At 31.9% G+C, this 144,179-nt stretch overlaps 12 protein-coding genes across 20 annotated transcripts in view; 6 read left to right on the forward strand and 6 right to left on the reverse strand.

The window, feature by feature from the left end:
* Nucleotides 1-981: 981 nt before the first annotated feature.
* Nucleotides 982-13,713, reverse strand: LOC139517312 (uncharacterized). Of its 2 annotated transcripts, none has more exons than XM_071308236.1 (6): nt 13,524-13,713; nt 6,932-7,060; nt 4,941-5,067; nt 4,023-4,496; nt 2,131-2,309; nt 982-1,675 (listed from the first exon to the last, which is right to left on the reverse strand). In XM_071308236.1, the coding sequence occupies exons 1-6, from the start codon at nt 13,581-13,583 to the stop codon at nt 1,127-1,129; spliced, it is 1,518 nt and encodes a 505-aa protein (XP_071164337.1). In that variant the 5' UTR covers nt 13,584-13,713; the 3' UTR covers nt 982-1,126. The 2 variants fall into 2 exon arrangements, with proteins under 2 accessions (XP_071164337.1, XP_071164336.1); XM_071308235.1 differs by lacking the exon at nt 13,524-13,713 and adding an exon at nt 7,551-7,721 and having other exon boundaries at nt 990-1,675.
* Nucleotides 13,714-17,795: 4,082 nt separating this feature from the next.
* On the reverse strand, nt 17,796-46,224 carry LOC139517313 (uncharacterized). Of its 5 annotated transcripts, none has more exons than XM_071308241.1 (16): nt 46,132-46,224; nt 42,774-42,877; nt 41,039-41,164; nt 39,319-39,375; nt 38,282-38,362; nt 36,851-36,960; nt 35,943-36,013; nt 35,392-35,427; nt 34,805-34,977; nt 31,790-31,858; nt 31,204-31,491; nt 28,776-28,844; nt 26,472-26,543; nt 25,023-25,532; nt 23,364-23,542; nt 17,796-21,123 (listed from the first exon to the last, which is right to left on the reverse strand). In XM_071308241.1, the coding sequence occupies exons 2-16, from the start codon at nt 42,853-42,855 to the stop codon at nt 19,675-19,677; spliced, it is 3,372 nt and encodes a 1,123-aa protein (XP_071164342.1). In that variant the 5' UTR covers nt 42,856-42,877; nt 46,132-46,224; the 3' UTR covers nt 17,796-19,674. The 5 variants fall into 5 exon arrangements, with proteins under 5 accessions (XP_071164342.1, XP_071164338.1, XP_071164340.1 ...); XM_071308237.1 differs by having other exon boundaries at nt 42,774-42,910; nt 46,132-46,214; XM_071308239.1 differs by having other exon boundaries at nt 42,774-43,019; nt 46,128-46,206.
* Nucleotides 46,225-49,955: 3,731 nt separating this feature from the next.
* On the reverse strand, nt 49,956-53,934 carry LOC139514935 (calmodulin-like). Its single transcript, XM_071304514.1, has 5 exons — nt 53,879-53,934; nt 53,659-53,689; nt 51,814-51,957; nt 51,225-51,467; nt 49,956-50,515 (listed from the first exon to the last, which is right to left on the reverse strand). Exons 1-5 carry the CDS (start codon nt 53,879-53,881, stop codon nt 50,487-50,489), a joined length of 450 nt encoding a protein of 149 aa, XP_071160615.1. The 5' UTR covers nt 53,882-53,934; the 3' UTR covers nt 49,956-50,486.
* Nucleotides 53,935-59,002: 5,068 nt separating this feature from the next.
* Nucleotides 59,003-63,570, reverse strand: LOC139517315 (uncharacterized). The gene is made up of 5 exons (XM_071308243.1): nt 63,446-63,570; nt 62,790-62,820; nt 62,040-62,183; nt 60,333-60,575; nt 59,003-59,166 (listed from the first exon to the last, which is right to left on the reverse strand). The coding sequence occupies exons 1-5, from the start codon at nt 63,446-63,448 to the stop codon at nt 59,138-59,140; spliced, it is 450 nt and encodes a 149-aa protein (XP_071164344.1). The 5' UTR covers nt 63,449-63,570; the 3' UTR covers nt 59,003-59,137.
* A 343-nt stretch (nt 63,571-63,913) lies between these two features.
* Nucleotides 63,914-69,280, forward strand: LOC139517317 (uncharacterized). Its single transcript, XM_071308245.1, has 5 exons — nt 63,914-63,986; nt 64,273-64,303; nt 64,809-64,952; nt 67,011-67,256; nt 68,802-69,280. The coding sequence occupies exons 1-5, from the start codon at nt 63,984-63,986 to the stop codon at nt 68,825-68,827; spliced, it is 450 nt and encodes a 149-aa protein (XP_071164346.1). The 5' UTR covers nt 63,914-63,983; the 3' UTR covers nt 68,828-69,280.
* A 911-nt stretch (nt 69,281-70,191) lies between these two features.
* On the forward strand, nt 70,192-83,343 carry LOC139517316 (calmodulin-like). Its single transcript, XM_071308244.1, has 5 exons — nt 70,192-70,279; nt 75,530-75,560; nt 76,700-76,843; nt 82,134-82,364; nt 83,133-83,343. The coding sequence occupies exons 1-5, from the start codon at nt 70,208-70,210 to the stop codon at nt 83,159-83,161; spliced, it is 507 nt and encodes a 168-aa protein (XP_071164345.1). The 5' UTR covers nt 70,192-70,207; the 3' UTR covers nt 83,162-83,343.
* Nucleotides 83,344-86,045: 2,702 nt separating this feature from the next.
* On the forward strand, nt 86,046-99,338 carry LOC139517318 (squidulin-like). The gene is made up of 5 exons (XM_071308246.1): nt 86,046-86,171; nt 93,871-93,901; nt 95,491-95,634; nt 96,514-96,765; nt 98,568-99,338. The coding sequence occupies exons 1-5, from the start codon at nt 86,169-86,171 to the stop codon at nt 98,594-98,596; spliced, it is 459 nt and encodes a 152-aa protein (XP_071164347.1). The 5' UTR covers nt 86,046-86,168; the 3' UTR covers nt 98,597-99,338.
* A 2,169-nt stretch (nt 99,339-101,507) lies between these two features.
* On the forward strand, nt 101,508-109,166 carry LOC139514936 (uncharacterized). 4 transcript variants are annotated; one of them, XM_071304516.1, is made up of 5 exons: nt 101,508-101,622; nt 106,372-106,402; nt 106,897-107,040; nt 108,269-108,520; nt 109,020-109,166. In XM_071304516.1, the coding sequence occupies exons 1-5, from the start codon at nt 101,620-101,622 to the stop codon at nt 109,046-109,048; spliced, it is 459 nt and encodes a 152-aa protein (XP_071160617.1). In that variant the 5' UTR covers nt 101,508-101,619; the 3' UTR covers nt 109,049-109,166. The 4 variants fall into 4 exon arrangements, with proteins under 4 accessions (XP_071160617.1, XP_071160619.1, XP_071160618.1 ...); XM_071304518.1 differs by lacking the exon at nt 101,508-101,622 and adding an exon at nt 105,128-105,219 and having other exon boundaries at nt 108,431-108,520; XM_071304517.1 differs by lacking the exon at nt 101,508-101,622 and adding an exon at nt 105,143-105,219 and having other exon boundaries at nt 108,269-108,385.
* A 5,788-nt stretch (nt 109,167-114,954) lies between these two features.
* On the forward strand, nt 114,955-120,013 carry LOC139517319 (calmodulin-like). The gene is made up of 5 exons (XM_071308247.1): nt 114,955-115,062; nt 116,627-116,657; nt 117,242-117,385; nt 118,252-118,503; nt 119,899-120,013. The coding sequence occupies exons 1-5, from the start codon at nt 115,060-115,062 to the stop codon at nt 119,928-119,930; spliced, it is 462 nt and encodes a 153-aa protein (XP_071164348.1). The 5' UTR covers nt 114,955-115,059; the 3' UTR covers nt 119,931-120,013.
* A 3,204-nt stretch (nt 120,014-123,217) lies between these two features.
* On the forward strand, nt 123,218-126,453 carry LOC139517320 (calmodulin-like). The gene is made up of 5 exons (XM_071308248.1): nt 123,218-123,347; nt 123,553-123,583; nt 124,015-124,167; nt 125,473-125,724; nt 126,275-126,453. The coding sequence occupies exons 1-5, from the start codon at nt 123,345-123,347 to the stop codon at nt 126,304-126,306; spliced, it is 471 nt and encodes a 156-aa protein (XP_071164349.1). The 5' UTR covers nt 123,218-123,344; the 3' UTR covers nt 126,307-126,453.
* Nucleotides 126,454-127,981: 1,528 nt separating this feature from the next.
* LOC139514938 (uncharacterized) lies at nt 127,982-135,667 on the reverse strand. Its single transcript, XM_071304519.1, has 6 exons — nt 135,490-135,667; nt 134,355-134,416; nt 131,970-132,000; nt 131,109-131,252; nt 129,249-129,491; nt 127,982-128,224 (listed from the first exon to the last, which is right to left on the reverse strand). Exons 1-6 carry the CDS (start codon nt 135,653-135,655, stop codon nt 128,196-128,198), a joined length of 675 nt encoding a protein of 224 aa, XP_071160620.1. The 5' UTR covers nt 135,656-135,667; the 3' UTR covers nt 127,982-128,195.
* A 2,968-nt stretch (nt 135,668-138,635) lies between these two features.
* The window catches only part of LOC139514939 (calmodulin-like), a 6,658-nt gene continuing 1,114 nt past the window's right edge, over nt 138,636-144,179 (reverse strand). The window contains exons 2-5 of the mRNA XM_071304521.1: nt 144,002-144,035; nt 142,006-142,149; nt 140,603-140,845; nt 138,636-138,865 (exon numbers count right to left, since the gene is read on the reverse strand). Of these exons, the coding sequence (XP_071160622.1) occupies nt 138,840-138,865; nt 140,603-140,845; nt 142,006-142,149; nt 144,002-144,035 (447 nt within the window). The 3' untranslated portion in view covers nt 138,636-138,839. The remainder of the gene's footprint in view (nt 138,866-140,602; nt 140,846-142,005; nt 142,150-144,001; nt 144,036-144,179) is intronic.

The following is a 144,179-nucleotide window of genomic DNA, read 5'->3' on the forward strand; positions in this document are numbered from 1 at the left end:
AAAGTAATTTGGCTGTTTTAAATCGATGACTCAACTAAACTAAATCTTTCAGTTTGACCATAGTTTTTTTCATGCTCAATGTACATTTAGTATAACTGGGTCTTATTTAAATTTATGTGAACAGTTGTGTTGTTTTTATATGAGCACAATACTACATTTTTTAATTCAGTTATACGATTTATCTATGTAAACTAAAAGAAATATGGTCAAATGCAAAATATAAGCTCAACCAGAAAGTACTTTGCTATCATATGAAGTCAGTGGTTCTAAAGAAGATCAAAAGTGGGGAAAAAAACCGACAGATTACATGGCTTTCATTTTAGCTAGGACAAATATAAGAACTACATAGTCATCAGTGACAGAAACTCGGTAACGATCAATTAAGTCGTGATGGCTTCTGTAAAATATTCGAAGATCACGTCAACTTTATTGTTATACCCCTTGTTTCAGTAGCTATCTTGCATGAAGCAATCCCCTACCAAGAAAGTAAATACAACCTCTGCTGTGCTATTGACTGTGGAATATAAAGTTTTATATTTTTATATAGTTTTATATATTTTCTTTATACATTTGATGGAATGTTACTGTATAAAACTGGAAAACTTACAATCAAAGTAACAGTGAAGTCATAGATCTGAACATATCTTTTGTTGGAGAGTGGTTATCGTAAATACAGCTTAGTCATATCTGCTAAGACTGACGTCACCAACTGTATACTTGTATCATAGCATGTCACTTTCCATATTCCATACCCAAGACAGAAATAAAATGGATTGTACTGCAATGAACCATGGCAACTGTACATACTGTTTTACTGTGCTATGCATCTAAACAATAATTTTCAAAACCTATTTAGTGAAAGTAAAAAGATCTTATGGAGAGTTAAAACTAAAATATGTGCTAGCACGAGTTGGTTAACATAAGCAGACCTCTGTTCCGGAACTTATCAGATGTGCATTGCAAAAAGGATGAAATAAAATATGGTGACGTCAGTCTTAGCAGATAAATCTATTTTTCTCATGTGAATTATTGTTATCTATGATGTCTGTATCGTGTCGTCTCGGATTTTTATTTAATTGTTCAATAGCTTACAGCCTATGCAGCCATTGAATAGTTATTGAATTTGTTATTTTTGCTTTGTTTTCCGTGAGGGTTTAGTCTGTGCGCATTGCAGATCATCAAAAAATAAGCGAAAGCTTTCCATCCCCATTTTCCAGTAGAGACTGCCAAACTCTGATTCTTGTGAATCCTGGGTTGAAATGAAAAGCGCGGAATTATTAAACTTATAAGACTTTTTGAATGGCACTTTTGCACCTCGTAAAGCATCAAGAACAAGTGGGTTGTTTCCATCTGCGAATGTTATCAAGACGTAAATATTGTTCACACAATTTTGATCAAACAAGGATAAAATTGCATTAAAACTACTGATCTGTGGGGTTGTCAATCGAACCAGTGGTGCCTGCACAACAAAACATATGCCATCTAAATTCATATTTCTTTGACTTTCTCTTGATTTAATGAACTCCTTGATTTTATCTACAATGTCTATATCTCTGACTAAATCACGAGTATTTCCAAAGCCTGGGGTGTCTACTATTTGTAAATCATAACCCAGATTACTCCCACTCATTGAGCTGATGGTATAACTGGTGATCCATTCAGTTTGTGACTTAGTCTGAAATGAAGAATCAAATGATCTGTATAATTGCAAATAAATTCGTTACACATTCGTATGGCAAGCAGTTCTCGTCAAAACTATGTTTACGCAACTTGTTTTCCATAACTTTAAACAATGTAGACGTAAAAATATCAAATTGAGACTTAAAAAACTTTTTAAAACACTAAGAGCTTAGTCTTATAACCTTTTTTTCTTTCTTTGATGTCAGTCAATATATTGGCATAAACAGTGGCTGACAGAAATTGTTTGGAAAGATTTTTTTTGTGGATTAGCATATATAATGCAGAGGTTAGGCAACATATATAGCAAATTGGCATCGGTTACTTGTGACATCTTTAGACATATATTATAGAAACAAATAATTTAGATCATATAAGACATTTCTTTAGATACAACTATCTCAAAATCTCCTAGGGCAATGGTTATAATTTGCTATGAATACAACTTTTCACCTGATCAGTGTATCTTGTTTTTTCAGCATCAGACAACTCCACCATCGTTAATCTGAAGTTATCGTCCCAGGAAACACCGAAAATATAATTAATCATTCCATCAAGTAGTATACTTTTTCCTGATCCTGAAGCTCCAACTAGCATTATAGTTTTCCCACTGCTGCCTGGTATCTTTTTTCCTGGTAAATATACAAACTTCACTTTGTATAAACAGATTCAATTGTCAGGACCCATGTCTACTTATAGTTATCAAAGGTACCAGGCCTATAATCATATTTATTTCACAACTGTTGTAAACAATATCTTGTAGAACATATATCGTTGTGAATATTCTTTCCGTGCATGTTACAATGAAAACATCATCAACATGATTATTTAGAGAATGTTTATAACGACAATAGCAAACGTAATCTACAGTACGAACACCTTTTTCTTATTTCCACCTGTCTTATATTAATAGTATCTGCTCGTAAATAGTTCTTTCATTTGTTTTGTAAACAAACTAAACATATTGAGGTTTTCATCATCTTCAAACTGTAAGAAGAACTTCTTGTAGCTAAACAAAAAAGTATAACAAAATTACTGAACTCCAAGACAAATAGGCACATTCAAAACGTTCATGAAAAGATTAAAAAAAACAATATCAAACAACGGAACAAGTGAAAACAACTGCCATATTCCTGATTTGGTACAGATATACATGTATTTCGAACGAAAATAGTAGGTTAAACCTGGTTTTATGGCTCGCTAAACCTTCCTCTTGTATGCTGTTTATTTATAGTTTCGCTATATTGACAAAATTGGGTGAGCAACCCAAACATACATAATTGGTTAATGTGACAATAATTGGTATGCAGCAGTCAAATATCTGTAAAATATAAACTAACAATAGAGAAGATCAATTGCATCTTGCTTTTATTTGAGGTATTTAAGGTTCTTTATCTTCTAGTTATGTCTGTCTTTTCATCATTTAGTGATGATATAATTTTTAAAATATACAAGTCCGAATTTCGTCTGGTGAGCATTTCTTGTTAAAAATAAAAATAAATGAATGTTAATGATAAAATTTTACTTTCTCCCAATATGGATATAAACCTTTTAATCGAAAAGCTTTCATAAACAGGAAATCCACTACGAACGCTCAAGCACATGTTACTATTTTTAATTTTAAAACCATAACTGTATATCTAAGATTGTAGAATGTGTTCCTCCTTCGGCGACAATACTAAAACTTATAATTCATAATAAAAACCAGGAAAAGACAAGTATTTATCATTTGTTATTGCATATGAAATATTATCTTCCTATTGAGCTTGGTGATTCACACAAATTCAGAAGTATTTACGAAAAAATGACAGAAAATATCACGCTGTGTGTCAAAATATTGATTGTAATTAAAACACACTGCATGAATGTGACCTACCGAATTAGACTATTTACCGGATTTGTAATCACATAAGCAACACGACGGGTGCCACATGTGGAGCAGGATCTGCTTACCCTTCCGGAGCACCTCAGATCACCCCTAGTTTTTGGTGGGGTTCGTGTTGTTTATTTTTTAGTTTTTTATGTTGTGTCATGTTTACTATTGTTTTTCTGTATGTCTTTTTCATTTTTAGCCATGGCGTTGTCAGATTGTTTCAGATTTATGAGTTTGACTGTCCCTTTGGTATCTTTCGTCCCTGTTTTATTCATGAATACAAGTTAAGTATTCATACATTCCATCACAGCGCATCAAAGTTCCTTCATCTGTTCAGGATACACTAAAGGCCAACTCAATGTCAGGATATATAAAATATAACTTTTCCTTACATACGTTTTAAATGATTATTAAACACATGTTAATGTTTAGATGTTCGGTCAAAATCCTCGACAAAATAGTATTTACTTACCAAAATGGTATTCCTGTGTTTTTGCTGCATTATTTGTACTACTTTTTATTTTTTGAAATGGAATTTTATAAATTTCTGGATCTGAATGTCTTACTCTCATTGCTGAAGCTATAACATGATTTGCTAGAGATGGCCTAGTCTTGAATTCGACTGATGGATGGCTAAATGATCCTTCCTCTCCATCTCTGTCAACAGTACAAATCTTGAACTCGTATTGGGTATCACCTTTCAGACCATTCACTGTGCAAACTGTTTGTTTACTTTTAGTTGTGGCAGATTTCCATCTTGAACTACTCGTAGTGTATTCTCTGAAGACAATTTTATACTCATTGATGTTACCATTTGTGTTATCTGGTTCTCTCCATGACAGCATGATACTGTTACTAGTACAAATTAAACAAATAGGGGTACTCGGTGACGATGAAGGTTCCAAAAAAACAGAACCAGTTTCAGCTGACGCCATTGCATGGGTAGCTACATGTCGAAAGAAAATAATTCACTTATGGACATTTGTTTTAGTATTTGTAGTTTCGAATTATTTTAAAAGCCAATGAAAAATTAAAAGAATCAATACAATTGTAAAGAACATTGCTGTTATGACATTCATGCTATTCAGAGTAAAATAATAAAAAAAAACTACTATCCTTCATCTTAGCAACTACCTAATAATGGACTTCATTATAATATGATTAAAACAAACATTTTGGTCTTGGAGCAAATAATTCACTATAACTTTGTCAGTTTATAATATACAACCACACGATCATTGAATGAATAAAGCTTAAGAAGCCATTAGTCATTTTGACAATCTTACCTCATAGTGTGTATAAATAATAAATATTGACACACAAAAATACCAATTCGTCACACAAACATCTGTTGATATCAAGTCATATTGCAGAAAGCCAAATAACCTACCGGATAATGTATCTTCATACTTATACCGAGTGGTTGGATCAAGCTTGGAGTGTTTAAATGGACAGCCTGGGCGTGAACAACCGGATGGTTGGGTTTCATGAAAGCAGGGTATAAGTTCCCGTTTTTTCTGTAAAAGAAATAACCACTGAGACAGAGGTAGTCCTATTTAAATACAAGTTGAATATTTCATTGGCTATTTATAATAAAGGAAACATACATTACAAGAATGTTAAACTGTATTATTTTTACATGACGCGTTTAGTGAGTGGTTTCTTTTTATGTAACAAAATAAGATAACGAACCAATGGCAGAAAACTTGGCATACGTCACAATTGGGTTTAATAGGACATTTTAGCGAAAAATAGCTGACGTTTAAGTCATTTTATGCAAAAGTGAAATATCAAAACCATTTTAGCTTCAGATTTTTTAACAATTTCTTACAAAAATTGAAATAATCAATGATAGTTTTAGCGACGGAAATTATAAATAATGAATGATAAATTTTAAAAGAGGACAGCACAATATAGAAAATATTGTGTTCATTAAAATACAACGCTAAAAGTGTGTAAAGTTAATTCAAATGTTTAATTGTTAATGTGTGTACCATTTAACGTACAGGATGGACTATTGATACACTTTTTGTTCCAGGTTGTTCGGGTAATTCAGATAGGAATTGTTCCATCTCTATGTCTTCATTATACTAAAGAGTAGATTCATCGGTACTTAAAATATATTGTTGTTTGTAATTTGATAGTTTCCGGAAGAAATAAAAGTAGCTAGACGAAGTTAGCCCTCACATTTTTTTTCTTTTGTAAATGCAAACAACTTAAACATTAACCCAGCCTAAAAGAGGGGCGAAAGATACCAGAGGAACAGTCAAACTCGTAAATTGAAAATAAACTGACAGCGACATGGCCAAATTGCTGTTCTTTGATTTAAGTACGTTAATCAGGATGTCATTTAACAAGTTAACTTTTCACCAAATTGTCCCCTCCTAGTTTTTTTTTCGCTCAAATGTCCTGCGCCCTGAAAGTTAATCTTTCGTATTGTTGTATAAGCTGCCTTAAGGGCATACGATACAGTTTTGATCCTGTATTTACAAGTTCATGAAAATTTGCATATAGGCTATTTTTTACCTGATTAAATCAAATATATAATAAAAAATATACCTTAATGTGCTTCTTTTTGAGTAAAATGAGGTCGAAATTTTGTATATTTGCTCAAAATTCAGATTTTTGGCCGTAATTTTTTTTTCGAAAGAAAGACATAACTTTTTTGTTATAAAAGATAAACACAAATTGTTTTTTGTTAAATAATCGTTAATTTCTGTATTTTATAAGTATCCTAAAAAAAATATGCATTTTTTTATTCAGAAATAACTCATATTTATCAAATGTTCATGAATTGAGGAAAAAACGTCATATTTTGCTGCATGTTTATCAAAATAAAAAAAAATCCTCTATTTACAGTTTTATAAAATTTGGGTCACATAATCTCCCTGCAAAATGAAACAAATTGCCGTTTTGAAAAATAGGGGTCCATGAACTCGTTTTCAAATTAAATCAGTTTGAATGATAAAAATCAGTCGAAAAATGCATCTTTTCCCGATATGTCACAGTTTGACGTCGCGAAAATAACATTTTACGTTAGCAACGTCATTAACTCCCCTGTAACTGTATCGTATGCCCTTAACATTCTATTGTGCGTGATTTGACTGAATACCAATTGATCAAGCCTTTTGGTATATACTTTTATATATGGACCTTATGTAAATTATATATATCGTATGTGTCATGCAATTCCTCTGTCAACTAAATTAACAAGGGGAAACAGATTTATCATGACATTAAAAATCAGGAAGTATCTTTATCTGTGTATTTTTACATTTTGCTATAACTTCAGTCATTTCTTAGCTTCCGGGACCGATTTCATTGATAGAAAAAAAAGTTTCCCTTACTGATAGCGATAATAAGTAATCTTAGACTGTTTACCTGTTGGTGTTTTACTACTGAATGTCTATATTTACAATTAGATTTGGTGCATCTCCCTTTCTGCCAAAAGTTACACGTAACGAAACAGGATATTGCTGGTTCGCTATGTCTGAAAGGACATCTATCTCTCTAAAATAAAATAAAAATTTAGAACAACACAACAGAAGACTGAACAACTACACATTCTTCTTGAGTACCTGCAATAGCCTTCGACTTACGTAATATAAATCAATATTAAACTGTAATCACTCATGGACTATGATATGTCTTCTTTTTATTATTTTGCGTTTACTAACATGATGCGATTAGTATATAGTACTTTCCATATCATTTTTTTTATTATAGAAATAGGAGATACTCGGTGTCTTATTAGGGACTAAATTAAATCATTACCATACTTTAAATGGGGAAATTGTTCGAATTTGTATCTAAGTAAAAATTTTGCCTATTGGGAAATTTACTGTGATTGTCATATATTTCATTCAGACCAACATCTCTTATACGGGACTTCGAGAAAGTCAAGCAATCACTAGTCAACTATTCACACGCATAATATATGAACAATAAACAATAACATACGATGTTAAGTGACTTTCTTCATGATAAAATATAGCAGTACCTTTTCACATCCTGAACTAGTGTTGTAGTAAAAATGACAATCATTTCCAAAGGCAGACATCACTCCTCATGCATTAAATGATAGCATTCGAATACATACGCATAAACAAACATAAATAGTGAGACAGATAAACACATAAACACTTATAAATTCGTACACGAAATTGGGCCGATCTATTGGTCGAATTTAAATACCCGGATGCTAAAACAAAATATATGATTGTGTATTTGTTTTGTCACACGTGACACCATACTTTTTGGAAACAAAAAGAATTCAAGTTTCGGTTTCACCTAAAATGAAACTTGAAAATTTTATCAAAACGGGTCATCTTGTTACCGTGATATTGATACAGCCAAAGCTAATCTGAATTTGGTCCACTCACTTTATGGGTATCATAATGTAATAAATATTATTTCAATTATTATTAGAACTATATCGGATATTTAGGGAGCATCGTTGACCAAGTGGTCTGAGTAATCGAACTACTGTACCATGTGTACGAATAGCCAGTCAACACTGATGTTGTTAGTTCAAATCCCGCACGGGGCAGATACATTGGACTCCAATTTTAATTTACAAGAATTGTCAGGTTACTTACTGAAGGTAGATGGTTCCCACTGGGCACTCCGGTTTCCTCCACCAATAAACACTGAATGTTGCTTTAAACACCAATCAATAAATCAGGTAATGTGCGTCAATTGTCAAAATTTTATACAGTTTCTGACGAATTCGATGGTGTCGAAAGTCCTTATAAGGGCAATATCCAATGAACAAATAACTGACCTCTTCACCTTATCTTTTCGCCTTTGTTAACGCATTATTATTAATATTATTAAATTTGATGCGACTGTCGTACAAGTGAGATGTTTGGTGCTGTAAAACCAGATTCAATTCACCCTTTTCTACATTATACAGTTTCTGACGAATTCGATGGTGTCAAAAGTCCTTATAAGGGCAATATCCAATGAACAAATAATTGACCTCTTCACCTTATCTTTTCGCCTTTGTTCACGCATCATTATCATTATTATAAAATTTGATGCGACTGTCGTACAAGTGAGAAGTTTAGCGCTGTAAAACCAGATTTAACCCACCATTTTCTACATTTGAAAATGCCTGTACCAAGTCAGGAATATGCCAGTTGTTGTCCATTTCTTTGATGTGTTTTGTCATTTAATTTTGCCATGTGATTAGGGACTTTCCGATTGAATTTTCCTCGGAGTTCAGTATTTTTGTGATTTTACTTTTTAGACCAGGAAATGAATAGGATTTTGCTTTGCCAAAAAAATCACAAAAAAGCAGTGAACGCAAATCTATCAGGAGTGGATCCTGGATTTGTTTTTAAAGGATGTTATTCAAGAAAACAACATATCTTGGACGATTTTATTTTTTTAAAATACGCCTTTGATATACTTTGATTATAATTAAGATTGGTTCGGAATCTTCAAACAATACAGTATAAAATTGAGAATGGAAATGGGGAATGTGTCAAAGAGACAACAACCCGACCAAATAAAAAACAACAGCAGAGGGTCACCAACAGGTCTTCAATGTAGCGAGAAATTCCCGCACCCGGAGGCGTCCTTCAGCTGGCCCCTAAACAAATATATACTAGTCCAGTGATAATGAACGCCATACTAATTTCCAAATTGTACACAAGAAACTAAAATTAAAATAATACAAGACTAACAAAGGCCAGAGGCTCCTGACTTGGGACAGGCGCAAAAATGCGGCGGGGTTAAACATGTTTGTGAGATCTCAACCCTCACCCTATACCTCTAACCAATGTAGAAAAGTAAACGCATAACAATACGCACATTAAAATTCAGTTAAAGAGAAATCCGAGTCTGATGTCAGAAGATGTAACCAAAGAAAATAAACAAAATGACAATAATACATAAATAACAACAGACTACTAGCAGTTAACTGACATGCCAGCTCCAGACTTCAATTAAACTGACTGAAAGATTATGATTTCATCATATGAACATCAGGCACAATCCTTCCCGTTAGGGGTTTAGTATCATACCATCATAACATATATGAGAAGAACATAACCCGTGTCATGCCAACAACTGTTTTTAGAATAAATGTGTTTAGTTCCGATGCAAAGACCTTATCAGTGACTCAATATTAACGCCAAAATATGCAATCTTTAATGACTTGACAACAGTATCGTAATTATATCCCTTCTTAATAAGTCTATTCAAAGGTTTTGTAAGTTTCTGAGGTGAATACTGACACCTTTGTGCTTTATAAAGAATATTTCCATTAAAAATTGAATGTGAAATACCTGAACGTATTAGAAGTCTGCATGTTGAGCTATATTTACGAATGATGTCTTTATACCGATGATAAAATTTAGTAAATGTTTTGACAAGTTTGTGATATCGAAAACCCTTGTGTAATAATTTTTCAGTAATACATAAATTTCTCTCGTTAAAATCTAAAACATTGTTACATACACGAGCGAATCGTACAAGTTGAGATATATAAACACCGTAAGATGGTGACAAGGGAACGTCACCATCTAAAAACGGATAATTAACGATAGGAAATGAGAAATCATCCCTTTTATCATAAATTTTAGTATTCAGCTTTCCATTTGTGATATAGATATCAAGATCGAGAAAAGGGCAGTGGTCATTGTTAGTATTAGCTTTATTTAAAGTAAGTTCAACAGGATAAATTTCATTAATATACATACTGAAGTCGTCATTATTGAGAGCCAAAATATCATCCAAATATCTAAAAGTATTATTAAATTTGTTTATCAGATGTTGTTTCGATGGGTCTTTGCTTATTTTTGTCATAAATTGTAACTCATAACAATACAAAAACAGGTCCGCAATAAGTGATGCACAGTTAGTCCCCATTGGAATTCCGATAATCTGACGATATACGGAATCCCCAAAGCGAACAAAAATGTTATCTAGTAAACATTCAAAGGCATATATAGTATCAAAGCATGTCCAATTAACATAGTTTTTTTGTTTATTGCTACTAAAAAATTACCTAAAAGAGTTTGAACATATATATTCACATTCTGATTTTTTGAATGCCCATTTAATTAGGTGTGTGAATTTTTTCTTAATGAGAATGTGAGGCAATGTGGTATACAGGGTAGAAAAATCAAAACTTTGAACAGATTCAAAATCACCAATATAAGCATGCAATTTATCAAGTACTTCCAACGAGTTCTTGACACTCCAAAAGTAATATATTCCACTATTTTCGAAGGCCTTATTTGAACAATTTATTATCAGGTTTTTAATTGTACCAAGTGTGCTGGTAAGAAGAATAGACAATTTAGTAGTTGAACAATGGTTTGAAGACGAAATAAATCTATATTTGTAAGGGGTTTTGTGTAGCTTCGGAAGCCAATACATAGTTGGGACTTTCATTGTATTTGGCTCTGCTTGTAAAGCGGTGGCTAAAAGTTTATGTTTGTTACAGATTTCGTTTTCTGAAAATGGAGTCAGTTGGAATGTTGGTGAATTGGTGATTTCCTTTTTCAGAACCTCAATGTAAAATTTACGTCAAACAATAATAAAATTATTAGCAGCTTTATCTGCCGGGACAAAAACAAATTCCTTGGCTAGTTCTTTTAGTTTATCTTTGATACGAGAAATAGGTTTATAGTGGTTATTGTTTATAGTAAAATGTTCTTTAAAATGTTGAATACGTATATCAACTATCTAAACTAAACTCATAAACTGTATAATTAATAGGTTTAATTTTGGTACTATATTTGTAAAATAATGTTAAAATCATTTTGTTAAACTGTTTATCTTGCTTTTTTCTTTGGTGCCTTTTTTAATTGAAATTGGTTTCTTTACGATGTCAACTAAAGACATTTGTTGTTGAAAGGTTCAGAAGATAAGAAAATAGGAATTCCCTGATTAAAAATAAACTATTTGTAACTTTTCGCTTAGTTTATAGTTTTTTTCATAAATAAATTCTATTTTATTTAGACATAAGTCAGGATATGAAACAATAATATGTGTCTGTATTATTATTTGATTCTAGTAAAAACGATCAGATGCAGTCAACATAGTCACCAAACTTTTAATTGACTAGCGAAAAAAAACACCGTAATATCGGGTTGTGAGATTAAAGGTTAAATTATTGTCAGTTATATTTTGTTTTCTAAAAAAAGTTCTATTGTGAACAATAACGTTCCCTTGGAGTTTAAGTTAATGCACGATAATGAAAAAAGACGTTAACATAAATAAACAACTAAAAACAAATAGCCATACGTAGTTTTGTTTGCAAGTCAAGACCTACAAGAGACCATATTATACATACTAATGTTCATATAAAATGCGCAAAACTGAGAGAAAAGCGCATCTGAGGCTCATCCGCGGCTATGGTTTGCTGGTCTTAATGTGCATTTCCCTTAAAATTATAAAACAGTGAAAGGAAGCTTAGTTAGGTGGATAATACTGTTGTTTATGAAACAATGTTGCGCCTATCAGTCGTCGATGTTTAGTTAATAAACGGATATAATTATACATATCCACTGTAAATATACCTCTCAATATACTCTTGTTATTGGTTGCTTGCTATTTTATCCAATGAAGAAAAACAAAATAAAGACAAACAGTTAAGTTCTCAAAAGAACTTCTCTGCACTTTACGTCACAATTATCCTTAGTTTGAACAAATCATAGTTTGTTAAAACAAAACACGTTAATTCCAACAAACAGTTCACCACCATCAAAAAAACTTTTTTTTTGGTAGTTTGATACTTTTTTGGTGAATATGCTATTCATCAGATAAGGCAACACGCTATATTACTTTTCACCTAAACTTATTCCTTTTGGCAATTAAATATGCGGAAGGTGTCATACATTTCCTCTCTGTAAGAAATACATATAGAACACACAAAGAAAGCAACAGAAGGCTTGAATGAGAACTAAACTTGACTATAAAAACATAATGACTTGGATTGTTCCATTTTGAAAATTTAATTTGTATAGCAACTTTCTAACAGCACCGGTGCTCTTTTCTTAAATATGACCTGGCTATCCCCCAAATAATACAACATACAGTGTACCAGGATGTGTGTTGTAGCTTCTTTACTTATATTTTTATTTGTTATGTTTATTAGTCACCATCAGCTCCTTATTAACATCTAGATTCATCTAAATATATGTGTCGTTCCACTCTGATTTTTTTTTTTGTTCATGACTTTTCGGCGGATAAGACTTTTTCAAATATTAATTGTTACCATGGACAACACTATTGAAGAGGGAACAACTAACCATTGTTCTGCAGTACGTGCATTAAAATCAGGTTTATTATCAGGATCTTACGTAGCATAAAAAACAGTAATATCAAACTGTAATCACTTAAGGACTCATCATATTGCTTTTCTTTTGGTCTTCGTGTTGTCTTTCCTTTACGACTTACATGACGTGATAGGTCCGTTCTTTTTTTAATTTTAAATGAATATGTGATAATCAGTCTATCTTAGTAAATATTATCACTAGTAAGGGACTTTCCTTTTTGAATTTTCATCGGAGTTCAGTATTTTTGTGATTATACTTTTAACTGTTATTGTCAGACATTCAGTTCGGAAAAACAAATCTTAACGGGCTTTGGGAACATCAAACAATCACCAATTAACGCCTTTCACCCTTAATTAAATTGAGTGTTTACAAATTTTTTAATTTTTTGAATTACTAAGGCTTTTCTACCTCAGGCATAGATCACCTTAGCTGTATTGGCAAAACTTTTAGGAATTTTGGTCCTCAATGCTCTACAACTTCGTACTTTATTTGGCCTTTTTAACTTTTTTGGATTCGAGCGTCACTGATGAGTCTTTTGTAGACGAAACGCGCGTCTTGCGTATATACTAAATTTAGTCCTGGTATCTATGATGAGTTTATTTTTTATCAAAATAATATACAATGTTATAATAAGTGACTTCCTTTATGATAAGTTAAAACTAAAAAAAATATAGCTGTACCTTTTCACATCCTGAACTAGTGTTATAGTAAAAGTGACAATCATTTCCAAAAGCAGACATCAGTCCTTAATGCATGTATTAAATGATAGCATTCGAATACATATGCATATAAATAAGTAGTTAGACAGATAACCACATAAACGCTTATAAATTCTTACACGAAACTGTGCCGATCGATAAGTCGAACTCTACATTGTAAATCCCCGGATATAAAAAAAATTATGTAAGTGTGTATATTTTTGTCACTATCAACTACATACCTTTTTGAAACAATAAGAATTCAAGTTTCGCTTTCAATTTAAAAATCAATTGATTCCAAGTTGAAAAGTGTATCAAAAAGGTTCATCTTATTTTCGAGAGAGATTGATGCTGCTAATTCATACGAATTTGGTCTACACTGGGACTTTTACATTAATATATAATATCGTAGGTCTACTTAATGGCTTCCACCCAACATAAAAAAAAATCTTTTAAAACACAATACCTGTAGCTAAATCAGGTATTATGCGTTCTTATCAAACAAAACTAGAAGCAACGAGGACAGTTTTTGGAGATTTTCTTGAAATTCGTCAAAAAGGCAATTTCTAATGCACAAATGATTGACTTCGTGACCATATATATTCGTCTGTAAACCAAGTTATGATTGAGATATCGCTTTACAAAACAATCACAATAAGCAGTGATAAAAAAAATAAAGGAGGCAGATCCAAGTTTTTTAAAGACCGCATAATTGCAGACACCTAAAAATAATTTTGACGATTTGATGGAAAAAAATAAACCGATTATATATGCCCTGTATACATTTACCTTTGACTCCTCTTTTGACTACTGTATTTTATCAAACTGTGAACTTTGGAACAAACATTATTCATTGGACATACTTGGATTATAAACTTACAAATCATTTGAAATCAACAAACTATAGAGTATATATTTGTAGTATCTGACTGCAGGTTTAACTTTTGTATATTTGTAAAATAAGGAAAGAATTGTTTTTTTTCAAATGTTTATTTCTATCTTTTCTGTGATGGTGTTAATTGAGTCGTACACTCATTTTCCCTTATACAAATAGTTTTTTTTTCACGTTGTCATCTCAAGTCATTGGTATTTGTAAGTTAACAAAATGTAATTAGGGAATTACTGAATATAAATAAACGACTTGTACATTTTAATAACGCAGTTTTTTGTATTTTTCACAAGTAAATGATATAATATTACTAGTATAGACTTGAATTAGGATATGCTGTAAATTTAAGACGTAACCGTCGTGTGAATCTAATAATGATGTATTTCCAATTGTGTACAAGTGGTAAAAAATAGATTCTTATACCGATCGAGACATGTCATTAGAGAAACTTTTTCTTGGCAATGGACCACTACAAACAATGTTATTTTAAAATTTTATCCGTATATTTCTATCGAAGATTGGGTACAGGTGCTAAGAATTACTAGTTAATTGAGTTCTAAACAACAGAATCAGTTTAAGCATAGTATTACTATGATAATTTTGATAGCAATTATTTAAGAGCAAAAATAACTGAAAAAAGTGGAGATAAAACACTATAAAAATATTTGTTTTTGAACTATTAGATAAATAAACCAATTGAAAAGTGGAATGTATGTTAAAATATCCTACATCTGTGAAGTGTAAACCTAAGTGCAAAGTTGACCTTAGCCAACAAATTTGCTGCAATGCTATTCTGTACTTAAATTTGATAATAAACTCAAAATCAAATATACAGTAAACTCAAAGAAAATGAATATGAATTGTGAGCCTAGAACTGTTACATTGTCTCAGAATACATTCCATCATTGCTGACTAAAAATGAGTTATGTGGCACATAAAAGGCTCTCAAGAGCCCGAATTGCTCATCTGTAATATTTTGCTTAAATCTTTCATCAATGATTATTTTTGCTTTACAACATATATTAAGGAGTGGCATAATGTCATTGTAACTAACTTTGTATTTGTTATATTTTCCCTAAAAGCCAAAGAATGCATTTCACCCTACCCCTATCTTTCATTTTAGCAAAAATGGCTACGTTTCTTGAAGTACAGGGAAACTAAATACAAAATTTATACTAGATACCATGGAACTCATTCAGCCTAAGTTTGGCTGAGATTGATTCATCAGTTTCAAAGTAGATGATATTTTTTAAACTAAGCAAACTAGATGACCAAATTGTGACATATTGTCTTAAAAATGCTATAACTCCTTAAAGGGTCTATTGACAATTTTGATTTTATCAAACTTACTTGTAGATCTTACTTTGCTGAACATTTTTGCTGTTTACAGTTTATCTGTATCTATAATAATATTCAAAATAATAACTGTAAAACTGCAAAATTCATAAAATTTACCAATTTACTAGCAGGAACAAAACAATGGGTTGTTAGATTCATCTGAAAGATTCAGTGCTGAAAGAACATGACCACATAAACCATTTTAAAGCATGTCACATTTGCTTTAGATCTAAATGCTTTAGTTCTTGAGATATAAGCTAAAAACTGCATTTTACCCCTTTGTTCTATATTTAGCTATGGCGGCCATGTTTTTTGAAGAAACAGAAAATAAAACACAAACTTTGTTCTGGATATATCAAGGATCATAGAGCTTTAGTTTGTTTTTTTCAGAGTCGAGGATTTTTTAAAGTTAGAAAACATGATAAACAAATTGTGTAAAATTGTCCTTAAAGGGCAATAACTCCCTGAGGGGTCAATTGACAACTTTGGTCATATAACTTATCTGTAGATCTTACCTTATCTATAATAATATTCAAGATGATAACCAAAAACTGCAAAAATTTCTTTAAAATTTACAAATATAGTGGTAGCAACCCAATAATTGGTTATCAGATTCTGAAAATTTAAGGCCTGACAGAACTTGACCTAATAAATACTTTAACTCCAGATAGATTTGCTTTAAATGCTTTAGTTTTTGATATATTTTTTAGCATTTTACCCGCTATGTTTTATTTTTAGCCATGGCAGCAATATTTATTTTCAAAAACAGAAAATAAAACACAAAATTTATTCTATATATCCTAAGGATCCTTCAACTAAAGTTTGGTTGGAATTTGTCAGTAGTTTCAAAGAAGATATTTGAAATAGTTTACTCCGGACGGACGGCAACAGACACCAAGAGAGATGGCAAATGCTCATATTTCACTCGGAAAGTGAGCTTAAAATGATGGGTTTTTTCATAGGAAGTGAATTTTTGTTAAGCTACAAAAAAACTGAAGTAGTAAATTATTGTTGATACGAAATCAACTAAATGACAAAAGTAGCAAAAAGAAAATTCCTGAACAACAATTACTTAAATACTTCTCCTGTCAACAACTGCTGGTATGCAATCAAAAGAAAATGTATCTATTACACAGCATATGATGCATATCATACACCAAACACCTGTAGTATGTACTTCTTCTTGTGTACACATAATTCAAAATAAACTTCAACTACATAAACATAATCAAGTTGTCAATCATTTTAATAACGTGTTATAATAATTTTTTTTATATGCCTTTATGAACATTACTTTTACTGTTCAGTCTGGTTTTTGATGAAATCAATTTGGCATGGCTCTGTACTTATACATCCAATCCTCGTGTTATTGTTCTATAATATTATTTGTATTCTTGTCTTTCATTTTTGATAATGTGTTTTTTTTATATGCCTTTTTGTGTTACTTTTTAACATATAAAGCGGCTCTGTACTTTTACATCCCATCATTTAGTTATTGTTCTATGAATTTTGTATTCTTGTTGTTCATTTTTGCTTATGTGCTTTGTCTTTATGCCTTTTTGTGCTTCGGTTACATTTTTGTTTGTTTTTATATTGATTAAGATTATAAGACATTGTTGAAAGCTGTACCCCTAAATGTGACATTTTTTACCTATTATGTCTGTTTGTTTTGTTCACACATTGTTGTCAATATAATGGAAAAAGATGTGACTGTCATACAAGCGAGAGGTTTAGCTAGCTGTAAAACCAAGTTTAATCCACCATTTTCTACATAAGAAAATGCCTGTACCAAGTCAGGAATATGACAATTGTTATCTATTCGATTGATGTGCTTGAACTTTTAATTTTGCAATTTGATCAGGGACTTTCTGTTTTGAATTTTACTCTGAGTTCAGTTTTTTTGTGATTTTACTTTTTATGTGACACTTATTTCCATATGACTTGATAAAAATATATAACAACTGTACAAACTGTTCATTGCCTGTATTGCCACTGTAGGAAAAAGAAAGGCAATAAATGTACTAGTATTTCACCATCTAAAACTTTAATGTCAAATAATAAAACGACAAAAAGTGTATTATCAAGTAAAAACTTTTCATTAAATAAAGGCAACAGTATTATACCGCTGTTCAAAACTCGTAAATTGATGGACAAAAAACAAGATCGGGTAACAAACTAAAACTGAGGGAAACGAATTAAATATAAGAGGAGAACAATGACACAACATTAAAATGTAACACAGTTTTATAAACCACATAAAGTTTATGATTGATAAATAATCAGACTACATAATTCTTAACATGCATCTATAGGCAAATAAAAATTGTATTTTATCAAAATGATTCACTACCATTTCTAACAAATTTGCTAAAAATTGAAAGTCAAATATATCAAAATATGTGGTATTTAATTTAAAAGTAATGTTTGTAGCTTACACTGAATGATAATTGTGTAGTGACTGCAATGATATTGTCTCTCTAACCTATCAAATATTTTATATTTAACCTTTTTTCATGTAATAGTGTATATTTAAATTACTGGTTATCTATCTTAACGAAGATTATGTTGTTCAGCCTTTTGGTGAGAGACTTTTCTACTCCAGAATAACATCTTACACAAAGTTATCAAATTGTTATTCACTAAAAACTTGCATGCATAATTTATAAAGGTAGACAAAGGCTAAAATGTTTGCTAAAGTTATGTACCTTAATGCAATTGTATTTTAAGAAACTAAATAAAAAACGATAGGGGAAATAAAATTAATTTTAACCAGATTTGTCTATTGGTTAAATTATAAACATTATTTTATTTTATTCCAGAAGTCAATGAAACATAGGGAAACAAGTCACTGACAGCATCATCTGACTGGCTGAGGAAAACCAATTAAAAACAGTCAAAATATATCTAAAAAACAAAAAAACTTTTGAAAAAACATTTTTCATTTTAAATCAAACATTTACACTATAGGTAATTATCATTATGTATTCTTATTCTCTGTGCTTAAAGAAAGTAAAATTGATACAAATTAACAAATGAAAAACCCAATGTATATGATACTCTCATCCATATGTTGATTTAAAATGAACTTCAAACTGCATTAAAAACAACAAATAAAATTACAAAATAAGCTAAATAGTATAAACTAACTTATAATTAGAACTAATCTATCTTTTCTTTGACTTCAGATTTTAAAACACAAATGGTTTTTGATCTACAAAAATCATTAGTTAAGAATCAAATAAATCATTACAATCCTATGATATCAACTAGTATTTTTTGTATAAAACAAACATTATTGTTTTTTTTTAATGTAAGATATACTAAACATACGATTATAATAATATAGGTCATAATAAATGTATAAATGATTGTTCTTCAGTCATTTTTAACATGAATGCCTACTTATAACTTAAATTAACTTTGATATCTTAGGACAAAAAAAAATCATATTATCTTTCAACTGCATGCATAGGTTAATTTCTTATCATAGTTAAAATTTATAAAAAATAATCAAGACCAATGGGAATCACATCAATTTAATGCAGTACACTAGGTTTTTGCAATATAGAACTTGTTGATATCATAAAATTAAAGTACAGATTTCTCATATAAATTTTCATAAATGCTACCTAACGACTTATATTCAAACTGGTATCTGATCGATCATTGATTATTTTTGGGTCCCTCTGTAATAATAAAAACAATTCATAATATTCATAGCTAGGTATATTTTAACAAAAGATGTGCTCTTGATTATATGATACATCAAAACAAATGACCAATACTCTTCTAAAAAACAATTACAGCTTGTTGTAACTAAAACAGTTCCATAAAATGATTAATACAGCTGCCTTTAAATAGTTTCTCATCTTATATTGAAGATAAAACATGGTCGGTTTTATTAGTTTATTCCACATCCATATCTGGTTCTTGATAGAGAGGTAAGTCCTTTGGTTTGTAATCTTCATCATCAGCTGTAGAACCATCATCATTCTCTTGTGAATCATCTGTCTTTTCGTCATCATCGGTATTGTCTTGTGAATCATCTGTCTTTTCGTCATCTTCATCACTCTCATCACTGTCTATGTAAACCCATGGTTGGAAGTTTTTTTGGTGCATCTGCTCCAATAACGCTGCCTCTTCTCTCAATTTGTTGAACAAACTGATTCTTTTATCCCATCCATATTTTCTCTCACTTTTCTCACTTTCAATCAGAAGATCAATATAATCTTTATCACTGAGTGGATTTGGTCTTAGAGCAATGTCATGTAACTTATTGATGAGGAGACGGACCTCGTGAACCATCTTCATTACATCTAAACCAAGAGTTGAAAAAGCTGTTTTCACTTTTCCAAGAACAGATTTATGTTTTTCTGCTTCTTTCTGAGCGACTTCATACTTTTTCTTTAGTTCATCATAAGTCTTCGTGACTTTCATGGTGTAAGTGTCAAATCTGAATGAATTATTTTTGTGAATATTCCAGTGACAGTGCATTGGACATATGGTACACTTTTCACCATCAATGGCGGCACAGTTTTGTTTGTTTTTGTCGTCAGGAATGCCACATGGGAAATGACATGTTCTGTTACATGCCATACAGTTAGTAACATAAACTCCAGGTTCAAGGTCAATCTGATACATGTGAACCTCGTCCACTTCATATGTAAAATCCTTCTTTGCCTTTATATCCTCCTTATGCCTCTTTAGAATTTCTTTTTCCTGTTTTATAGTATTGAGTTTATTCATACCATCCGCAATCTGCTTCTGTAACCCTTGAATAGTAGTCTCAAGTCTCTTTCTTAGCTGTAATACTTCTGATGTTAGCAATAAACTTTTAGATTCCACTGTTCTCAACTCATCAAAGAAAGTTTTGAAGCTTTCTCTTCCCATTTTCCAAAATAAATTTCCCATTTCTGCTTCAGCTTGGTTTTCAGGTGATGCATATAATGCTGAATTATTAAACTTATAAGATTTTTGATAAGGCACATTAGCTGCCTTCAAGGCTGCCCTAACTGGTGGTTCATTGGCATCTGCAAATGTTATTAGAACAAAAATATTAGATTTAATATCCTGACCGAAAACAGATAAGATCTGATCAAATATGTACCTCTGTGGTGGAGTGAGTTTACCAAGAGGGGCTTGTGTAACAAAACACACTGCATCAAGACATGTAATCCCCTGACGTCCAGGTGTGGTGAAAAATTCTCTGATCTGATCAACTATTCTCTTGTCACGTGGTATACCCCTAGTATCACCAAATCCAGGAGTATCTATGATGTTTAGGGTATAATCTATGGTACTACCTTCCATCTTGTTAATTGTATAACATGTGATCCATTCTGTTTGAGATTCAGACTGAAATAGTTGAAATGATATATTACTTTCATTATGATATTTTCAAATTTTATATAAAATAAACCTGTTATAACATTTCAGCACAAAGCATTTTTCTAATCATAGAGGAAAATGAATCCATATAAACAAAATGAAATATTGAAAGCAAGTCAAAAAGGGAGAAGGTTTGGTACAAATAAAACGCTTAGGCCATAGTTATTATATTTTTAGTTTACGAAATTTTTTGACAAAACCAATGGGTAGGAGGACGAAAAAAAAAAAAAAAAAAACTGCTGCTGCTGATTTTTTTTTTTTAATACCAACCGTCAATATCAAAATTTTTTTTTTTTTATTTCACCAGGAGATTTTCTACTAGTGTAACAACTATTTTTTTTTTCTTGACAAGGTTTGAATTGAAAATCAATGTGCAACAACTTACTAAATCACCAAGAGCATAAATTTAGATTCTTTCATGCAGTTATGAACTAAAATTTTTTTTTTTTGCATTAAAAACATTGGGTCGGAGGAGAAAAAAAAATAAAAATTTGTAAGGGTTCCGCGGAACCCAGTGTCTCGCCTATTTTTGCTGTAAATCGCAATGAGGAAAAAAATCAATAAAAATATTCCTCTTGTTACTATTTTATGATTGTAAGAAAATCTAAGTCCATTTGAAAGTAAATTACAGAAAAAAACAGAGTAATCTTTTTACAAACTTTACTTCTGGATACAATCTTATGATCATAAATAAGGTTATTTCCAAGTTTGGTACAAACCCAGGATAGTTTAAGAAAGTTATTTAAATTTTAAAAACTTTAACCACAGAGTGAATGTAATGGTTCCCTGCAGAAAAAACTAAGTCCATTTATAAGTAAAATACGGAAAAAAATTGAATTTTTTTTTACAAAATTTTCTTCTGGATACTATCTTATGATCATAAACAAGCTTCTGTCCAAGTTTGGTACAAACCCAGGATAGTTAAAGAAAGTTATTAAAATTCTAAAAACTTTAACCACAGAGTGAATGTAATGTTTCCCCGCAGAAAAAACTAAGTCCATTTATAAGTAAAATACGGAAAAAATGGAATTTTATTTTTACAAAATTTACTTCTGGATATTATCTTATGATCATAAACAAGCTTCTGTCCAAGTTTGGTACAAACCCAGGATAGTTTGAGAGAGTTATTAAAATTCTAAAAACTTTAACCACAGAGTGAATGTTTTGTTTCCCCGCAGAAAAAACTAAGTCCATTTATAGTAAAATACGGAAAAAATGGAATTTTATTTTTACAAAATTTACTTCTGGATACTATCTTATGATCATAAACAAGCTTCTGTCAAAGTTTGGTAGAAATCCAGTATAGTTTAAGAAAGTTATTAAAATTTCAAAAACTTTAACCACAGAGTGAATATTTGTTGACGCCGCCGACGACGCCGACGACGACGGAATGTAGGATCGCTTAGTCTCGCTTTTTCGACTAAAGTCGAAGGCTCGACAAAAATCAACATTTTTGATTTTATTTTTTTTCCTATTTGGCAAAAATTAGGGTAGGAGGGTTCGTAAAACTAAAAATAAAAAAAACTACGGCCTAAAATAATTCTGCTGCAATTGTTTGTACCTGTCCTAAGTCAGGAATCTGATGTTCAGTGGTTGCCATCTGTTTATGTGGTTCATAAGTGTTTCTCGTTTTTTGCTTTTTTATAGATAAGACTATTTGGGCCCTTTATAGCTTGCTGTTCAGTGTGAGCCAAAGCTCCATGTTGAAGGCTGTACCTTGACCTATATTGGTTTACTTTTATAAATTGTTACTTGGATAGAGAGTTGTCTCATTGGTATCATACCACATCTTCCTATATCTATAAACATTCTGATTCAAGTAGCAATACTAAATATTATGTATACTATAGATTAACTGATTTTTTTATGAACAATTAATTTCCATTCTTTGAGGAAAAGAGTATTTGCTGAAAAAGGGCTGAGCTCCAAATCCAGGAAAAATCAGGAAAAAGTTTGTCAAACAATTCTAAAACAGAGTTGAACAACATCAATATGAATGTCAACATTTTGTAAAGTTTCAAGGACCTAACTTGAAACTGTAGGAAGAGTGGATTATACAAAATATATAAATGCCCGTTAACTACTATCATCATGCCAAAGTGTTGACACTGAATTAGGCAATATTTTTAGTTTTTTTTATTTACTACCAATTTGAAAGTCATAAAAAATAATAAAGATATTTATTTATTGTTTTCAATGATTCTTACTTCACTAGCTTTCCTCTTCTTTTCGTCTTCTGTTAGATCTACCATAGAGAATCTGAACTCGTCTTCCCATGATACATCAGTGATGTAATTTATCATTCCATCAACAAGAGTTGTCTTTCCTGATCCAGTGGCCCCTATTACCATTATAGTTTTCTCTCTTCCAGGAACGTTTTCCGAAGCTGAAAAAGAAGAGTACTTAGATGCAAAAAAATGTTAAGCTAAATTTAAAGGATATACATGTCATATATAATGCAATTGATTTCTTTTTTTACCACACCAGTATGATAAGGCTCTATAGATGTTCTTTTGGCCTCTTTTTTGGAAAACATATAATATATATAATTGTGACAATTTATGACTTAATTTCTACGAACTATGCATGTGTATTATTTAGGAAATAGCACATTATCATACAAATGTGAGATTAATCATTGTGATTTCTGGAAGTGCTGTATTAATAATGCAACCAAAATTTAAAACACAAGTTCTTATTTTTGCAAAATACATTCCAATGCAATTTTCCAGATCATAAAAATATTGCAATAATTTCTGAATTCACAATATTCAATGCATTACAAATGTCTTAACTATTCAGGGTTTTGATTAGACTGCAATATACCTGATCAAAATACATATTTCCTATTTTTAGCAAGCTCATTGACTGTATAATGCAATCAAAATTCAAAACACAAGTTCTTATTTTTGCAAAATATATTCCAATGCAATTTTCCAGATCATAAAAATATTGCAATAATTTCTGAATTCAGAATATTCAATGCATTACAAATGTCTTAACTATTCAGGGTTTTGATTAGACTGCAATATACCTGATCAAAATACACATTTCCTATTTTTAGCAAGCTCATTGACTGTATAATGCAATCAAAATTCAAAACACAAGTTCTTATTTTTGCAAAATATATTCCAATGCAATTTTCCAGATCATAAAAATATTGCAATAATTTCTGAATTCACAATATTCAATGCATTACAAATGTCTTAACTATTCAGGGTTTTGATTAGACTGCAATATACCTGATCAAAATACATATTTCCTATTTTTAGCAAGCTCATTGACTGTATAATGCAATCAAAATTCAAAACACAAGTTCTTATTTTTGCAAAATATATTCCAATGCAATTTTCCAGATCATAAAAATATTGCAATAATTTCTGAATTCACAATATTCAATGCATTACAAATGTCTTAACTATTCAGGGTTTTGATTAGACTGCAATATACCTGATCAAAATACACATTTCCTATTTTTAGCAAGCTCATTGACTGTATAATGCAATCAAAATTCAAAACACAAGTTCTTATTTTTGCAAAATATATTCCAATGCAATTTTCCAGATCATAAAAATATTGCAATAATTTCTGAATTCACAATATTCAATGCATTACAAATGTCTTAACTATTCAGGGTTTTGATTAGACTGCAATATACCTGATCAAAATACACATTTCTTATTTTTAGCAAGTTCATTGACTGTATAATGCAATCAAAATTTAAAACACAAGTTCTTATTTTTGCAAAATATATTCCAATGCAATTTTCCAGATCATAAAAATATTGCAATAATTTCTGAGTTCACAGTATTCAATGCATTACAAATGTCTTAACTATTCAGGGTTTTTATTAGACTGCAATATACCTGATCCAAATACACATTTCCTTGTTTTAGCAAGTTCATTAACTGTATCAATGTTTTTAGTTAGTGGCAGCTTGTAAACAACTGGATGACCATCTTCTATCTTGGTAGCCTTTGGAATGAGAGATCTTGCCAAGGATGATACTGTTGACAATTTGATAGGAAGACAAAATGGCCCCTCTTCGCCGTCTTCATTCACAGCACGAACTTTGAATTCATACTTGGCCTCAGCTTTCAAGTCCTTTACTTTAACAGTTCTTTCTGCTCCCTCTGACAAAACAGATACCCACTTCCCTTTCCCCTTCTTACATTCCTTATATTTTATTTCATAATGGTCTACAGATTTGACGCCTCGTTTTGGGCGATTCCATTTTAATGTAATACTATTTGATGAAGTAGCTACAGATGTTGGTACACTTGGATCAGATGGAACATCATCATTGTCAGACTCTTCATCTGCTGCCTTTTCTGGGGCTTTTGTTTCCTTTGGACTTTTGGACTGCAACCCACTGCCTATATCAAATATAAAATGTTTTAATTTAAACGTTTCATCAAGAAGGTATTTTGTTTGTTGTTAGTTGTGAGAACCTTTTTCTTATTTTTCTTAAGGTTTCTGATATTGTACTCTGTACTTTAAATAACTTCACTTTTTGTTGACTTATTATTTTCCCCCCTTTTTATCCAAAGTCAAATTTAAATTATGTCAGTCAAATGTGAAGTTTCTAGTTATCAATAATCCTTTTACTCTACTAGTAAACCAATTCTTTTTTAATTTCCAATAGGTAAATTAGCTTTCAGGTCTATTTGAGACCTTTTGAACAGGGTTCTTTTTATCCATTACATCGATCTTTCAATTTAAAATAGCAAGAAAACTACTTCAAATCTAAATTGCAACCTTATTATGATAATATTAAATGGCTGTTTGTTCAAACTGTCATAACAGCCAAACATCTGGCCTCACGGTCATAAAACTTTCGAGCATGGTTTCATGTTTCGAGCACGTTTTTTGTGCTCCGAGCACTGAGCAAAGTTTTATGCTCTCACTGCCAAAAAATTACAAAAATACACAATTTTTTTTTTTACTTTTTCAAAGGGGAGAGAAACCCTATTTTGAAATGACCTTTTTTATATTGATAATTAAACTTTTAAAGATATTAAGAAGGATCCTCACAAGTTGTGTAACGTTTGTGCTCATTCTCTTTTAGATTTTCAGCAAAACCCTTTAATTTCCAGCACCACTCCTATTTTTCTCAGCTGAAACCTTACATGTGATAATATGAAATAATTTTGGAGAATTTTTAATCAGTATAAAGTGGAGATACTATACATTTCTATAATAAACTTTTGAACTTTTTTTTGGTTATAAAATAAAAATATAATTGAATTTTTGAAAACCATATATACATATCCAACATTGAAAATATATCTGTGGTAATCCCTGTGTTATCTTACCTGATGGTTGGTCTTCTCTAGAAGATTCCTGTTTGGTCTGGTCTTTTTTACTCTCTGGTTTATCTTTCTTTTCTAAAATGATAATTAATTATGTGTAAATATTGATATTATATATATGTATAGAACCACTAATTCGGGCCTGGTCTGAAAGAACATACAAGAAAGGAGTACATATTTAAAAAACAAAATAGTTCCTACGCATAGCTGTAACTTCTTAAATTTGTAAAATATTTTGGTAATTTTGGTATCAAATGAAGGGTGAATTACTGTGGATCATTGTAGAGCCTTTGTTGAATGATTATATTAAATAATAAAAAAGTTGTGTATGAAATTGAAACAGGAAGGCGTTTATTGCCTGATTTTCAGATCTGAAGTACCTGTTTTAGTACTTCCAAACTGCTGGGAACCAGTGCGGTCTTATATGCAATTAAAGGTATGATGATTTTTCTAGCATGGGTAACCAAAAGGTATTGTTTTGACATAGCATGAGTGTCATTTCATTTAAACTTAAAACGAAAGAGCTATAAAAGCTTGAAAATAAGGAATTTAACATAGAAAGCAATGGGACCATTGATTAGTGGTTGTATTCCTATATGGTAACATTTTAAATATAAACAAAATGTTTTTCAGTAGGGTCAGAACTCATTTGTAGACAGATATGATTATGATTTGTCTATTTTTGTTACAAAAGAAACCTGGGATTCTAGCTAGTTACAACTAAAAAGAGGAACAAGAATGAAAAAAATATCAACAGACACCCACATTCCTTATCTATTGCCTCTGCTGGTGGACTATTAGTCCCCAAGGGTATCACCAGCCCAGTAGCCAGTACTTCGGTAATGGCATGAAAATACGGATTTTTTGTGTTATTCAAATTTGCTGTTACAAAATATTAGAAATTATTATAAATTAAGGAATGTATCTCCCTCATGCAAAGCTCTGATTCCTCTCACGGATTTGGCTATACTCTTTGGACTTTTTGAATTATAGCTCTTCATCTTTTATATAAGCTTTGGATTTCAAATATTTTGGCCACAAGGTCACTGAAGAGACATGTATTGTCGAAATGCGCATCTGGTGCAAGAAAATTGGTACCGTTAATTTTATTACTACCACTGGGTCGATGCCTCTGCTGGTGGACTATTAGTCCCCGAGGGTATCACCAGCCCAGTAGCCAGTACTTCGGTACTGGCATGAAAATACGGATTTTTTGTGTTATTCAAATTTGCTGTTACAAAATATTAGAAATTATTTTCTAATGATTATTATCTAATTATTATTAAAAGAGATTTCTTTTTGATTTAGGAGATCATATAACATCCTTGGTTCGATCAATAATAAAACAAAACAAAAAAGAAGGAATTCATTGAAAAAGTTTTGAATTGTCAAAATCCTCGCTTAATTGGTCATTCTAGGTTAAAGTGTTCATTGACATCTTTGATTACAATAATGGGCAGAGACAACTAATTATTTGTTTGTTTTACAATTTATAAATTCTTGTCTGAATTCTATAAGGCATTCAAAACTTTATGATTGAAAGCTAATTTCCCTAATCACGATATAATAAACAGTGATATAAGTATAAGATGTGAAAATAAATGTTCCTGTCATAAACAATATTACCTACGGCAATATCCCGGTACTTAATCCTATTGATTTTTAATCACAGGTAAACCAAACTATGACACGGTAATTAACAACTTGCAGTTATTTTCCATGAACAGTTTTAATCAATTTTAAAAAGTAAATTATCACTGATATTCGATATATTTATTATAGATTTAATCAAAATACTTGTATTTTCTTTCAATAAAAATCATGTGTTATGTTCCAATGTTTATCGCTAGTCAACACTATACTAGAACTGCAAAACATAACCGGAAATAAACATGAAACTTCATACACATTTCTCGGGATTATTCTTCGTTGAATTCTTAAATTCGTGGTTCGCTGTTACCCACGAAACCCACGAAAATTGGTATACCACGAATAAAAATGAATCCACAGTATGTCTTTCTCACTGAGAAAAACTTTCTAAAAACATTCATGCCAGTGTACATGAGCAAGTTATTCTTTCAATAAAATTAAAGGATGTATTGTTTAACACAAAGTTCCATGTCCCATACATATAATTGAACTGAATCATTTGCAACATGAAAATAAAAAATATATCAAATTTGAACTTGACCTGAGAGACGATCTTCTTAACATTAAGGAGCAGAACTCTAAATAAAAACACATTTGAAATATGTCAAATTAGCCTCATCTTGCACATTATAACAGGGAATATATAGTAAACTATACCTGGTGTTCTTTTATTTTTCTTAACTACAGGTGTTTTCTTCATAGCTTCAGCCTTACTAACTTTGGAGTCTGTAAAATATAATAACAATCTGTTGTCTTGTCTGACAAAATGCCTGTCATCCTTTCTTAAGGGTCAGTGTATTCATTTAACAAGTTTTACAGTCACCATCCTTTTGACATTAATCTTGACCTTGACACTTGCTCCTGGATGTGACTTTGGAATAGTATAAAGGACAATAAATGTAAAAGAGGAGAATGTCTATACACATATGGTCATCTATGACCATTCCTTCTAGTTTTATTTCAAAGCCTTGCTAAACTCTCTTAATTTTCTCTCTAATATTTTGTCTTTTTTCAGCTAGATCATAGAAGTAAAATTTCAGAATGACCACTGGACAAATGGAGAACATTAGCAACAGCTTCATACCATTTTAATGCAAATAGTTGTTTAGCTGTGTGAAAAAGAAAAAGTGTGAACATGTAACAGGAGAGCATGATTTTCATATAAAATGTAAAATCGTAGGATTTGAATAACTGTAGAAGCACAGAAAACCTTGTATTGTCTTTTGACTCAGTTATTCTATTAGTTATTTTATAACGGTGGATGGAAAAGTCATGTAAACTATTACAAATTTGAAAAGGGAAATAAATATATACAAATGAACACTATCTTTTCATCCAACCAAAACATACTGTGAATTCATTTATTAGCTCACCTGGCCCGAAGGGCCAAGTGAGCTTTTCTCACCACTTGGCGTCCGTCGTCCGTCGTCGTCCGTCGTCGTCGTCGTTAACATTTTACATTTTGAACTTCTTCTAGAGAACCACTGAATGGAATGAAACCAAACATGGCATGAATGTTCCTTATGAGGTGCTAACCAAGTGTTGTTACTTTGTTGCCGATCCATCATCCAAGATGGCCGCCAGCCGGGGACTTAGTTTAACATAGGACCCTATGGGAAATGCATACAAATGACTTCTTTTAGAGAACCACTGAATGGAATGAAACCAAACATAGCATGAATGTTCCTTATGGGGTGCTGACCAAGTGTTGTTACTTTGTAGCCGATCCATCATCCAAGATGGCCACCAGCGGGGGACTTAGTTTAACATAGGACCCTATGGGAAATGCATACAAATGACTTCTTCTAGAGAACCACTAAATGGAATGAAACCAAACATAGCATGAATGTTCCTTATGGAGTGCTGACCAAGTGTTGTTACTTTGTAGCCGATCCATCATCCAAGATGGCCGCCAGCCGGGGACTTAGTTTAACATAGGACCCTATGGGAAATGCATACAAATGACTTCTTTTAGAGAACCACTCAATGGAATGAAACCAAACATGGCATGAATGTTCCGTATGAGGTGCTGACCAAGTGTTGTTACTTTGTTGCTGATCCATCATCCAAGATGGCTGCCAGCCGGGGACTTAGTTTAACATAGGACCCTATGGGAAATGCATACAAATGACTTCTTTTAGAGAACCACGGAATGGAATAAAACCAAACATAGCATGAATGTTCCTTATAGGGTGCTGACCAAGTGTTGTTACTTTGTAGCCGATCCATCATCCAAGATGGCCACCAGCATGGGACTTAGTTTAACATAGGACCCTATGGGAAATGCATACAAATGACTTCTTTTAGAGAACCACTGAATGGAATGAAATCAAACATGGCATGAATGTTCCTAATTTGGTGCTGACCAAGTGTTGTTACTTTGTAGCCGATCCATTATCCAAGATGGCCGCCAGCCGGGGACTTAGTTTAACAGAGGACCCTATGGGAAATGCATACAAATGACTTCTTCTAGAGAACCACTGAATGGAATAAAACCAAACATTGCATGAATGTTCCTTATGAGTGCTGACCAAGTGTTGTTACTTTGTAGCCGATCCATCATCCAAGATGGCCGCCAGCAGGGGACTTAGTTTAACATAGGACCCTATGGGAAATGCATACAAATGACTTCTTTTAGAGAACCACTGAATGGAATAAAACCAAACATGGCATGAATGTTCCTTATGAGGTGCTGACCAAGTGTTGTTACTTTGTAGCCGATCCGTCATCCAAGATGGTCGCCAGTGGGGGACTTTTGAATGAAATTAAAGATGTTCCTTTCCTTATAAATGAGGTTGTGTTGTCACTTTTAGCCAAATTTTATATTTTTTTAAATGATTTCAAAAACCCAAGTAGAATCAGGTGAGCGATACAGGCTCTTGAGAGCCTCTAGTTTTTGTGGGTATCCATTTTCGTTGATTGAGGAAAACTTGCATTTTCCTTGGTTTTTATTTGGTGGTTTTGCCAATCTCTACATACAAAGCCTATAGAAAATCTGTATTTCATTGAATATTAAAATTCGTGATTCACCTGTACCCACGAAACCCCCAAAAAATGTATTTTCTCTTTTGTATATCATGTATACCTGTCTCCTCACTGACAACATCTGGTATCTTTGCCTTGCCAATAATTATCTCCTCTCCTTCTGCAGGTGCACCACTGTCATCCATACGTTCTGTTACAGAAATTTCTCTTCCATTAACTTTATTTTCTAATCCAGCTGATGCTTCACCTTGTTTACTATTGGTTTCTGTCTTCTGTTCTTCAGTTATATCATTACTGTCCTCTGTTCTCATTTCATCAACATCAATTGATACAATCTGTTCTGCATCAACAAACTTATCCTCAATTACTTCTTCATCTATTTCAACTTCTGTATTAATCAAATGTTTGCTAATTAGGATCATATATCTGAGACTTTTTAACAAACTTCATTGTTGACAAATTATACTTTAAGCAGCTAATTATACCAAAGCTAAATAGTAGCATATAAAAAGTTTTAGTCAAAAGTTAGTTTGACAAACAATTTAAAATGTTGTGTATATTTATGCATCATAAATAGCCAATATTAACAAATTACTATTAAATGATAACAAAATACAGTGAAATAAATATAAAAAATCTACCCAGGTTTACAAAAAACAAGGTTTTTTATTTCTATATAAGAGTACCTGTTTGGCCATTATGTGGCATATTTTCTTCTTCCTCTACTTCTATAGATTTCTCTTCCTTCTGGTTTACTACAACAATAATTCATTTAAAAATATCAAATCTGACAGACTTAAGCAATTATTTTTAAGATATACTTTAAATACAAAATTTTACATGTAAAACATCAACGTTTGATCACAGATAGAAAAGCGGTATAATTGAGAGAAATGGCTTACATAATTAGCAAAAGACAAAACGGGTCTAAGATTTCATCATAATTAATCAAGCAAAGATGTCTAGAAATCAACAAATGTCCTAAATAATACACAAGTTTTAAATACCATATATCATATTTGCAACTTGAATGTAGGATTTCAAATATATTTAAGGTAGATAATTTCAAATATATATTCATGTCTAATTTAAAATATGCATTTTGGACGAATCACTTTTCTTGGTAATCACTGGATTAAATCATCAATTGATTATATAGGTTGGTATTGTAGAAAAGATCTCTTGCAAGAGATAGCTGTTCAAATGGTTTGAGAAAATTTTCCTATTTCAAAGATTATCTGTGTCTTAGCTTAGGGTCATCCATAATTGTCAACCATTTTCCAAAGTGTACAAACATAAACTTTTTTAGACCCCCCACCCTCCCTCAAAAAGTGTACATCAACCATTTTCAGATTTCAACAGAGGAATCAATCATTCTTAATAAAAAGAAGATCCTGTTTATTATATTTTAGTTTAATATAGAAATTAAACTAAAACATATCTGACTGTTTTATTTGATGACATCTATCTGTGATGTTTGTGGTAACTCCAATGAAAAAGGGCACCTAGAGCATTCAAAAGATTAACAAAAGGGCACATAAATTATGCTAAGAATCAAAGAAAGGGATATGCATGGTTATATTGCATTGATAAAGTATGGACTGACACTTGTTGATGGAATCAGAGCTCAAGACAGCAATCAATAAAAGTTTTATGTTTTAAAACATTTTAAGTTTTTAAATTTCTCGGCTGTATTTCTATTTAAAAGGTCCCTGTAAATTTGCCATTCATGCCACTATTATCGTTTATATATATATAATGTAACAGACATGTACATGTATTGGATATTTTAAGTTAAGGTTAAACTTCATATAGAGGTGCTCCTAATTAAAGGAGGCTTATACTAAGAAAAATAAGTTTACTTCCGGTTTACTGGTTTACTATTTTGGAATGCATTACAAGGAAATTAATCAAAGAACCAGTTTAAAATCTTTTCACAAAATGGCGTCTTGTCAAAATCAAAACATTCAAAGAATTTAGTGTTTCCATCGATTTTGTTTATTAAACAGAGTGAAACGATAACGATCTATAATAAAGCAGGTGAAATTGACAATCGGGGGTACTGAGAAATGCTTGCAAACTTTTTGTTTAAATAATTTTACTAGTTCACATTTTTGAAAGATTTAGTTTTCATATGATTTGATCTTTTAATCGTTCAATCCAGATTGAGGAGAATTATGATATTGAAGTAAATATCATCAAGTGAAAATAATAAAGAAGAAATAAGAAGAGAAACACACCCTAGCCAATTCTCGATTTTATACATCGACCTTTCCTATGGAAATGAAATAAAAAGCGTACAGTAAAAATGTTGATTTTTTTCACCCCCTCCCCCCAAGTGTACGTTTTGTACACTTTAGAAAATGGTTGACAATTATGGATGACCCCTTAGTAATATCAACTAGAGGCTCCAAAGAGCCTGTGTCGCTCACCTTGGTCTATGTGAATATTAAACAAAGGACACACTGTCAGATGGATTCAAGACAAAATTGTGGTTTGGTGATGGTGATGTGTTTGTAGATCTTACTTTACTGAACATTCTTTCTGCTTACAATTATCTCTATCTATAATGAACTTGGCCCAGTAGTTACAGTGGAAAATGTTAGTAAAATTTTACAAATTTTGGGAAAATTGTTAAAAAATGACTATATAAAGGGCAATAACTCCTTAGGGGGTCAATTGACCATTTTGGTCATGTTGACTTCTTTTCAGGTCTTACTTTGCTGTACAGTATTGCTGTTTACAGTTTATCTCTATCTATAATAATATTCAAGATAACAACCAAAAACAGCAAAATGTCCTTAAAACTACCAATTCAGAAACAGCAACCCAACAAAGGGTTGTCCCATTGGTCTGTAAATTAGGGCAGATAGATCTTCACCTGATTAACAATTCTACCCCATGTCAGATTTTCTCTAAATGCTTTGGTTTTTGAGTTATAAGCCAAAAACTGCATTTTACCCCTATGTTCTATTTTTAGCCATGGCGGCCATCTTGGTTGGTTGGCCGGGTCACCGGACACATTTTTTAAACTAGATACCCCAATGATGATTGTGGCCAAGTTTGGTTTTATTTGGCCCAGTAGTTTCAGAGGAGAAGATTTTTGTAAAAGTTAACGACGACGGACGCAGGACAACGACGGACACCGGACGACGACGACGGACGCAAAGTGATGGGAAAAGCTCACTTGGCCCTTCAGGCCAGGTGAGCTAAAAATGAACATAATCATCACTTCATATTTAAATATTTACTGCTTATCCAAATTCACTAGCTAGCTATTTCAATGAGTTAACAGCTTATTTCCCCAACTTTTTACATGGATTCATTTCAATAACTATTTACATGACTCATTTCAATAACTATTTACATGGACTCATTTCAATAACTATTTACATGACTCATTTCAATAACTATTTACATGACTCATTTCAATAACTATTTACATTACTCATTTCAATAACTATTTACATGGACTCATTTCCTTAACTTTTTATAAGGACCCATTTCCCTAACTTTTTACATGGACCAATTTCCCTAACTTTTTACATGGAGCCATTTCCCTAACTTTTTACAAGGGCTCTTTTCCCTAACTTTTTACATGGGACTCTTTTCCCTAACTTTTTACATGGACTCATTTCCCTAAATTTTTACATTAACTCATTTCATAAACTTAAAACTTATAAACATAAAATTTCTCCCACTATTGACAGAATCTGCTCCATCCTCCATTTGTATTGTGCCTCCTGTTTCTCCTAGTGAGGACTGGAGTATGATAAAATCTTCTATGTTATCACACAGCTCATTCAGATTACTAAATAGTTTTGTATATGTATGGTGGAATGTCATCTCTGAATGAACCATTATATTCCCTGGACTAAAAAAAAAAGAAAAATCAGTAATCATAATTTATATGTTAATAATATATGTAATAAATTATTAAAGTGCCCATCTAAATTTTTTGCCTGCCTTTTAATAGAATTTTGTGTTGAAGTCAAGGTAAGGTTTTTACTACAGGTATCAAATAAACTTAACATTATAAATGATTCCTAAAAATGAGGTCCAGGTCCAATGAAAGTTGCTGGAAGGATATGTATGCACCTTAAAATCATCCAATGCTCTAAATCAATTTACTGATTGTTTAAAGTATCTGAGCTACAAATTAACCATATAACTGAATGTTACCCAAGCAATGAAATGAGGTCAATGTCAGGCATGAGGTGAACAAATATATACCCCTTGTTTTACCCTCTCTTTCTTGTAGAAATAGTTTAAACTTTGAGACATTTACCTTTTTCTTGTAGATCTTGTATTGTTCTGTATATTGCTACAAATAAATTAAAAGAAAATATAAAAGGTAAACGACCAATAAATTAAAATTTTGTGTAAGTTGAAATTACCACCAACTTAGACTACTATATATAACTTTATTTCCTCTATCATAGAGATTTGGTGTACATGAGCAATATTCCTGCGCATATTGCAATTTAGGAAATATAAATGACTTGCAATTACAGATTTTCGGCGATGAAATATTTCATACAATTGTTTTTTGACATCTTAGCCAAAAGCACATGGGATAATAAACTACTTAGGGATTTCTATTAAGCACTATTTCCTATGTGCAACTTCAAATATTATAAGTCATTCGACGATCATTTAAGGTTATTCTTGTCATATTTTTTGTATTCCAGAATTAAAAGTATGAAAGAAGTGTCCAATTAGTTATAAATAACATATAAGCCTGCTAGATTTTAACAATGGCACTTTTTTAAGCATTCGTTGGGAAGAACACAACTCTAGGGTGCTAGCATAAAGCAGCTTATCTGCCTAAAAATGTACCTGTATTTTATAACAACTACATCATTCATATAAACTTTAGAAACATTACTGTTCTGCAGCAGTCCATTAATCTGAAACAATACAAGAATGTCTTGTGAGAAATTTAAAACCATTAACCATAAGGACATTTGCATTTAGGCTTTTACTTATTATTACTGTGACATTTCTTTACAGAAATTGTGATTTCACTAAATGGAAAACATTATTATATATGTATTTCATAAAATTTATGAAATATTATTTAACATCAATGGCCCTTATCACTGAAAAAATATATTGCAAGTTATACATCATGCAGAATAACTTGTGATATGTTCTAGTACATATTGTAATATAGTATTTTTTAACAGAGCTTCAGTATCTAGTTAATTGCAACCCATGAAGTTTTCTTCACAAGCTGCAAGTTTTGGTTCAATATGAAAATACACTTCTTTTTCAACACCAAATAAACCTAAATGTAACTGGTGCAATTTCATCTAAGGTGGATTAATTGTGTATTTGTGATACCTTGAATTTCATATTTACTTAAATTGTCAAGTCTTTAAACTACAGATACAAATTCACTTAAATTGTCAAGTCCTTAAATTAAAGATACAAACTAACTTAAATTGTCACATCTTTATACTACAGATACTTAAAGTGCATATTGAAAAGGATTTTTAATTGACTGTTACAGATGTATTTGGTTTGTTCATTTCGTAAGAAACAGAGTTTGTTTCAATATTTAAAATAATAAGGATGAAGTACAGAACAAAAGCCAGAAAAACAATGTTGATATTTGTATTTACTGACAGCATAAGTAATATAAAGATAATACCTCTGTGATATTTGTATTTACTGACAGCATAAGTAATAAGATAATACCTCTGTGACAAAATTTACTGACAGCATAAGTAATAAGATAATACCTCTGTGACAAAGTTTGTTGACAAGGTTTTGTACTCCTCTGTAGAAGGATCTAGAAGATCATCTGTCCATTTATTCTTCAGTTTGATTTTACCTTCTAGTGTAACAGTACCTACAATGAAATCAAATATACAGTTACAATATAAAAAAATGCATTAAGGATGTTCACTACTCTTTTTAAAAATAACAAGCTTTTTAAAAGACCGTTATAAATTGAAAGTATATAAATAAAGAAACTAAAAAAGCAGAAAAAAATGGAGGGGGATTGTGCTTGTTTTCGAGATATAAGCCGTTGAAAATTTGGCGGGAAATAATTCTCTATAGATTTTTCTTTCACTTAACATTGGCACCTATTTTGTTTAAAAAACTATGAAAAAACAACAAAGATTTCCTAAGATTTTGAAATATGGCTTTTTAAATAATATGTAATAAAAATATGAAAAGAAAAGTAGGGGTTAGTGTGCAAAATTTTTTAATGTTTATTTGTTAATACATGGATAACACCAGAGGATTACGAAAATCTGGCAAAAATTCAAAAAGTAGAGGAGCGAACATTCTTAATTCATAAATCACTTGTAAGATCTAAATACAAATTCTGTTGTAGGCAGAAATCTTACAAGTGAACATATTAATCTAAGTGAAAAATATAAATACAAGTAAAAGTGATTCAATTTTTTCCTATTTTACTTAAACCTTTATTTGATCATATAAGGCATGGAGCATGTTTTCTGAAGTGATTTTTATTGTAAATTAGTCTATTTACATCTAGCAATTAGCCAAAAACATAAAGTGATAATTTAACTTGTAGCTAGTCCTAGATTGCTCTAATTAATATAATGACTGATAGATTTTTTAAGGACTTGTTTGAGTAGTAAAGAAAAAATTTCATATAGAAAACATGAAAATTACTGACTTAAGGGTTTCTGTTTTGAAATAGGAATAGATCCAGTTTCAAGTATCTAAATTATACATTACTGGCTTTTTTTCTTCATTTTACTCCATGCATATGTCTCTTTTATTCATAAACTAAGTTATTTACCGCCTGAAGCACAACCAAAGCTTTATTATCATTAACCTACCTTTTTCAGCAAAATAATTTCACTTTGAACAAGATATTGTGTTCTCACATAATTTCAAATCATGCTTCATGTGAGCCAATTAATGCAAATTGGTTGACATGTGCTATATTTACACATGGTAGATTGGATAAAGAGCAAAATCTTGTAAATATATGCAGGTCAGCCGGAAAAATGTATAAATGATTAACTCTCAATATTCTATGCACACATAAAAAGTCATAATGAAACAAAACAGTTAGAGGACAACTTTTTTAAACAGAAACTGGAAACAGCAAAAATAGATGGTTGAAGGGAATAACATTTTCATTTGTGCTACAGGCAGTTTTCTTAGCCAAAATTAATTAATGTTCTTACCTTTACGGTCTGTAAACATAGAACTTGCTTTTTTGGGGGACAAACTGTTTCTGTTGGATACTGAACCACTTGCACTTTCATCTAAAATGTATCTACATGTGCAGTCATAGTAGCATGCTAGAACAAACTGATTTGATAAGTAAACTAGAGGCTCTCAAGAGCCTGTGTCGCTCACCTTGGTCTATATGCATATTAACAATGGACACAGATAAATTCATGACAAAATGGTTTTTTGGTGATGTATCTTGACCTGATAAACAATTTAACCCCATGTCAGATTTGCTCTAAATGCTTTGGTTTCAGAGATATAAGCCAAAATCTACATTTCACCCCTATGTTCTATTTTTAGCCATGGTGGCCATCTTGGTTGGTTGGCCGGGTCACGCCACACATTTTTTAAACTAGATACCCCAATAATGATTGTGGCCAAGTTTGGTTTAATTTGGCCCAGTAGTTTCAGAGGAGAAGATTTTTGTAAAAGCTAACGAAAACGACGCAGGACGACGGACGCAGGACGCAAAGTGATGAGAAAAGCTCACTTGGCCATTTCAGTCATGTTGACTACATCATACTCTACTAATTGCTCTAAATTTTTGAATTATGACTTAAGTTTTGCATGTGTGCTGTATATTTATTTGTGGTTAATTTTAGTTGTTGAAATTTTAGTTGTGATTCAGTTCTGGCATGTTTAGATGTATAGTTTAGCAATGATTTGCATGTATTCAATACGCCAATGCTGTCTCTATGCATTTGAAATAGTTTGCTGCTTATATATCTTATGTGCATGTAGTGTGTTTTAATGTTACGTATATGTTATTTTTTATTTGATAAAAATCTCTCAAGAGCTTATGTTTGAATATGTGAACCGTATCAAAATAAAGATTTCATATTTGTATTTGTAAACAATTTATTTAAATGAAATATTCATATACATTTATTTGTTATCAATTTTATTTCATGAATATATGTTCATTGTCAGAAATCCTTTGACAAAATAAAATCATTATCAGTAAATAAATAAGATAAACCTTAAATACCTTTGATGGAGTTGTCTCCTTTTTCAGTTACAATAGGACTATCTCCAGTTTTTCTCCCTAAAAAGTAAATTAACAAAATTTATTGCAATTTCAGAGACACATGAATTTAATCATGATTATCGTAATTTTAGTTTGCTGTAAAAGTCAATAAAATTTTCACACAGATAAATTGTGGTGGCCATACTTGACCAATGATATAAGAATGATTCTCCTGTATTACTACTTTCATTATTATCTTTCAATTCAATAACCATATTCCTTAAAAACAATGTTCTTCGTAGAGCAAATTTTGATGTATTCCATTTATCTTTTTCAATTTAGCAAGACAATTTAATTAACGTGGTTTATTTCATGTGTAAATTGTGTGTTGTCAACACAAACATAAAATTTGTAGGATGTGGAGCAAGAGCTCAATTATGGTCTAGGGAGAGATGCAGTGCATTTATATATCCATGATTTTGAGTTCTTGGGACTTTAATCATACATGTATGATACATGTAGTGCTCATGTTGTGGGAAGACTATAGTCACTCTATTCTCAGCAATTTTCCAACATAAACATGATTAAGAAAAGATGAATATTAGATTTCTTCTGTGGTTCTTCCAATTTTGAAGATACAGTTTTTTTCTGACAGTTCTAAATGTTTCCAATATCTTTAGCTTCAAGCAATATTTGATAAAAAAAAATCTTACCAACACATTTTACAGAGATATCCTTCTAGAAACTTCTTTATAATTCAGAATATTGCTAGAATTGCTCTAAACAAACACACATTGTAATATTTTCCCCCACAATAAAAATAAATAAAATGCTTTGCTGACTGCATCCTGATATGATCACAGAGGTTAAATCCTGAACAGTTGGGGCAAATTTTGACACAATATTCAAGCTTGATATTGTCTGAATTTGGATTGTAATCAAATTTTTGACATTATATAGGTTTCTGGCACAAAATAAATATGGTCAAAGATCTTAAAAATCTATTGCGCAATACTTTGCACTTGAAGATTTCTTCTTGAAACTTTACAAAAAATTTTGAAAAAAAATAATACATGTATTCTCCTTAAAAAAATGAAAAAAAATCCCCCCTAAACTTTTTGAGCACTCCTCTTAGCAATTACTCCAAAACTCAATTCACGCCTTCCCTTTGTAGAATGGAACCTTGTAGTACAATTTTAGAGGAACCATAAAATTAAACACAAGTTATTGTCCAGAAACAACAAAAATGCTTGTTTTTTGCCCCTGATTCCTGCATGTAAGGGGCAATTACCCCAAAACTCAACCACAGCCTTTCCTTTGTGATATGAAACCTTGTGGTACAATGTCAGAGAGATCCATACACTTACACACAAGTTATTGTCCAGAAACAACAAAAATGCTTGTTTTGGCATTTATTCCTAACCTGTTGATACCATAAACCCAAAATCAATCCATATCTTCCTCTGTGGTATTGAATCTTCTTGTGAAATTTCATAGAGATCCATTCACTTAAACTGAAGTTATTGTTTGGAAACCAAATGTGTCTTTGGATGATGACAACACAGACACATACAATGACGACATAGTAGCAATATGCAAACCCAAAAACATTTTTGCGGTCATATTAAAATTATTTGCCGCTAATTTATGTTGGATTTGGGATCCTGTCTTTATAATGCTGGAAAAAAATCACCTATAAACACAGAATTATTCATCTTAAGAATATTCATTTAATACATACAAGATAAATTTGGCATAAATTTTCCAAGGAAACTTTTATAAGAAGATCTGCTTGGTGATTGGTTAATAGAGGTTTCATCATCCTGTAAACTGGTATTCTCTTCAGTAATGTCATTCTCTCCATCATCTGGAAGAAGAACAAGTATATTCAATGTACAAACAAAATTTTGTTTAATATGTGCAAATCATTATGAACATTACAGTGCTCAGTATGAGAGGGGATAGGCCCTTTATCTGGACTCTGGGATCTTTTTTTTAATTCGGGAAGTAAGGATTTAAATTTATTTAAATTTAGGACCTCAGGATTTCGTGTTTTTAAGACCAGGATCAGAACCCTCCAACCCCCTCATAGTATGTATCTTATATAATAATTCAATATATTTTACAATGTACATGTATTTAAGAAATAATTCCATCATTCCATGTTCTATGTTAATTTTAACATTGGTAGACAATTACTAGCCATTATATTTCATCAATATCTTCATACTAAGTGTTAGAGATGTGTGAATATTGGCAATCATTTCAATTCTAATAGTAAACTTTGAATTTTGTTTGTTTGATCATGTAAGATGTACAATTTGTAAATGTGATTAACTTAATACATGAAGTACTTATAAAACTATTATTTTCTACAATATTTTTGATTGTGTAGCCTTGTTAGTGGTTGTCATTGTCCACCTAGAAATTTGATGTTAAAGTTGAGTTTTTATACACAATGTATATGAATAGATTCCTCTATTAACTTTTCTCAATTGTCAATGTAATAATGATTAATATTCATTTGTAGTCTGCCATATGGATTGTAACCCTTGTAAAGACTACATTAGTGACTACTGCCTCAAAGGTATAATCCAACTCTTTATTCATGGATAACCAGAGATGTATATTGGAACATAATTCTACATATGAACAAGAACGTGTCCCCAGTAAACCGAAGTCCCATTCACACTATCATTTTCTATGTTTAGAGGACAGTTGAAATGGGAGAAAATCTCTAATTTGGCATTAAAATTAGAAAGATCATATCATAGGGAACATGTGTACTATGTTTCAAGTTGATTGGACTTCAACTTCATCAAAAATTACCTTGACCAAAAACTTTAACCTGAAGCAGGACGGCCAGACGAACGGACGGAAGGATGAAGGGATGCACAGACCAGACAACATAATGCCCATAAATGGGGCAAAAAAGAAGCCAACAGGTAAGTTAGGGGTCTCAGTTTCTCACTAGGGGATGAGTTCCCCCTGTTTCTGATAAGCCCATAGGATAATAACTTAAAACCAGTTCCAATCTTACAGTCTAATCTGTGTGCTCCTCTCATTCCAAACACATACAGTATATTTATTTAAAGTGATTCTACAAATTTAACTTCAGTGCAATTGTTGAAAAATACATTCAATTTTAAAAATTTCAACTAACAATACAAACAATGGGAATGTAGAAGTAATGGTGTTTTGCATAAATTATATACATGTATACATTGCAATTTATTTTTAACCTCATTTAATTAAAGTTTCACTTCTTTTTTTTTTACATGTTCTCCATCCTCCAAATGAATTAAATACTAACTTGTACATTACTTCAAATAATCATCTTCCATTGAAATATTTATAACCTGGTAAACATGCTTTGAAGCTTTCTAAAGGTAAACAAATTTTGATTTCCTTGGATTTCATCATATTTTCATAAGAGATGCTAGAGAATGTTAGAGAATAATGTAAATTGTATAAACCTTCATTCCCTCCTTCATCAGATAGTCTACTTCTCTTTTCTGCTGGTTCATCTGATTCTGTTAAATTCTTTCTTTTAAACATCTTTAGTTATCATTCATTGTTTCTACAACTAGAAATAAAAAGATCCTCTTCTGCTCTGCAAAATCCAATTGTGAATATTTTATTTTTTAAAATCACATTTTCTTTAAATATCTATGCAATGCAAATATTCAGTTTTTACTGAATCTGATTTTATTACCAATGCACTGTAAGCATGGTACATGTACATAGTAAGTTCTAATAGAAAATGCATGACCAAATTTAATCTGCCAATTGATTTCCAATTTATTGTCAGACCTGTCAACAATCCCAATTTATTAGGGCTATCCCAATTACAACAAATGTAGAGGTTTCAACCTGAATTTTGAAATATGTTAATTTTATAACTTGAACACCTCAAAACAAGCATTAACATTGTTAAAGGGGTATTTAAGCACATACATGTACATACCGATTCAAACACTTATGACAATAACACAGTAGCATAAGTTTCTGTTTTGCTTAAAATCCTATTCTTGACCATGGGACACTGATCACCCAAATACGATCTTGATCTGAGTTTTTTGGTCATAAGCATTGTGTATAAATTTGAAAAATTTGGTTTAGGCAACTCAAGTCTTTTAAGTAAGAGAAAGGAAACAAAAAATTCAGTGACTTTCATTTGTAGAGGGGCATATCTTTAGAATGACAACAGTGATGCCACCAGAATTCAAACTTGATCTGTGCTTTTTGAATAACAATCATAGTGTATCAGTTTCCTAAGTTCCTAACATTTGGTTGAGCCAAACTAAAGTTAGAGAACAGAAACCAATATACAATGTAGGGATGTCATACGTACAGACTTACATGTACAACTACAAGAGTAACACTTAATGCCTCCTCCCCTTCAGGCAGGGATGGGGTCGATTACTTTAAAATGTAATCGATTAAATTACAATTACTTTGCTAATAAAATGTAATCGATTACATTACAATTACACCCTTTTTCATATGTAATCGATTACATTAGATTACTTTTCTTTAAAGTAATCATGATTACTTTAGATTACTTATGATTACATTGTATATTGCAATATCAAAGTTTTTTTATAAATTTTTATCCTCACAAAAAAGCTAATTTTGGTGATTTTTTTAAAAGCCTTAAATTACTCATCTTAATTGAAAGAATTTATAGACAAGTACAGCGTAACATGTATTATTTGATAAAATAGCTATTACAGACAAATGCATGTCCTTCCTCTATGTAAAAGATATAACTTTATTTTTTTCTACAAATTTTAACCAACTGCCTAATTAACAAAAAACCTGAACAAATAAGGAAAATTAATTAAGTATAGTTTTATTGTCTGTTGGGACATAATTGACACATCCATTAATGTTTTTACAGGTGTTAATCACCACTTCCATTTTTTTTTAACAAACAATAGGTGAGCTTGGGTATTAAAATTTTATTGTCTTAATAACAATATCAATAAAGTTAAAAGTGGTTGATTGTCATTATTTTGTTTGAAATTTTTCAATACTTGATCTAATTAATAATTATTGTCAGATGAAAAAACAAAACAGCTTTGTAACTTAGGAAAGTATATACATTTCTCTTTAAATTAAGAAGCAGTTTATTTTAATAAAATACATTTTGTCCTAATGAAACTTCTGACGTCACCTGTTGTTTACTATGCATATTGTTTGATATTATGCCATATGTATACACTGTACATGTACTTGTTTGTACTGATGAGCCGTAAGGCTCAAAGTTAATAAAGAATAAAAATTAGAAAGCACATATTATACACGAATTTATGGAAAACAAAATTTATTCAATTTGTCAATAAATGAAATCCGGTTTTAACTTCCATTTTGAATTAAGTGAGCTCATATATTTATGTCGACCATCGAAGTAAAATTGGAACTAAATGTTTTCTGCATTTGAATTTCAATGTAGTTATGTAAAAATATTGGTTAAATTTGTATGAAATTGGAGTTAATATCAGAAGTTTTCAATCAAGGAAAAAAATGCTTTCAAGGCATATTCTTGTATCATAGGAGCTCAATCTTACAACAAAATATTGGAGAGGCAATTTCCTTTAGTAAACTGTTAACAAAATAAAACACTTGGTTATCCAAATTTGTTATATAGATGATACAATTTATCACATTAAACAAGGTCCCATCATTGTGAATACCAGTTTCATGATTTTTCATTCAAGCTTTACATTTTCTTATTTTCATATTGTCTATCAAAAACTATTTTCATATATATACAAGATTTGTAATCAGCAAGTAATCATATGAATGTAATCTTAAAGTAATCTAAAAGTAATCATGATTACACCTGTTTTTTGCAATGTAATCGATTACATTATGATTACTTGTAATCAGAAATGGCATGATTACTGATTACATAGGATTACACTGCAAAATGTAATCGATTACAGCTGATTACGATTACTGATTACGATTACCCCATGCCTGCCTTCAGCAGGGGCATATAAATGCTGTCTATTGTCAAAAATATCAACAGGGTTATTACTGCCCCCCCCCCCCCCCCCCTCCTCATTACTGGCTGCTATAAAGTTCATATTTTGTAAAACATTTCTTTACATTAAGAAATTTTTAATCAGAGCTGGCAAAATAGCATACATGTAAATTGCAGAAATCACTTTCTTTCTTCCAGTCTCGTTTGTCATGAAACCTTGAGTGAAATATATGTCTATCAGTCTATCAAAATATATATATATAGGAAGTCTATCAAAAGTCTATCAAAATATATATATATAGGAAGGAGCAAAATAACAATTTCATTTTTAATAGTTATTTGATATGAAAAACATTACCTGATGATAGCGTTTCTTTGTTTTTATAAAAAAAAAAGATGTCATAACTTAAATGACGACACAACTAAAATCTCTAACAACAGGACCAAAATTCGAAGCGTTACAGTATTTTGGTTTATTTTTTAACAGATTTTGAAATTAAAATAGGCTTGAATTAAAAAAATAATTCTTTATGGACTTCGTCCTCTTTCACAGGTAATGCCTGTCTCAGTTTTTACCAATTCATATGGTACCTAGTAAAAGTTTTCAGTTTATGTCTTCCATAATCGTTTATGTTTCCTCTAACTAAAGATCTAAACTGCTGAATGATCTATCATGGAGTAAGATTTGTTTTTACATCAAAAAGGGTTTCCCTCGCGAATTGAAAGTGAAAGTGAAGGCAAGTGTAATGTCTTCGAATTAATGCAAGAGTTTGATAATTGAAAATTAATAAATTGTGATTGTAATGCTAATATATTTTTTGTATATATAAACTTGTACTAACAGCAAAAAAACAGGGTTCTAAAAGTTGTTTGCAAAATTATTTGGTTAATTTCTGTTTACACCGGAAGTGGTTTCTAATTTTTTTGGTATCGGTGACACTAGTGTAGTATTTTCCGGAAATTGACAGTGAATGTGCTGTCAACGTATATTTGTTCCGCCTATAAACCAACGGAAACTTTATTATAAACATTGTCATAATATCTATTTCTGTTGGAACAAATACTCTATACCATTTATTCCGTTAGGATATACTAAAATATTTATTCCTGTGGAAATAATATTCCAGAATATATTTTTTTCCTTTTGGAACTTATACTAAAGGAACTTATATTCCGGGACAACGATCCATTTCAATCCTCTCCACAGGGAAGTGGATCGTTACCCTTGGCTAGAGAAGATGAAGCATACATCAAAAGGTAACATTATTTGATATTCATGAGGACGATAGGTTTCAGGAAGTCTGTGGCGCTCAGCTTGCCGCGAGTTTCCCCATAAGACTGATACCGTGAACGAATGCATATAATATTTTTGTTGCATTGAAACCGTGTTATACAAGATCGTGCATTGACTGAACCACCCGAGAACTGCAAAAATTTCTATGAAAACGTGTGATGGTTTAAGATTATATAAATGTACATAGATATATTCTGAGAGACAAGAGCATGTGTTAATTTTTGCTGAACAGAGCTTGTCTTGAAAAATTTTGAATTTTCAGCTGCTTCTCTGTGGAACACAGCCTACATGCTGACTATTTCACGGGACTGAAAATAGTTTCTCAATTTAAGAGCCTTATACAGTCCTGGAATGGACTAACATGTTGTTTTCTGCATGTAGATAAGCTTTTTCATACTTAAGTAATTGCTCTAAATGTTGGCATTATGCCTTAAATTATGCATTTGTGTTTTATTTTTATTTGTGCTAAATTTTAATTGTGCTTAAATTTTAGTTGTGCTTCAGTTTTTATTTATTCTTCAGTTCTGGCATATTAGGTGTGTAGATTAGTAATACTTTGCATGTATTTGAATACGCCTGTGCTGTCTCTATGCATTTGAAATAATTTGTTGCTTATATATATCTTATGTGCATGTTGTATGTTCTAATGTTATATGTGTAAGTTATGTTATTATATATTCTGTAAAAAGCCCTCAAGAGCTTTATTGTATTGTTATATGTGAACCGAATCATAATTAAACTTTCGAATTTGTAAATTTGTATTCGTACACACAAGGACCGCCATGGGAAATGATCCAAATAAATTGAAAGATATGAAGTTTCGGAAAAATTCATAATAATGGCCGAAGCTGACATCATCAAGGTGCTTGATTTTTTTAACAGCATATAGTAACTATGTTTGTATAACGTGCTTTTTTCAACAGAAAATCGACATTTTTAAGGGAACCAACTGCCAAAAGTGTTCGCAACTATATCGTTGAAATGAAAAAAAGTTACCACTTGTACAAATAAGTCTGCTTCATATATTGAACTTCATCTAAACATTAACAACAAAGGGTAGTCTGAGAACTGAACTTTCAGACAAAATAGTCCAATTGTGAACTTTCCATTCGCGCGTAGAAGCATTCCATCCGCTCCTGAATATTGAGTATATATAACTAACAGTGTATACTTATTGACGGGGTATGAGTGGACTAGTAAGTTTATTATCCCGAGGAGCAACTATTGTCCTGAGGCGTAGCCGAGGGCAATAGTTGTATCCGAGGAGTAAGTGTTTTATTGTATCGAAAAACACAACAAACAATAAATGGCGGTGATAGATCAACTATTGTTATAAAGAAGAAACCAAACCATAACTTTTACTTCATAGATATGTTCAAATGCTAAAGCAACGTCTTGCAATGACATCAACCCTATACTAGATACAATAGGTAAAACACGACGTCGTTACTCCCGCGTTTTTTTTTTTCAAAATCCTTCAATCTTGTAGACTGGTTCTCTGTCCTTTATCTGTTTGGCTGTGATACCCGTATGTTGCAAGGGAGAGGACCAGCCTGTCAATCTTGTGGCTGCATTTTAAATTTTGCGAAATATAATGACGCTTGCGGTCAAATAGTTTCACCCGGGCCAGGTCCAATAGTTGGAAATTTTTGACCGGTCCAATAGTTCAAAGCTTGTAATTTGCAAAATAGTGAAACTATTGTGTACTTATTTTATATAGAAAATGATAACTGAGGTAAAATGATTGATACTATGTACTAGGGCTTTCGTTTCCTATCACAAGAAAGCTATTGAGTCTATCCTAAGAACCTAAGAAAGTTTTACGGTCGCAACTATATTTGGTTGATATTTATGGAATAAATGTGTCAATGTGACCGATGATAATTATGTTCCTCTTGTTATAGTCATAATCATTCTTTCTTTTTTTCCCTCGATTGTGACATGACAACATTTTAAAATTTCAAAACGAGTTTTTTTAATTGCAATGAGTAACACGACGGGTGCAAATAGTAGAACATGAATATACCTGACTGTAGTTTCTTATTCATTCATAGCCACGGTAGCTGTGTTTGATAGGGGATTACTTTTTGGTTTTGATTTAGCTTTTAAATTTGTATTTTGAGCTATTCAATTTTCAAGTAATATCTTGTCTTATCCGTTAAATGCATTGTTTTGTGCCCGCTTTTCAAAGGGTAGTCGGAGAACTGAACTTTCAGACAAAATAGTCCAATTGTGAACTGTCCATTCGCGCGTAGAAACATTCCATCCGCTCCTGAATACATGTATTGAGTATATAACTCACAGTGTATACTTATTGACTGGGTATGAGTGGAATAGTAAGTTTATTGTCCCGAGGAGCAACTATTGTCCTGTTTTCATTTCAATTTCTATTTCCTGTTCGATCAAGCTCTAGAGTTTTAACGATTACATGTATCAGTGATTTTTTTTTTTTTTTTTTTTTGGGGGGGGGGGGGGGGTAATGTCCCATAAAGAGACATTCACAAACAAAAGGTGCAAACAAGGGGGTTAAAACAACCTAAAGTCTTTCTGTGATGTATGAACTATATGGAGCAGAATAACATTGATTCTAACAGCATCATCACAAACAACACCAATGAGGAAGCTGAAATCATAAACACTCGTTTACATACAATACTGACAGGACAAAACATTTATGCACCATGTACGAACACATCGCCAATAAAAACCAAAACATAAATCAAAGAACGTACCATTACACCTAGAACCTGAAACTGAGGAAACCAAATAATACCCTCCAACAAATATTGGACTACACAGAATACCAAAAATTGGTTTAATATCCCGCACAAAAGAACTGTCACCATATATCACATCTGTATACTTCAGAAGATTGAACAAAGCGAGATTGAATACATGGCTACAAGAGGATCATTCTAGTAGATGTGACCATCGTTGATTTCTGAAAGGCCTCACAACAAAGTACTAGCGAAACTCACTAGTCACGATATAACAGCAAGGTAACTTTTATATATAACCTTCACGCTTCCTTACATCAAGATCATTTCAATCGAGTAGTGGCTGATATATAATCTTGATGAGCCACAAAGAACTGTCCCTGGACCTTTACTGTTCGCTGCAATAAAAAGATCTACCCGAATCACAGGTTGTCAGACTTTTTGCAGATGTCCGATTGTTATTTAGGCACATTAAATCATTCACCATGCAAAAGACATCCAGAGTTTCCAAGATGAATTGCAACCTCAAAGATATGTATAACATATAAGACTTCAGAGGAATAAACATAACAGATTGAAGTCAAGAAATGGTACATAATAAATATGAAGTAGTTTGTGATAAATTTGTTTTTGCGAGGAAGTGGAGAAAATAATATTTCTTTGACCCATTTATTCATTAATTACCTATTGCAGTTAGATGTGATGGTCTTTATATTGACTTGTTGAACTCAAATTATATACAGTTGCTTTGTCAATATTCCAGTGTTTGAAAGTGATAATGTTTCATATAAAATTACACCACAATCTGTCTTAAAAAAAACCCAACATTTGATAAACAATATATTGATTGTTTTGAGGTATGATATTTCATTTCAAGATAATCGGAGATGGAATAACAAACTACATCTCATTTAAAAAAGAAACATGCATAGTTTTGGGTTAATCGTTTTCAAAAATACACCTGCCAAAAACCTATGCCAGTATTTTTTACATTTTATGTTTGAATATCATTATCAATGCTATAAATACTATAAATAATATAAGTCAAATAAAATCATACATAACTACAATTTTTAGTATATAAAGACAATAATGTCTACGTTCATATCAAAGCGACGATATATCGTGCAACTCTCATGTTAACATTATATCTAACGGTGTGTGTACTGTATTAGAATAAGCCTTCCTATTTCTCTCTCATCATCTTTATAAATTCTGAAAACAGAGGAAAATAACTATTACTTCATAAACTACAAATCAAAATGGGATAATAGTTCATTAATTAATTATTTGTTGTATTGTGGTTTAAACAAACTACTATTCATTTATGGAATCTTACGACTTCTTATTCATGTTGAGCGTTGTATTTTGATACTCACGTATTATTATATGTTATTGCGTTTGTGTTTTGGTCTGATTTCCACTCATTATGTTGTATGTCTTCTTATGAATGGACTAACGTGTTTTCTCTTCTTTTGACTGGAGTGTTAATGATCTGATATTTGTTTCTGTTTTCGTAGTTATAGTTTGCTTCATAAATTCTTTTTATATTATGCTTGTACAATATTCATATTTATTTATTCATATTGTGTAGATAACAAACTAAGTACGAAAAGCAGCGTTCTAAATGAAACTTATACCCACGCAATTATGGGAGGCTATGGTCGTATATTTGCACCAAACTGAAGTAAAGTTGATAAAACCAAAGCAACCTTCTTCCATCAACAATCTTAACATGTAGACATTATATTTCTAAAATCCAACCCTTTTTTTGTACTTGTTTCCTAGTCTATAAGCCTTTATATTTTTTTCTGTATGTTCCATATCTAATCTCTCACTTTCTGACAATTTGTTTTCAAAGTCTAGGTCATTCTCATTACTTTGATTAACACGTTTGACTGTACCATTAATAAAACTTGCCTACCTGTCAGATCTATTTGTCCGTCTCCATCAGAATCAGCCTCCATTATCATTTCTTCTGCCTCTGCCTTGGATAAATTTTCTCCCATTGAATTCATAGCTGCTCTAAACTCATCAGAGGTAATGATGCCGTTACCATCCTTATCGTACACATTGAATACTTCTCTATAGTCGTCATCGGTACATTGTTGTCTCATAGCATCAGACATAAGTTCCAAGAACTCTTCATAATCTATCCCCTCATTTCCTAAAATTAAGTTTTAGATTAGCACTAGGTTCGTATTCAGCACTATAGCAAGTCTTTAGTTAACTCATTTTGGGTTATTTCTATTAATTTTCTTCGGTTGTTTGATGGATTTTGTTTGTTGTTCTTTTATCAGATGTTTTAATGACTATTAAACAAACGACGAAAACAAGTATACATTTAGAAGAGAAAATAAAAAAAAAAAGATCGAAAAACAATTATATTTATCCGATAATAGCTATTATAAATCTTCAAAGAAAACAAAACAACTTTAAATAGAAAGTAATCCTGAGCATTAGCACACAGTCAACCACACATACTATAAAAAAGAAATCATATACTATTATACCCTTCTGATCTATCTCTTTGATTATATCCTGTAGTTCAGCTTCAGTTGGACTCTGATTAAAGGTCCTCATGAGTAAACCAAGATCATTTGAAGATAACTTATCATCTTTTTTCTTGTTAAAATGGTTAAAGATATTCTGTATTTCTAAAACAAAAATACATGTATCATATATGGTCCTGAAGCAAGTGAATTGAGTATAAATTTCATATTAAAAGTCGAAAACAGATTTCTATACTACAATCCGTTATGTGACAATTAAGCGCTTCGGACGCAAGAAATTAATAACGTGTTGTTTTCAATATTTTACATCACTGGGTCGGTACCTCTGCTGGTGGACTATCAGTCCCCGAGGGTATCATCAGCTCGGTAGTCAGTATTTCGGTCCTGACATGATTTAACAAACTTTACTAAAATTGTCCGTTTATAAATTTATAAATTATTAAGAAACTAAGGTTTCAACTCCCTCAGGCAAAGTTGGCTTTAGATTAATTTGGCTAATTATTTTTGGTATTTTTTGACATTCAGCTCTTCAACGGTTTCGGTACTTATACATCTTCGGATTTCAAATGTTTGGCTTTGAGCGTTCCTGATGAAGGTAAATCCAGAAAAGCGCTTCGGACGCAAGAAATTAATAACGTGTTGTTTTCAATATTTTACATCACTGGGTCGGTACCTCTGCTGGTGGACTATCAGTCCCCGAGGGTATCATCAGCTCGGTAGTCAGTATTTCGGTCCTGACATGATTTAACAAACTTTACTAAAATTGTCCGTTTATAAATTTATAAATTATTAAGAAACTAAGGTTTCAACTCCCTCAGGCAAAGTTGGCTTTAGATTAATTTGGCTAATTATTTTTGGTATTTTTTGACATTCAGCTCTTCAACGGTTTCGGTACTTATACATCTTCGGATTTCAAATGTTTGGCTTTGAGCGTTCCTGATGAAGGTAAATCCAGAAAAGCGCTTCGGACGCAAGAAATTAATAACGTGTTGTTTTCAATATTTTACATCACTGGGTCGGTACCTCTGCTGGTGGACTATCAGTCCCCGAGGGTATCATCAGCTCGGTAGTCAGTATTTCGGTCCTGACATGATTTAACAAACTTTACTAAAATTGTCCGTTTATAAATTTATAAATTATTAAGAAACTAAGGTTTCAACTCCCTCAGGCAAAGTTGGCTTTAGATTAATTTGGCTAATTATTTTTGGTATTTTTTGACATTCAGCTCTTCAACGGTTTCGGTACTTATACATCTTCGGATTTCAAATGTTTGGCTTTGAGCGTTCCTGATGAAGGTAAATCCAGAAAAGCGCTTCGGACGCAAGAAATTAATAACGTGTTGTTTTCAATATTAAATGACATAACGGCTTTGACTGTAGTGATCTCAAATATGCGTATTTCGTTTATTTTTACTTTTTGACTTCATGTACAAAGCATTTTATGGTTATAAATAAAAGAGGGACGAAAGATATCTAAGGGACAGTCGAACTCATAAATCGAAAATAAACTGACAACGCCATGGCTAAAATTGGAAAGGACCAACAGACAAACAATAGTACACATGACACAACATAGAAAAATAAAAAATAAACAACACGAACCCCCGAATAAATGCAACGTAAAATTGCATTTTGAACTCATGATATTGTAGAGTCTGCATTGTTTGCAAAATAGTACATGTCTTACATGCGTCGTTGAAGACCATTATGGCTTGATGCGTTAATTGCGTAAGATGTTTTAGGCCGTGTGCTTAAAATTGAATTAAAATGTATATATGTGTATTTATATAATTGCATTGTTTGTTTTTTCAAATATTTAATGTATTGAAAATGTCCTTATACAAACCTTCTAACTGGTCTTCTGTAAAATCAGACGCCTGTTTGAAACAAACAAATATACATTACTATGATCGTCATTTAAGATACAAATACTAAATATGAATATTTGCAGATTCCCAAGTATCAAAAGATGAAACATTGAAACCTAACAACAAATAAGAATTAAGAATAACTGATCTATTCCTGACTAGTTAAATAAAATCACTCGCAAAAATAATAAAACTTACCATTCTGCTATGCTTTTTTATTTTTAAACGTTATGAAACTCGACACCAACTTGAACATATTGACCTAATAATCTAGTGCGAAGAAGAATTCACCATTCAAGGTATTTAAAACCTTTTAATTATTTTCGTAATTCTCCTTGATTTTTGTTATTACATTTTACTTTACATTGAACGGGTTGTTCCTATCACTGCGTCTATTAGATTTCTCCTACTGTGTGATTAAAATTCTTTTCTGATTATATTGAGAGAAAAAAAAACAATAGACAGATAAGTCTTTGAAAGGATTATATACAAAGGGTTATTCAATTATGTCTCTTTTTATTTAGATATTTTATCGACAATCGTCTTGTAATTGGTTTAGGTTTTATTTACAGGTAAAACATATTTTATTTACCCAAAGTTGGTTGGACACAATTAATCAAACTTGTGTAATATTTTCGAGACTGCTTAGCCATATTTGGCACATTTTTGATAATTTTGGGTTTTAATGCTCTTCAACTTCGTATTTAATTTGACTTTACAATTGTTTTGATCTGAGTGTCACTGCCAAGTCTTATGCCGACGAAAAAGTGTGTCTGGTGTACATTATCATAAGCCTGGTATTCTTGATGAGTTTTTATAACCACTGGGTCTATTCTTTTGCTGATGAACGTTTCGGGTATAACCACTTCAGAAACCTTCTAATACATTGTTATTTTTAGTTTTTTCTGTAATGAAAAAAAGACAATATGCTAGACATACTTGCTGCAAGTGTACAAGAGAGGGAGGCAAAAGATATAAAAGATACATTAAAATTCATAAAGGTCAAAAATAAATTGAAAAAGCAATATTAACAAAAGAAAAAGACTAAAAGAAAAACAACAGTATACAAAACAAAGAAAATTAAAGACTGAGCAACACGAAGGGTATGCATATCCTGTTCAACATATGACATCCATCGAATGATATGATTTAAGTGGTGAACTTATTTTTTTTTTTTTTTAGAATATGAGCGTTCAACGATGAAGGTGGAGTTAGGAATCGGACACACCACTCATTTTATTATACACGTACATTTCAGCAATAAATATATCACCAGCCTTGAAGTCAGCACTTCTCAATTGATATGAATTAGCATTGATATGGTCATACTTGTAAATTAACTATTTTAATAAACTTACAATTGCCCGAAACATTAATGATTTTCTACCAAAGGAATATATTACCTTAGATATATTTGGTAAAACCTTTCGCAATATTCGGTCCTCAATGCTCTTTAACTTCATACTGTAATAAGCCTTTAATTTTTTAGTCGAGTGTCTTTGGTGTGTCCTTTATAGATGAAACGCGCGTTTGGTTTACAAAATTATCCCCTTGGTATCTTTGATGAGTCTATTTAAAGGTATTTTAATCGGAGCGATGCTCCAATTGCAGTTTAATCTAAATGAAAATCTAAATTCTAAATTCATTTGATTGGTAATCCAACAACATTTTCCTCATCTATTGCAACTAAGATTTTAAAATACAAGCACGTGTTTCGGGATCTCAATATTGACGAATTTAAAATGGCCATAGTTATATTAGAGTCCGTTTCTGTGTGTGTTACATTTTAATGTTGTGTTTCTGTCGTGTCGTCGTTCTCCTCTCATATTTGATGCGTTTTCCTCAGTTTTAGTTTGTAACCCGGATTTTTTTCTCAATCGATTTACGAGTTTCGAACAGCGGTATACTGCTGTTGCCTTTATTTAAGTATAAACCTTCTGTCAGAATCAGTGCTAGATCTCAATATAGATATATTCCAGCTTTCCACGTTATTGCAAATGACATGAACATGGTCTAAAACACTTTCACGCGAAATGTGATATCCTAAGGCCCGAAATATTATGAGCCTAGATCCAGTAATTGGAAACACAACTTTAAAATACTAATGAATCAATTTGAGGATTATGACAGGCAATGGTCTAAGCCATAAAAATAATTCAAAGATACCCTTTCCGAAAAGGTTATTACAGTGAGGTCATTGAATCTCATTAGAAATTTGAATGAGTCTATAAATACATATGCTATGTGGATCTTTAAGGAGCCAAATGTCGCTATTACAAATATTGACAACTGTCATATTCCTGACTTGGTACAGGCATTTTCTAATGTAGAAAATGGTGGATTGAACCTGGTTTTATAGCTAGCTAAACCTCTCACTTGTATGACAGTCGCATCAAATTCCATTACATTGTCAACGATGCGTGAACAAAACAAACATACTCAAAGAGTAAAAATGTCAAAAATAGGGGTACAGCAGTCAACATTGTGTTATCATCTTAATCACTATAAAAACAACAAATGTAACGAAGAAGCACAAAAAGGCATACATCAAGTTTAACATCCTCATTTTGCTTATCTTATACGATTTTATGTATCTATGTAAAGTCTAACCGTAAAGGATGGAAAGTTTTCAGTACTGGTGTAAAATTGCGCGTTTGAAATTCGCACAGGTAGACATAACATAATTTTGTCGTTCAAAGTATGACGTAAAATTGAGAATGGAAATGGGGAATGTGTCAAAGAGACAACAACCCGACCAAATAAAAAACAACAGCAGAGGGTCACCAACAGGTCTTCAATGTAGCGAGAAATTCCCGCACCCGGAGGCGTCCTTCTGCTGGCCCCTCAACAAATATATATTAGTCCAGTGATAATGAACGCCATACTAATTTCCAAATTGTACACAAGAAACTAAAATTAAAATAATACAAGACTAACAAAGGCCAGAGGCTCCTGACTTGGGACAGGCGCAAAAATGCGGCGGGGTTAAACATGTTTGTGAGATCTCAACCCTCCCCCTATACCTCTAACCAATGTAGAAAAGTAAACGCATAACAATACGCACATTAAAATTCAGTTCAAGAGAAGTCCGAGTTTGATGTCAGAAGATGGAACCAAAGAAAATAAACAAAATGACAATAATACATAAATAACAACAGACTACTAGCAGTTAACTGACATGCCAGCTCCAGACTTCAATTAAACTAACTGAAAGATTATGATTTCATCATATGAACATCAGGCACAATCCTTCCCGTTAGGGGTTTAGTATCATACCATCATAACATATATGAGAAGAACATAACCCGTGTCATGCCAACAACTGTTTTAAGAATAAATGTGTTTAGTTCCGATGCAAAGACCTTATCAGTGACTCAATATTAACGCCAAAATATGCAATCTTTAATGACTTGACAACAGTATCGTAATTATAATATAAAGGTTTTGTAAGTTTCTGAGGTGAATACTGACACCTTTGTGCTTTATAAAGAACATTTCCATAAAAAAATTGGATGTGAAATACCTGAACGTATTAGAAGTCTGCATGTTGAGCTATATTTACGAATGATGTCTTTATACCGATGATAAAATTTAGTAAATGTTTTGACTAGTTTGTGATATTGAAAACCCTGGTGTAATAATTTTTCAGTAATACATAAATTTCTCTCGTTAAAAACATTGTTACATACACGAGCGAATCGTACAAGTTGAGATATATAAACACCGTAAGATGGTGACAAGGGAACGTCACCATCTAAAAACGGATAATTAACGATAGAAAATGAAAAATCATCCCTTTTATCATAAATTTTAGTATTCAGCTTTCCATTAGTGATATAGATATCAAGATCGAGAAAAGGGCAGTGGTCATTGTTAGTATTAGCTTTATTTAAAGTAAGTTCAGCCTTTTATCATAAATTTTAGTATTCAGCTTTCCATTAGTGATATAGATATCAAGATCGAGAAAAGGGCAGTGGTCATTGTTAGTATTAGCTTTATTTAAAGTAAGTTCAACAGGACGGCATACATAAATGCAGAGTCACGTAAAGTATAACAAAAAACAGACTTAACAGTAAAAGTAATAATAATAAATAAAATAATTTTGTGGTTCAAAGTATGACGGGATACATAAGTACAGAGTCACGTCAAATGTATATCATAAAAAACAGACTTAACAGAAAAAGTAGTATTAAAGAATAAAATAGTTTTGTCATTCAAAGTATGACATGATCCATAAGTAAAAGTAATATTAATAAATGAAATAATTTTGTCGTTCAAAGTATGATGTTTTAATTAAACTGATTGAAAGCGACAACAACCCGACCATAAAACAGACAACAGCCGAAGGCCACCGATGGGTCTTCAATGTAGCGAGAAACTCACGCACCCGGAGGCGTCCTCCAGCTGGCTCCTTAAAAATATGCATACTAGTTCAGTGATAATGGACGTCATACTAAACTCCGAATTATACACAAGAAACTAAAATTAAAAATCACACAAGACTAACAAAAGACCAGTGGTTACTGACTTGGGACAAGCGCAAAATTGCGACGGGGTTAAACATGTTTATGAGATCTCAACCCCCCATACCTCTAGCCAATGTAGAAAAGTAAACGCATAACAATACGCACATTAAAATTCAGTTCAAGAGAAGTCCGAGCCCGATGTCGGAAGATGTAACAAAAGAAAATAAACAAAATGACAATAATACATAGATAAGAACAGACTACCAGCAGTTGACTGACATGCCAGCTCCAGGCCTCAATTAAACTGATTGAAAGATTATGTCTTCATCATATGAATATCAGGCACAACCCCTCCCGTTAGGGGTTTAGTATCATACTATCATAAAATATATGAGACGAACATAACCCGTGTCGTGCCAACAACTGTAAGTATTTTTATGATTCAATAAAAACTACGACGACTTTTTAACATTGCTTTTTACATTTTTTCATTATGAGCGTATCTACGGTCCACTTAGGTTTTTGACTTGCATCACGTTCATGAATACTCAAGGAATGTCATGTACATATGATTGTGGGCCGTATGTTCTCCCATAGTTGAAAATGCAGAAAAATGTTTGGAAATTTGTTTGCCCTTTTCGCAACTCTTGAGGAGTTTTCAGCAACAAAGCCGTACAAAAATTTAATCTTGGTATCTTTAATGAGTTTAGTATGATAAAGATCACATATTCCTATTTTTTCACTATACAACAATACTAAAAAAAGAATAAAAACAAGCATGCTGTGAGACAATTTAATATTTTCACTAATAACTATAATAACTTACAAAAAACCTACATTCTTTACATTACATAACATGAGAAAACATTTAAGAGAACTGGAAACTTTCCTTGTAGTGAAGGACATACGTGTACTTTTTTTAAAATAAATAAATAAATGCTTGTTAAAGTCAAAACTGTTCACATCTTCATCATATATGACTGTTCCTTTATTATTTTGATGTCACCGTCATCACAAACTCTGAAAGTAAAATCGTATGTTATAATTTTGTTAATTATAAAATTGCCACACATCTTTTTTTTTATTCACATATGAGAATTGTCTTAAAATTGACAGTTTCTTTGAATTTATTGCTTCTTTAGCAGAATTTTTTCCCTCACTTTTATTATAACTGGGACTGTCATCAGGTGAAAAGAAATCTTAACATAACCCAAAATGAGCCTCCTTTTTCTCCCTATTACTTTTTGTCTTTTTTTCTTTTGTCGTGCTGTAGTCTAAAATATTTGTCTAAATATTTCTAAAGTGTGGAAATAAATTTCATCAATTAAAAGTTACAATGGGTAAAATGTTGTCTTTTAAAATTATTGTTATTGTACGTTTTCCATCGAATTTTCGAGTACAATAACAAGGGATTTTGGAAGGGATATTTCAAATTTCCCTTAAATTTTAATGGGTCAAAATAATTAACTTAATGAAACATGTATGTAGTGTAATTCGAATATCAAAAAGCATGTTAATCCCGAGGGTATCACACGGCCAATTGCAAATACTTTGATTTCAATGGATATTAAAAAGTTATGTTTAAAATATGACACAGGAAAGAATGGCCCGGCCCTGGATTTCCCTTGTTTTTAGTTTTCTTCGAATTTCCATTGTTCATATTTCTTCAGATATTCAAATTTGTTTAGTTTTTATTACATTAGAATGAAATTAAAAAAAGTGTGGCTGTGGCCATTGATTGACACATTAAATTCATCCACTGACTGGGACAATTTACGTGAACGTTTGTCTGTAACGACCACTGTTCACGACGTACCTACGATAGACATTTAAACTGTGGGGTCACCGAAGGTTTCTTAACGCCTTTAATTATAAAATAATTCGAAAAATTAATCAGGAATAACCTTTATGTTTTGATTTATATAATTGATATAAATCAAAACATCGTGTTATTTTTTATTAATTTTTCGAATTACTTTATTAAGGTGTTGAGAACCTTTGGTGACCCCATAGTTTAAGTGTCTTTAAAAAGTACATAGTGAGCAGTGGTCGTTACATACAAACGTTCACCTAAATTGTCCCAGTCAATGGATGAATTTAATATGTCAATCAATGGCCACATCCACACTGTTTTAAATTTCATTCTATTTTAAAAGCAATTAAAAGTATAAAGACATTAACATTACCTTCGTAATGAATTTTCCCCTCGCCGTCTTTATCTGCTTCTTGAATTAATTCCTCTATTTCAGCATTTGACATTACTTCACCCATAGTTGTCATTAGGTGTCTAAAATGTTTGGAATCAATGTATCCTTTCCCATCCTTATCGAAAACTTTAAATGCTTCTTGAAGTTCTGTCATAGGATCTTTTGGTTTCATTCGAGTTGTCATGATACTCAACATTTCAGAAAAGTCTATAGTTTGGTTACCTGAGAGAAAAAAAACATGATGATGGTATTTTAAGTTTTAATTGTACTTTTTTTTTCTCTCACTGCAATCATATTACATCATCCTGTTTTCATATTGAGCAAGTTAGAAAAGAATTATTTCGTATTCTAATATGAGGTTAGAAAAAAAAGAAGAAATTGTTTATTTTCTTATGATACAAAATATGGAATCCACTGTACAAATCCGAAAAACATAGAAAGGTCGCTTCTATTCGGATATTCTTCTCAACAATGTCACAATTAAGAACTTCAACGCAGAACAAAACCTTGCACCTTGCTGCTAGCTCACGACTCCCTCATAGCACCGGTTTTGAAAGGAACTATGACTATGAACATTTCGAACGCTACAACGTGCATTGATGAAAACACCTGTGGTGTAATATAAGCAAATACAGATTATAACGGAAAAGGAATTTCTGTCTTATAAGAGTCCTAATTTTTAGTTGGGGTGATTTTTACATGGATGATTTATGGTTTGATTTTCCCCTTTATTTAATGTTAATATGATGTTGTAGATGATAGCACAGAAGAAAAGAGGAAACGGTCACAATAAATTCGTAGCTCTATTATATAGTACGTTTCGACCCAGGTTTGGCTTAAATCTAGATAATCGTCGTAATTATCAAATGAGAATCGAAATGATTTAGATATCACACTTGAACATTTACTTAGCTTTTGGTTAGCAAATCTTATTAGTAAACCTGTTTGATAGTCTTTAGTCGTCGGCGAAGAAATTTGTTGAGAAATTTATAAGAATTTAAACAAATAAAGATGTCATTTGTATTCTAGAATTGAATTCTTGTCTGTATCATGGCAAATCGGATGCAAGTTATTCATCTTAGATATTGATAAACAAAAATGTGTATTTTGTTCCGCCTTGGTGTATATTTCACATTAGTAGCCATGAATTAAACCACTTTTTACTTCAAAACTAAAATTAAAGTATTACATTTAGTATATTTTCTTGTAAACAACACATAAGGTCCAAGAACACAACGGTCGTCCCTTGATTTTCGTTGCTCACAAATATATAGTCCCTAGTGTTGACAGTCGGTTACTTGCCATTAATTTTTATACCCCTTTCAAATTTATTTCTTCATGTTTAATGCCTCAAATTGCAAGTAAGGGGGTTGAAATTACACTGTAAAAAAATTTGGGTCCAGAATTTTAAAGGAAAGTAGTGATTTGGTCCAGCTGAAAAAGGTTAAAAATTAGCACTTCGGAAGCTGTCAAAAGATTTCAAGACGCCCTAAACATAAAAGTGTCCATATTTTATCTTAGAGCCGATGAAGTATTCTATAATTTTGATATAATTTGTCCCAAAAGTAGTACAACACACTGTAAAAGTTTCTTTGAGAAAGCGCAGGTGGGATTTGTTTTATTTTCATTTATGTTCTAAAAGAAATGCACTACGAAATAATTGTGGTCTCGGACCATAATACATACCACCTTCATCATAGCTTTTAGTTAACATTTCTATTTCAGCCTCTGATGGACTCTGTCCTAACGCTCTCATCACTGTACCTAGCTCTTGGGGATTGATAAAACCATCATTGTCCTTATCAAACAATGTAAAACATTCTTTAATTTCTGAAATAATTGATTTATAAAGTAGATTTTAAACTTGAAAGCATAGCTATATATGTATATGCATTTATTATATTGTCAATATAATGGAATTTTATGCGACTGTCATACAAGTGAGAGGTTAAGTTAGCTATAAAACCAGGTTTCATCCACCGTTTTCTACATAAGAAAATGCCTGTACCAAGTCAGGAATATGACAGTTGTTATCCATTCGTTTGATGTGTTTGAGCTTTTGATTTTGCCATTTGATTAGGGACCTTCCTTTTTGTATTTTCCTCGGAGTTCAGTATTTTTGTGATTTTACTTTTTATCAAGAGTTTATCAAAGAAACATTTTATCAGATCCTATGATGCATCTATCTTTTAAATGAAAAGCATGCGTGTCGGATTCGTATATCGTTTAATCAAACAAAGGTATTAATTGTATTGAATGGGTTCTTTTTTCTAGTGCTGTGTTTGTACTTTATATCTGCCATAGTTGATATTTGATTGCTTGTACTGTCCTTTCATACTGTAATTTGTGTTGTTAAATTTCAACGACTATCGGTCATATTTTCTCAAAATAAGAAGGCATGAATTACGCCTGAGTTATAATATTTGGTATATATACCTGTTATTTGATCCTCTGATAGCCCGTCAGCCTGTAATAAAGAAGAAAATAATCGAACATAGCTATGGTATCGATAAAGGGTGTTTTTTTCAAATTGAAAGTTACCATCATTGGGTTGCTTCCTCTAATGGCAACTTGTTAGGCTAAAAGGTTTTATTGGTAAAATAGATAACGCTTGTATTCTTATTACTTTGGAAATAAAGGATAATAGGAGAAGCACATTTATAGACAAAATCCCATTTGATTACTTTGATACTGATACTCGTAACACTTTGATTGCTTGTTTTTCATGAAAGTTGCTTTAAGGTCTTCAAGGATGAAAAAATTAAAACTTTATACTAAACAAGACAGTCTCTAACGTTGACTAACGTGGTATTTTTTTTATCATCAACCATCGCTACATGTGTCTTTGAAGGTAAATACGAGCGAGTTATAGATACATTTCAACAAGACTCGTTAATTATTTCAGTTGAATGGCCGAATAAAACTGAAAACTTTCGGGACACAATTTTATCTTTGCAGCAAAATAATGTTTATTTATTAACTTAAAAAAATAAAAGAAATTATAAGCTTTCGGTTGTATGCAATATTACAATTGCTTTTGAAAGTACGATTACAGCATTGAAAAAATAAAACAAATATTGTGTTTTACTTACCATATCGACTGTACATGTGTATATTTTAGTGCACTAGAGTTAGAATGGTGTCGAAACAGTTGTAAACACGACACCTATTTTCTTTAGAAATTGATTTAATTAATTTGCTTAACGATCCGGTACACTGCTGACTTTCTCTTTGTCTTACTACAAGTCAACGAAAGTTAAAAAGCCAATGTTCACAAGTTTAAATGATTCATTTTCCAATATATGTGTATGTACCTGCTAATTTATAATTCATTGTGGTTCGTGTAACCCCTGCTGTTTTCTGCAAATTAAAAGTAATTATATTGTCAATAATTAATTTCTTGTCAGCGATAGCATCACCTATACATTGTACATATAATTGCAGTTACTGTAAGTTTGGTATAGTATTTGTAACATTGTGATTGATATTTCCTATTAAATAATTATAAACGCATGAATGGCATAATATAATTTTGGCTATTTGTAACTAATGAAATGAGATTTCTTTTGTATGGTATATATCAATGTCCAAAACTAATTGTAAATATATAGCTTTGCTTTACTTTTTATAATGGTAAGTTTTTTAAATACTGATTATATAAAAAAAAAAATCACATAAAATGTGTATTTTGTTACAAGTCTTTTGTACCAAATGAATATGCATTCGTTGTATGATATTAACTTCACGTCTTAGCAAAAAAAAAATAACATTGTGTAAAATTTATTATGGATCAAAAATTGGTTGGACATTTTTTAAGTAAGAAGCATACCAAATGACGTATAAAGTATTTTAGTTATATGAATCGACAGTTATATAAAGAAGACACCAGGATATCTTATTTTGAAATATATTTTTTCAGGCTTCTTCATTAGGCCAGGCAGAAAAAGATGGTACGTAGAAACTCACCCGATATTTAAACAAAACCGTTTTTAAATGTTTTATTTAATACATATTAACTTCAATAAGAAGGAACTTTTTTTATTTTTTATTTTTATTTTTATTTTTCCATGAGCGTTTATTTATTTAAAAGACTTATTCGTTTTTGCCATATTGGATCAGACAGAATAAAATACTAAGGCTTTTCCACCTCAGGAAAAGATTACCTTAGCTGTATTTGGCAAAACGTTTTGGTCCTCAATGCTCTTCAACTTCGTACTTTATTTAGCCTTTTTAACATGTTGTTTATACGAGCGTCACTGATGGGTCTTTTGTAGACGAAACGCTCGTCTGGAGCAAATATAAAATTTCAATCCAAGTATCTATGATGAGTTTACAGTACTTACATTTCATTCTTAAAGGTAAAAAATAAACAGATTATTCAAATATATTAAAACACATATCTGTATTCGTCATTTATAACAACACCTATTCTACATTTTAAATCTGTTGTTTCAGAAATCAGAGATGTGTATGATTTGTATGACATAGAGAAAACAGGAAAATTACCACAGGATGACTATGCTACTATAGTTCGTGGTATGGGACACAACCCCTCAGAGAAAGAGCTACAAGAAATGTTTCAATCAACAAGACCAGATCGTAAGTGTAACAATAATTTATCTTACCTCCTATACATTTCTAGGAAAATGATTGGTTAAAAGCGTCCTCGTGGAAACCGTGTATATTTGATATTAGGTTAGTAGGGAGGCGGGGCTTATTTCATACACGGTTAGTAGTGGAGTTACGTCCCTTTATATTCCATATAAGGTTGTAGGGAGGAGGGGCTAATTTCATACACGGTTAGTAGTGGTGTTACGTCCCTTTAGAAAAACAAAACAGTACTTAGAAAAAATCTTAAAGGTTTCAACAGACGAAGAAATTGATGATTAAGATTGAAATAAATTTATAAAACACTAAAAATCTAACAAAAAAACAAGTTGTCAATGTTGGCATCTGTTTTTTTTATTGGATAAATGGAGTAGTTTCTTAATCATGTTAATGCTAACTGTAATGAAGACTTGCTCATTTTGATAGGTCACTGGTCTAAATTTTACACGTTAAGATAGTCGGTAAGATAAATTCGTTACATAGTGTGCTAGTGACGTAATACGGTATATATGGGGTCAGTAAATTCCATATGGGGATTCGAGCTTCGCTCTCACCCCATATGGAATTTACTGACCCCATATATACCGTATTAGGTCACTAGCACACTATGTAACTAATAATACGGTATATCATACTATCATACTGTAACCATGCAAGTCATTTAGAATATGTTTAAATATAATAATTCTTAGCTGTAAAATATATTCCCCAAGACTGTAATATCATAACATTGAATATTTTCGGAACTAGTGATTATTATGCCGAAGTTTCTTATTGACAACATATTTGTTGAACTTGGAGGTAGACATTCTCAACAAATTGTCGGCATTCCTATGGAAACGAAGTGTGCGCCTCTCTTTGCCGACCTCTTCTTATTTTCATATGAGTCGGTGTTACTTCAGACACTTATTTATAAAATACAAGACATATTAATGAAACACTATCTTTTAATTTCACATTCAGATGTATTGATGATGTTCTTTCCATTAAAAATCTAAACTTTTGTAACTGGATTCCATTAAATAAAGGCAACAATAGTATACCGCTGTTCAAATGCCATAAATCGATTGAGAGAAAACAAATCCGCTAAATCCCCCAGAACTAGAAAATAAAGAAACAACAGACACGGCTTCCTCCGCCTCATTTAGACGTCAAATTTGACATACGAGGTCATCTCAGTATAATGTTTTTTTTTATAGTGATTAGGATTGTAACACAATGTTGACAGCTGTACCCTAATTTTGACATTTTTACCTATTATGTCTGGGTTTTTTTTGTTCTCACATCGTTGTCAATATAATGGAATTTGATGCGACTTCCATACAATGAGAAGTTTAGCTAGATATAAAACCAGGTTTAGTCAATCATTTTTTACATAAGAAAATGCCTGTACCAAGTCAAAATACGACCGTTGTTATCCATTCAATAGATGTGTTTGAACTTTTGATTTTGCCATTTGACTACGGACTTTATGTTTTGAATTTTCCTGGGAGTACTTTATTTTTGTTGTTTTACATTTTTCATGTACGAAACACGAGTTTTGCGTACACGGTTATAAGCCTGGTATCTTTGACGACTTTATGTAAGCTAGTATATTTTCCAATATTGATGGAGTTCGATGAGTGGATGCTGGAAAATGTATTCTTAATCCCACTTTGGTGTGTTTTTATCATGATGGTTTTCAATCTGATTCTTACCGTTTTGGGATGAACGATTTTAGTTTGATTTGGATAAGACTTTCCTTGCTGACAAAATCCTGCTCAGTAATTTAAATTAATTTGCTCTAGACTTAGCGGAGAAATAAAAAGCTGTCTTCATCAGAAAAGTGTTTTTTCATCGAATTACCAGGGCGTAAGAAGAGTTCAAATCTATCCCTATATCCAGATATGAATAAAATTAACGTTACACTGTAGATAGAATTAGGAATTTAATTTCTTAATTCAAGTATATTATTAAACAATTTCCAGAAAGATTTCCCTTAGTTATGTATGAGCCCAATGTAAGGTTCTGCTAATGATTGCAACGATAACTTATAATTATCTACTAAAGGTGCTGGAATGGTGGACTATAGTGATTTCCTCGATGCATATGCAAAGCACTTTAATACCAAAAAGAACGAAGAACGAGAAATACGGCAAGCTTTCAGAGTTTTTGACAGAAATGAAGAAGGTTTAATAGATGCCAATGAACTAAAACAAATTGTCACAACAAGAGGTGAACGACTATCAGAATCGGAAGCAAAATCTTTGATTAAACAGGCAGAGGTGGATAGTCAAGGGAAAATAGATTATGAAGGTGAGTGTCTTTTTTCTAATTTTACAATGCTATGAGTTTGAATGTTATTCTTTTAAATTTCAGCCACGATATTGTGTTTATCCTTCTTCTACTTATGATTTGTATTGCTAATTCAGTATGTTAAATATTTCTTTGTCAATAATATACTTCACGTAAGAACAGAGTAATTGTGTCCCAAAAAGACTGATACTAATATCTTGATTAACATGTAAGTGGTAAGTACAAAACCATTTTTAGAGAAAGAATTAAAATGAGGAGAACTATATACATGATATAAAAAAACTACCTACTAAAATAATTGTTCTTATGGTCAAAACTTTCTTCATTTCCCTAAGCCTTTATATTGCTTTGCGTGTTCATTAAAGCATTGGCTGTGAAGCAGGAAGATGGACGAGGGGTACTATTTCACTTCACTTTCGAAGTTGTGGGTGTAGCTATGCTATGTTTTCATTTTTATACGCCCGTCAAAATTTTGACGGGACGTTTTATGGTATACAAATGTCCGGTGTCCGTCCGTCTGTCTGTCCGTCTGTCTGTCCGTCCGTCTGTCCGTCTGTCTGTCCGGCGTAAACATGTCGCACCGTAACTTGAGAACGACTTATCCAAATTTCATGAAACTTAACATAGTTGTTTCTTATGATGGTCAAATGATCTGTATACTTTTTGGTGAAAATTAGATTAAAACTTTTTGAGTTACGGCACTTTGTAACTAAAACAGGGGTGTGTGTTTTTCACATGTCGCACCGTATCTCAAAAACGATTCTTGATTATGGCTTAAAACTTTAAACACTTCTTAGTTATATTAATCTTAATATCTGTATACTTTTTGGTGATGATTCAAAATTTTATTTTTGAGTTATTGAGTATTTTGTAAAAAAGGGGGAGGGTTTTTACATGTCGCACCATATCTCATAAACGATTTATGATTATTGCTTAAAACTTTACACATGTCTTTGTTATATTAATCTAAAGATCTGTATACTTTTTGGTGATGATTCAAAATTTCATTTTTGAGTTATTGAGTATTTTGTTAAACAGGGGAGGTGTTTTTTACATGTCGCGCCGTATCTCAAAAATGATTTATGATTATTGCTTAAAACTTTACACACTTCTTTGTTATATTAATCTAAAGATCTGTATACTTTTTGGTTTTGATTCAAAAATTTTATTTTAGTGATATTTTGTTTTTTGTAAAAAAAAAAAAAACAGGGTTGGGGGTTTCACATGTCCCGTCGTGTCTCAAAAACAATATCTGGTTATTGCTTAAAACTTTTTCAGAAACTATTTATGATTATTGCATAAAACTTCCACACAAGACGTCGGGCGTATCATGCGCTCATGGCGCAGCTGTTTATTTTGTTTTAAATCTAATGATGATTAAATTATAAATTAAAAAAAAAACATATAAAGTTTTAACTTTTCTATTAACGTGGGTTTAATAAAATGTAACGGTCTGAATCCTGGCGAATGAAACACTCCTCTTTCAGTAATTTCGTTATGTTTGTAGTTGTAAAACTTTAATTGTAGTAATATTCTTCTTTTCAGAGTTGACCAAAGTTATAAAGGTGTAAATGGAGGACATCTCTCGACAAATACAAAGCGTTTTGTGATGCTTAAAGTTATCAAAATGGAATCACTGGATATACTCATACTGTTTGATATTGATGTTTGACACTGCATACCAATCTAACAATCTTACAACCTATTATGTTGTTAAAATATGCTTGCAATTCGGGCAATAATAGAGTCAAATAATACTTCTGACTTTGTTATAAATGAGTAGACTTCTTATATATAACTGTTCTACATATTTCAAACTTGCAAGAAATTCTCATATCTGTAATCGATTTTGAAAACAAAAGCAATAAAGCATTTCCCCCACCAAAAGTGATCAAGTTTATGAGGAATGTAAAGTTTTCTATTGACCGTACGAGTTTTCCCCTACTTTTGATATTGTTTTTTTATGTTATGTTATGTTATGTTATGTGGATTTTAACATGAATGAATAAATATTGATCATCAGAGCACTGATCGATCGTTTTTTCCCATCCATTTGTATAAAAGGATATGTCGGGAAAACGTCAACAAAATAGCCACCCAACGACACAATAAAACCAAAACGACATATCGTCGCTGTTATGCAAAAATCTCGTATCTCAATTTTTTGCGGAAATCTTTTTATCGATTAATTAGAATTTAAATATGTATCTTCCACTGTATGCGAAAATATCTGATCTTCTAACCAATCATTAACCCGAATTCTGACATGTGACGAAAAAGTGTAGTCGGATTGATGACACATTTTGTTGTGCGAAAATATCGTATCTCAAAAGAAAAACACATGTCACGGCAGCTGACATTATAACAGGTACAGTTTTATCAATTTTAGGTTCTAATATAGCTTAGAAATAATGAAAAGCTTTGAAATTACAATATATAGGTGCAGAAATTTTTGCTCGTCTTGGTAATTGATTGGTTAGAAGGTCAGATATTTTTGCATACAGTGGAACATACATATTTAATTCTAAATAATCGATAAAAAGATTTCAGTTTTTACTGCCTGGTGTAAAATTATCAAAACCTTAGATACGAGGTTTTTGCATAACAGCGACGATATGTTTGCTATTGGCCACTGATACACATGTTATTATGTTGTTGATTAATCGGTCACTTGACTTTTATTTTGGTAAATTCCCGCCACGACTATTATTGAAGACAGAAGACAAATACCATATTTCAAGACTTCTGTTGAAGATAAATTAATTCAATTCTGATTTATAGAAAATGTTGGTGACGGTAAAATCTATTACACGATTTAAAGAATTCTTTTATTAATATTGAGTACTGAATTACCGTTCTATTATTAATGTCTGTAGCGAAATGCCTGACGACTCTTTTGTTTTATAAACAATTTAACTGTTCTCTTTTTAATTATATTATATTTACAATGCATGAATACGCATACTTTAATGGTAACGTGTCAATATTTTGCATTGTTAGTTGCAGACAATAGGATCAGCATGGTAAGTTGTTTTATTTATAAGAAAAATGCTATTATTTGTCTGGTTAAGTTGAATGTTTTTTCATATTTTTTTGTGTTGCTGTGGTATGATTTATTTGTGTATATTTTTAATACACTGAAAAAGAGTTGGTTGATTTGAAGAATTTTTTTGTATGATGGTTTAGTTAATAGTCAACCACGAAAGTTTTGATAATCTTTACCTAATCTTCATTTTGTAAAAGCAAATGTATCAGCTGGAACATTCAAAACATATCCCCTAGAGTATGGACAAAAGAAGGTTTCTGACTTTTCAATTTAACTCATTACGGCCAGTTACATATCTTTTACGACGTTCGACGAAAGAATTGTCCATTAAATTGACAAAAATTCTGTCCGCAGTGAAAGAGAGTCTTCTAAAATACTGTGAAACTGTTTACTGGCGTAGTGGTATTAACCATATCTGAATTCTAAAAAAAACTCTAAAGAACTTCTGGATAATTTTAAATCTCGATATTTCTCTGAAATTAGTTTTAAAACCCTGTATACCACCATTCCCAATGTGAAATTGAAAAATTGTTAAGAAATAATCCACAATTTTTTTCAACATAAAAATGGTAGCATACGCTATAAATTTATGACTTTGGGATACCATACGGCATATCTTGTTAATAGTGAAAAAAAAGTCAAACATGCTACACAGAGGAACAAGAAGTCAGTATGCTGGAGTTTCTTATTGACAACATATTTGTTGAATTTGGAGGTAGATTTTTTCAACAAATTGTCGGCATTCCTATGGGACGAACTGTGCGCATTTCCTTGCCGACCTCTTCTTATTTTCATATGAGTCGGAGTTCCTTCAGACACTTATCAAAAACAAGATGATCAAAGAAGCCAGATCATTTAATTTCACATCCAGATATATTTATGATGTTCTTTTCATTAACAATCCAAACTTTTCTGATTGGGTTCCATAGATATATCCTCCAGAACTAGAATTTAAAGAAACAACAGACACGGCTTCCTCTGCCTCGTTTTTAGACTTATACCTCGAATTTGACTTAAACGGGCATCTCAGTACCAGAATCTATGACAAATTTTAATTTTGAAATTATCAATTTCCCCTACCTTAGTAGCAATATACCAACTTTACCTGCATATTGGATATACATTTCCCAACTCATTCGGTATTTAAATGCTTGAAGCTGCTACTCAGACTTTGTTAAACATCACCAGTGTCTGAGCAAAAAGTTGATGAACCAGGGTTATGTCAAAGAACGTCTCGTCCTTTTTCTAAAAAAAAGTTTATCAAAGATACCAAGACCTTGTTGATAATTATTCCGTATCAACTTCACAAATAATACACGATGGACTTGAAGTATAGATCATAGGTACTGACGTTGTTTATCATCTTAATACCATGTTATATTATTATTTTATTTGTCTTTGTAAATTATTACTTTTACTGTATGGTCTATTTTTAGTACTATCCATTTGACGTGGCTCGGTACTTATACATCCCATCATAGTGTTATTGTGCTATGGTAAAAAAAAAGTATTCTTGTCTTCGTTTTTGCCTAGAACACGGTATTAAATAAAACTGGAAATCAACATCAAGTTTAGAAAACCTGCATTACTTCTTACAGCGTAATTTCAATGTTAGTTAGATTATTTTTGAATTTGATGTTACTATATTTTTTTCTTCTTAGTTGATTTTTTCATATTCAACCTCTTTATTATGATAAAAAGACATATTTTGCATTATAACTACCGTAATAAATAAATTACAAACACTTGATAGTGTGACTAAACCTTTTCATATTATGTAAATATGAAATTTGAGAACTAAGCTTATTCCATGCATGCATGGACGAAGGCAACTAACGTTAACTTAGTCCATACTTGCATGGACTAACTTTAAAGTCTGCTTGAAAAATTAAATAATTTCAAATGTCCATGTAAAGTTAGTTAAGCTCATGCATGCAATTGGGCCAAGTTTGTTGTGTTAGTCCATGCAAGTATGGACTAAGTTAACGTTAATTGCTGTCTTCCATGCATACATGGCATAAGCTTAGTTCTCAAGTTTTCATGTTTACATAATATGAAAAAGTTCAGTCATATTATCAAGTGTTTGTAATTTATTTATTAAGGTAAGTTTTAATGCATAATTTGTCTTTAAATCATAATAAATAGGTTTAATATGAAAAAATCAACTAAGAAGAAAAAAATGATAGAAACATCAAATTCAAAAATAATCTAACTGACATCATGAAATTGGGCAGTAAGAAGTAATGCAAGTTTTCTAAACTTGATGTTGATTTCCAGTTTAATTTAATACCTTGTTCTGTGTGCTTTGTCTTTAAGCCCTTTTGTTATTCTATGTCATACAGGTGAGAGGTTTAGCTAAAAATGTAGTGCACACTGAATAACCCGCGTAGCAGGTTATTTTAAAGTGTGCATCACATTTTTTATGTTATTTCGAATAGACAGAAAAAAAATTACAGTCATTCCTTATAATTAAATTTCAATTTCCATTTTAAGCCGGAGTAAATCATGAAAAAACGTTGATGACGTCTCGGTCTCATGACAAAATTATGTCTATGAGCTGATAGAAAAGGCACTGTCAGCCAATCAAAAGACGCGTTACATCCAAAATTAAAGTATATCTAAATAGTATACAGAAAAGCGTATCGGACGCACGGATTCCTAACGTGTTTTTCTATTTTCATCAGTTGTTGTTTTTGCGTATATTAAGTATCTTAAAAATAAGATTGGAGTCAATCTGAACAATCTTCAACGTCCTTTGAGATGCCATTTGGTAGAATTCATATTGATCAACTGACAATTATTCGGGTTTTGTTTTAACATTTTATTTACCTTGTATGTTGTTTTTTTTTTGTCTTTTACATTGTAAATTTTCTTTTAAAAAAATGCTAAACAAATCATGTCATGAAAACAAATTCAAACCAAGAAATAAACAGGTTTGAGTAGTTTTCATATTCCTTTTAAGCTCACCTGGCGCAAAGGGCCAAGTGAGTTTTTCTCGTCACTTGTCGTCCATCGTCCGTCGTTAACTTTTTTACATTTTGAACTAGAGAACCACTGAATGGAATGAAACCAATCATGGCATGAATGTTTCTTATGAGTTGCTGACCAATTGTTGTTTCTTTGAAGCCTATCAATCACCAATGTTGGCTGCCAGCGTGGGACTACGTTAAACATTGTACCATACGGACAATACATACGAATGTCTTCTTTTAGAGAACCACTGAATGGAATGAAACCAAACATGATCTGAATGTTCCTTGTGAGGTGCTGATCAAAGTGAGCTTTTCTCATCACTTGGCGTCCGTCGTCCGACGTCCGTCGTTAACATTTTACGTTTTGAACTTCTCCTAGAGAACCACTGAATGGAATGAAACCACACATGGTATGAATATTCCTTATGAGGTGCTGAGCAAGTGTTTTTACTTTGAAGCCGATCCATCGTCCAAGATGGCCGGCTGCGGGGGACTTCGTATCACATAGGACCCTATGGACAATACATACGAATGTCTTCTTTAAGAGAACCACTGAATGGAATGAAACCAAACATGACATGAATGTTCCTTTTGAGGTGCTGACCAAGTGTTGTCACTTTGTTGCAAATTTATCATCCAAGATGGCCGCAAGCGGGAAATTCGTTTAACATAGGACCCTACGGACAATACATACAAATGTTTTCTTTTAGAGAACCACTGAATGGAATGAAACCAAACATGGCATGAATGTTCCTAATGAGGTGCTGGCCAAGTGTTGTTACTTTGTAGCCAATCAATCCTCCAAAATTGCTGCCTGCGGGGACTTAGTTTAACAAAGGACTCTATGTGAAGTACATACCAAATAAAATTGAGAATGGAAATGGGGAATGTACCAAAGAGACAACAACCCGACCATATAAAAAACAACAGCAGAAGGTCACCAACAGGTCTTCAATGTAGCGAGAAATTATCGCACCCGGAGGCGTCCTTCAGCTGGCCCCTAAACAAATATATACTAGTTCAGTGATTATGAACGCCATACTAATTTCCAAATTGTACACAAAAAAAAAAAACACTGAATGGAATGAAACCAAACATGACATGAATGTTCCTCATGACGTGCTGACCAAGTGTTGCTACTTTGTAGCAAATCCATCAACCAAGATGGTTGCCAACGGGGGACTTAGTTTAACAAAAAAAAAACATGGGAAATATATACAAATGTCTTCTTCTAGAAAACCGATTAATGGATTGAAACTACACATGGTATGAATGTTTCTTTTGAAGTGCTGAACAAGTGCTGTTACGTTGTAGCTGATTTATCATCCAAGATGGCTGCCAGCAGGGGGAGAAAGTTTTACATAGGACCCTTTTTGAAATAAATACAAATGTTTTATTCTAGAGAACCACTAAATAGAATGAAACCAAACATGGCATGAATGTGCCTCATTAGGTGCTGACCAAGTGTTGTTTCTTTGTAGCCGAACCATCATCCAAGATGGTCACCAGGATTTTTTTTTTATTAAATTACGGGGCAAATATTAAACCAAATTTGGCCTCAATCATTCTTAGGGTATCTGTTATGATTTTAATCTATTTTTACTTGATTTCCAAAACCAAAGTAGAATCAGGTGAGCGACACAGGCTCTTGATAGCCTCTAGTTATAAAACACTAAAAGACCAAGTGTTTTATAAACTTTCTTCATAAGAATGATGGCATATTTTTGCTGTTGAGGAGGAAAACACGATTTAAAACTGACCATTCGATACCAATTGTTCAAGATAAGTTTAAATCCAAATTTCACCTTTCTCCGAAATAGTTAGATTCCGTTCGTTTGTATTATTTCATGATCGGGAGCAAATGAAAGGTGTCCATTAATATAAATAAAAGATGATGTGAGATATACGTCAAAGTCAGAATATCCCAACAACACCAAAAGCCAGAAGACATATAGAGACAACATACATTTTTTTAAATGGACAAGTATGTCAAACACTAAATCGCATCGAGTCTAAAAAGTTGTGAATATTTCTAAACTAATGACTGAAGTTCTTAAATCGAGTTTTTGTTAGTTTTGAAAATTCAAAACTGAAATTCAGAAGAGCAACAAACTTAGAAAAAATAAAAATAAAGACGCATGCAATACAAGTCTTTCATACAAACAGAATACGCTCGTGATTTATAAAATTATATAGTTTTCCTATGAACTCATATGCGAAGTAATGTTTGTTTTCATCATTTACTTTAATTACAGTCGAGTGAAATAAGCGAGGAACAGAAGCAAGGTAAGACTTTATACACCGCTATGACTAAGAAATACCAGGCGTTATAATATTTATAAAGTGCCTAGAAAATCAACCTAACATTGTTAGAGTAGATCTTATCCCCTCCTCTAACCATTGTGTATTCATAAAAATATGCCAGGGTTCAAATATTCAAACATGGCTAGTCCGTATCAAACGGAATAAAAGACAGCTACTTAAACGAAATAATATTAATAACGTTGAATTTAAAGATGAATTTGGACTACACTTTCATATACACCTCTCTCGATGAATGTGCGATATATAAAATTGACTTTGTCCGTGTCCGGTTGAATTGGACGCTTTTATTTCATATTTCATCTCTTCATGAAAGATTGATTATATTTTGGTTTGGCACTTACTGTTTTTGAGTTGTGACGTTTTATTATCAGCTGTGAAGGGCAGTTATTTTCTGTTTGTCGATATTTTGAAACTTTTTATTTACCTACTGAAGATGAACAGTGTCGAAAGTTTTCTTTGTTTGCTTGGTTGGGAAAAATATATAATATTTTGCCTTGAACATTTTTATTTTTTTTGTTTGGAGCTTTACAATTTTGAGTTGTACCGATGTACCGTGCAAATGCAATCGAATGTTTCTTACTGAACTTTAAATAAAAGACACAACATATGCAGCTAAGATTTCGTCATAGCTGACTTCTAGCTAGAAATGGAAACTGAACTTTGGATGAAAAGTAAATTTAATTTTGGGACAAAAAAGGTAACTTCAATTTTTTTATAGTGAGTTTTTCGTTTTCGTGTAGCAACATTCTAGAGCACCTGCATATGGAGTACATATTTCTCACTTTAAACGATATCCCAAGAGTTCTGCTTGTTTTTCCACTTACCTCCTCAACAAATGAGAGTTATAACTTGTTTTACATGTCGTGAGCACCACAAAGTTAGCCAAACTTTTTACCTTCCTGAAATCCTGAGTTCAGCCTTGGTTTTGGTTAGGTTCGTGTTGTTCAAGTGTTATAATAATTTCTCTGTCGTGAGCTGTTGACCTATTTGTCTTTTGTCTTATTATCTTTTGACCATGTCTGTACTTCTTAGAATTGTGACTATTTTGCACCATTTCGATTTTTCTTACTTTATGCGTACACATTATTTTTAAATCTCAGATATCAAGGAATGGTTTGATATATGTGATACAGATAAAGATGGTAAACTGGCTAAAGAGGAAATTGCGACATTGTTACGTGTGGTAGGAAATAATCCTACAGAGGATGATATCACACGAATATTTACTGAAGTTGACACAGATGGTAAGTATTACTAATTCCGCAAAATTTGAATTCCGTTCTTTTATATAAAAAAACTTGCTATTATGTATTGAAAATCAGAAAACAAAATTGAAATTGATTGGCCGAATAAAATTTACTAATAACAAACAATACAGAGTTGGTATTTTTCAACTGAACTATATTTTTGAATTCTGTGGGACATTTGTGACATAACATATTGAATAAAATAAATATGATACGAAATTATGTAACCGCAACTCGTCTTTCTGGAATACGCATCCTCAGGTACGTTTGAGGTAACAATTTATATCAAAAGTTTGTATAAGAAAAAATATAAAAACTTTTATATAGGGAAAGGGGTTCATATACAAAGGGGTAAGATCAAAAGGCGTCAGTCTAAGCCGACCAACAACAACATGGCCAACTAATCGTAAACTGTAATTGTCTTTTCATCTTACTACATATAGCTATGTCATTGATAATCATACCTTATGTCACTGTTGTTTTTTTTTGGGGTGATTTAAAAAAAAATAAAAACACACAAAATACTACGCAAACATTTAAGAGTTTAACATTGGAAAAGGTCTAATTCAAACCAAAGGTTAATTATAAGCCAATTAACCTTTTTTTTTCTTTGCATTTATTTTGTAATTTATTGAAATTTAAACTAATTTTTTTATACCCTTAAAACATCTATATAGCAAGAAATTTACTGTGTAACGGGTAATAAAACACAGTGCATCTTTAGAGTTATGGACCAAAATAATATATATAATTGACCATGTTCTCATTCTTTTATGCATAAAATATTTGCTACTCTACTTTTAAACAGCCAGCCATCCACAAATCCATTCATCATATGCTTATATGTTAAGATCAAGCATAAACGATATTTCGTGAGGATTTTCATTTTATGATAATCGATCTCGTAATTAAAGATTAAATGCATTTTTTTTAATTTTTAGACATATTGATTAAACTATCATTTATCCCACCATTTTCTTCGGAAAATGCCTGTTCTAAGTCAGGAATATGACAGATGTTTTCCATTTGTTCAGATAGTTGAGATAGTCTAACAATTGATTTTGTTAGTTTGTATGGACTTTTCCTTTTTTTTAATTTACCTAGGAGTTTTTTTAATTTACCTAGGAGTTTTAATTTACCTAGGAGTTTTTTTTAATTTACCTAGGAGTTTTTTTAATTTACCTAGGAGTTTTTGTTAATACTTTTTTGTATTAAAGAGTAGTAAAATATAAAGAACAACAAAGCCAAAACAAGAATTATGTTTTCGCAAAAGAGAATATTTAAGAAGCAAAATTTCACAATTGCTAAAAAACATTAAAACAAAATCAAATGTCATTGATAAATGGCACACTGCACAACTTCAGCAATGGTAATCTTAAAAATTATGTTGCATCTAACTAAAAATTTGGGAGAAACAAATATCTTTTCAATATGAACTGTTTTAAACAGAGGAAAAACTAAACAAAGCTCCAAATTTCATCACACCACATACGAATTGAGGAAGGATGGTATGAGGATCTCTCCAATACAAACCAAAGCTAAACAGATAAGAACTGGGTTTTTCCCAAGAATCCGGAAACAACCGAACAATAAAATGGATTAAACAATCAGACAAACGAGAAAAGGCTGACAAGAAATCATTAGATTTTTTCTTTAATTCGGTAATGAACATAGTTGATATACGTATTCAACATTTTAAAGATAATTTTACTCCTAACAACAACCATAATAGCCCAGTTTCTCGTAAAAAACATAAGCTAAAATAACTCGCCAAGGAATTTGTTTTTGTCCCGTCTGATAAGGCTGCTAACAATATCATTATTGTTTGACGTAAATTTTACATTGAGGTTCTACAAAAGGAAATCACGAATTCACCAACATTCAAACTGACTTCATTTTCGGAAAATAACATCTGTAACAGATATAAACTTTTAGCTTCCTCTTTACAAGCAGAACCAAATACAATGAAAGTTCCAACTATGTACTGGCTTCCGAAGCTACACAAAACTCCTTGCAAATATAGATTTATTTCGTCTTCAAGCCATTGTTCCACAACTAAACTATCTATTCTACTTACTAGTACACTTGGTACAATCAAAAACCTGGTAATAAATTGTTCAAATAAGGCCTTTGAACATAGTGGAATTAATTACTTTTGGAGTGTCAAAAAATCGTTGGAAGTACTTGATAAATTGCATGCTTATATTGGTGATTTCGAATTTGTTCAAAGTTTTGATTTTTCAACCCTATATACCACTTTGCCTCATAATCTTATTAAGAAAAATTCACATACCTAATTAAGTGGCCATTTAAAAAGTCGGAATGCGAATATATATGTTCAAACTCTTTCAGATAATTTTTTAGTATTTAGTAACAACAAACAAAAGAACTATGTCAATTGGACCTGCTTTGATACTGTAGCTTATACACAATTTTGTTCGCTATGGAGATTCCGTATATCGTCAGGTTATCGGAATTCCCGTGGGGACTAAATGTGCACCACTTATTGCGGACCTGTTTCTGTATTGTTATGAGTTACAATTTATGACTAAAATCAGCAAAGACCCATCGAAACAACATCTGATTCAAAAATTTAATAACACTTTTAGATATTTAGATGATATATTGGCTCTCAATAATGACGACTTCGGTATCTACACTAAAGAGATTTATCCTGCCGAACTGACTTTAATCAAGCTAATACTAACAATTAACACTGCCCTTTCCTGGATCTTGATATCTATATCGTTAACAGTAAGCTTAATACCAAAATTTATGATAAAAGAGATGATTTTTCTTTTCCTATTGTTAATTATCCATTTTTAGATGGTGACGTTCCCTTGTCACCATCTTATGGTGTTTATATATCTCAACTTGTTCGATTCGCTCGTCTATGTAACAACGTATTTGATTTCAACGAAAGAAATCTCTGTATTACTGAAAAATTATTAAACCAGGGTTTTCAATATCACAAACTAATCAAAACATTTACTAAATTTTATCATCGGTACAAGGACATCATTCGTAAATATAAATCAACATGCAGACATCTTATATGTTCAGGTATTTCACATCCAATATTTTATAGTAATATTCTTTATAAAGCACTAAAATGTCGGCATTCACCTCAATAGCTAACCAAACCTTTAAACAGACTTATTCGGAACGGATAGGGTTGCGATACTGTTGTCAGGTCATTAAGGATTGCATATTTTGGTATTAATATTGATTCACTCATAGGGTCTTTGCATCGGAAATAAACACTATTATTCTAAAACCAGTTGTTGGTATGATACGGGTTATGTTCTTCTCATATATTTTATGATGGTATGATACTAAACCCTTAACGGGAGGGAGTTTACTTGATTTTGATATGATGAAGACATAATCTTTCAATCAGTTTAATTGGAGGTCTGGGAGCTGGCATTTCAGTAACTGCTAGTAGTCTTTTGTTAATGTATGTATCATTGTCATTTTGCTTAGTTTCTTTTGTTACCTATTCTGACATCGGACTTGAGATCTCACAAAACATGTTTAACCCCGCCGAATTTTTGCGCCTGTCCCAAGTCATGAGCCTCTGGCCTTTGTTAGTCTTGTATGTTTTTTTAATTTAAGTTCATTATTATGTTTTTGAGTTCAGTGTGACGTCAATTTTCACTGCACTAGTACACAATTTTATTTAGGGGCCAGCTGAGGACCACCTCCGGGTGCGGGATTTTCTCGCTGCGTGGAAGACCCATTGGTGGCCTTCGGCTGTTGTCTGCTCTTTGGTCGGGTTATTGTCTCTTTGACATATTCCCCATTTCCATTTTCAATTTTAGTATCAATACGATGGCGTAACATGACTTTTAACATTTGTATATATGTAACACTCAGAAACGTGTCCTTCCCCCCCAAACGTGTCCGATTCCCCCAAACATGTCTAGTTGAAAACTGCGCCAAAGCGTATCATTTGTATAAACGCCCAAACGTGTCCATTTCTCAACTAACCCCCAAACGTGTCCAATCCCCAAAACGTGTCCATATCAAGCGTTATTTGGTTATTACTATTTCATTAACGTATACTAATTTTACCATTTCATTAAAAATATACATAAGCACGTTAGTACTTTTTCAAAACGGAAGAAATAAACTGGCTTAAAGTGGGGGCGTCATTTCGGCTATTTCGTTTGTAAATTGTAAGCAAACATGTTGAGTTAAACAGTACAGTTAACGGGTCAAAGTGTCCTTTTCTCTGCTCGTTAAAACTTCAATGTTCTCTCTAATTATGCATGAAATACTGACAACTGGACAATTCGCAATCAACAGCCTAAAGTTAATTTATTCAGTAGAACTGAAAAAAACATTAAAACTTGTATGTTTTCTCTAATTTGCATGAAATACTTGCAACTGGACAATACGCGATCATCAGTTTAAAGTTTAGTTTAAAGTTAATGTGTACAGTACAACTTTAAAAACATTAAAACTTGCGAAACTATTGTGCGCTCTAAATATGCATAAAGTACTTGCAACTGGACAATACGTAATCAACATTCTAAAGTTTATTTATACACTACAAAATAAATTTGCATTTAAAACCGGCGTTGATCACATAACAGTAATATTCATAAAAAAAAGAATCTATAAAACTTATGCATGGAATATTTGGCACTGGACGTTATGTTTCTTATCGTGTGTCTTTAGTGATGGTGGAAACCTAAAATTTATTAAAAACCCGGATAACAAGTTTATAATTTGATGGGCTTTTGAAATACACACAAACTATTGACAAAAGTAAAAAAAATACTGTTAAAACCCCGCCATGCAATATTCGGATAAATATAAAAGGCATCATCGGAGTTTATAAGTACAAAATAATTAACAAAGTTAACGATTAATTCAACTCCAGAACTATGTGTATGTTCGCTCTAAACGAATATGAAATACTTGCAACTGGACAATAAACAACTGCTGTCAAAGTTACTTAATAATAACAGATTAATTTTGCAATTATTACAATCATTAAAAACCTAAGAGATACATGTAAAAGCGCTAAAAGACGTGTAACGTTTTGGAGTTAAATATTGGACACGTTTTGGCGAATAACAATTATCGGACACGTTTGGGGGTTATGAAATCGGACACGTTTGGGGAATATTGTACATTTCGGACACGTTTAGGGAGAAAAGACACGTTTGGGAGAATCGGACACGTTTGGGGGAAAGGACACGTTTGGGAGTGTTACATATATATTTTCAGTGGTTTCCCCCAAAAACAATTATTGACCCTTAGATTAAATCCCTTTTAGGTACTGGTCTTATAGATGTGGAAGAATTTCAAGCATATTATGTAAAAAACATAGCGAATGTGGACGAAAAACAAACCCTTATAGAAGCCATTAACAGCTTTGATAAGAATAACGATGGTTTCATCCAACGGGATGAATTAATGAAATTTATGAAGGACTTATCAGAGGAGCAGGCACAAGGAATGCTTGATATGGCAGACAAAAATGGCGACGGAAAAGTTGACATTGAAGGTACGATACCGATATTTTTATTATAGATTTGTAATATCTTCATTGTGTAGAATCAAAGAGGAATTGTAAAAACCAAAATAACAAGATAACGTTTCAAATGATAAAAAAAAAAAACACAAAATTAACAGTGTTGAATATCAGGTAATTCGGGGAAACAAGAATTATTGTACCCATGTTGAAACCTTCGTATTATTTTCTATTCAAACTTGTTTATATATCAATCAATTGTTTTTATGGTAACATGCATGATGATGATTTCCTGGAAGACATATAATAGAAGAAATTTACGACTCATGAATAGATACTTTGGCTGTTTAGACAATTTGGTAGTATCACAACGTGCTTATTGAAAAAAGTAAAATAACAAAAATACCGAACTCCAAGGAAAATTCAAACCGGAAAGTCAAATGACAAAATCAAAAGCTCAAACATAAAACGAATCAAAAACAACTGTCATATTCCTGACTGTGAACAGGCATTTCCTTATGTAGGAAATGGTGGATTAAACCTGGTTTTAAAGCTAAACAGCGCATAGTTTCTCTTAATGTTTCAATTATTTTTCTTCTGAGACTTAGCATTAACTTATGTATCAATAAATGTAAAAGTCCTTCCTTACTTTATTGTCCCAACGAACTGTATTAGTTTAATTTCGATGAATAAGCTGTCTTATTGGAAAACCGATGAATAAGCTGTCTCATTGGAAAACTGATGAATAAAATGAGACATGATACCACATTTTAAATCTGTTCATAAACTTCTATTTTCCAGAGTTTGTGGAATTGATGATGGCGATGTAAATCACGTAAATTATTGAACAAAAAGAAATCAATGGCATCACTAGATTCTTATATCAAAAATATTGCTAAGTGTTTGTGAAGATTATTTCATATACCATCTGAAAATAAAATCGCATCCTTTTTTGTTTTTGTCTCTGTAAGTTTCTGTTTTGTGTTCACGTCTGTTGTTATTAAAGGTGAAATAAATCATTATGAGTTATACATGTCAAAATGTTTGTTTGTTTGTTTTTTGTTTGTTGTTGTTTGCCTGATGACGTCACATTGAAAGAACACATCTTTTTCCAGATCATTTAAAAAGAAGGATATTAAGATTGGCGAAATGGACGCCACACTAAAATCCGAAACATACAAATGAACCAAAATTATATAAAAAAGTACACAAGACTGACAAAGACTAGAGGTTGACCATGGACAGGGGGAAACATGTGGCGGTGTTTATACATGTTTTGTGAGATCTCAACCCTCCCTGCATATTTGGAATAAACAAACAAAACTCAGTTTAGAAGAAGACCGTTGTTAAAAATAGCAAAATGACAATTATCAATAGAAATTAACAAAGGAGTACTAGCAGTTACTGACATGCCAGCTCCAAAAGTTTGTAAAGTCTTGTATTATTTCATATCGGTTAAGAATTAGCTTCTCTTATTGGACAACAAGGGGTCACATGACATTCTTTATTCTTTAGTAAAAAAAATATCGGTTTTAACAGAAAAAAAACGACAAGAAAACCGGTCGTTCACGGACTTGTACATGTTAATGACCAGTTGGGAGTGGTTTCTCTGTTTAGAGTGATGTCCATTTTATATTGAAGCTGTTGAATTGTTCACAATATGTTTTCGTTAATTATAAAATTATAGAAACATTTATTTTGTATTTATAATGAAAAATTGCACTTAAATGAATGGCAGTGACTTATAGTTACCACTATAAATGGTCTTCACTCTTTCCTATATAGAAATCGTACAATAACTCGAGTTTGCCTTGTACAATTTGAATTTATGAGAATTTTTAAAAACATGGTTCCTCAATGAAATAAACACAATAACTTTTATATAATTATTGTGGTATATGCACACCTAGGATTTTTTATCTTTGAAGAAGTAATAGAAGACGTTTCTGGATCTACAGATTTCATATGAGTACTTCAAACACCAACATCTATGCCAACTGCTCTGTCAGTTGGTTCAACATCTACATCTATGCTTACTGCTCTGTCAGATGGTTCAACATCTACATCTATGCTGACTGCTCTGTCAGCTGGTTCAACATCTACATCTATGCTGACTGCTCTGTCAGATGGTTCAACATCTACATCTATGCTGACTGCTCTGTCAGATGGTTCAATATCGACACTTTTGGTGACTGCTTAATTTAGCAGATGGTTCAACATCGACGCCTTTTCTGACTGCTTTGACAGATGGTTCAACATAGAATGCTCTGTCAGCTGGTTCAAGCACAACACGTGTTAATTCCAAAAATTATGCTCAATAGGTTATAGATTTCCTAGTCAGTAAATCAATAGTTTACACCAGATCGACAGTTGTTTATATGTATCCACGAGTCACGCTTTACTGAAACTCTTCACAAACATTACAACGTAACCAACTCATGCCCGAGTAAAATACAACTCTGTCCTTAAAAAAAAACAAACATATCCGACCGTTTATAGAGACATGTCGAGTCGTCTATCAGAGAGGCAACTCGGAATTATCAGGATACGTTTTAATTTCAACGGTATATAGAATATGTCCTTAAATAATGTGAGGATACAATAAGATTGGAAAACAACTTTTGCAAAGTATTATAAATTAGATAGGGTCGGCAAATTAAGTTTTATAATACTCAGCACTAGTTGACTACTTTTCGAAATATTTATAATGTTCTTTGTTGTACTTGTAGCGTTGCATTCTTCATGTCATGACATACTAGATACTCGGTGATCAGTAACAATGGAGCATAATTTTAAAAATCACATCAGAAAATGTGTACGAAAGCGCTGTGATCATCCTCTTGTGCAACATTTAAATCCATCAGTGATAAAAATTAAAATGATGTTGTTGAATCACTCATTTCGTGAATTTTGCTGATTTATATCAATTCGTTATAATTTTTACAGTTACAAATATTAAGAAAAACATATGTTGTTGTTGCTATAATTTTGTTTTATATTTTTCATTTATTTAGTTTATGTCACAATTACAGTAACTTCCATATCATCTATTATTCAGATGAAGTATTTTCAATTTGCTTCCCAAAACTGTTACTGCGACCATCCTTTCATGTGTAAATTCTTAAAATCATTTCATCATAAAATTAAAATAAAGTGGTGATTGACTATTTAATATGCTTCTTCCATCATTCCGCTACTGGTTTCTGTACCTGTTCAAATTCAGTAATCTTGACAATTGTTTGCGTTGTCTCTCTTTGTTTTCTCTACTGGGAATTGGTTGCTATAATAAGCTATTCCATTGATCTTTTATGTTGCAGCCATTAACCGTTTAGTCAGACTTGGTTCGATATATAACAGTCATGTTTCTTTGTTTCTTTTTATTTGTTTATCATTGAATGCTGCTTTTTTGGAGTTAAATATCAACTTATTCGTGTTTAAGTTTGAAAAATCAAAAGATCTAGTTGTTATATGGAAACACTTCACCCCACTAATATTCATTCGATAGACTCTAAATAAAATGGATCGATCAATTAACATTCATCTTGCAAAATACGTTAAACATTAACTTGATGAAGAACAGACCCTTAACCCTACTTTTAATCAATCCAAAGTATAAATTCAATAACCTTTATTTATATTTATATTTACTATCGACAGCGTCTATACAAAGAATCACTAAGGATTATTTAAAGGTTTCATTGTCATGATCGGTACATGTCAGAAAACGTATTTAAAATACCTCATTTAGATATTAAAAAGTAAATCAACTTATTGACTATTTTCGTTTACCCTTGAGTAAACAAACTTTAATGGGGATTCTCTGAAGAAGATCTGATTATGGTAAGATAGTACCTTCTTCAACGTTAATGCTTTACGATGATTTCATATGCTTATACATGTTAAAGAAAATATGGCAAAGTTAAGTGATAAAATCGTTAGACTATTAAAAACCTTTTATTCAAGTCATGCAGCGAAAGTAAGATCAAAACAAAATACTGTTACACTAAAACGTGTGTCTATAAATAATATATTTGTTAGGCCGTACATACAAGTTCATAAACTAGTTCCGTATGACTCATGCAACGGGCAAACCATAAAAACGAAAACATTTATTCACACAAGATACTCGAAACATATAAATTGTGCTGCCATTATAAAGTCGTCACATTAATTTACATCCGTGCAATGTGATTAGCACTGATTAATATTTATTTTGAATAAATAATGGATATACGTATTTTTAAAGGTAAATGCAAGCAAAGTATTTTGACGTTTTATTTCGTTGGGTTGCTTTTTTTTTAACATAATTATACCTAAAATCTCTTTATATTTTGAAAATAAATATCAGCCAGTCCTGACTGTAACGTGATAACGCTTTAATTCGTGTTACTACTAAACCATGAAAATGTATCTACTAAGTATTCAATCATTAATAATAATAATACTTTTATTCCAAAAGCAAGAACAACATATACGATATATATACAATGTTTGACAACTTAATTATACATGAAACATATTACATACACAGACATAATTATAATGAAATTTTAAATACTTTTTTTAAAAGATTAAATCACTACAACAAATAAAACGCAGTGTATGAGATTGATTTTTTTTTTTTACATAATTGTTCAAAATTGACAGCAATATTCTAATTAAGTAGTTTCCCTGGTAAATTTATGTATCTACCAAGCTTGTTATGATTAATAATGTTGCCAACCAAACGTCAGTAAATTAAAAAAAAATATATAAGTTAAACGAAGTAACTGTAATCTCCATTAGATTATGGGGTACTGCACAAATTGTCTATACATAGACTTTGCTATTTCTATTTTTTTTTGGAGGGTTATACAAGTTTATGAATATGTTGTATTTTGGGATTCATCATTTGAAAATACATCCATCAACCGTTCAACCAGAGAATGAGCACTCACAAACATGTTTAACACTGCCACACACTGTATGTGCCTGTCCCAAGTCAGGAGCCTGTGGTACAATAGCGGTCGTTAGTTCTTGTCTGTAATATAACGGAACGGAATACGGAACGGAAACGGAAACAGAAAGAATTAACATCTTTTCTTTTTGGTTATTTTATCTACATAGGCATGTTTTATACAGTATTACATACATGTACAAGACACAAACAGAGAAATGAATTCAAAATAAAAGATTTTAAAGCATAAGGACTGAGTATTGAAATAATTGCCAGGAGATGATGAGACTGTGTTTTAAAAATATGTGATCGAAGGCCATTTCGTACGTCGTTCCTGCGATTCATGAGTCTGTTCGTCTTTTCTTTAAAAAAAGTTTGATCAATGTCAATAAGATAGTAACCGAACAACACAAAAAAAAATCTCTATAGGCATAAAAAAGATTGACATCGGCCTCGATTCTATAAATAGGTTGTTAAGTAATAATTTTTTGGGGAAATACTTTGCATCATTATTTTTCTTTGTTTCTTTTTTAATTGCCTTGAATCAAGATTAGTGATGTGGTGTGTCATGTTGCGTTGTTCGGCATTGGTTATTTTCGTTGTATCTTTTCTTGTATAATGGAAAGAAAACGTAACAAAATCCGATATGGAAACCAGGGAACTAGAATAGAAACTTGTATATACTTTATGAGAAAAAAAAATGACAAATCTCTCACTATACAAAGCCTTTCTCACCCTTTTACAATACTCAATGATTTGTATAGTAAATCCTTGCAATACTGAAGTATGCTGTTTGGTATTTACATAGGAAAAGCACTATATCACCTAGAATTTAAATCAATAAATACGAATTGATGTGCAAAAAGAGGCGAACAGTTAGTAGCCTACATGGATATATACGATTTGCACATTGCCCTCACCAAGTTAGTCGTAGTCATGTCCTAAATGTCCACGGTGCTTTAGGCAAAAAATATCAAAGGGATATTCAAACTCAGAAGTCGAAAAAAAAAACGACAACGCCATGATTAAAAAAGAAAAAAAGGCCAAAAAGACCAAAAGACAAACAGACAAACAATTGTACACAAAACACAACATATAAACTAAAGGCGGCTGAGCAACACGAACCCCACGAAAAACTTAGGGTTTGCTCAGGAAGGGTAAATAGATCCAGCTTCATATGTGACACCCGTTAACATAGCATGTATTATTATTCATTTACATAAAAGGAATATTGAAATTTGAAAGTTACTTTTATTTATATATTGATAGTCTTTAATAATTTTGGTGCTATGTCAAGACAACTGAAAAGTCATTCTGCTCTGTTCTTTTTTAATGAAGGCAATGATACTTAATTTTACACTATGCATCTGATCGTTTGGCTGTTTCTACTGGCCAAACACCCTATTTTCCAAGATATCACTGATATCATTTGCTAAATAACACCTGACCCAGAACAGTTCCTTGAGATACCCCAGAATCAACAGCCTGTTGGACCTGTTTGATGTTTGACATACATACAGATTGTGTGTGTGGCGGGGTTCAACATGTTAGCGGGATCCCAACCCTCCCCCAACATGGGACGGTGGTATAACATAACAACATAAGAACGAACAAAAAAAAATGAGTTGCTTAACTCATCAGATGGACACAAATACAAGTGAACGTGGCTGTGTACTTGTACATTCCAACAACAAAAAGTCACTAGGTACAGATATGAGAGTACTCGCAGTTAACTGACAGTAAATGTTAGTTCAAAGCCACTAACAACTAACAAAAAAAATAATGCATCTAAGACGTAAAGCATTGGTGATATAAAAATCTAGACGGTAACACATTATAGGGTAGCATACTATATGTTGCAGCATCTTTCAGAGAATGCATGTTTGAGATAATTAGCAGACATTCACAAATGTCTCCTGTTGTCCATTTATGAGGTATCAAGCTAGTATTAATGATTGTTGAACAATTTGTGAATAATGATATGCTAGTTCATTTTTTTTAAAACATTTTATGGCCTATTTCTTCTGGCCCTCATACTTTTTATGTATTGAATCCATGTTATAATTTTGTTCTCGCTTAAGTTATTATGTCTTTCTATTTTGAATGTAGCGGTTTATTTAGTGGTACATATTTAGTTGATGTCTTCTTAGTTGATACAATTATAGCGAACTGTTCATCAATGTGTTTGCTCTGTCAGGATCGTTTTCTGCTGGTAATTGGAACTGCTTTAGTCTTAAGTGGTATACTTTGAGAAAGTTCTTTTTATAATATCTGACCTGGCCCTGCTAAGAAAGCTTTGCTCGTCACTTGGTGTTCGTCGTCCAATTTCGTCTTTTTTAACTTTTACAAAATGTCTCTGTCTCTGAAACTGCTAGGCCAAATGTTATTGAACAAATGTCTTTTAGGGAATCGCCTGCTAGTTTTGGTTAAACTTTTCAACAATTATCATTGGTGTATCTAATTTAAAAACTGTGTTGAATAACCCTGACTGTAAGCCAAGTTAGCCGACAAGGTTAAAATAAAAACATAGGGATAAAATGTAAGTGCTGTTACTTAAAAAACGTAATGAATAACGAAAACCTAATGTGAAAAACATGTCTAATCTGACATTGGACTCGGACTTTAAAATGAGTTTTACTGTATGTACATGTATTGCTTCATATTTGTTTCTTTATTCTACGTTGGCTAGAGGTATAGGGTGATGGTTGGGATCTCACAAAACATGTTTAACCCAGCCAAATTTTGCGCCTGTCCCAAGTCAGGAACCTCTGGCCTTTGTAAGTCTTTTATCTTTTTTTAATTTAATCTCCTTTATATGTGTTGGAGTTTAGTGTGAAGTCAATTTTCACCAAAGTACAATCTAATTAAAAACCGATCTCTCATCGCTCCTGTTTCTGATATGTCGCGTGAATCGCTCCTGTTTCTGATATGTCGCGTGGGACGCGACATATCAGAAACAGGAGCGATGAGAGATCGGTTTTTAATTAGATTGACCAAAGTAGTACACAATTTTATTTAGGGACCAGCTGATACCACCTTCGGGTGCGGGATTTTCTCGCTGCGTTGAAGACTCATTGGTGGCCTTCGAAAGGTGTCTGCACTTTGGTCGGGTTGTTGCCTCTTTGACATGTTTCCCGTTTTCATCATCTCATTTTTTTAGAATGTTGAGCTCTACCTTCTGTCCATTCGCGTCAAAACTGTTAGATGACTTCTTATAGGAGTTATCAACCTTATATGACGAATTTTCTCACTTGCATGTTCGCCTGTTATATTGAAATATATAAACTTTTATTACCAAAAATTACCAGCAAGACAAGATCTATTGATTTTCATAGTTCTTTATTCCCCACTTAAATTCCGTCTAATAAAAAATATCTTTCCGTTTCCGTTCCGTTTTCCGTTTCCGCCGTTTAGCAACACCCTTTATTTGGTGGATAGTTGATTCATCGGAATCCTTATTTTCATATAAATGGCCGTTATTATAATTTTGCTTCCGGTCAGATGTTATGATGAGTAAAATCGGGTTTAGTCGACTAGAAAATATGATTTATTTGTTAGTTGTAATAAGCTTTGAAACTAATACTCTGTGTCTTTAGTTTTATTGTGAGTTGTTTTTTGTGCTTTATGTCGATTTGATGAGTCAGGCAGGCCTTTTTTGAGTGGTGTGTGGTACTGTTAAAGCACATTGCATTAATGTCTCAGGTTTATATGAGAGTTGAGCGTTCGCAAACATGTTCAACCCCGCCACATTATGGTTGTGCCTTGAAGGCTTCCCGAGTCAGGAACCTGCTTTGTTAATTGCTGTCTTCCATATTTTGTTTTTCGTTTATTGTTTTGATAGATCAGACCAGGCCGTTAGTTTTCTTGATTGAATTGTTTTATATTGTGTCAGGCCAAAATATTTTATAGTTTATTGTAAAGTATGAGTTTTGCTCAAAACTGAAGACCTGTTATCGATTAGCGGTACTAAACGGGGAATAAATATACATTTGTAGTTTAGATTGTTTTGTTACCAGTGACGGACAAATTCCGGAATTTCATGCTTTCTCAGGCACTAGTTGGTTTATCAATGTCATTGAGTACAGCCATACAGTTGGAGACAAGTACAAATTATTAAAGGGGGGGAAAAAGTCAATGAAAATGTATAAATTTATATCACCGAGTGAACTTTGCCTCTAAAACACATCTTTCAAATTGGTAGAAATTTGAGATTATTTGAACTTGCTTAAACGTTCATGGAAAAGGTTGTGAAACATGGGAATTTTCTTAGTGTTCCTTTGTGGGATCTCTGTGACAGTTTTATTCTTTCAGACCGATGTTTTTTTCCATTATATGCCAATATAAATGAGATGAATATCAAGAGTTGCCTCCCGTTTACCACATGTTTGACTATTTCAGGATGAAAAATTAATTTGAAGTAAATTTCAGTAGTCTGCCACTATAAAGAACAGTTTCTGTGGTGGTCTAGATTTTTTGTAGCTATACTTTCATCTCTGATAACAGTAAAATGACCGAAATTATGGTAAATTTCACCAAATTTCCGAATTACAAAACTGTTTATTACAATACATTGACTGAAATAAAAAATAAAAAGGTGCTACATTTATGTCATTTGGTCTTTCATGGATAGTTGTCACATTGGTAATCATACAACATCTTATTATTTGTATAAGAAAGAGGACCGGATAGTTGTCACATTGGCAATCATACAACATCTTATTATTTGTATAAGAAAGAGGACCGGATAGTTGTCACATTGGTAATCATACAACATCTTATTATTTGTATAAGAAAGAGGACCGGATAGTTGTCAGATTGGTAATCATACAACATCTTATTATTTGTATAAGAAAGAGGACCGGATAGTTGTCACATTGGTAATCATACAACATCTTATTATTTGTATAAGAAAGAGGAACGGTTTAGTTGTCACATTGGCAATCATACAACATCTTATTATTTGTATAAGAAAGAGGACCGGATAGTTGTCACATTGGTAATCATACAACATCTTATTATTTGTATAAGAAAGAGGACCGGATAGTTGTCACATTGGTAATCATACAACATCTTATTATTTGTATAAGAAAGAGGACCGGATAGTTGTCACATTGGTAATCATACAACATCTTATTATTTGTATAAGAAAGAGGAACGGTTTAGTTGTCACATTGGCAATCATACAACATCTTATTATTTGTATAAGAAAGAGGACCGGATAGTTGTCACATTGGTAATCATACAACATCTTATTATTTGTATAAGAAAGAGGACCGGATAGTTGTCACATTGGTAATCATACAACATCTTATTATTTGTATAAGAAAGAGGAACGGTTTAGTTGTCACATTGGCAATCATACAACATCTTATTATTTGTATAAGAAAGAGGACCGGATAGTTGTCACATTGGTAATCATACAACATCTTATTATTTGTATAAGAAAGAGGACCGGATAGTTGTCACATTGGTAATCATACAACATCTTATTATTTGTATAAGAAAGAGGACCGGATAGTTGTCACATTGGTAATCATACAACATCTTATTATTTGTATAAGAAAGAGGAACGGTTTAGTTGTCACATTGGCAATCATACAACATCTTATTATTTGTATAAGAAAGAGGACCGGATAGTTGTCACATTGGTAATCATACAACATCTTATTATTTGTATAAGAAAGAGGACCGGATAGTTGTCACATTGGTAATCATACAACATCTTATTATTTGTATAAGAAAGAGGAACGGTTTAGTTGTCACATTGGCAATCATACAACATCTTATTATTTGTATAAGAAAGAGGACCGGATAGTTGTCACATTGGTAATCATACAACATCTTATTATTTGTATAAGAAAGAGGACCGGATAGTTGTCACATTGGTAATCATACAACATCTTATTATTTGTATAAGAAAGAGGACCGGATAGTTGTCACATTGGCAATCATACAACATCTTATTATTTGTATAAGAAAGAGGACCGGATAGTTGTCACATTGGTAATCATACAACATCTTATTATTTGTATAAGAAAGAGGACCGGATAGTTGTCACATTGGTAATTATACAACATCTTATTATTTGTATAAGAAAGAGGACCGGATAGTTGTCACATTGGTAATCATACAACATCTTATTATTTGTATAAGAAAGAGGACCGGATAGTTGTCACATTGGTAATCATACAACATCTTATTATTTGTATAAGAAAGAGGACCGGATAGTTGTCACATTGGCAATCATACAACATCTTATTATTTGTATAAGAAAGAGGACCGGATAGTTGTCACATTGGCAATCATACAACATCTTATTATTTGTATAAGAAAGAGGACCGGATAGTTGTCACATTGGTAATCATACAACATCTTATTATTTGTATAAGAAAGAGGACCGGATAGTTGTCACATTGGCAATCATACAACATCTTATTATTTGTGTAAGAAAGAGGACCGGTTTAGTTGAAGGCTTAGACTATACCTAATCTATATAACGGATAAAAAACCACTGTTTTGTTGATACTTTGATGAAAATGATTAACGTCAAAAATCAGTTATGTTTGACTTGTTGGCAATACAAATCCTTGTTTTAATTTTCAGGCTTCTCAGCTGAGTGAAGAACAACAACAAGGTAAACTTAAAATCAGCAGAGTTTTTGGCATTTTGTAAACTGCAAACTCAACAAAAATGGAAAAGAATGTACCATAATATGAGAAATCAATAATCATGTTTTAAGTGTCTAAGGGAGACGTATTTACTGAATCCCTGTATTTCTATAGTATAATTATCATTTGAAAAATTTGAAACATAAAATATTGTTTAAACTAAGTTAAAGACTACTTCATGGTCAAAAGAAAAGGGTAATGCAATGATGGTATTCACTAAGTCTTCCTGCTTGCAAGTAAAAATGCCGCAATAAGTCGCATATGTTATGTCAAGTGGGAAATGTTGATATAATAAAGATAAATATAGATTATAACATGATGTTGACCATAGGGTGATAAGGGGTCTGATATGAAAATTTGCCAACGACGTTGAAATGCCATGCGAAATCGTTGACTGGCCTATGCAAAAACGTTATAGAAAGGCATGCGATAATAACCGGAAACAGTTCATATAAACCGGAAGCAGTTGATAACAAAAGTCATATTTCACGGCTAAGACAATTCTTCAATTTAATGAATAAACATATGTAAAAATTAGTTTTTTATCATTGGTAAAATTATACCATTATTTTTCTTTCTTTAAGTATATGATAAGTGTATCTATCTTATGAATCTTATTATATTTTCATCTGACTTATCCTGCGTCTGGGATATTAACTTCACAGTAACTCTGAACATCGATATTTATATTCTTATAGGGGTAAATTCAGTAAATAGGTATACGTCATCAGGGACCGCCCATTTAGGAGAGGACCGCCCATTTAGCTTTCTGTATAACACTGAAGTCATATACTCTTCTGATTGGTAGATAATGTTTTTAATAAATATTTTTTGCCAGATGGATCAAAACTAAGTTGAAAAAAAAATAAAAAAATAAATGCTGAATGTATTAAATGTTTTTTCTACAAGGTTGAAAAGTAATGGGGTCAGTATAGGAATTCAGTGCGAATCTACATTGTTTGTAAACAAGGCCATGTGAATGCCCAAAAATGCCGCATGACCCTATGTTTTTATTAGTGCAAAAGATGGGGCTATATTTGTACTTTCATGAATGTTATATGAAAGTTTACAATTTCTAAAGGTAAATCAGGTATAAATTTAATTCCATACATAGATTAGCATTAAAGTCAATGGGAAATTTTTTATTGAATTTACCCCTACAAAAGATAAGTTGATCATTTGTAAGGAGATTTCGACAACAGCAAACCTTAGACCAAAACAACAATCTTTGGAAGACATTCAAGTAGAGATGTATTTTGTCTTTCTGATGCAAATAAAATCATTCCGTTTAAAGAAGTCCTTCGAAGCAAATTTCGAATAAACGTGTACAATTTGAAATATTGCCGTATAAAAAGTCACAGTCACATGAAGCGCTAAAAAATTAACATCTTGATTTTATTGAAATTAAAAAAAAATATGACTAATATAATGTTTTAATATTCAAATTCAATCATTCTCAAATTGTAGTTGGTAAGATGATTCGAGTACATGTATGTAAATATATACATATATACATACCAATAATATGCACTATAACTGTTATGAACTATTTTAGAAATCAAAGAATACTTTGACATTTTTGATGAAGACAAATCAGGGAAACTTTCAAGAGTTGAAGTAGCTGGTGTTGTACGTGGGTTAGGGCTGAACCCAACTAAAGATGAACTTGAAGAAATGTTTCAAGGAATAGACAAAGATGGTATGTAATCTTGTGAGTGGTATTTTTATAGACGGTCAGTTATGTAGTATATTTATAAACATCCTATCAGGACGTTTTTATAAAATGACTCAAATCCTTTTTAAGGTTTCCTTAATTGGATGCGGACGATCCAAAGAACTATGCATCAAATTGGAGCTGTCAAAAGTATTATTTATAGAAAAGCACTTCAGCTAGTATATATGTTATGAAGAATTACATATTTACATATTAATTGGACGCTAAAATGTTTGAATAATAATTGTGGTTATTTGCAAACTTTTGCTATCTATAAATTGTTTATATTTAATTTGAACTCCTTAATAAAATGCCCTTCAATGGCATTCAAAAATATGAACATATACAATTACAGACATGTCTCTATACAAACAATATCAAAATCTTTAGAATATCTCTAACTAAAACACAATTTTCAAATGTCTTTGCGAATAAGTAGGAAAAATTTGAAGATTGCATTGGTTGTTAAAACTAGCCATGTTCTAGTTCATGTCTTTGCGAATAAGTAGGAAAAATTTGAAGATTGCATTTGTTGTTAAAACTAGCCATGTTCTAGTTTAGCAGACGTACACAAGATCGACGCAAATAACAAACTCGTTGCTACCAAGTATGTATGGAGTCAAAAGACTGGTTATTTGATGTTACGACTTTACTAAGCTGACATATGACAACTCCAGGGGTTTAACAGGTGCTTGGTTCAGCGAGAAATGTTATTTTGTATTCACAGGAAAACAAATGCAGAGGAAATATAATAAGATTGTCAATGAGACAACTACATTGCTCTCCATATCTCATTTGGAAAAAAATATGCTTAGTCATTTTTACGAATGAATTGGGGTGACTAAAAAGACCATTATATTTCAGGTTCGAATGAAATAGAATACAATGAGTTTGAAGAATACTACATGAAAACCTTTGGTTCACAAAACAGAAATGAGCATGCTGATCTAATGGAAGCTTTTAAAACATTTGATAAGGATGGGAATGGATTTTTAGATATAGACGAATTGAAGGATGCACTGCTGAACAAAGGAGAGGATCATTTAACAGATGAAGACTTTAAAGAAATGATAGCTGCCGTTGATATTGATGGAGATGGACTAGTTAACTATGAAGGTAAGTAATCATATTATGCAACATCCAAGTGTAATCTGAAATATTTATTTATTAATTAACCAGAAAATTGCTATAAAAAATAATGCTCTGAGTAATGGGCAGTTAAATGTAGCTGTGCTACCATATATTTCACCCTTTACTGTAACAGTTCCTATTTAAATATTTATGAGTCCTAAGTCTAAGTTAAAATTAGAGAAAACAGAACAATACAGTAAAATTCACATAAATATACACTATAATTATGTACATTGTTGGTAAATATAAAAACCATTTGTACAAGCTATAGAAACAGGACGAAAAGCGAGGCTCACGTTTTATATTCCGACAATGTACATACATTGTTTTATCCTGTGTTTTTTACCAAGCACTCGAAGCTTTAGTTGTTGAAATCCAAATATTTGTCTCTGTTATTTTATTTTTAAAGAAATTGACCAAGTTTAATAAACCGGCAGACCGCGAAGAGGGCCCCAAAATGAACTGTCAAGCAAAAAGAAATATCCACATTATAGTTTGCTCAATATGTAAGCGTGGTAACCGGACACTTTTTTGTACAAGTACAAATAAAGCAAAAATATATTGGTTGTTTGTACAATAATTGACTGTTGCAGGATAAAACAATGTTCGTAGCCACAATACCACATTTCACTTGATTGTGAAATATCAGAATGCGATTAGTCCCCTAATTTTATTTTGCCATGAACAACACGATGAGTGTCGTTGGTGTTGTTAGGTTTCAAATTACTCATTCGTTTTCTGTGTTTTGTTTTGCAGGCTGTTGTTGATCTTGTCGTCATCTCTTTGTTTGATCATAGTATCTGTTTGTTTTCTTTTGATATGTTTTTATTTTTCTCTTTGATCATTTTACATAAGACAATATGGTAGAAAACGATTGAACTATTTAATTCACACTACTACTACTACTAGGGGATGTTTAACGAACTTGACTGCCAATGAGGGTCTTACGATCGGCATTCTTAAATGGCACAATCGAGTGAAACACTTCCACTTATGAAACATTTTACATTTAAATCCTTATCACTCACGAAAGATACGCAGATGGCGCTACATTGCAATCGATAAACATATATTGGGACTTATAACCTGTTGTTCAGTTGGTGTCGTTTGTTGATGTGGTTTATTACTGTTTCTCGTTTCTCGTTTTTTTATATAGATTAGACCGTTGGTTTTCCCGTTTAAATGGTTTTACACTAGTAATTTTTGGAGCCCTTTATAGCTTGTTGTTCGATGTGAGCCAAGGCTCCGTGTTAAGACCGTACTTTGACCTATAATGGTTTACTTTTACAAATTATGACTTGGATGGAGATTTGTCTCATTGTCACTCATACAACATCTTCCAGTCATATCTAATAAACTAATGAAAGTTATATTTTTTTGTGTCGACCAAATATCCAAGAAATCCATGATTTTTTTATATAAAAGACAATATTCAAAATGTATCTAGAGAAGATTATTTTTATTACTTCGTCAAAATATTATACTAAATTGAAACATTAAAAAAAAGACAACTTAAACTCTTTTTTTCTAAATAAATGATAACGTAATCGTTGGCAGATCAAACCACGGTATAAGGCATCCCAGGAAGGTACATACGGGTTATTTTATAAATTGAAATCTGTATGTTTTTTTTTTTAATTTTTGATTTGGTTACTATGTTGAAATGTAATGTCACTTTCTCTTACAATTTGTGTGTGATTAAATGGTAACATGATAGTAGAAGTAAACATTATATTTAAAATCATAACTTGGTTGTACTTTCTGATCTTTTTGTTTTTATATTTCAGAATTTGTCAATTTGATGAATCCGCAGTGATAACTTTTACAAAGGAAATGGGAAATTAAGAACTTGCTTTGCAATCTACTTTTATAAATGTGCAAATCTAAATGAGAATGAAAGACGATATTGACAAAGATTTTTTCCCGTTATATACTAGTCAACAAAAGTAACAGTACACAAGTTTGAACTCCAATTTTGAACTATCATAAAATATAATAAATAGGAAAGTCTGTTCTATTATCCAATGAAAATCATTCATTTGCACAGCAAATGCATATGGTTAAAAGAATCTGACCAAATTGGAAAGTGAGAAAATATCGTGTTATTGAACACAGGGGTCAAATATATTTTGCGGAAAAAGATGACAAAAGTTTGCGCTTAATTTCGAAGATGAGAATTAAGTATTTAAATGTCTGTAAAGGCCTTAAAAAATTTAAGCAGACCATGTTTAAATTTAAAGTTTTAAGTTCAAATATCGATTTTTAAATTTTTGGTTGAAAATACGATTTTTTAAACAACAAAAAATTGCAAAAAACAAATTTCGCGTTTGTGCCCTAAATCAATGGTTTTAATAAGAAAATAACACTCTGCAAATATTAGACCAATTGGTCAATTATTTATCTTGGTACAGTGTATCCAATTTGATTATATATGGTAAATACATTGCCTTGTATCGTTACTTTTGTTGACTAGTATGGTATAAGTAGACTCTTGATATTTGTTGTAGTATTTATTTTAATTTTATTCTTGAATAAAAATAAATGTGAAGTTTTATCATTGAACGTGTATTATTTCAAACCACTAGATATGTGTACCTTTAGGCCGGACGGGTTGACAACCTTTAGCATGAAAACTGTTAAAGCAGGACTTCAAACCGCTGAACACTTTGTAGAAACGCATATGTATACGCAAAAAAAAAGAAACTGTTATTAATGTTACATTTTTTTTTATACCACAGTACTAAAGTGACAACATACTCTGAGACTCAATGTTGTTTGCATGGTGTATTAGCTCTTAAATGTTTATGATGTGTCTTACAGAAACTCGGGTCTATACAATAAGTACAACCATACGGTACACATTGATGATAAGGTTCACATCAAGATATCAGTATTTTGGTATTGACAAGACTGTTACTAGTATCGTTTGTACTGCATGGTTGATCCGGTATCTCCAACTATGATGTTAATACAATAGAGGTTGTATGTTGGCATTATTAAATTGAAAAGTTAGTGAAACTAGTAAAATAAATTCCATCACGTTAAATCACAACAACAAGCTCATGGATGACATTGTTACCGCTATGTGATACAAATAACGAAGAGACATAACGATCTAAACCCTTTATCAAGTCTCTCTTATCAAGTTATTATACATTAAAGTCCTGGGGCCGGTAACAAGAAATTGTATTAAGAGAGGTCGTAAGTATTGAATTAAGGGGAAGATAAGATAATTCTAAGTTCATTCAAAGAGTATAAATCAAAGCTCCCTCAGGTTGTTTGTAGATCGGTCTTATTTCCCCCTTAAGTTGCATCGTAATAGTTTTCAAGTTACGAGTTCTTAATAATTTTCTGGCGTTTCCGATTTTAGTTCCTCGCAAAGAAATTAGAATCACCGTAAATGAATCATAAAAACGTTTTAATGAACGATAAAATGCGCATAACAATCAACTACCCATTTAACCTAAGGAAAACAATTTTGGCCTCAGACCACCATTATTCTTCCCCTTTGCTACAATGCTTTTTGTGATAAAAGTTAAATTAAATTAAAAAACAATTCACCGCTTCAAACATGAAATTAATTTAACTGCTTATAGACCATAATCATTTTGATAAATATATGCTTGTCTGAGGACAACTCACTTTTATAAATTGTTATTTGGATGGAGAGTTATCTCATTGGCACTCATACCACATATTCCTAAATCTTTTCACTTTAAACAAAATGTTTTTCTTCACATCATTTTGAAAGCCTTCTTACAAAAAATAAAATCTCAAAATTACTGAACTCCGAGGAAATTTCATAACGGAAAGTCCCTAACCAAATGGCAAAATCAAATGATAAAACACTTCAAACGAATGGACGACACTTGTCATATTCCTGACTTGTTACAGGCATTTTCAAAGTGTAACAAAATGATGGATTGAACATGGTTGAAAGAGCTGAACCTCTCACTTGTATGACAGTCTCATCAAATTCCATTATATTGATAACGATGCGTGACAACAAATGGAAGTTTTTAACGACCTTGACTGGCTATACAGCCCGTGCACGGTCGGTAACGATGCGTGAACAATGACAACTATAGTTATCAAAGGTACCAGGATTATAATTTAGTACGCCAGACGCGCGTTTCGTCTACATAAGACTCATCAGTGACGCTCATATCAAAATATTTATCACTTTGAGCCAAACAAGTACGAAGTTGAAGAGCATTGAGGATCCAAAATTCCCAAAAGTTGTGCCAAATACGGCTAAGGTTATCTTTTCCTGGGATAAGAAAATCCTTAGTTTTTTCCGAAAAATTCAAAGTTTTGTAAACAGGAAATTTATAAAAATGACCACATAATTGATATTCATGTCAACACTAAAGTGCTGACAACTGGGCTGGTGATACCAAAAACAGACACAATAGACAAAAATGTAAAAAATAGGTGTATAACAGCAACACGAAACCCACTAAAAACTGGGGATGATTTCAGATTATCCGGAAGGGTAAGCAGATTGCCAGAAAAGAATTTTTCTATTTTTTGTCTCTCGATTTCTTGGTGATATCTAAATATACTCATTCTTTTAAAAGAAACTTTTTGTTGTGAGCATAGAAGTTATTTAAAAGAAATTCCAATAAACTTTCATGCAAAAAAAATAATTTTATGAATGGGCATGCGCTAAATAGTAATTATTTATATCCCCATTGAGAGGCCTGACATACTGTAATTGCGCGAAGTTTTTGTTGTCGACAACCAGTGAACGACACAATAACATTTAAATATCGGGTGTCCCTGCCACGCTGTTATGAAATTCATTCTATTCTTAACTTGATCTAGAAAAACTTAAATATGGTAAGACATTTTTTTTAAACACAAACTTTTTGCTTTATTTGAAATCAATTTTTAATCGTCCTGTCATGAACTTTATTTAAATGATATATCACGATTTACATTCATATACAGCCACCTTTGTGTTGCATGAATTCCCAGGAACTATCACAGAACAGAACTGTTTTGTTGAATACATGCAAATTGAAAGAAAAAAGCCTATGTAACTTATCTGTAAACAAAAATATGTATCATACAAAGCGCCGTATCATTATCTTGTCATTCAGAATTTTGTTTTCCGATTGAATTAATTTTTAGTAAAAAAATCACTCGGTAATCATATTTTGAATTGAAGTTTAATCTTATCCCTAAGCATTTCTAATTTGGTAACATTATGAAGGAATCCATTAAACCAATAGTTCCAAGTGGTGAAGTTGGAAACATCCTTTCGTAAGTTTTACGACCGCCATCACGAGTTGGTTGACCGTAATAGAATATCCGTTCCTAATGTCGTAACTACAATCCTGTTCCCTCTTTCCCGAATGTGATCTTTCAATATTAGAACCACATACACCTTCTTCATTTGATAATTTTGAAAATGAAATGGAAATTATATCCAGATACAAACTGGATAGACACATTATCAGTAAAATAAAATTGGCAATAGAACCAGATATAAAACATAATACAAATAGGTCCAATTCACTTACTCCTGAAACGCAGGAGATCCTATCAGAAAGGAGCGACTTACATGGCGTTAGTAGGGCAAGTGCTTGTAGATGCATTACACCCGTTGTCACTTCCATTATCTTCCATATAGTCAAGAGAATGGGTCAGTTGATAAATTTTCCTGTTCAAGAATAACAAAAAACTAAGGAAGAGTTTCATGAAATTGCTGGAATGCCCAATGTTGTTGGTGCCATAGATGAAACAATTATACCAATAATAGTCCCAAAGGATGACGAGCCAGCATTTGTTTGTCGCAAGCAGTTCCTTCCATTGAATGTGCAACCATTATGTGATGCAAATCCTCGGAGGGGGGGGGGGGGGGCACTTCCTATATACAAAGCGATAAGACGCGCTGCTTGAATAGGTCACCTTTTCAAGCTTGAAAATATGTAAATATGTCGGGAAAACTATCAGAAATATATGATAAGGTCAATAAAGTTCCCATAACATCTTCGTCTATCATCCTTCTTGGTGTCCCTGGCTGTTTTGTTTTATCATCCAATTTCTTTCTTTTGACACTTTGGTATTCCGCTCTTACATTACACACCACATGAAATAATATAGGAAAAGGTTACATTTTTGTCTTCGCAATGTATGAAAAGGTATACATTTCTTAAATCTTAATTATATGAAAAGGATCGGATAACAGAACGCGAGCGGCTCCCCTAATCCATTAAGTATTGAAGTGGACCCCCGATTGCAAATCACTTTTAACTCATATATAATTCCCTTCCCGGCTTCCGTCTAAGCAATGTATTAAATAGGCTTTCTATCACGTCCGCGTTCTGATATCTATTAACACCCAATATCATGACAGTGGTTACAAAGCAACTTGTTGAAATAAATTTTAGTTTGAACCAGTAGTCCACAGCTTCCACAATAAAGTACATTACCTTTTTAACTTGCTTTCGATGTTGATGTAACTGTGTCCTAAAACTATTACACTGTTATTATATAAATTACATTGTTTCGACTACAATTGCACGCCAATCTTTATCATAAAGGACAGTTGATTGGATAAAAGTGATGGATTGCCACACCTATATTAAATTGAGGTCCTATTAAATTAGCCTGGCGTCCTGATCCGATTTTGTCGAGCAGTGGGCCAGGATCCCAGACTACTATGAATGACTTCAGATAGCTGTCAATATGAGGGAAAATATTCCAGATATATTTAGACATTTAGTTTGGAACCAGTATTTGATATTTGAAAAAAGAATATTGATATCTCTAATTGTTTCGGTATTAAAAGTTTGGGAAGTCGTATCCCTATTTGTAGTCATTTCACATAAAGAAATACAAAAAATCTGCAGTTTTTTTGATTTTATAAGAGTTGTAAATATTTAACAAATTCAAATACAGGATGATTTTCCTTTTTTCCTCAACATTGCCTGCTAAAGAGAGTGAGAGAGAGTAGGAGGGTTGTCATCCCGAATTTCGGGGGGAAAATAAAAGCTGAATACCGAAATCCCCCAAACAATAAAGCATTTTATGCCGAATCCCGAAAAATTAATCTTGATTCCCAAGTCCCAATAAGTATAAATCCCGAATTCACACAAAATTATAGGCCCAACCCGATGTATCGAAAAGATCTGTTCAAGAGCTCAGTTTATTTAAATTTTAAAAGTTTAAAATCAAACAAATTGTTTTACAAAAATTCGTCTTCAGACACATTAATTGATATAGTATAGTCTAGATTTTGCTAGGACATAGCCGATGAAATGCATATACAATATCGTATTTCATGGGTCACGCACGGACTGTCTTACTTTATAGGGATGTTAACGCGGCACATCAAAGATAAGATATATTTTAACCAGATACTTACCACAGACCTTAAATTAACCTGAATACATTGACCTCTATAGTCGCCGTCACGTAAAATTGGCACCATGTTTTTTGTCAAAAAAAAATTAAATATCAGTCGCGTTTACTCAAGATGATGTTTTTCATTTAGCGGAAGTAAAATCCTGTTCAAATATCCACTACTGTCCTACCTTTTATTGTGTTTCCACTGTATAAACCTGACCTTCACATTTTTCAAGATTATTTACATTGTAAAACCGCCATCTTGGTTTCTATGAGGATCCCTTCTTCCATAACATTCGTTACTCTCTGGTAATATCATTGTCATTGATGATACAATTTCCCGCGCTTTTTACATAAAGATGAGGAAAAGCTCCGAGAAACACTAGAAAATGGAGAGCACGTGGAACTCCACGGCAACACTTCCGATAATAACAATGTCGGATTCCACCATACAAAATAATCTTGGATTATGTGAAGGTCAGGATTATACAGTGCAAACACAATAAAAGGTAGGACAGTAGTTGATTTTTGGAATGATATTTGATTCCGCTAATTGAAAAACATAATCTTTAGTAAACGCGGTCGATATTTAGGAAAATTTTGACAAAAAACATGGTGCCAATTTAACGTGACGGCGACTATAATCCTGTCGACTTGCCCGTCAGACAGTTCCACAGAAGAGACCTTGATGAAATTTTAAATTTAAACAACTCTTAGTTTTCACTATAAGGTATACTTCTAGGGGTTTCACAGTAACGAAGATTTTGCAAGTACTTTGATGTTGATAAGTTCATCAACGAAGTAATTTTAAAAATAAGACGCTAATAATTTCTAATTTCTAGTTCCTAAACTTCCGGTAAACTTAGGATGTTAATATAACTGTGCAATCCCATTGGTCACATTTTTCTGTTAATTGGTAACGTCTAGTATAAATAAACAGTTAACCAGATAAATTCGACTAATCAGATTGCACAATTATATTAACTTTTGAGTTTACCGGAAGTTTATGAATTACAATGGTCTGGAATAAGGTCAATAATGTTGGTCACATGTGTGTTATTCTGTTTGAGGGGTATTCTCAAGGTATGTGAAACATGTTTTATTGTAAAGATAAATCAATTACCGACAGACCGATGTATGTTTATGTTTGAGAAATCGCGGCAAGGGAAAGTTAAAAAAAAATATCGGTTGAAGCGAACACATTGAAAATTGTCGTTAGCTACCTTGTGATTTTTCGTACGAGTGTGAGTGGTAAACCCCCCATTGACAGAAACAAGTGCCTGTGCAAGTCACTCTTGCCCGGGATTGGTGTGGAGGGTTGAAACTTTAATACTTGTACCTAGTGAAAAATTTTATCAAACATACGATCCGACAACAGTGATTTAGTAATCTTATAATTTTATAAATTGTTCCAAATCATCAAAATTCTGCATAAATATTTGTTTGAGCATTGCGAAAGACGTTGGTGCACTCGAATAATCCTATGGGGGTAGGATGAAATTTGAAAAAGAAGGCAGGACAGGAGTTTTGAGTAAAAAAAAAGGCAGGATGAGCAACTTGGCAAAAAATAGGCAGGGTGACAATTTATGTAAAAAAAAGTCAGGATAAACTAATAAAAAAAAGGCAGGACCGAATAGAGAGAAAAATAAAAAGGTAGGACAGAGATTCATACAACTAAAAATGCACCCCCCCCCCAATAAAAAATCAAATGGTAGCTCCCTAAAACATGTCATCCAAATAATAACACCTTCAAAATTAAACGTTAAAGTAAGCATACAACTACCGCTCCCATTACGTTCGTTCGTCGAGATAGGTTCGTTCGTCAATATCCTGGTCATATCTAGTGAGGGCTATAACACTGAGCAAAAATCTTGTACGTTTTTACATATTCAGGACGGCCACTAGTGCCATTTTGATTAGCATTGTTTGCTACATAAATGCTACCCCCCTCAAAATACACAGTACATATGAAGCTATGATACTGAAAATATTGTATGCTAATATGAATAACGCGTTAAAAATGACCATAGTGTGAAATAATTCAGGATCTTAGTCATTTATATATTGGGTCAAAGACCACAAAATACAGTTTGAACTGCAGATATGATTTGATCGAAGTCAAAATGGGCAGTAATTGGTTTACAATTTCAATTTTATTTCAATAAAAGCATTATTTACTACAGACTCATTGCATTTCCAATGTTATAACTGTCGTCTTTATTTTTTACTCCACAGGCAGAAAGACTTTCAGAAGAACAAAAGAAAGGTAATGCATGCACTCAAGAATACTATTACAATAGAAAATACCAGTACCAACCTATTATTAATAGTTTGTACGCATAGTCCCCAATCTTTAACAACTTGTTTTGCGTGCAAGCTGGGATTTGTGATCAAGAATATTTATAAAACAATCAGATGTTAAACAGATTTATTTTTTTCATAACACTAGAATTAAACTTTTGTAAATATACTTGAATATGCAATCATACCCATTCTTGTACTTTTTTGTATTGAAAACTTACTAATTAATACACTTTTTAGACTATGTTTTGTTTGTTGTTGTTGTCGTCACTAAAATGTATTACTTCACATTTGTCATTTACATAAATGTAGTATCAAACGTTATTAAGCTAACTCATTAAAACGTTTTGAAACAAGGATCGTGGAAGTCTAAAATAAACGCGTTCATCAGAGTTAGCTTTGGGAATGTACTTTAATACACGAGTTTTAAAAAAGAAAATATATAACCTTATTTTTCAGAGATTAAAGAACTTTTCGATTTATTTGATGTCGATAAATCTGGAACGGTTAGTTTAGACGAACTAGCTAAAATTGTACGTGGACTAGGATCGAATCCAACGGAAGCAGAATTAAAAGAAATGTTTGCTGAAGTTGACAAAGATGGTATTTACCTTTTTCATATAAATTTGATGTGCTTTTTTCTAAATATCTTCATATATTAATAAGTGGAGTTATGTCGATATCATGGGCACCGAGAGGGTCAGCAGATCCTACCCCACTAGTGATACCCGTCGTGTTACTCTTGTCAACATACACTAATGAGTCTCTTCTTTAACCATAAGACATCACCAAATACAAAAACCATTGGTACATGTAAAATAGCTTACCCTAAAACTTGACCGAATGATAAACGAGACAATTACCAGCAGAGCCAAAACATACATTGAAAAATAAATATAACAAAACACAACACTGAAAACTAAAGCAAACGCAAACACCTTTAAAACTAAACTAAACCTCTGGTGCACCAGGAAGGGTGAGCAATTCCTGCCCCTCTAGTGGCAACCGTTATGTTGCTCATGGTAGGTACATGTACAAATTCAACGATGAGGCTAAATGGTGATGTCACAACTAAGGTAAAGGATTGTGGAAAATATCCGTGGTCAACTGTGACATAGATATTCAAAAACGGCTAACCACTTTTGAAATTTAATTAAAATCAAACCTTTCAACGCTCCCGTTTTCTGATGTCGCGTGGGAGCTCCCTTGCGCGACATATAAATAAACGATAGCAAGTGAGAGGTTTGATTTTAATCAGAATGACCACTTGTGATGGCTTCCGTTAAACTTCCGACGGGATGTCTTCAAATTTACCACTTGAAATCCTTGGTTTCCTTGAATATCCATATACACAATTATATTACCGAACATGCTTCAAAAATTTTGACTGTAAAATTTTTTTGCTATTGCAAAAGGTGTATTTTGACCCCTAGTTGTCATTTGGTCATTTGTGTCGTAAGATTGTTATCCATTGACGAACTTATACATCTCCTTTTATTCATCATGGTATAGTAATAAATAAACATAACCCTATCAAGATTAAAACGTTAAAAAACATTAGCCTGATTTACATACCCATATGTACAACAACTTTATTTGCTTCGATGTTGTCCTTTTAATAATTGCTTGAAATATAAAAATCTGTATATCCGTTTCAAATATAAACATCTTTGAGAAGTAATAGCAATAACTTAAAAACAAAGGCAATTAACATGGTATTATAATAACTGATAAACAATAACAAAATACAAATGGTCGTTTTGGATATAAACAGAATACACACGAAGAACCTGGATTCAGATAATGAAATAATTAACATTACTAACTGCAGGTTCTGGTAATATTGATATAGATGAGTTTACAACGTATTATGCCACATCTTTCATTGACAAACATCACGACCAAGAGGAAGAACTGAAAAATGCCTTTCAATTTTTTGACATACAGGGTAATGGATATATTGACTTAGACGAATTAACTCATATTTTAAAAGCTTTAGGTGACGATTCAATGTCAGAGTTTGAGGTCAAACAGATGATTAAAGACTTCGATATTGACGGTGATGGTAGAATCGATTATGTCGGTAAATATAATAAATAATAGATTATATGTTGCTATTAATAAATGTGTTCTCACACTTCACAAATATTACAATTAACTTTCAGATTATGACAGTTCAGTATCTAGGTTCAGCTCTGATCGTGAGAATGAAATAGAAAAATGTAAGCAGACAATCTGAGCTCTAGGACGTTGATGTAAGCCTCATATAGAACATATGTATGCTTTCTTTTACATGGTATTTAATAGATATAGGAAGATGTGGTGCGAGTGCCAACGAGACAACCCTCCATCCAAATAACAATTTGTAAAAGTAAATCATTAAACATGACTATGAATTTCTCTCTCTCTCTCTCTCTCTCTCTCTCTCTCTCTCTCTCTCTCTCTCTCTCTCTCTCTCTCTCTCTCTCTCTCTCTCTCTCTCTCTCTCTCTCTCTCTCTCTCTCTCTCTCTCTCTCTCTCTCTCTCTCTCTCTCATTGTGTAATTGTTATTCCTAAAATTAAATCATATATTCTGTTTTTAGAATTTATACAAATGATGTATACCAAGTAGAAAGGAACATTTCTAAGATGGTGAATTAATGCACTGTATGACGGATTTTCTGTCGAATAAAGAAGGAAGATATTGATCTGCGCTGTCAACTATTACATTAAAATAAAAATTAATTCAATTCTAGCATCTATGTTATTTTTTCATTATTGAAACTATTTCAATTTTGAATTTAAGGTATACATACATTACTGGTATTGATACAAAGATTAATAATTGTATCTTCATGAGACAGCAACCTTACAACATATATAAACAAACAAATAATACAGCATTTAATTATGAACAAAGCTCTTAATTGAAACCAGTCTTAAACAAGTGAATTATACCCGAGATCAAATATTGAAACCAAATTCCTAAATTAGCAAAACAGCTAAACACAAAAAAATGCTTACAGAGTTCCAGAAAGTGGACATGGCGAAATTAACCTCGATTATTTCAATCTTTGGAATATTAAAACATTAGATAAATCTCCATAATAAGAATGACTCGATTAAAAATTATTTAGCTAAAATTTGCACTTTAGTAAGCAACAAAACACAACTAAAAATAATAAAGCACAATCCCTCACGTTAGGGGTTAAGTATCATACCATCCGATGATAAAATATGTCCTTGTACCGGTGATAAAACTTAATAAATGTTTTGACTATTTTGTGATATTGAAAACCCTGGTGTAATAATTTTTCAGTAATACAGAGATTTCTTTCGTTAAATCAAATATGTAGTTACATACATGAGAGAATCGAACAAGTTGAAATAAGCAAACACCATAAGATAATGACAAAGGAACGTCAACATCTAAAAAATGGATAATTAACAATAGGAAATGCAAAATCATCTCTTTAATCAGAAAATGTTGGTATTAGGCTTCCCGTTAATGATATAGATATCAACATCTAGGAAAGGACAGTGTTCGTTGTTAGTGTTAGTTAAGCTACTAAAAAGTAAAAACACAAAAATACAGAACTCCGAGGAAAATTCAAAAAGGAAAGTCCAAAATCAAAAGGCAAAATCAAAAGTCTAAACACATCAAACGAATGGATAAAAACTGTCATATTCCTGACTTGAAGTTGGAACAGGCATTTTCTAATGTAGAAAATGGTGGATTGAACCTGGTTTTATAGCTAGCTAAACCTCTCACTTGTATGACAGTAGCATCAAATTCCATTACATTGTCAACGATGCGTGAACAAAACAAACATACTCAAAGAGTAAAAATGTCAAAAATAGGGGTACAGCAGTCAACATTGTGTTATCATCTTAATCACTATAAAAACAACAAATGAAACGAAGAAGCACAAAAAGGCATACATCAAATTTAACATCCTCATTTTGCTTATCTTATACGGTTTTATTTATCTATGTAAAGTCTACCCGTAAAGGATGGAAGGTTTTCAGTACTGGTGTAAAATTGCGCGTTTGAAATTCGCACAGGTAGACATAAAATAATTTTGTCGTTCCAAGTATGACGGCATACATAAATGCAGTCACGTAAAGTAGATATAACAAAAAACAGACTTAACAGTAAAAGTAATAATAATGAATAAAATAATTGTGTGGTTCAAAGTATGACGGGATACATAAGTACAGAGTCACGTCAAAAGTATATCATGAAAAACAGACAACAGAAAAAGTAGTATTAATGAATAAAATAGTTTTGTCATTCAAAGTATGACCAGTTCCATAAGTAAAGTAATATTAATAAATGAAATAATTTTGTCGTTCAAAGTATGATGTTTTACATAAGCACAGAGTCACGTCAAATGAATATCTAAAACAAAACTGACTTAACAGTAAAAGTAATGTTAATAAAGACAAATAAAAGAATACTATAACACGTTATTTAGATGATAACCAACGTCAGTACGCAAAATCTATACTTCAAGACCATCTTGTATTATTTGTGAAGTTGATACGGAATATTTATCAACAAGTTCTTGGTACCTTCCGATGAATTTTTTAAGAAAAAGGACGAGACGTTCTTTGACATACCCCTGGTTCATCAACTTTCTGCTCAGGCACTGGTGACGTTTTACAAAGTCTGAATAGGAGCTGCAAGCTCTTGAATACCGAATAAGTTGGGAAATGTATATTCCATATGCAGGTGAAGTTGGTATATTACTACTAAGGTGGGGGAAATTGATAATTTCAAAATTAAAATCGTCTCGTTTGTCATAGATTCTGGTACTGAGATGACTGTGTATGTCAAATTCGAGGTATAAGTCTAAAAATGAGGCGGATAAAGCCGTGTCTGTTGTCTCTTTAATTTCTAGTTCTGGTGGGTATATTAATGGAACACAATCAGGAAAGTTCGAATTGTTAATGGAAAGAACATCATAAATATATCTGAAAGTGAAATTAAATAACCTGGCTTCTTTGATCTTTTTGTTTTTGACAAGTGTCTGAAGGAACTCCGATTCATATGAAAATAAGAAAAGGTCGGCAAGGAGAGGCGCACAGTTCGTTACCATAGGAATGCCGACAATTTGTTGAAAAAGTCTACCTCCAAATTCAACAAATATATTGTCAATAAGAAACTCCAGCATACTGATCACTTGTTCCTCTGTGTAGTATGTTTTACCCTTTTGTTCCTTATTAACAAAATATGCCTTATGGTATCCCAAAGTGATCAATTTATAGCGTATGCTACCATTTTTATGATGAAAAGCATTGTGGATTATTTCTTTGAGACGGTTTTTCAATTTCACATGGGGAATGGTTGTACACAAGGTTGAAAAATCAAAAGTTTTGATAGAACTAATTTCAGAAAAAGACCGAGATTTAAAATTATCCAGAAGTTCTTTAGAGTTTTTAAGAATCCACATATGGTTAATACCACTACGCGAGGAAACAGTTTCACAGTATATCTGAAGACCCTCTTTAACTGCGGACAGAATTTTAGTCAATCTAATGGACAATTCTTTAGTAGAACATGCAGATGAGCCGGTAATATACCGTTGTTTGTACGGAATTTTGTGAAGTTTAGGTATCCAATACAAACAAGGTAAGTCCTCCGATTTGTTGTTCAATGCAATGTTCATAGAAGCCAGGTTATTAAACTATGATGATATCAAAATCGCACTTTTTAATACCTTCTTATTTACAGTCTAATATATTTGTAAACACTCTCGTTTTGTTGTTGAACTTACTACCACTCGGTTAATGCCACTGTTTGCAGACGTATATGTATGTGACAGAGTTAAACCTGTTTATTGTGACATCGTCCTCTTTTAATCAGTGATCGAACACTTTGGACATTAAAGCACATATAATTAAATGGAACAGTATATACTAAAGTAACGGTATAGTATGTATCAAAAAATAAAAGTATCGAATTAAACAATGATACACAAATTACTGAACCAAAGAATACTCGTAGCAACCGAATGCCAACTCAAAGATTGAACATGATGATATGAAAGTATGCTGTCAAACTTTAAGGTCTTGTTTTTTTAGGATGATGAGGTCTTATTGTCAATGCTGTCGCTATCCTATATATGACCACTAAACCTGTGTTCCAACTGGTTTGTATGTCTTTTTAGCTCAAAGGGCAAAGTGAGCTTTTCTCATCACTTGGCGTCCGTCATCCGTCGTCGTCGTCGTCCGTCGTCGTGATATTAACTTTCCAACCGTCAACATCCTATTTTCTCAGAAGAAATATACCCTCTTTCCAATCAAATGTTGTTTTACATATCTCAAATAATTATTATACTCCTGCATGTTCACATTTTATGGTACCAATTATCAGACAAATGCTCCTAACACAAAATCTGCTCTGACAGAGATATGAGAAAAATGAATGATATCGACACCACACAAGTTTAGGGTCATCATTAAAAATTAGTTGGCAGATATGAGGTAACTGTATCTCAACTCACCAGCGACATGTTTTCGCGGTTTTTATAACTTTAGATACCAGAAAATTCATTCGTAAAATTACTGATTGTGATATTTTGACTGAACGGGGATTCGCATAACCAGTGATGCATGCTTATCTATCGACACACCTCTTTTCGCTCCTTTCAGAGTCACAGGATTCCACCTCTTTTCGTTTGTAACTTTGATGTGCTTCTACTTAATGGATTTATGAGATTTCCACATCGGTATACTAATTTTGCCAATAATAATAAATGTTAGCAGTAATACTACGGCGGGTGTCACTTGTAGAGCAGGAAATGTCCACCCATCTGGGGTTCAATTGCTATTGGTTAGTTTAGTGTAAGGCAAGAATCATTATTCAGTGTATGGTTTTAATTTGTGAACTGTTGTTTGTTCATTGATCTGTTTTGCCTTGGTGTTGAACCAAGTCTTTAACTTGACATTCAATGTGAAAAGAAATAACTGGCTTTATTATAATATTAAGCTAGTTGTAATATTTAAAAACACAATTTAAAAAGAAGAAAGAAGATTTTATATCATTATCAATTCAAAAAAAATAGTCGATTTTGAATGATTTTCCTGAAGAGTAAAAAAATGGCGAAAGATGCCAGAGGATATTCAAACTCATAGATGACAAATAAACTGACAACGCCATGGCTTAAAAGGAAACAGACAAACAGACAAACAACAATACACAAGACACCACATAGAAAACTAAAGATCAAGCAGCATGAAAGCCACCAAAGATTGGGATTGATCTCAGGTGCTCTGGAAGACCAATCAGATCCTACTCCACATGTGACGTTTCACTCATGCTACAAGTTTGTTCTTTACCATTTCAACTCCTTTGCAACACCAAATAAAAAAAGACACTATTGTTCTTAACACCATGAAAAATCTAACTAGCTGTACGCGTGTGTCATGATCTAAAACGAGATTCATTAATGTCGAACCTTCATGTCATTACCAAGTATTACATGGTAAGTATATCTCTTAGATATTCAACCCTTTGACAGAACCGATATGAATAAATAAAATAAATAAGATATTTCGTTTCATTACGAAAATATGCTTTGACAAATGGACCATATTGCAGCATTCATATCACTCGAAATGGAAGACAACCTAAAAACGTAACTTTTTAATAGTTCCCGTGTTGTTGGAAACACAATTAACCCTTCTTTAAAAGTCACGTTTATACACCACTATTTGTCATTGTGTTAAAGTTTTTGGCGACTGCAAAAATAAAATGTTTAAATATGCTCTGTTTAACTAACTTGCAACTTTATACAAAACATGTACAAAAGGAAGAAAAAAATATGAACTTGAAAATTTAAATAAAACATTATTCAACAGGGAAATTATTATTGCAATTTGCGCATCAAAATGATAAAAAGTATGCTATCAAAACAAAGAAATGATACATCAGATTTACAATCATTTTTTCATATTCCTTACTATACAGGTTGTATATTTAAAGTGTTGACAATTGTTTCCTGTAATTTCCAAGTACTTTTTATACCTTTAGCATTTCAAACATGTCTTCTTTAAAAAGTTTGATGCTAAACCCATGGTGTTGCAAATGTCAAATTTTATCGGTGATACTATAAGTCACATTCGGCGAGCAGTCACATATACGAGGAATGGGGAAAAGTATAGACTTTCGACTTTCCCATACACATGACTTTATTTTTTACCATGATGTTGTATGACTTCCTCGGATTTACGTTTTTTGTCGCTGCCTTGTTCGCATAAACTGAATGCCACCTCAAAGATTTAACCTACAGGTATGAAATCGTACAATCCAAATAATCGATTATTTTTTCTTCAATGTTTTACTTTAAGACAACGGGAGTTTAAAAATCTCTATTTTTTGCACATCATTGACCAATTTGATATAGTAAAAGTCCCGTGTAACACAATCCGTTTAAAACGCTTCTAGTCTTTCGTTCATTTTTCATTTGAATGCTTGTTTTCATAACAATAGTATATTTTCTGAAATGTAGTGAACCATACGAATGACAATATACACACTAACCTTATATTTGTTTGAAATTTCGAAATCAAAACAACTCATTTTATTTTAAAATTGTGATTGCTTATACTTAAATTGTTTACAATAAGTCACTACATATGGTAAGGCATTATTTCTTGCTTTTACTTTTTTCCTGTTTTTGTGTGGATTTTTTTTCTGTGTGTGTTACATTTTAATGTTGTGTCTTCATTTTCTTGTATTTAAAGCGTTTCCCTCGGTTTTGGTTTATGACCCGGATTTGTTTTTGTCTATCGATTTATGAGTTTTGAACATCGGTATACTACTGTTTCCTTTATTTGTACATATTCTTGTGTTGCCACGTGGCATTTACCATTGAATACTTTGATTGGTAACTTAAACATTGAATTACATTATCTAACTATAAACACTTACATTGCATTATGACAGTTGAAAGACATTTTATATATTTTATATAATTTATGTTAATGTGATTGAAATTCAAAAATTTGTGAGAAAATTTATAAGAATTGAAATTAGTATTCATTCTTTATATATCGGAGTTGGAAAAGTTATAAGTTTGATTTCAAACTTTCGTTCACGTGATTTGAGAATTTATATACCAGAAATGATATTAAGATATACCACTAAAATACGTTTTGAGCGCTTTTCTGCATTAGCAGTATCATGAAAGTTCAGTGCTATATATCTAAAATCTATGTAAAAGATGTAGAAATTTGTAGAAACCTTTGTTATGAGTTGAACAACAACACAACAAATATAGGGTATACGATTTAAAAGACGTCTGACGTTTTGATCTAAAATATATTCGTTGTGGGTGGTATATCAACAGACAGTTTGTATTCAAATGGATACTAAACTAACCGACGGACTTGTTTTTAAGATTTGGATTACTGTTAGTCAATGATCAGTATTCTGCTGTGTTTTGTGGACTGTTTGTTTGTGTTTCTTCGTCTTTTATTAATTGTGTTTGGCATTATGAGATGTGTTGCTTTAGTAAAAGCATTTGATGTTACTTTTAAATTTTTTTAGAAAATGAGAAATGTTTATAAAAATGTATTTGACTAATGTAAACAAAAAAATATACAACATATAGTTTAATATTATTAATATATATTCCCGTTTAAGCTGTAAAATATATCATATTATAACAAACTTTTCAAAGAACGATACATTAGACTAACAGTTTTTATGGCCTTTTCGTTACTTTTCTAAGTTTTTGTTGCAAGATTTTACAAATGCTTTCTTTTATTTCCTGGCTATTGCAAACCATAATGAAAAGCTAATTGCCAAAAAAAAAATTCCAAAATGTATCAAAAATTACTTCAATTCAAATTTATAAATGCATTTGCAATACCTCGTCGATGATCTTTACATTTGATTAATACTTTTCATGTTTTATCATATTTATCATTTACATTTGAAACAATAATAACGAATATCCTTAATCGAATCATACATTTTCATTGTATAGAAAAATCATGATGTAGTATCGAAAAAAAAGAAAAAAAAAGAGAGTTCTGGACAAAAATGAGTTAATATCTAACATTTATCACACATTCATTATCGTTGTTATAATCAGAATTGTTTAAAACGACAAGAACGGTTTGAATCAAATGGTGTACAATTTTACAAGTGTAATAGCAGAATATTATGTTCTTTGAATAATTCTTCTTTTTATTTTAGGCGTCTAAACTGCCCGAGCATGAACGAGAAGGTAAAGTGCATCATTTCAAAAAAACATTGAACCATCTTTATTTTTTGTAAAGAAAAAATAATGAAGTTAACATCTTATAATTTTGACAAATCTAGTTGGTTGCTATGTTGTGTCTTCTGTACTATTATTTGTCTGTTTGTCTTTTTATTTTTAGCCATGGCGTTGTCAGTTTATTTTCAATCTATGAGTTTGACTTTCCCTCTGGTATCTTTTGTCTCTCTTTTCCCTTTCAAAATGTAGAATATCGTATCAAAACATTAACAGCTCTTTTTACATACATAGTAGACTTCAGATTAATTTGTCATTCATAATCAATTATTTTCTTCTGAATATGACTTTATTTACATTCATTTATTTCATACATTTAAAACGACTACGTTTGTCATATTAGTGATTAGGAATAATTACATCAACCTTTACAGTCTTGAAACTTGACGAAGTTGGTTTTTTTCTTCTTCTGCAAAATGGTTTGATATACATGCTAACTGTATATTCTAGTAGTTAAGACCATGATCTTAAAATAAAAATAAAAATACAAGTGTTAATGATTTAATTTATTTCATTGACCAATCCCTATGTTCCAGATATCAGAAACACGTTTGAATTATTCGATGCAGATAAATCCGGTGCACTCTCACGAGAGGAAATCGCTAAAGTTGTTAGGAATACAGGCTGTAATCCGACAGAAAAAGAACTAGAGGAAATGTTTAAAGCAATTGACACTGATGGTTTGTATTTTCATTTAGGCCTATAGCAAAAAAGGGCAAGTAATTACTCTGCCATGCAGGCACAGGCATTTGTCTCAGAAATTATTTTTCCTATATACCTTAATATAACACAAGGTAGGTGTCTGCAGGTCAGGATGGTCTTTTAACCTCCAATGTCATTATATCTCATTTGTGAACTTGCTATCAGCTTAATTAATATTAATTACAAATTACAGAGTTATATAGATTCTATCCTAAACGATTTACTACTTTAAACTATCATTCAACATCGTCGGAAAATTCTCCATCCGGACGAAACGTTTTCAAATAATTTGTTCAAACATTTGAACGTCTGTGGCTCCATCGAACTTAACAAAGAAATAACACGACGGGTGCCGTATACGGTGCAGGAAATGCTTACCTTTCTGGAGCACCTGATTTCACTCCCGGTTTTCAGTGGAGTTCGTGATGTTTCTGGTTTATTATTTATAACTGTTGATGTAAATGTCTTTTGGTTTTGTGAGTCTTTGTTTACTGCTTGGTTTTGTTTGTTATTGTCTTTCATATATTCGACTTTGAGCGTTCCTGATAACGGTACATCAAGGAAAGAATTTCAGACGAAAACTTTAAAAGAGTTTTATTTCATTTTGAACCGTTCTGATATAACAGATAAAATGTTGTATGTACATGACTTTTGAATTCTGAAAGATTGATAATTTAAGGCTATGTTAAAAAAGACGAAACATGTGGGGAAAAAATGGATAAGTAAAAAAAATGCAAAATTTCAGCGTCACAAATCGACCTTCCGCTATGAACTCTAACAAACACCGTATACCATAAAAATTATAATTTTGTAAAACAAAAACAAAACCATGTCCATATTGTAGGCTATGGAGAAGTTCAGTTTAATCAGTTTTTGGAGTACTACGCTAAGCATTTTTATGATCCATTACGAAATGAAGAACAAGAAACACGAGAAGCCTTCTCAATGTTCGACCTAAACGGTGATGGTTATATAGACCTACACGAGCTTAAAACAGTAATGACCAAGATGGGAGACGAAAAAATGTCGGAAGAAGATTTTAGAGAAATGATTAAAGAGGCTGATGTTAATTTTGATGGTAAAGTAGATTATACAGGTAAGTTTTTTTATGAATTTAAAATAGGTTTACGATGATAAATTGTAATTTCTCTATTGAAATTGTGACACGGTGATGATGGCTGTATCCCTATTTTGACAATTTAACCTATTATGTCTGTTTTGTTCACGCATCGTTATAAATATAATGGAATTGATGCGACTGTCATACAAGTGAGAGATTCAGCGCTGTCCATTCGTTTCATGTGTTTTATCGTTTGATTTTGCCATTTGATTTGGGACTTTTCGTTTTGAATTTTCCTCGGAGTTCAGTATTTTCGTTATTTTACTTTTTACAAACAAATATAGGATTGAAAACAACCAAATTCGTTAGAACTCGAAACAGAGTGAGACCAAAAGAGTGAGCACAACCTGGTAGACATGCATTTGCGCATTTTAGACATTAACAATTTTTGTAATGCCTGCCATTGGTTTATTTCCCCCGATGACAATAAATAGAAGTTTTTTTTAAGATGAAAGTATACTGAGAAAAACTCTATGTAAAAACGCTAAAATTATCAGAAAAGATTTTCATAATGGGATGTACTTGAACAGTTTTCTATTTCAATGAACACAGTTAACATAATTAGTCAAATCTCATCACGGCCTACTACTTTGACAATGAAGGTTTAAAACTGTTATAAAAATCAATTTTACAAATATCAAAACAAAATTTATACTGAAGAAATATATGGGAAAAAATGCCTTTCTCTCTTCAAACGTTGTAAATTTTACGGACTTACCATTCATTTAACGTTATCTTGACGGTTTGCATTTTCTGACGCCCAACACGCGACGCAAGGAATGTGTTTTATAATTTGATAGATTTTTTTGTGTTTTTCTGTATATGGTTGTTTGTCTTGAGATTATAACACAGTGATGACAACTGTAACCATATTTTGACTGTTTTGCCGATTGTGTCTATTTTGTACACGCATCGTTGTAAAAATAACGGAATTTGATACGAATGTCATAAAGTGAGAGGTTTAGCACTATCAAACCAGGTTCAATCCACCATTTTCTACATTTAAAAATAACAGTACCAAGTCAGGAATATGACTGTTGCCGTCCATTCGTTTGATGTATTTTATCCTTTGATTTTGCCATTTAATCAGGGAGTTCAGTATTTTTGTGATTTTACTTTTGATCACATGTTATATATATATAAAATTTCATGATATGGTAACAATGTACTTCATATATATAAAACTGTATGCATATAATACTTAATTGTAGTATTCTGTAGATACACTGACTGATACACTGACTGTTTATTAACAATATGTGCATTTTCGAAGCGCTGACACATATATTTTACATTTATGTTTATAGACAAATTCTGTAAAATACGTTTGAACCTTGTAATAACCTGTGATATGTCTTTTTGTAATTGCAGAGTTTACTAGAATGATCAATAAGATGTTCTGATATATATCTTTAACATGGACAGCATTTAAGGAGACATCTTTTTTATAAACAGTTGATATAAACAATAAAAACTGATTATTTAATCATGATAATTAGTCGATATTTTTTAATTACAATTTACAAACAATATTTTCCTGGAGTAACACGGTCTAGAGAGTACATCGAAACATTTAAATTTAAAATTTCACCCCTACGTTGCACTTTTGTAACGATGTCAAATTTCTTCTTTTTGTCTTGTTAACGGTGAAAGAAATCCTGATGATGATACTTCAACCATTCCGCAATTTGTTTTAAATATGGAATATCAAAGTAATTAAAGCAACAAGGAAACCAAATTATTTCCTGTTATTGCTCTCGTTGTTTTTCCTATTGTTCAAGCTGAAGGATGTTCGCTCCTCTTGTTTATGATTTTTTGCCAGACATTCGGAATCCTTTAGTTTGACCCATAAAGTACCATAAAAACATTTTGCCAACTAACCCCTACTTTTCTTTTTACAAAATATGTCATATAGTTTGAAAAGCCATACCTGAAAATCTTATAAAACTCTTGTTATTTTTTCAATGTATTTGAAAGGAAAATGTGCCACTGTTAAATGTATGAAAAATCTAGTTAGAATAACTCTAATGGCTTATATCTCGAAAACAAGCACGCGGACTCTCAATTTGTTTCTGCGTTTTTAGTTCCTTTATTTACATACTATCATTTGATAATAGTTATCAAAGGTAACAGACTGATAACAGTCTTTTAAAAAGCTAGTTATTTTGAAACAGAGTAGCGAACATCCTTAAAGCGGCATAAGCTGTCAAATTCATTACCACCGAATTGTTTCAAATTCTTCAATGTGATTGATAGTTGACTACCTATCATTAACTAGAATACACAAATGTCCTCTGCCAACTTAGGAATATGACAGTTGTTACCAAATAGTTCGTTTCTGTATATATTGGCGATTGGTTTTGTTGCACTTCAGTGTTCCTGATCTTCCTTTGTTGTACACTTATAGTTGATGTGTTTCCCTCAGTTTTAGTTTGTAACCCGGATTTGTGTTGTCTCAATCGATTTTTGACTTTTGAACACCGGTATACTACTGTTGCCTTTGTTTACGGGGAACAATAAACAATGCAAGAAAGCGATAAAAAATATTATTATTTCGTGCGTATAGTCGTCCTCTAAAGACTCCCAAATGGTGAAGACCCAATATACACATAAAAAATATAAATCGATACACAAGCACGTGCAAAAGAGAGGCGAAATATATGAAAGGGATATTACATTAAAACTCATGATAGAAATAAACTGACAAAGCCGTGGCAATGCGCGAAACAAAGACCATCAGACACACAGCAGCATACAAAACACAACATAGGAAACTAGACTGAGCAACACCAACCCCACAAAGAAATAGAGGTTGATGTTGAGTGCTCCGGAAATGTAGCAGATTCTTCTCAACCTGTGGCACTCGTTGTGTTGCTCATCTAGCTTAAAACCCTGTGGTAGTTCACATTCGAGGGAAAGAGAATGGGATTGTTGTTACTTCAATTGGAACATATCCATCGTCACATGAAAAATATATATCCCGTGACGCTCACCAAAATATGATGGTGTTCGTAAAATTCCTGAATTGCTGAAATTAACTCTCTGTTTAAAAGCTTCTGTATTAGCAGCAACTCTCTATCAAGGAAATCATGCAAGGAAATACAAGCTCTGGATTATTGCATCTCTATGAGATGTATAATCCATATGCAGGCGCTTCTGGAATGTTGCTACATAGAAATGGAAAGTTCATAGTTTAAGTGATGTGTAAGAACAATTCTAGCTTTGGTTCATTCTTTTTGTTGTAAAAATAGCTATACACATCGATTATACATTATCGAAAAATAATATTGTCTTGGATCCACATGCAAATGATGCAATTCTGGATTTATCGAATATCGACAATACAGTAAATACAGTTTGAATAATCAGACAGATATAATATGAACATCGAAACAATCCTAAACTTAAACAACTACGTGTCTAGTAAACCATATAAATTGCAGCGGAATTATTACTCAGAAGGTCCTAAAAGTAAGCTATCACAGTGCCTCGTAAGACAAAATGTTATAACAAATGGAAACGAGTTAACCAACCTACTGATTTATCATAGAACAATAAACGAAAACAAATATGATACACAGCAACCAAAGACAACCACTGGATCACAGGCCCTTGTATGGGACAGACTTGTGTGTAGTAGGTCGACATAAAATAACGTATACTAAGTCTACAACTTTATGCAGATAAAAACAAAGAAATCATAAAGTTAAACACACCAAAATTGAAAGGGGCGAAGATTGTATGAACACATCTCTTGTGAAATTGTCCCCACATTAACAATTTATCCAAATTTAATGTCCAGAATAACGTCAAAATATAGAAGAAATGATATGATTAATGCCAATTAGAACACTCACCAGAGACCAATTGAAATAGAAGTTAACTACTATAGGTCACCGTACGTCCATTTAAGTAACACTTAATATTTACATCTAGTCTTTATTCAATTGTAAGTGTAGATTTAACTAGCTGAATATCAGCTCGACAAAAAGAAGTACAAATAATTACAATTTCATTAACCCTTCTTTGAAAAGGTTTTGATGTTAAAACAGTTTTACCAGAACAGAATAGTATCAGTTAATTCCGATGCGGTGTACAGATAAAATGTATCGCTTCAATTGCATCAATCATGCCAATACTGAATCATGCTAATGCGACGACCCAGAAATAGTAATGTGATGATTGGCATATAAACAGATCAAGTATGCCCGATATCAAAAGATATAAATATATATAACGTTTGAAATATTAAAAAAACGCGTTATGAATTTCATGCGTCCGAAGCGCTGTTCTGGATTTACCTTCATCAGGAACGGTCAAAGCAAAATATTTGAAAGCCAAGGATGTATAAGAACGGAAAATGTTGAAGGGCTATTTGAACAAAAGGACTTAAAAAACTAACCAAATAAAACTACGGTCAGCTTTGCCTTAGAGAGTAAAGGTTTCTTTACAATTTCAAAACTAATAAACGAAAATATTTATATCAGTTAGTTATAAATCATGTCAGTTCCGAAATTCCGCGTCTGGTATATCAATTCATTATACTGGTATTTTCCTTTTCAAAACGGAATAAACACCACAGATTACACATTCCGTAAATGAGATCCTATAAGCTATGTATAGCTATTTCAAATCAATATTGCTTTGTATGTCGATTCAGTAACAGATACACAATGTAATCTTTTGTCAGGACAAATGCAGTGAAATGTTTGACTGCTTATATCGGTCTTTTTTAATTTAAATGATTAAATGTTTGATATTTACTGCGACGAATTTGAAACAATGTAAACTTTGAAGTTATATGTGCCAATTAAATCATGGTAAGTTAAGACTTTTACTGCTTTTATAATTTGTAAATTTTGCATATTTTTTTGCAAACAGACGCGTTGTGTTTCAATATTAAGGCAATTTACAAGATTAAAACCTTGTAGTGCGTTGAACAAATCTCCTTTTTAATTTGAATTAATTTTAGTGACCGCAATGACAATTATCGTTTTCTGCATAAACATTCTTAATCTTTTCCAGGCTGGACTTTTAACAGAGGAAGAAGAAAGAGGTAAGATGACATAACCCCCGCCCTTTTTGCAAACCACTTTTAAAACGTGTACAATACTAAGTATCCTTGTTGCTTAATTGAAAGATAATTTTGCTGAGATAGCTTTCGAAAGAGTGGTAGAACATATACCAAAGGAGTATTGACACTCATAAGTCAAAAACAAATTGACAACACCATTGGAACAAACGAAAAACGATCAAACGACAAACAAGTCATCAAAACACAGCATAGAAAACTAATGAATGAGCAACACGAGCCGCACCAAAAACCGGGGTGATCTCATGTACCAGAACTTCTTCCACATGTGGCAAGCTTGGATTCAGGACTTTTTCATTCTGCTTCATGAGATATACTTAACGTGTTATACTTTTATTGGAATATAGTTCATATTAATACCATCTTAAACCTGGAAATATCTATTGTTTTTACAGAAATAAGGGAGACTTTTGCCTTGTTCGATGCTGACGAATCTGGTAAACTATCTAGAGATGACGTAGCAAAAGTTGTACGGAGTACAGGTTGTAACCCTACAGAAAAGGAACTGCTAGATATGTTTCAATCAATAGACTCCGATGGTATGGAAAGTAAGTAGAAATAGACACTTCGACCTCCTCACAATATTCATTAGTCATAACTTATCATGCATATGCCTTGAAAGAAATGGCTTCATACTTTGTCATTTTTAAAAGTATATGAAAATCCATACTTAATCAAATTACTATTACATTGAGATATATTCATGGACGGATACATCCGATTTGAAAAAAATTTATTGCAAAAATTAAATCATGCGAAACCAAAATAGATATACATGTAGATTCAAGTGGTGACGTTCACAATAACGTGTTACCCAGTGTAAAATATAAATGTTTAGTATGAGGAATAAATCTATAGTAATTTGGTGAACTTAAACGAAATTTATGATTGTTTTGCACTAGTCTATCAACAAACTGAATACAACTAAAGAATAAATCCTTCCTCTCAAAGTATTAGTGGGGCGTAAAAGCGTTGAAAAACGTCCTTTTGTATTAAGTGCTGAAGCGCTTCATACTAAAATTGTGCGCGCGATAACAGTTATCAAAGGTACCAGGATTATAATTAAATACGCCAGACGCGCGTTTCGTCTACATAAGACTCATCAGTGACGCTCAGGTCAAAATAGTTATAAAGCCAAACAAGTACAAAGTTGAAGAGCATTGAGGACCCAAAATTCCAAAAAGTTGTGCCAAATACGACTAAGGTAATCTATTCCTTGGATAAGAAAATCCTTAGTTTTTCAAATATTGTAACCGGAAACTTATAAAATTCACCATATAATTGATAATTATGTCAACACCGAAGTACTGACAACTAGGCTGGCGTTACCCTCGGACCAAACGTCCACCAGGAGTGACATCGACCCAGTGGTGTAAACAGTTATCAGGATTATAATTTAATACGCCTGACGTGCCTTTCGTCGACATAAGATTCATCAGTAACGCTCAGATTAAAATAGTAATAAAGCCAAATAAGTGCAAAGTTGAAGAGCAAGGACCAAAAAACAGTTTTCAAAATTTTAAAATTATAAAAGAGAAGTATTCAAATCTTATAATTATGTTTTCATGCTATCACCATGAAATTACGAGTTATTTACAAATGTTTGTTTGTTTGTTTTCCTATAGGTCATTTGAAGCACTTGTGATAATGAATTTTGCATTTTATTGGAAATTTCATATAATTTGGAATTCCGGAAATGAAATAAAAGTTTCGGTTTCTTATTAAACATTCATACTATGTAACTATTCGTGTATCGTGCTATCGTATTGTCGGAGACATCAACTTCTTATAGTACTTTGTTTATACAGAATAAATTTTGTTCTGGTTTGTGTTATATATTGTTTTCATTTCAGGTGATGGCAATATTGATATAAATGACTTTTTATTATATTATGCTAAAAAGTTGCATGATCCTTCGAGAAATGAAGAGGAAGAGGCAAATGAAGCATTTAAACAGTTTGATCTGAAAGGAGAAGGCTCTGTAGAATTACATCAGCTGAAAGACATTATGACAAGTCTTGGAGAAGAAAATTTTTCGAATGTGGAGTTTCGAAAAATAGTAAAATATGTTAAAGTAGACGATGAGGGGAAAATATATTACCAAGGTATAATACAGTAATTTTGTTCCACTTTAGTTAAATATAATTCTATGTTCTTTCGAGGATCAAGAAAATGAGTTAAATACTGATAATTAGTTAACTCCCTCCACGTGTACACGTGTCACCTTGACCTTGGATATTTTTCTATTTTTGTTATTGGTTTTAACTTTGATGCAGATGGAAGATGTTTGATACTCTGTGTTCAAGTTTATTCACAAATTTCTCCTCGGCGCTTTTTAGACTTTGACATATAAAGATATTTTCGTGTTTTTGAAGACCCGACATATGTTAACCCTTAGCTAGCTGTCCTTTTTATCGATAGCTTATTATCTCATTAACCTTTACCTTCTCTATTTTATGCATGGTGCACTTTTTAACCTACTATTACTGTATGTATTGGATTCCTATAGAGATCTTGCAACACAACAGGCGTTTTCTTCCTTTAGGATATTCCATAGAAAATATAAACTGTCATGTTGTCATCCTTAATGAACACGTCATTCTCCAAGTAAAATGAACGAAATCAGAAAATAATATTTAAACCATTATTTTTCAGCTTTTACGAAAATGATGAATGAAAAGCAGTAGATTGATTTACCGAATATATTGAACAGGAATACTATCGTAATATGTGTCAGAAGTCATGCATTTAAAGGATGTTTTAAAAACTTCTGTAAATAATAATAATAATATTTTTTAATAACTGTCAATTTATGAATAAATTTAAGATATCAATATTTAACCAAAGGTTTCCATTTATGTGTACCCTAAAAGAAAGGAGTAGTTTTTCACTCCAAAGTACGTATAAACCATGTATTGAGATGTTGTAATGAAATTGGTAAACCTCGTTTTAAGGGTAATGACTCATAAAAGGGGTAACTGTTGTCTAATAGTTATGGTGTTGATTGGCTGTAGGTAGAACTTAAGGGAGTTCGCTTCTCAGTTTCAAAACATATACCTTTTCAAAACACTAGTTTATATTGATAGGGGATTAATAAAGGAATCAAAAGAGTCAAAGAAATATAAAGGTCAATGTGCTTGTTTTCGAGATATAAGCCATTGAAATGTTGGAGGTAAAATAATTTCTCTTGACTTTTCATAGCTTTATCACTGACAGGTTAAAGTTCTCAAAAACTATTAAAAAATAATTAAAAATAAACATGACAAGCGAACTTCCTTAACATTCAAACATAGAAATGATACATCCACGATCATTTCAGGAGTTTAAAATTTCAGTTACTTATGATTGGGACAAAATAATATGAACACATGTATTCTAATCATCCAATGGAACTTAATTTTCTGTAAATAAATGTATTGTTGATGATTTTAACAAAAGTTCATTATCACTGAACAAGTATATATATTTATTTAGGGGCCAGCTGAAGGACGCCTCCGGGTGCGGGAATTTCGCGTTGCATTGAAGACCTATTGGTGACCTTCTGCTGTTGTCTGTTATATGGTCGGGTTGTTGTCTCTTTGACACATTCCCCATTTCCATTCTCATTTTTATGTTCAATCACTACGATTTGACAAACGACTGCCTGTTTAAAACACTCGTAAGTTTACGATCAAATTTAAGATAAAATTCTACTTACGATTGTTTATGAAACGGTCAAAAACTTACGATATGACAAACGACCGACATACGCTCTAAGATTGTGAAACGATTGCCTGAACCTGTTTACACCGGTGAGATTTTTTCTATCTCAAGTTTTCATAGATGATATTTGCATGTTAGTCCTATGTTGTATTGTTTTACACGTTTTTTAAACTAGAAAATCCAAAAATGATTGTGACTAAGCTGACTTTTGATTGGACCTATAGTTTCAAAGGATAAGATTTTTCTGAACGTTAACGTTCGACGGACGCCAAGTTAAAGAGATAAATTCACTTAACCATAAGGGTCAATTGGGGGGAAAAGAGATGTTAGTCCTATAAAACGTATATCCTAGGTTATAATAATAGATAGTGGTTGTATGTGGTAAACCAGGTTCAACCCACCATTTTTTTTAAATGTCCACTGCCAAGTTAGGAAAATGGCCATTGTTCTATTATAGTTCGTTTCTGTGTGTGTTACATTTTAATGTTGTGTTTCTGTTGTGTCGTTGTTCTCCTCTTATATTTGGCGCCTTTCCCTCAGTTTTAGTTTGTAACCCGAATTCGTTTTTTTCTCAATCGATTTATGAGTTTCGAACAGCGGTATACTACTGTTGCCTTTATTTAGCACAAACTACCCATAGAAAGGGAAACAAATCAAATAGTCTTTCAATATAAAAATGTATTGAAAAAAATATTATAAATAGCTTATTTCAAAAACAAACATTCAGCAACAACAATAACAAAAAGAATAACAAACGACTTGCAGACTAATTGCGTATTTCTTCAGAATCAAGTCTACATGGCCTTAAATTAAAAGCACACATTTAAATGGCATGCTCGTATAAAGCGTCTCTTCTGTTTGCAGCAGACAACACTCATTTTGATCTCATTATTTTTATAAACTCTGTAAATAGAAAAAAGCAATAGTTATAATCATGCTGGATGATGGTAGCAACGTTTTACAGTATATGGACATGTACTAAATGTTCTATTAAGCTTTCAAGATTGAAGAGGGAATGCACGTTGATACTGTACTGAATTGTGAGCATTAAACCTCTGAGACAAATGTTAACATCTTCAACATATAATCATTTGCTGTTTACAATTACCAAACATTCATCCTGTTGCAATGATACCACAACACTTATAATCAAATTACGGGCATCATGAACATTTTGAAAAAAAACGTGACGAACCACATCACCATGGTACTACTTGAATGGTCTCCCACCTTTCTTCTATCGATTTACCCATCCTCATTTTCCATCAATATTGGTTTGTAGAAAACTTATTTAACTATTGTGTTCTGGTCATATTGTTATAAGATTCTAACTTTAAAATGCCTGTACCAAGTAAGAAATATGACAGTTGTTATCGATTCGTTTGATGTGTTTTAGTTTTTGTCTTTGTTATTTGATTAGGTACTTTCCGTTTTGAAGATTCCTTGGAGTTCAGTATTTTTGTAATTTTTTTCTACATTTAGTTCATCAAAACTTATGATTTATGCTTTGGCTCGCCTTTAGTCCAAGTTAGTATTTCTTCTTTAAATGCGATTATGGTAAAGTGTTGTTGTTAAGTGTTATACTTAAAACTTATTCACACACAACACGGTCCTTTTTGCAAGTTGAGCCCAACATTAGTTTTGGTAAAATACTGCTTCAAATGTTCACATTTTGTTATCCAGTATAAATCGCTGGATAAGAATCAAAGCTGTATGAAACATATTCGTTTTAAATACATGTGACCTAGTGTATCAACATAAACTTAATTTCTTTTCAAACGAAACTGTTTTCTAGTTTGGCGTTCATTGCGTTTCTTTAAGACTTGAAAATACAATGATTTCCAGTCCGAATAAGAAAACAAATGTGCACCTATATGCTACAAGTAAAATATCTTTGTACAATCACTTAAGATATGACAAAACTCACCCTCAACTCCAACCTTCCCGTTTCCGTCTTCATCTGCTTCTCGAACCATTTCATCGATTGTTTCATCTGATATGTCCAATCCCAAAGACTTGATGACGTATCTCAGGTCAGCACATGTAATGAAATTGTTGTTGTCATGATCAAAAATGTTAAAAGCTTCTCGGAGTGTTTCATCACTTTCCTCCGAATTGTTCCTCCGAATCATCATATTTATAAATTCGTCAAAATCTATAATTCCATTTCCTGCAACACAATGTTAACCACAGATGAATGAATGTGAAAGTTGAACGAGATTACACCGTAAATCTACAGCAGTCATAACATAGGAATATGTTTATTACCTTTCAGTGTGCCTCTGCTTCACAGAGTTATCGTCTTATGGTTAAATACAAATACTAAAAGGTGAATATTTTTATCAGGTTGATCCCTATATTGGAAAAATATATAGTCTGTTCTTATGCTGTACATTTACACCACTGTTATTTAAAAAAAAAATAAGAATATGAATAGAAAAACAAATATTGAGCGAAAAGTACTCTAACAGATCATTAGTTTTAGAACCGAAAGTTAAAATGTGATTTGTCAGTGCAATATTTTTATGTGAATCTTAGTTTAATTTTCTATTTTCATGTTGTACATAATGTTTTGAATTCTTAAATGTAAGCTGTCTTCTTTTATCATGTTCACATTTTGAACTCTTATTATTACTGTTATATGCATTGAATAAATAAATAAATAATCTTTCTTCCAAGAGGTTTAAACATAATTTTCTTGGGAGTCCTTAAAATAATAATAACATATTCATAAAGTACATACAATAGTATGATGATACATGTATATACATATTATACCATTTTATATTGATATTTATGAAAAAGAGTATTGATTTGCACAATTTAAGAAGAATTTGTAACATTAAGTATTGAAAGATCGATACAAGTGTATTAATCATCTTTATTTCGTTGGGTAAACTGTTCCATATTTGAGAATTAGAATATATATTAATGATCATTAATGTTTTCTTCAAAAATTATGTTGAATTATTTGTTTTTTCATTAGCCGAAAATAAATTATAATTTTGATTATCAGTAAAATGAAGGTTCTTCTCGTAAAAAGTTAGGATGATTTAAATGTAAACACACGTATTGTCTTCAGATATCAAATTCTTTTTTCCACATTTAACAAATTTAAACTTTTAAACAATAAACTAAAGGTTTCATTGTGTCCGCTTCTCCTATAACCCTTACAGACATCTGTTAGACATATTTGTGGAGGATACCCGGTTAGTAAGTGCTGTCGTTGTAAAGATCTGTCTTTAACATAGTATGAAATTCAAAACAGTGTAGCTGTGGCCATTGATTGACCCATCAAAATCATCCATTGACTGGGACAATTTACGTGAACGTTTGTCTGTAACAACCACTGTTCATGACGTACCTACGATAGACATTTAAACTGTGGGGTCAACAAAGGTTTCTTAACGCCTTTAATTATAAAATAATTCGAAAAATTAATCAGGAATAACCTTTGTGTTTTGATTTATATCAATGGATATAAATCAAAATATCGTGTTATTTCTGATTAATTTTTCGAATTACATTATTTAGGTGTTGAGAACCTTTGGTGACCCCATAGTTTAAGTGTCTTTAAAAAGTACATAGTGAGCATTGGTCGTTACATACAAACGTTCACCTAAATTGTCCCAGTCAATGAATGATTTTAATGTGTCAATCAATGGCCACAGCTACACTGTTTTGAATTTCATACTATCTGTTCTCTCATTTAAAATGCTTCTTGTTTTAAAAGAAGTCTAGTGTTGTTTCATTTTATTGTATGATAACAATAACCCCAATATTTTACCATCAAGATCAGCTTCACGTATCATCTCAATCAATTCCTCATTTGAGGGGTTCTGTCCAAGTGCTCTCAACACAGATTTAAGTTCCCATGTTGATATGACTCCATCACCGTTCGCATCAAACAGTCCGAATGCTTCCTTATATGCTGCAACAAGAACAGATGAAAAATATACTGGACACAACTATGTTAATGTGCATACGTAACTTCCGGCAATGTATAATATGCATATTTTTTGTATATTACGCAATACACAGCCGCGTGTTTGCCCCTTAAAATTTTCATTCAAATTGATATAGGATATACATTTTTGTAGTTGTAAATGTTTAAAACACTTTTGATTCTGTTTTACTGTTTCTACGAGTCGATCTCATTCGATTTCAAATGTTTCAATTTAAATCTTCCACTTTTGACATATTCTATTTAGATTTTAGGGCAATATAAACAATTTAAAACAATTTGATTAAATTAATGACACTCGCTTTACAGCAGTTACTTTCAATTTGTGTTTGTGTTTTTGTGTTGAAGATTTAGTTGTGTTTGTATACACTACTACTTAACCTCTAGATGTCTACTTGTACTGATGAGTTGCTTTCTTATTGGCGATTTGCTTATATAACTTAAGTCCATACATATCTTCAGAATTTTTAAAAAGCAATCTGCAATGTGTGTTTAGTTTTATATAAGTAGTGTCTTGGATTTTTCTGAGGGATTTTTTATTGCGGTTCAGCTCCCATTTCAGCTCGTATTGTCTCGATCATGGCGGTTCAATACATGTACTATAGAATCTAAATATTTTAAAGAGAATTGCATTATGTAGTACTAGTATAACAATGCTGCATATGTACTAACTTATTCACGTACCTGCAAGTTCTTCTCGGGAAAGTTCACTAGCCTGAAATCAAAGAATTCAGGTTAACAAAATATAGACAAAATTTGAGAACAGTGTTAGTTCAAACTTAAACATTGCTTTATGCCCTTTTTCCTTTGAATCCAAATCTTATGAAACGAAACATAAATTAACTTTTCCTGGTGTTCATATTAGGCCAAAAACAGTACTTCAAAAAACGATTGTCTGAAGTTGTATCGTTTTCGTGTAATTACGTGCCAGACACTTTAGGGTCTTTTGTCGGTTGTTTCTTGTCGAAAATATTAACCGCTATCTGGCGATATATAGTTTTTAAAAATTGCTTCCCTCGATTTGCAGATATTTAGAATCCAGGAACTTAGTGATGTACATTACTATAAAGTTACGTCTGCTTAATAAGTAGCTTCTTCTCAAGGAATGTAATCCCATCAAGAGAGTAATGACTATAATAAAATTTGAAAATGGAAATAAGGAATGTGTCAAATAGACAACAACCCGAACGAAGGGCAGAAAACAGTACGACTTATGCTGCGGTTTAATTCGCATTCGAAACGTTAACGTCCGAACGTTAGTTCTATTTACGTTTTGCAATACACGTCAAATTCGCTTTTCTGTCCGAACGATTAATTAATTAAACCCCCTTACCATGTAGTCAGCTAAAGGTTCCAGGTTAATAGCCAACGTATGAAATTATGTTCATTTTACTGTGATTCACAATTATTGATAACTTTATCAGTCTTAGCTTTTAAATTGCACATGTACAAATATCGTAAATCATTTAAGCATTCAATTTCGCCTTTTCAAATTGTAACTTATAAATCATGTATAATACATCATGAGACGTTTATAATGTTCGTGTAGTTACAATGTTGTGAGGTTTTATTAAATGATGATGGTGCATGACTGTAAATATTTCAATAACCTTTTAAAAACACGGTTGGGGAACTATTCAGTTTAACAACTTTATTTGAAATACTTCACCTTCTTAAAATGTTTCGATCCACTCAGTAAACAGTGAAGGAAATATAATATCCTGAAACATAGAGGATATTGCAAACCTTACACAAGCTAATGTGATACGAGCCCGAGAGAGAAACTGAATTTAAAGATGCTGGCCGCTGTTATATATACTAAACAGTTCTTCACAACAACGAATATACGACACATTAAAATCTTGTCTCAATATCGGTATTAACAGCTTGATATGTTGGCAGGGCAGAAATATCATTGCATAAAGCTTACAAAAAGTATACATAAGGCAAGTTAGGGGTGAAATAAACGCTTGATAAAAAGGCATTTAAAAACAAGATACCACGATACGTAATAGAAGAAAGAAAACGACAGTCAATTTTACATTAGAATTGATACCAAGTTAATTAATTTTATTATACTTTTTTTTTCTAAACCGTGTTCTTTTATGTTAATTTTTAGTTGGGCATATATATTTCATCGTTTTTTAGCTATAAGAATTCAGTTTTGATGACAGTTTAATCCACATGCAATTCTTATGGAATCAGGAAGAATTAGAGCGTATGTTGTCTTGTTAACTTTTACTTGACAACTCCTTATCCGTTCATATATGTTATATATTAAATTGAAAAGATTAGTTAACGGTTTATTTAATAAGACATCTCTGATTTTTAAGAGCAACAAATTTTTTATTCAAAATCTATATAGATATAATATTCGTTCATTTGTATTTGGGTAAAATAAAAAAATAACATTCCGTTTTGACTAATTAATTAAAGTTTTAAGTTTTAATAAATCAATTATGTTGCAAAAATATCGCAATATATGCATTTGTTCTAATTTCGTCCTTATAATTTCAATATTTTTAAGACTTACCATTTTGTTCACATGCTCGTACGATAGACGAAGATTTTAACAGATAATGTTTACATATATTTAAATACCCATTTCAAACATGTAAGTTCATGCACCAGTATTTAATAATTATATACTTCGATCAACCCAAATACTTCTATCAACAATAGCACTTCATTCGATTAATCAATTACATATCTTGAGATCTGAAAGTTTGTGTAAATTAAAAAAAAATCCTACTTGATTAAACAATTGACATATAAGATTAGTTACATTGGGATTTGTAATTTTAAAACTATATCAATACTGTCTGTATGACCTTAGTATACTTAATTTCAACAATTGACATTTAAATTTTTTAAAAAAGACCTCCTTTCATTTTTGTAGATATGTTTAAGATTTCATATCAAAGCTTGAATAAAAAGATATTTAAACAAGAGTAATTTGACCGTTGATTATGTTGTCAATGAGATAAAAATGTCTTGATTGACATAATTAACAAAATAAACCATGTACACATCATGTAGTAGGATCATACATCATCTATGTATACTCACTATTATAACATTTGTTGAAATCATCTTTTTTATAAATTTGTCAAAATCTATTATTCCATTTCCTGGAAGAAAAACAAAAATTAGAAACACTGACAAATAATTATAAATGAAATTAATTTATAAAATAAATTACTTAAAGTCTACCGAATTGACAGTTTTGTTTAAAAACAAGCGTTCAGTATATGAAAACATTTGTGGTGAGGTTCCTCTACCGTGCCAAAAAGGCAAAATCTCCTACATTTAAGGAATCTTTAGGCGCAGTAAGAAATGGGCAGTTATTATTCAATAAATTATAGTAATTTTTACCCTTTTTCTTTCTTGTAATCGCTCCATTACAACTAAAAATTATTCTAACCGGTTATAGAGAGGGAGACGAATGGGAAGAACACCGAATGAGTTTTGGAGTTTGAAAATATATTGAAACCACGAAAGTATGACATTGACCAATATAATACTTTTATGTTAGACTAAACCTGAAATAAAAATCAATGTATTTCTGTAAAAGATAGGATACCATCATGTCTATAATGGAATATCCATAAGCAAGTAAAAAGAAGGGATCATCTGAAGTGACCGCTTCTCAGAAACGGAATCAAATGGGTTCAAACTAAACATCCATACGAAAGTATAACAAAAATATGAAGTTGCTATGTACATTTCAAAATAAAGTTACATAATTATTAATCTATTCTTTAAAATTCGTAAAACTTATTAATTTTCCTTTCTTTTATATTGTTTAGAATGGTTTTTTATTTGTCCGATTGGGGTCCTTTATAGCTTTCTGTTCGGTGTGAGGCCAGGCTTCTTGTTGAAGATCGTACTGTAATAATAAATAAATAATAAATAAGCTTTATTTAGAGTCGGCAAGGTATACAAACATAGACAAACATAAGCTCTGATGAGCTTTTAACCGACATATTAACCTAAAATGGTTCACTTATATACAAATTGTGACTTGGATGGAGAGTTGTCTCGTTGGCACTCATACCACATCTTCTTATATCTATGTATTCTACTTCGGGTCTTCTTCATTGTCAGTCAACGTGGAATAATTAAGGAATAACAGTACTGTAGTTAAAGAGTTGTCGTCGTCAATTGTCGATTTGACGGTCGCAAATGCATGGAACAATCTTACCATGTACGTCAGCTTCTTGTATCATTGCACGTAATTTCTCGTCTGTTATGATATTTTGTCCGAGTGAACTCAACACAGACTTCAATTCCCATGTTTTTATAACACAGTTGTCAGTTATATCAAATAATCCAAAGCCTTTATGAGCTGTAACGAAGATAATCATCATGAAATAAAGTAATGCACTGTCAGGTCCAGAAGTATACTAAAGTATTGTACTGTCAGGTCGGTCCAGAAGTGTACTAATGTTTAAACAGTAATATACACTTGTAAACTATATAACAAAAATGAGTAAAAGTATTTTTATTGTACAATAATTAATCTTTCACAGTAAAATCTGACTACAATTAGTTTCATTAATCTCATAAATTAATCCAATGTAATTTCGACTTACTTTAAATCTGCAGTTAATTTGTTTAATTAAACATACGCTACTTGACCTATCTACTATAAGTGCACTTTTAAATGATTTAATATTCATGCAACATGTACTTTACAGCGATGAGTGACGTAACACGGCATTGTTATCATATGCGTCCGAAGAGCTTTTCCGGGCTTATATTCACCAATAACGATAAAAAACGGAGATATATTGATACACGAGCAGATATATGATCAAAAGAGTCCAAATAGACCAGCTGAAACATATGAAGGTCACTTTGCTTGGGGGAAGAAATTGCTACAGTGCTTTTTGCGTTAATATGCATGAAATATTTGCAACTGGACATGAAGCAAACTCAAAACAGCCAGCATTTGATCGAGATCTACGAATTGAATTTGTCTAAATGTCAAAGCATTAGATACTAGGCGGATGAGTCATCCGTGAACTTACACCAAACTAGTATACAAAGTGTCAGTGAATCAAATTAAACACCAACTTCCACGTTAACCACGATATAAATAAGAGTAAAAACCTGTAACCAATGCTTTGAAACTGACACAATTAAAATAAAACATGTACATTGTTAATTTTCCGTTAATAATCTAGTATTCTATCATTGTCAAAACTCTATACAAGATTTTTTTTGACATTTTCATTTTGATTTAAAAATTTACACAGCAGTAATTGTCTTGGTCGTCATCACAATTCATGTTTATGTTTTCAGGTTAAGATTTCAAGATGACGTGTGTTTCTATTTAACAATGCATAATCGGTCAACAAAGTATTTACTACATAAGTATGTATTGTTTGCGATGTGTCGGTGTCCGTTTGATATATAAAAGGTAGAATTTGACTGTTTCACGTTCAAATGAACAGTTTTGTTTTAAAATAATATCTGTTACGTGGATCCTTAAGATTGTTTTTTTAAATTTTAGGTTTTTTTTCGTTTTTTTTTTCAGTTACTTAAGTGTATGGTCATACATGCTGTCGATACAATGTAGTATTATTTTTGAATGGCACACGATCATGCTGTTCTCTTGTGGTTTATGGCGTCTTTATACTAAATCTGTTGGATGCGTGCTGATTGATATTTTTAAAAAGTTTAAATTTACTTTGAACAATCGTTCAGTAGCTGTGATCATTCATCGCTATTTTTTCTTTTTTTATTAGTTGGTTTTCATTTTCCTGTCTTAAGGTGTTTGTGTTTCGTGCCATTATAATGAGTAGAACTGTTTCAAACTTACGTTCAGGCATTCATTTAACTTCACCACATTCTTAATTCACCTAGCTGTTCGAAGTGAGTAGCCTTTTATTTAGTGGTCATTGTTGATTTCTGTCAGTTTTATTTGTTTTTCGTTTATTTTTTTACTACTTATCATGCCATTGATGTTCTCATTTGAATTGTTTCAAATGTTGTGTTGTCGGGGCCTTTTATAGCTGACTATACGGTATCGGTCTTACTCATTATCGAAGCTGTGACCTATAGATTCTTGCGTCATTGCTTTTGTTTAATTGATTGATTGTTGGTAATAAGAACTCTTGGCTATGTCATGGTGGTCAGTGGAAAGAACCACCGACATTCAACAGAAATACTGAAAATCTTCGTCAACCAAGACCTGTGTTGAGCGTAGACTATCTTGCCACGAGCGGGAATCGAACTTACAACCTTAGTGATGACCAGTAAATGATCACCATACATCAGTTGTGGATAGTTGTCTTATTGACAATCATATAACATCACCATATGTTTGTATAACAGGTTCAAAATATGTTGTAAGTGGACTGTTTGCAGGACTTAATGTCAATCTGACAAAATTATGTCAAATGGAATTAATATCAAGTTTGCATACATGATACCTTCAGGGCAACTACTCTCTATGAAAAATGTTTTCCAATTACGGAGCGCTAGTATATATACGAGCAATTCTAGCCCCATATACTATTTAGCTGTCAAAGTAGTGGTGTTCAAACAGTATAATTTCCCTTGAAAAAAATCATTCATTTTAAACTGTGTTGATCTATATATTTTGTCGGGTCTTTTGCTGATGTTTTATTTGTGATGTTTTATTTTTTTTTGTCAGGCAAAAATTATAAATTTGGCAATGGAGATAAGTCACTAATCGTAAAGCTCAATAACACGGTCAAAGTTTTCCAACAAATATGCAACTTTTTTTTCAAAAAAAAAAATGAAATACAAGTTTATGTATGTCAAAGTATCCTGTTCGAACGATACATAAATCCATAAAATTTAGCAAACAAAAAGTATACCGCTAACTAATATGCACATAAGGCTTTAAACCCGTGTGTGTTTTGCCTTTGGTTTTGCTTTTTGCCATAATTCTTCAATAGGTATGAAAAGAGGCAGATAATACCAAAATGGCAATCAAAAAGTATTAGCCGAAGAGAAACCAACAACACTATGGCAAAATAAGTTCACTTTTTTGTTTATGATAGCCATTCATTCGGTTAACTTTGCTTTTTAAAACTCGTTTTCGGTCATTAATCGTAAAAGGCAATCGAAATTTTTAAAAAGAAATAGGATAGAGCTCTACTTCATCAAAGACAATCTTATTCTTTCAAAAGGTTTAAAGCATGTTCGCACGACCATAACATTTTTCAAGGAAAATTTTGATTGTGTAAGCTGTGTTGATGCACTGCCAAAGTTGTATCCAAATAATACTGAACGTAACAGAAGTAAAAAAAAAAACATGGATTTAACCATACAAAATTATAAGAGCAATTACTACAAACTAAACAGAGAACACAGTTTCAGCTTGCAATACTTTAATATTTCCTATATGAGAACGAACATATATATCAGTAACATGTCCTGCTGGCTTTTCTATAAAAATCAACCAGAATTCATCTCAATATATACATAGGTATACCACCGGACTGTCATATTTACAATACGTTTTGGCAGTTATTTAAATGTGCATCATCTGGGTGAGCTTCATTTACTTTTAACATATCATCTAACTATCTGTCTAACAAAATCTGAAAAAGAGAGGAAAATTAAATTTTAGAAAAAGAAATGTTTAAATATCTAAAAAGGCTAAAATAAAAATCCAAGCCCTATTTTTTAATGTAACAAAAATGTGTGACCATTTAGTAGCTTTTCATATATAAATTGTATTTTTCAGATATAAAACATACACGTATTGAAGGTTGAAGTTCAAAAAGTTACCACTCTCATCGATCAGATAAATTAGTCAAGGAAAACATGGTTGATTAATCCAAATCATTTTTTTTTTCTCACGAGAAACATATCTCACGCTAATGTCTACATTTGTAACTACATGTCAGAAAGAAACTTGTATTTTTTCGAATTTGAATTGTTTTAGGCCTACGGTCTGTCTTTTGCAATTAAGTAGCAGAAAGTTTGTGATTCCTCCGAAGTAAATTAACTTACGTTGTGTACACATAAATCAATGTAAAACAAATTATTCATAAGATTTAACAAAATAAATATTTCTTCAAACACTTCAGAAAAAATTGTTTTCCTATACGATTTTCATTTAAATGTTAGAATGCTCTTAATTGAAATATACATGATGTAACACAAACGTCAAAGTCTCTCACAGTCTATTTACTCACTGTATGTATTGTATAAACCTTAACCAAAATAAATATGAGTAACATCCGTTTGAAAAACGAAATATTTAGCTTTAATAATTACATAAGAAATTTACAATACTCAAATATTTATTAAATTCTCATAATCTGAACACAAGTACTTATTGTCAAGTATAACACTCAACAAAAGCTTAATCCAAATCAATAAAGCAAACTAAAATTAAGGACATGTGGTAAAATTTAGGATACATTGATATAAAACGAAAAACAAACATAGAAGACCGCAACCAATTCCAAACACTGAATTACAGGAGCCTGACTTGATACAGGCACATATAGCATATGGTGGATTCACTATGAGGAGAACTGGTATGGTTGCCAAGAAGACAAATATCCACCAGCTTCAACATGCCGTGGCTGTTAACAACTATAGTTTACTGTATCACCCTAACAATGTGCCAAACCCATACCGTATAGTTCCCTTTAAATTTGCTTGACACGAGAAAAGTTGAAACATAGGTAATTACTGGGGACAGACCTAATGAATAAACAGAATATTGCAGGCTTGAGCATATTTCCGAGTGTTGTGTCTTCCAGGAGCATGTGTCGGTACAACAAAGGAAATTGTCTTAGATTGGCACTAAGCATGAAAAACGTAAAAAGGCAAAATAAATAAAGCATGTTTCAAACCATTAGTTTCATTTTGTTCAGTTTTGTCTTTGAAACCAAGATAACATGCACTTTTGAAACGCTTTTAAAAACTCGTAACTATTTATTTTGGATATGTAAACCATTTAGAAAAACTTGCGTGAATAGCATGGACTCCAGACAATCCAAAATGTGGTTCATTGACAGGATAGAGTCTCACTCCTGTTATACCTTCGACAACATACATGTATGCAAATCAAGACTCCAAGAAAAAAAATGTCAATACATTGTCGGCTTATTTACAAATCAAAAGTCTATTCTGGTATCAATAAAATTGGATATAAAAAAATATACACATCGTATTGATCAACCAATGCATAAGGGGATATAGTAAAACTTGTGTAACATCAATGGATGAAAGGCATGGACTTAGCCGTACTTGGTATTTACAAAAGGTTAAATTAAGTTTGCTTCTACTAGATTTTGTACATGTTGCATTTATTTTCTTACCTTCATACTTTATATTACCATCCCTATCAATTTTAGCTTCCTTTAACATTTCTTCTATTTCCTCATTTGGCATTTCTTCTTCCATCGAAGAAAAAATGTGGCGAACAACTTCAGTGTCAACAACGCCTTTTCCTCTGACATCAAATACTCGGAAGGCATCTATCAACTTTTTAGAGAAAGCTTCTTCTTTTGACCTGTTAACCATTACTGACATAAACTCTTGTATTCCTATTGTCCCTTTACCTGAAACAAGGGGATTTTTTTTCCAAAAGAAAAAAGGGGAACATTATCTTTAGAGTTATTGAGTGTGTGTGATTAAATATTGAATTGCATGTAATCTACACAAGGACACTCAGTTGAATGATATTTCATTTTCACTATTATTAAATTTTACTAAGAAAAACACATGTAGAAAAAATCTATTATATTAATTACTCGACCCAATACTTTAAAAAAGTATTCCTACAGAATTTGTACCTAATAGTGTATTTCGTGAGCATAGTGGTGAATGTTATTTTTTCATATACTCCATGATCAGTTCATATTCTTTATTCTAAAAAATCTAAAGCACCTACAATCAACCAAAAATTGAAAAGCAGTAGGTGATATTCAACCAATTATGAGATCTCTTGAGTAAAACAAAAGTATAAAAAAACTTATAAATAACATCCTTTAAATGTAATGTTTGCACCTGTCCTAAGTCGGGAATCTGATGTACAGTAGTTGTCGTTTGTTTATGTAATATATACGTGTTTCTCGTTTCTCGTTTTGTTTATATAGATTAGACCGTTGGTTTTCCCGTTTGAATGGTTTTACACTAGTAATTTTGGGGCCCTTTATAGCTTGTTGTTCGGTGTGAGCTAAGGCTCCGTGTTGAAGGCCGTACTTTAACCTATAATGGTTTACTTTTTAAATTGTTATTTGTATGGAGAGTTGTCTCATTGGCACTCACACCACATCTTCCTATATCTATTTAACTTGAATGCGAATTGCAAAAAAAGTTACATTTTAAATTATGAAACCTTTTTATCGATATTGAGTTATTTTACCGCAAAATGTTTAAAAAAAAATAGTTAATGTACGAAAAGTAAATCCTATGGTTTTTTGGACAATTAAGTTGACTCTTTAAAATAAGAACAAAACAAAACAAAACATCTGACTAGAAAAACAAGTATCGATAACACTTTCTTGCAAAAAAATCTCATCTTTATTCAGTGTTTTCCCTCATCCAAATTATGAAGACAAATATGGTCTTTAGATAATCCGTCATTTTGATGTGATTTTTTATAAGTACAGATCATTTAAAAAACTGTATTTTTGCCTTCAGATTGTTATTATTTTTATCAGTTATACATATTTTCAGATTGACGGTAGGAGTTAAGAATTGAGAATTAAGAACAAACCTTCAAAATCAACCTCGTTCATGATATCAACAAGTTCATCTTTTGGTACGTTGTATCCTAGAGATTTCATAAGTGTTCCTATCTCTCTTGTAAGAATAACTCCTTCTCCGCCACGATCGTAGATAGCAAAGGCATGCTTAATAGCTGAAATTCATTCATAATACAGTTATTATAAATAGATGTGCCGTTTAAAAGAAAATTAAGACACAAATAAGTCAAAGATGCAAAAACACACATAAATATACATAAACATGCATTGAAACGCGAGAAACTAGAAATTGCAAGCGTATGCATATAAATACTGTCTATCTCAATAAACTTTAATCTAAAAATTTTAATTTGTAGAAAGTTTGCAATTATAAGCATGCATAATCTGTAAACTTATTAAAATCTAATGGAACTGAAATCAAAATAAAATCCATACAACCAAAGAAGACTGACAATTTGGTTTGGCAGGATGTATAAATGCACTGCCACGTCCGGTAAACTGTTGAAATCCAACACATTTTACATGACCTCCTTTGCCATTGCATGGCAGTCTAAACTCCAAAGCTCTATTCCGGTCCATCAACTTTCCAGAACATCCCTATCTGAGTTATTGTTTACATGTATCAGATATTTGTAAGACAATCAATCAACAGTCACTTTACGTGCGAAAGCAATTCCCAAAGAGAAGACCTTGTTTGGCTAACAAGATGAAGACTGTTCGTGTAAAAATTTACTGAACACCAAAAGGATGTGAATTTGCAAGATCACAAAGCTGTCAAATCGTGCTACTATTAAGCCTGATAGACCCGATGTGTGTTTTAAAAGATCGTTGATGATACTATTAGATATAAATATGTTGTACTGTGACTTATAGCAAGTGTTGCTCTCTGTCTAGTGTAGTATGTAAAAAAAAAAAACCTTGCAATTTGTTTTCAAACTGTTTAACTGATCAGAAATTGTAACCAACTTATGTGGAAAACCACAGCCATGGCAAGTTATCAAAGAGCAAGGTGAAAAATAATAAAGCCTTCTTACAAACCTATAATAGATATAAGAAGCTGTGGTAAAGGGCCAATGAGATAATTCTCCATCAAATTCACAATTTGTGAAAGTACTGTCTTCAACACAGAGCATTTGCTAACACCGAACAGCAAGACTAATTCCTTTTCAATGCTATGATGAAAGTATTGTTAAAAATTGCTGTACATGTCATTGGTATTGTAAAGTTCATTCCAAAGGTACTAGATATTAATTTTAAAATAATGAATAAATGTCATAATTTATGTTTTTGAATTATTTCTTCTTAAATTATGTGGTAATATGCCGCATGCTACAAAGCTTTCTTCTTAAAGTAATATCTAAACTACGCGGCGAAATATGTGTTAAGCTTAACTAATGTTCTCATGAAGTTTTAACGGTAGATAAGATCAATATGTAAAAAAAGGTGTTCAATGGTTTTAGATTATCTTCCATGGAAACGTATAAAACAACATAATGTAACGTCGCATACAATTTACTGAAAATAACATGTTTTCTTATGGCTAATTCATATGAATGTAATAGGCGTTTTAAAAAAGACAAATTGTATGAAAGCTTAGTTTGAACATTTTTATATTTTTATCAAAAAGGACAATTATCTCCTTTCAAATAACTCTTTACAATAACAATCTTAATATATATATAGAAGTATTTGGCAATACGTTCATCAGAGCAATCAATGCCGGTTTAAGCCATATGATATAAAAATCATAAACAAAAATCTTCTGGGATTATAAGTATGCTTTATTTATCACCTAGTACTTTGATCACTAAACTCGGAGACTTCTACAGCTTATGGTTAAAGTTGCTGGCCAGTTTAACAGTTTGATTTGATAAAACAAATTTCAATTTGGTCAGAATATTGAATGAAATGCAATAGGTAGAGAGAGAGAGCACTTATATTCAAGTCGCGCTAAAGGCTTCGGTCATTATTCTAAGACTGCATTTTAAATTAGGTTAGGCTGCTTACCTGCTATCTGTTCTTCAGAAAGCCCCTGTTCTGCCTACAAAGTATTTTGAATTATTGTTTAAGTTTTTGTATGCCTCATTTATGGACAGTATGATTTCTGGTCAGTGCGTCCGTCCGTCCGTCCGTTCGTCCGTTGTACCGTTCTTCCATTCGTCCATCCGTCTGTCCCGTTTCAGGT

Source organism: Mytilus edulis, chromosome 3 (assembly GCF_963676685.1).
Source record: "Mytilus edulis chromosome 3, xbMytEdul2.2, whole genome shotgun sequence".
Taxonomy (NCBI): Eukaryota; Metazoa; Mollusca; class Bivalvia; order Mytilida; family Mytilidae; genus Mytilus; species Mytilus edulis.

Bases quoted from the DNA above. Each gene is read 5' to 3' on its own strand.
- LOC139517316 (XM_071308244.1), top strand. From the start codon at position 70,208: ATGAATACGCATACTTTAATGGTAACGTGTCAATATTTTGCATTGTTA. The intron at 70,280-75,529 runs GTAAGTTGTTTT...CTTTAATTACAG, and splicing joins CAGACAATAGGATCAGCATG to TCGAGTGAAATAAGCGAGGA. The intron at 76,844-82,133 runs GTAAGTATTACT...AATCCCTTTTAG, and splicing joins TACTGAAGTTGACACAGATG to GTACTGGTCTTATAGATGTG.
- LOC139517318 (XM_071308246.1), top strand. The intron at 93,902-95,490 runs GTAAACTTAAAA...GAACTATTTTAG, and splicing joins GAGTGAAGAACAACAACAAG to AAATCAAAGAATACTTTGAC. The intron at 96,766-98,567 runs GTAAGTAATCAT...TTTATATTTCAG, and splicing joins TGGACTAGTTAACTATGAAG to AATTTGTCAATTTGATGAAT.
- LOC139514935 (XM_071304514.1), bottom strand. The intron at 51,958-53,658 runs GTTTGTATAAGG...TTTTTGTTTTAG, and splicing joins TACAGAAGACCAGTTAGAAG to AAATACAGAATATCTTTAAC. The intron at 51,468-51,813 runs GTATAATAGTAT...ACTTAATTTTAG, and splicing joins CAAAGAGATAGATCAGAAGG to GAAATGAGGGGATAGATTAT.
- LOC139517319 (XM_071308247.1), top strand. The intron at 116,658-117,241 runs GTAAAGTGCATC...CCTATGTTCCAG, and splicing joins GCCCGAGCATGAACGAGAAG to ATATCAGAAACACGTTTGAA. The intron at 118,504-119,898 runs GTAAGTTTTTTT...TTGTAATTGCAG, and splicing joins TGGTAAAGTAGATTATACAG to AGTTTACTAGAATGATCAAT.
- LOC139517320 (XM_071308248.1), top strand. The intron at 124,168-125,472 runs GTAAGTAGAAAT...TTTTCATTTCAG, and splicing joins AGACTCCGATGGTATGGAAA to GTGATGGCAATATTGATATA. The intron at 125,725-126,274 runs GTATAATACAGT...ATTATTTTTCAG, and splicing joins GGGGAAAATATATTACCAAG to CTTTTACGAAAATGATGAAT.
- LOC139514938 (XM_071304519.1), bottom strand. From the start codon at position 135,655: ATGATGATTATCTTCGTTACAGCTCATAAAGGCTTTGGATTATTTGAT. The intron at 131,253-131,969 runs GTACGTGAATAA...TTCTTGTTGCAG, and splicing joins TTCCCGAGAAGAACTTGCAG to CATATAAGGAAGCATTCGGA. The intron at 129,492-131,108 runs GTAAAATATTGG...ATTGTGTTGCAG, and splicing joins ACGTGAAGCTGATCTTGATG to GAAATGGAATTATAGATTTT.
- LOC139517313 (XM_071308241.1), bottom strand. From the start codon at position 42,855: ATGTTTAAAAGAAAGAATTTAACAGAATCAGATGAACCAGCAGAAAAG. The intron at 34,978-35,391 runs GTAAATGTCTCA...TTTTTTTTTTAG, and splicing joins ACAAGATCTACAAGAAAAAG to TCCAGGGAATATAATGGTTC. The intron at 31,492-31,789 runs GTACTCTTATAT...TGATTAATACAG, and splicing joins GCCACATAATGGCCAAACAG to AAGTTGAAATAGATGAAGAA.
- LOC139517315 (XM_071308243.1), bottom strand. The intron at 62,184-62,789 runs GTATATATACCA...CAATTATTTCAG, and splicing joins ATCAGAGGATCAAATAACAG to AAATTAAAGAATGTTTTACA. The intron at 59,167-60,332 runs GTAATGTTAATG...TTTTACTTTCAG, and splicing joins GGGGAAAATTCATTACGAAG to AGTTTGTGATGACGGTGACA.
- LOC139514936 (XM_071304515.1), top strand. From the start codon at position 105,175: ATGTTGGTCACATGTGTGTTATTCTGTTTGAGGGGTATTCTCAAG. The intron at 106,403-106,896 runs GTAATGCATGCA...CTTATTTTTCAG, and splicing joins TTCAGAAGAACAAAAGAAAG to AGATTAAAGAACTTTTCGAT. The intron at 108,521-109,019 runs GTAAATATAATA...TTCTGTTTTTAG, and splicing joins TGGTAGAATCGATTATGTCG to AATTTATACAAATGATGTAT.
- LOC139517317 (XM_071308245.1), top strand. The intron at 64,953-67,010 runs GTAAGTGTAACA...TATCTACTAAAG, and splicing joins TCAATCAACAAGACCAGATC to GTGCTGGAATGGTGGACTAT. The intron at 67,257-68,801 runs GTGAGTGTCTTT...TCTTCTTTTCAG, and splicing joins AGGGAAAATAGATTATGAAG to AGTTGACCAAAGTTATAAAG.
- LOC139517312 (XM_071308236.1), bottom strand. From the start codon at position 13,583: ATGTCTGCTTTTGGAAATGATTGTCACTTTTACTATAACACTAGTTCA. The intron at 5,068-6,931 runs GTAAACAGTCTA...TTTCTTTTACAG, and splicing joins CAGTAGTAAAACACCAACAG to AAAAAACGGGAACTTATACC. The intron at 2,310-4,022 runs GTAAGTAAATAC...TATATTTACCAG, and splicing joins AACACAGGAATACCATTTTG to GAAAAAAGATACCAGGCAGC.